This window comes from Aythya ferina (genome assembly GCF_964211825.1).
Source record: "Aythya ferina genome assembly, chromosome: Z".
Classification (NCBI taxonomy): Eukaryota; Metazoa; Chordata; class Aves; order Anseriformes; family Anatidae; genus Aythya; species Aythya ferina.
In genome coordinates, this window is record NC_140299.1 from 43,400,003 (window position 1) to 43,516,271 (window position 116,269).

General features: G+C 40.0%; 2 protein-coding genes and 2 long non-coding RNA genes across 8 annotated transcripts in view; 2 read left to right on the forward strand and 2 right to left on the reverse strand.

The window, feature by feature from the left end:
* Positions 1-5,445, reverse strand: part of ISCA1 (iron-sulfur cluster assembly 1) — a 5,762-nt gene extending 317 nt beyond the window's left edge. The window contains exons 1-4 of the mRNA XM_084505141.1: positions 5,283-5,445; positions 4,305-4,358; positions 2,372-2,477; positions 1-115 (exon numbers count right to left, since the gene is read on the reverse strand). The exon at positions 1-115 is cut by the window's left edge and continues 317 nt beyond it. Of these exons, the coding sequence (XP_084361267.1) occupies positions 1-115; positions 2,372-2,477; positions 4,305-4,358; positions 5,283-5,363 (356 nt within the window). The 5' untranslated portion in view covers positions 5,364-5,445. The remainder of the gene's footprint in view (positions 116-2,371; positions 2,478-4,304; positions 4,359-5,282) is intronic.
* Positions 5,446-7,975: 2,530 nt separating this feature from the next.
* TUT7 (terminal uridylyl transferase 7) lies at positions 7,976-41,710 on the reverse strand. 5 transcript variants are annotated; one of them, XM_084505474.1, is made up of 29 exons: positions 41,628-41,710; positions 39,772-40,295; positions 36,597-36,775; positions 35,917-36,033; positions 34,033-34,210; positions 32,915-33,003; positions 31,872-31,923; positions 28,987-29,056; positions 27,974-28,100; positions 27,102-27,221; positions 25,959-26,090; positions 23,873-24,053; positions 22,335-23,461; positions 22,059-22,209; positions 21,329-21,415; positions 19,960-20,060; positions 19,396-19,453; positions 18,600-18,703; positions 17,449-17,538; positions 17,246-17,359; positions 17,061-17,138; positions 16,216-16,393; positions 14,984-15,031; positions 14,783-14,874; positions 14,180-14,295; positions 12,255-12,580; positions 10,460-10,536; positions 10,226-10,289; positions 7,976-9,035 (listed from the first exon to the last, which is right to left on the reverse strand). In XM_084505474.1, exons 2-29 carry the CDS (start codon positions 40,262-40,264, stop codon positions 8,968-8,970), a joined length of 4,617 nt encoding a protein of 1,538 aa, XP_084361600.1. In that variant the 5' UTR covers positions 40,265-40,295; positions 41,628-41,710; the 3' UTR covers positions 7,976-8,967. The 5 variants fall into 5 exon arrangements, with proteins under 5 accessions (XP_084361600.1, XP_084361601.1, XP_084361598.1 ...); XM_084505475.1 differs by lacking the exon at positions 7,976-9,035 and adding an exon at positions 9,076-9,866; XM_084505472.1 differs by lacking the exon at positions 7,976-9,035 and having other exon boundaries at positions 9,076-10,289.
* LOC311427847 lies at positions 36,786-41,477 on the forward strand. The gene is made up of 2 exons (XR_014687593.1): positions 36,786-39,604; positions 39,667-41,477. It is a non-coding gene; the product is annotated as an uncharacterized lncRNA (long non-coding RNA).
* Positions 41,711-66,592: 24,882 nt separating the features above from the next.
* Positions 66,593-77,202, forward strand: LOC311427707. Its single transcript, XR_014687508.1, has 3 exons — positions 66,593-66,640; positions 76,881-76,979; positions 77,103-77,202. It is a non-coding gene; the product is annotated as an uncharacterized lncRNA (long non-coding RNA).
* Positions 77,203-116,269: the final 39,067 nt, after the last annotated feature.

Below are 116,269 nucleotides of genomic sequence, written 5' to 3' on the forward strand. Positions count from 1 at the left end.
CCTTTGATGTTTGGATTATTGAAGACAAATTCACTGGACAGTTTGTCTTCTACATAGTCCATTTCAGTTCCTAGAAGTGTCAGCTGTGCTTTCTTCTCAATAAACACTCTAACCCCTTGAAGACAAAGAAAAAACATTTACATACAGCAAAATCATTCATCATTTACTTTGAAATTCTGTTTCAACTAGAACTGAATAAACTTTGTTTTAACCTTGATAAAAATGGAAACAAAATTTCAATAATATTATTACAACTTGTTTTCGCTTGACTAACATGCAACACTTTATTTTTTAACCTACTATAACACTAGTGACAGCCTAGCACTGTTATCTGTATGTGTATGTGAATGCATGTATTTTTTGTTTGGAATTAGAAACATAATAACCACAGAAATAAGTTGTAGAATTCCGGAACTAATATCAGCTTTGATACTTCTCATGTATTATAGTTGTTAACCCATTTCCTACCGTTCTTAAAAGTCTGACAACATCTGACCAACAAGAAGTCAAAAAAAAGTTCCTCTCTCACAAGGGAACGTGCTTTGTTCTACCAAAATTATTAGGTCTTCATGAACTATTAGCAGTATTGAATCCTGTACCAAGCCAAATGTGCGGCCTTTCAAAGATATAATAACTTTTAAGGACTAATTAGTAGTTCATCTTAGAAATCAGAAAGAGATCACTTCTCTAAAGCACGCAAAGTATCAGCCTAGAAAGATACTGAACTTTAGATCTCTAAAGTCCACTACAAAGATATGAATGAATTGCCTTAGCTACCTACTGACTTGGGAATAACAAAAAGTAAATTTTAAAGTTGCAAGTAAATTTTAAAGCAACAAGAACTGGTTAAGTTACGAGAGCTTGCTGGAAAGCTGCTCTATTACAGTCAAAATACAAAATATACTGCTAACACAACACAAGTCAGGGGGCAACTGAATTAAATTTGCCCCAAATACATTTTTGGGGAGTACCAAATCCAATCAAAGAGTTTTTGGACTTGATCCATGAAGCAGCCACTTGCTACCTAAAAGCCAGAAAATTTGGGCTGGTATCCAAAGGCACCAGCTCACAGAGTATAGAGCTATATAAAAGTCAAAGCCTTCATTGGAAGTCTGCCTCCAATGGATAAAAGCCTAGCCAAAGAAAACTGCACAGACACATCTGAAATGCTGTCTGGCTTTGAAGCTGTAGGTTTCTGTCTTGACTCAGGGAAACTGCTTTTACCTTCTTCAAGATTGAAATCAGGAAATGCATTCTGAAAAACGTGTTTTCATCCCTATAAAGTCAAAGCAGCTCTCTGAGTCGAGCAGAAGAGGTAATACCAGAAGCAAGCTAAGTTTGAAATCAAGAGGCACATGCAGAACTGTGTGGGACTCTCCATCTCATGCTTTCCAGTTCACATTAATCACTTGCTGAAGCCCTATTTTTTTTATTTTTTTTTTTTCAAGAATAAGGTGTATGGGTTGGTATGGTTTGGAAATATCTTAGTAGATATTTCCAAGACAGCTGGAAGACTTGCTCTGCCCAGCAGCATACCTTTTAAAAAGAAAGTAACTGTGATACAGCATTCTTAATCAAATCTCCTATTTCTCTGCTAGATTAAACGTAATTATCCCAAATGCAAATATAAGAGAGTTCAATAAAGCTTAAAAACAAAGCAAAGCAAAAACTTTTAACACAAAATAAATATTTTAGGAAATTTATAAAAGGAGAATTATTATGCTTCTGTTAAAAAAAAAAAAAAAAGTCCATATCTGACAGAAAGAAATTCTTATAAACATGGAAAAAATGAATGCAAGTTTCAGTACTTTAGCAATATACCTATGATGGGACACACAAAGAAATTATCAGTAATCAAGCTTAAACACCAGCATACGAAAAATGCTTAATTCGAATTGTAGAAGTGTTGTTACAAAACATTTCAAAGATCAAAAGCATAAATCGGTTAAAAACAAATTACCTATCAATGAAGCATGAGACTCATTAGAGCAAATAGCTCCTATATCTTTTTGCAAATAAGATCTTTATTTTGCCAAGCCTTGCTTCAGGTATGCTGATAAAGTATCCCTTTATACACTCATGGTTCTGTATTTTCTCTAAATATCCAGTTAGCCACCTCCAAAGACATGAGTGACAGGCTATATGACTTATACCACGCAGTAATCTCTGAACCAGAGACTGCAAAGCTGCAGATTTTAGGGGGTAACTTCAACACAGAAAGCAATGCAACAGTAATCCCAGTATCAGAAAGCTACCACCTCTTGCTGTAACTTGCTACTTCGAAGAGTTTCTAGCCTGTCCCTTCAAATTTGCAATTAGGTTCTTCTCCCCTGTCACCACAAAAGTTTGCTGTACTGCATCAGAAACTCACCATCTTGAACTACTTCTTCATCAGAGTCTCCTTTAGACTTTGTGTATTCTAACGTGTAAGAGAGTCCATTGCATCCTCTTGTACGAACACCTACTTTCACACCTACCTGAAAAAAACACAACCCAGAAACGTAGAAAAAAATCATTCTTAAGCCTTTTCTGCGGTACCTAGATAAAACGCATATAAAACACAAAATGCTGACATCTGTTCTCCACTACCCCAAAGACAGTGCTAAAACAGAAGTACATTAGTATTATAGATTAATAGGTAACACTTTTTCCCTTTTACAAAATTGACTACTAAGGTAATTATTTGATGCTTACCGTTACAACTGTGGACCAAACTCTAAAGTATTTTTAAAAAAAGTCTTGAAGTAAAATAGAAGTAATGGTAAACTATTGGCTCTCCTGTAGGTGCCTCCTCTCATAAAGACGGTGAAATTTTAAACATGTTTTTGTGACTTCAAGTTAAAGATTATTCAGATGGTAATTCAGGCGCTATTTTCAGATTACTTACAGTAATTTAATTATGAAGCTGTGAGGCCAGGCCAAGGGCAGTGGCTAGATTTTTACACTCCTCCTCTAATGACCATCAGAAAACTTTTACTTCAATCCAAAGTTCTGAAAGAAATTACTTTTATTTCTTCATTACCCCCTACTGCCATTCACCCGTAAAGCTCAATTCCTTCCTTACACCAGATGTGTCCATTTGCTTCAAGCTTTAATTCTTGTTAAAAGCCAACACAGATGGAATATTTGTAACCAGCGACAGCTATTCAATACTGACAAAAAGAGCATCTGTGCAGGTAAAGAACTAAGTGAAGGTGGCAAAGAAACAGAAAACTATGTGTGCACAAGAATCTTTCAGTAGTGGCTGTTCCATTTTCAGCATGCAACTGCTTCGTAATTAAATATGAAAAATATGCTGTCTATCCACATTATCAATGTTATGATAAAAACGTATAGAAACATTATCACTCGCTACCAAGTGGGATTCCAGATAAACAATGTACAATCTGTCCAGACTAAACAGCTCTCTCTGCAGGAGCTGCAAGATAAAAATATGCTGGAAAACAGGAACACCATCTATAACAAGAAGGTGACTGACCAGCTAAGCAGTAGGCTTTGGGCTTCCTTATAACGGGTTAAAGCATTAGAACAAAGAGTCTAGATAGGTGCAGATGTACAGGAAGCAAAAGAAACAATGGGCCTTGTACCATGCTTGGAAGAGAAATATACTTTGTGAAATAGTACTTGCTGTGAAGCAGAAAACCTAATGTTTGTTTTTATAATGGTTAGAAAGCAAAACTGTGTTTTCTTCCTATGAAGAAAAAGATGACAAGCTCAATTACATAGTAAAATGGTGATTATTTATACATAAAGACTCTCTCTCTCTAAAATATATGAATATATACACATATTTATATAATCACACAAATAAATGTAATATTTATACGTTTAAATATAAATAACAAATATATGTCTATGTTTTTATATATACATATATATAAAGAAAAATGCATTTTCTGTCAAGGTTCTCAAGAATTGTATGTTTTCCAATGGGTATTAATCTAGCTTTGTAATTATTTACTTCGCAGTGAGAATTCCTACAAAAAACAACTGGTAACATCCTAACAGTTGAAGATCTCTGGTCCTACCAGAAGTCATGAATATGCAACATTAGAAAACAATTAAAAAATAGCTTAAAAATACTTTGAAGCTTAACCTTTTTCTTTACCTTTATCTTTGTGAAGAGTAACCGTACAATGAAATGTCATTATAGCTAGTTATTTCCTGCACTTTATAAAGAAATGACACTGGATAAACATGCTTACACAAAGCCCTCCAAACAAAAGACACCAACATCTCTAAATTCCTTAGCACATTCCTTAATACCTCAGCAGTACCTATTGGGTGGCCTTGTTTACACTTACGTGCTCAGGTTTATCTTTAAGAAGTTGCTTTATCTTCTGCACGGCTGATGGGGTCTGAAAAAGAAAAATATGCACATCATTCTGAAATGTTCCTTTTTATTTGTAGTGAATGCCTGCACATACTAAAAAGCATGTAACGTACATATTGGAAAAATTTCTGACTTTGTGTGCAACCTAATTGTGTCTCACGTTTTAATTCCTTCTCCTATCCGAGATGTCCACCTTCAGCCCCAGCCATCTGTCAGCACTGACTAGCCTATGGGGGCGTGAGATACGCTCTTATGGGAGCATAGATAGGACAAGGGCAATGGCTTTAAACTAAAGGACGGTAGGTTTAGGTTAGATATTGGGAGGAAGTTCTTCACTCAGAGGGTGGTGAGGCCCTGGCACAGGCTGCCCAGAGAAGCTGTGGCTGCCCCATCCCTGGGGGTGCTCAATGCCAGGCTGGATGGGGCTTTGGGCAGCCTGGTCAGTGGGAGGTGTCCCTGCCCATGGCAGGGGGTGGAGCTGGGTGATCTGTAAGGTCCCCTCCAGCCCAACCCAGCCTGCGTTCCCCGTGAAGCCCGATCTCCCCGTGTTTACCGCTCCGCACGGCCCAGGCAGGCAGCGCACGGCGCCTGCTCGCCTCCTTCCCAACACACAGGCCGCCAGCCCACAGCCAGCCAGCCAGCCAGCCAGACGGACAGACCCCTCCAGAACCTCCCCCCACGACAGCACCTTGCTCCCCAAGGTCACTGCCACGACTCAGCCCTCACCGACCCCGTGCCTGCGGAACCTTCACCCCACACCCGCCGCAGCCAAGCCCCAGCTGCGCATTCACGGGCCCCCCACAACGCCCGCCGTGCCCGCAGTCCCCGCTCGCGGCCGTTAACGGCTTCACTCCCCCCCCCCCCCCCCGGCCGTTAACGGCTCCATCCCCCGGCCGTTAACGGCTTCACTCCCCCGGCCGTTAACGGCTTCGCCCCTCCGGGCACTGACCAGCGTGAGCGCGGCTCGCGTTGCCTGCAGCTTCCTCTTGCTGACGGCGCGCACCGTGGCCCGCACCACCGACGAGGCCATGGCCCCTCCGCGCCGCCCTCGGCCATGGGCGCCGCCGACGTCACGCCGTGACGAGGCCGCCGCGCCCCGAGGGCGCCGCGCCCTCATTGGCCGAGGGGCTGTGATGGACGGGGGGAGGGCCCGCCCCTCGCCCCGCCCCGCCCCGCCCCTCGCGGCGGTGCTGCGCCACCGCGGCCGCGCTGAGGCGGCGGGGGTGGTGGCGGCGATAGGGCGCGATAGGCGGCGCCCGGCGCTCCCATCCCCCGCTGGGAGTCACCTCCTTTACCACTGAACATACAAGTGGTGAAGCAGAAATCTTCTATTAGTTTATTAATGTTACATTCTACATTCATATTTAGCTGTAAACTGTTAGTTTAGTTTATTGCAATGAGTTTTGACACTGTTTTTTAAGAAACGTTTTACTAATGCAGCGCATCTCTTCAGAATTTTTCTACGTATGTGAAGAGTCGCTCCCTTGCGAGTGTACTCCCAACAAGGCAAGAAGGCTCTTGGATAAAAAGAAAGTTATTGAGAACCTAACTGTTATCTTACCTTGATTCCCAGTCATAGCATGGCTTAAGTTGGAAGGGGCCTTACACATCACCCAGCTCCACCCCCCTGCCATGGGCAGGGACACCTCCCACCAGCCCAGGCCGCCCAAAGCCCCATCCAGCCTGGCCTTGAGCACCTCCAGGGATGGGGCAGCCACAGCTTCTCTGGGCAGTCCATGCCAGTGCTTCACCACAGTTTCTTCCTTACATCTAGCCTAAACCTCTAATCTTCTAGTTTAAAGCCATTACTCCTTGTCCTATCACTCTGCTCCCTGACAAGGAGTCCCTCCCCACCTTCCTGTAGGCCCCCTTTAGGCACTGGCAGGCTGCTGTAAGGTCTCCCCAGAGCCTTCTCTTCTGCAGGCTGAACAACCCCAACTCCCTCAGCCTGTCTTCATAGGAGAGGTGCTCCAGCCCTCTGATCATCCTTGTGGCCCTCCTCTGGGCCTGCTCTAACAGGTCCATGTCCTTTTTGTGCTGGGGGCCCCAGAGCTGAATGCAGTGCTCCAGGTGGGGTCTCACGAGAGCAGAGCAGAGGGGGACAATCACCTCCCTCACCCTGCTGGCCACGCTGCTTTTGGTGCAGCCCAGGGTGCGGTTGGCTTTCTGGGCTGCAAGCGCACATTGCTGGCTCACGTTAAGCTTCTCATCAACCAACACTCCCAGGTCCTTGACTTCAGGGCTGCTCTCAATCCATTTGCTGCCTATCCTGTATTTGTCCTTGGGATTACCCCAGCCAATGTAGGACCTTGCACTTGGCCTTGTTGAACCTCATGAGGTTCACACAGGCTCACCTCCCAAACCTGTCCAGGTCCCCCTGGATGGCATCCCTTCCCTCCAGTGTGTTGACTGCACCCCAACACTCAGTGCCATCAGCAAACTTGCTGAGGCTGCACTCCATCCCACTGTCCATGTCACTGCCATGAAGTTAAACTTTGCTGGTCCTAGTACTGGCGCCTGAGGAACACCACTCATTCCCGATTTTCACTTGAACACTAAGCCTTTGACCACAACTCTGAGTGAAACCACCCAGCCAATTCCTTAACCACCACGTGGTCCATCCACCAAATCCACATCCCTTCAACTTAGAGACAAGGATATCGTGTGGGGGCAATGTCAAATGCTTCACTCAAGTCCAGCTAATTACAAATCCCTTCACTAAATTTTATAACATACAAATCCAGCAGATATGTAATGCCTCATCATCTGTTTATTTTCTGTAATGCATCATTGTGTTAGTAAGTTATGACTGTGCTCTTTAACTGTGGTTTACGCAAAGATATTTACTGGTCATTTGTGTAATGCCTGTACTGTGCCGCCCAACTTTAGAAATTTTATTCTAGGGCTAAGCCATTGGCATCTATACAGACTTAGTAGTTGTGTAAAGAAGCAGCAGCTTCAAGGTGGCAAGACTGGTAATCTACAGAACAAGTCTGCAATTGGACGTGAGTTTAGAATCTCACATTTTTTTACGTTTTACTGTTAAACTACAAAATATCACAATGGGAAGTGGGTGAGTATGTATAAATATGATTTATTTCATTTTAAAAATACCTTATATTAGTGAGATTCTGTCTTAGCCTCTTGGAGGTTTATACAGGTAATTCTCATCAGCAAAAAATGAAGTTGCAACAGAGTACTAAAACCATACAAGAGGCATGTCAGCCTTTCTACTTGTTGGGGTATGAGTGAAAAACTACAGAAAAAAAACATTTTTTAAGGGGGAAAAATGGCTTAATTTAAATGAAGACATAAATTACAGAAAAAAAAAAAAAACTATTGTTTGTTGCTGGCTAAGACTGAAAATATGTCAAGAAAAAGATTTTTTTTTAAAAGCTCCAAATATAGAAGTTTATAAATAGCAGGTTACAGATGGATGAAAATCAAAATAGGATCTCAGCTCCTTGAAGTCAAAGTTCTAGCTTTCACCTTCACTTAAAAATAGATAGGTAGGGAAAAAAGATTTAAACATGATATTTCAAAAACCAGATTATTCTAACAAGTTAATCATTAACCTTACATTTAATCAAAGGAATACTGAAAACTACAACCTAAGAAGAAATATAGAAACTTAAGTCTGAATTTTGTTTTTTTTTTAAAATTTATTTAAAAGTCATAAATAACAGTGGTTTCAGTTTTACGACGTAACTAATTATCTCCTGAACAAGATAGAGAGTACATTACCAGCTCTGGAAGGACTTCAAGTAAAGCTCAAGTTGATAATACTACTTAAATTCTTGGCTGGTCCAAGGATTCCATTCACATTTTATGAAAATGGACGTGTTTTCCCCAGTTGCCATATATCATTTCTCTGTTACATAAAGCAGTTATGTCTGTATCCCCAAGGTCATGAAAAAGATTCTTAGCAGCATCAAACAGGACTGACCTGTTTCATAGTCCTTTTTTTTTTTTTTCTTCTTTTTCCCCTCTTGTACACAAGCACAGCAGCAAATGAATTCCCATAAAATCACAGAAGGGAAAACAAAACAAAACAAAACCCTTAATGGCACTGCTTATCTGCAGAGACTTTTACGTATGTTTGCTAGTGTCCATGTTTTCAGTTCTCTACATGGGGGAAAAGAAAACACCACAAAAACCTGTTTGCAAACACAGCTGTAGCAGTCTACAAACATTTCATACAATTTTACACAAGGATTCAGTAAACAATCAACATTTATAAATATTTGCTCTTTCAAAAATTAGTTTTTGAAGAAAATACATATTTGGCTTGCACACAATTTTAGTGCATTTTAAAATGGTCAGGCTGAATGACAAAACCTTGGTCCATTTTTAATACCTGCCCTTATCTATATGATTTACCTAGTAAACAAATACAAAATGTGGTGGCTTTCTATTAAAATGCTGAAACAACCTATTTAAGAGCAGGGGTCCATGGTATGAGACCAGAAATCCAGTTTCTTTTCCTAGCAATTTGTATTAAATTTAAAGAAACATGGGTATTTAAAGTTGAAGATTGTTTATGCTGCTGTCCTGTGAATCCAGATGCTTTAGCCAAAGTAAGTTTTTAAGTGAATGAAGGGCCTGTATTGCAATTTAACAGTGCTTCATATCCCTCATGATTCTTGTTGGGTCCTCTTCTGTGAGGCTTTTCCCTGAGTCATGTATTTATTGGAAAGGCTGCCTGAGATTGGGGGGGGAAAAAAAGCATCACACTTTAAAGATTTAAAGGTTTCAAATAATATTAAAAAGAAAAAAACACAGACGTAAAGCAAATGAAACAACCAGACAGGAGGAAAATACCGTTAAGTCAAACTACAATGAAGTCACACACAGATCAACTTTATAACATCAGCTGCTGAAGCACAGTAGGAAATACTAAAATATAAACAAGGAAGACTATTTTTTTTCCAACTAAACAGCTAATGACAAATCACTTTGTGCTTTAAATGCCCAAACTTTGATTTGAAAGAGTTGTGCAATGCAAACAGGAAGTACTATCCCCACCCCACAAAAAACTGAGACTCTAATGAGGTACTTAATAGCAGTTTAGTCTTCAGAAGTTTTTGAAGACTACTCAAATCCCCCTTCAGGTGTCTCAGAAGAGACTTATATATATTTATATATTTCGAGGGGGGGGGAGGAAGGGGGAGCTTCTAAATGGTTTGCAGTTGCACTCAAAACTCAAAGTAATAAAAAAAAAAAAAAGTGCAGTTGCTTTTAAAATCTTCATTGTACCAGTTAATAAGTTAAGTGTGTGAAATTACTGAAAGGAAGCTGCAGTGGCAACCATGCATCTAACACAATGCACAAAACATCTCTGATCCAGAGAGTACATAAAGGCCTTTATGTCATCATCTGACTGCTACTTGTAAGTGTAATTTTAACTTTCTTGCATTTTGGCAGCTCAGACAAAGGATGTGCTTTCATAGTCTCTCCTAAGTTAGCTGATCATATGGAATTCTAGACGATTACTCTGAGGAAGCCTCACAAGAAAGTGCTCCACATGTCGTCCCTGAAGAGAAACACAGAACCCCGTGTATGCCAAAACAGAGGGAGAGAAGAGAAAGATTGATAAAAACACCATATCCTTCTGCAAGATAAATCTATCAGAGTTAAATAAAGAACAAATGGCTGACAGAATTAACATGCCTTATATGTTCTGCTCCCAAAACACAACTGAAAAAAAAAAAGCACATTTCCAGATTAAAAAAAAACACAACTGTTTTCATTTCAGAATTATCTAGCATCCTGTCCAGACTACTGCTGTGTTCAGCAAATTGGGCAGAGTTCCCGTTAGGACTGATGGAGAAAGCAAGTTAAAAATGCATGCCTTTGCACAAAAGTTCCGAATTGAAATTAAGACATACAAACCTGACTGGGGACTCAAAAATACTTTTCCTTTTTGTTTCTTTTTTTCTTCATGTATAAGCATTCCCTATAAATAACACATATATATTGATGAATGAACAAAACTGAATTATAACAATAACCCCCCGCCCCCAAAGGTTCTCCTTGAAAGCTTAAGTAAAGCTATTTTTAGTTACTTTGCATACAAAAAATATTTAAAGAGAAAAAGATCCAGGAAAAGGAACATATAGCATTTACCTGATTTAATCGACCACCATGTTTGGCAACAGTTGGTAAAGAAGGGGATCCACACAACGCTTCTAGCTTTGATCCTCCTGAAAAGGTCATGACATAACCAAGATTTACTGATCTGAAACTAGTTTCCATCTCAGGTATCATAACATAAAAAAAAATACAAAGATACTTGCAATCTACTTTCATAGCACAGAAAACACATGCCATTGCTATTTTCCTCCATTTTATAATATGGAAAGTGGGCACAATGAAGTGAGATGCATCTATAGATAAGCATCTAAGGAATCTTCTCCGAAATCTACAGAGGAATACTGGGATCTTCAGAGAACAAATGAAGACATGGGGTTAAGAGAACTGTCCAAAGTCCCATAGAATGTTTGTAGCACAGCAAGGAACAAAAATTAGATCTCCTGGGTACACTCCTTCGTAGTCTTCTACTCAACTACAGAGAACACTTCAGGCACTAAGCAAGCAAAAAACAAAAGCACAACCTAGACCAATTTTCCCCCTCTTCAAATTCAAATATAGTAATTCCCAAAACACCCATCATTCCCATCAGTGACTACAAAACAGTCAGACATACTCATTTTCACCACAGCAAAACTCAGCATGACGGCAAATGAAATGGTGGCAAGATATGCTCAAAGATAAAGAAACTCAAAAGTTAAATTTAAATTTGACATGCACCTTCAAAACATCAGAAGCTGGATGGCCTTACTTTATAAACATCTTTTTTGTCCTCCTATTTCTTCTAGTGGTTTATCAAATTAAGAATACTTCCAAATACTCTGAAAGTTCTCAATATATTTGCAACCATTTTCCTACCACTTCCAGTATTTTGGTAGCACAGTCTTATGCCTTCTTCTGCTAAATACATCTGATTAAGAGTCTCCTTACCTGAGCTAGAAAGAACATTTTTGCTAAGAGAGAAAAGCTGGTTTGAAATGATGTTTATGCAACAGATTCCTGATTTTTACTTTAAAATGTCAAGTACTGAACAATCTGTAGAGCACTTTTTCTATAATTTAAATGCTCTTAGGTTTACTTAAGGGAAAACTGTAATGCTGTGTTCCTTTGGGAGCTAGCTGAAAGTACCATTCATCATCTTAAAGAAATTCATTTTTATTACAGAGTGATTTTCATTTACAACACAGATGATGAGAGATCTGTCTAATCTGAAGGATGACTTAGATACTGCTTAGCAGTTCACTGTTTTGTTCAAGTCTGTCAGTAAAGATCTAGGCGTGGGGCCCTTTTGTAACTTTTTTTTTTTTTTTTAAGCTCGAAGTTACAATTTGACTCCAGGAAAAATGATCAATTAAGGAGGAACACTTTATTTTATTTCATTCACAGTATTTTATCTGAGCAATTTATTTTATTTAGTGACATTGTGGTCACTAAATATTTTGTGTATGGGAAGATGTTGGGAAGAGCTATAAGCTAGCTTTTACTGCTATTTCAGTGCACCAAAATAGAAGCTGTAATTTGAAATGTTAGCAAACTCTTATGTAGAGAGGACAATGAAAGCAATTTCAACATAACACTCTACTCTTTTTTTTTTTTTTTTTACTTCCATCTTACCTGCTAAGAGAAACTATGTCACATCTGAGGATATGGCAGAGTTTTGAAAGGTACATGAGGAAGGGAAAACTGACCAAGTGTGACTACATTTTTAAAACATGAGACAGCATTCATGTGATGCAATTCAAACCAAAAACCTTTACCTATTAGTCAACACCATTAAAAATTCCCAAACAGTAAATTCTGCCTAAGCTACTCAGGTTGATCAGCTTCATACCTGCAGCTGCTTTATACTGTGGACACTCCTTTTTGATATGACCTTCTCTTCCACAGATGAAACAACGTTTTTCTCTTAACTCTCTGTCTTCCAGACGCTTCCACTTCTCTGCTGATTGCCTGGGACTCTTTTCTCTTCCAGTTTCCACTATCCCCCTTGTTGGTTTGCTCTTCGGAGGTGTAAATGGATGCAACTTTCCCTCTTTCACTGAGCTTTCTTTTTCTGTTGTTTTGTTCTGGGTTTCTTTGTCCTCTCTGCTTCTTTTCTCTTTGTTTTCTGGGTACCTCTGATTTTTGCTATCTTCATAATCACGTTGCCGCCTTACTCTACAAGAGGAAAAGGCTACAGAGTTCATACACCTTATACTATACATACATGGAAGAAAAAAACCCGCAAGCATCGCATATGCACAGTAAATGTATTTCATGTATTTCCTCAGATGGTCAAATAAAGTTAATTCCTTTGACTCTCCCAACAAACAGTCCTATACTGATATAAAATGCATTTAATGATTTAACTTTGCAATTATATTACAATACAGGTGAAAAGCTAATAATTGTATCTCAAAAACATTAAAATGTCTGTAGGAAGATCTGTGTGCTGTAGGTGTAAAGACAGTGGAAGAAAAGAAACACCAAGCAAAATGCTAACAGATAAAAATAGGGTATCATTCTTGTACAATTTTATCAGAGATCTAGCTTCCTTCCTTCCCAAACCGTGTACATTCACAGTATCTCTAAAAATCTGGGAGAAGATTCTAATGTTCAAAGTGACTTACAGTGTTGCCTATTAGCAAGGACACAGGTATCATTACTGGGTTTATTTATCTTTTTATCTATGACCTGGAGAAGGAGCAATATTCCGAGTCTGAAGATGACAATAAGCTCCTTTGTTCACACAGATGCAGCACTAAGGGCAAGCAACTGGAAGAAACTGAATGAGTCGTCAAAATGATAGCAGACAAGCGTCAACATAGATAAACTGTGAATAATGCATCCGGTTATACAAGCTCTAAATCATGTCCATACAATGTTGAACTTGGAACTGGCAATTAGAACTAAGAAAAGACATCTTGGAAAAAAATTTAAAGAAATCTCAAAAAAAAACCATAACAACTAACTGACAAACAGTATTGGCCAAAAAGGTTAATGTTTATCATCATATATACATTTTTTTTTTCTACGTAAAACCATGATGTACCAACATCTGAGTACTGCATGTTGATCTGGTCTCAATCCTTTAAGAAGGAAGTAGTGGAGATAAAGAAGGCACAGGGAAAGGCAGCTAAACTGAAAGGAGCAACTGTCTAAAGAGGAAATATTAAAAAAGGCCAAGGCACAAACTTGGAAAGAAGCTAGAAGGAAAGAAGCACAATCATGGCTTACAAACTCATGAAGGTCGTATCATTACTGACTAAATCCTACAACGCTATGCCTATGAAATGTTCATGAAACTGACTTTGGTTTAAAAGAGGTAAAAGAAAGTACTAGTTTAGACAGCATTTAGCATACTTCTGGAACTAGTTACCAAAGAAGGTAAACAGGAGAATCAGGTTCAGAAGAACAACTTAAAAAGATAAAATTGTAAATAACTCCAGTCCACAAATGACTACCACCAGAGCAGGTGCATGCTCGATCATCTCTTATTCAGCAACTGGAATGATGGTGGTATGAAAGAGAAGAGATTCCAGAAAACAGCCAACTAGTGTGCCTTCCATAAACAGCACCTCCTATTTGCAGTGTCTGGACAGATGCGTTGACTTTTGCTCTAATGCTGTACAGAATATAGCTGCATTTGTGCAGCTTTAGCTTGCACAAATTCTAATTTTCTAAAAATTCTAATTTTTAGAAAGAAGATTCTATTCTAATCTTCCTTCTAAACAAACCTAAGGAAACGTTGCACACGGATCCCAGAACTATACTCACTTTCTTCTCAAGGGACAATCTTTCATGAAGTGGCCAATTTTACCACAAATTCTGCAGCATCTGTCATTTGGTGCTAATTCTCCTTCTGTGAGTACTTCTGGATCAAAAAAGTACTCCTGAAAACAAAGAAAAGAAAAAAAGATGCATTTAAATTGCAAATCGAAACACTTGGCAATCAAAACAGATAAACAAATTTTGAACTACAGTAGGATTTCTGAAAAAGTATAAACCTTTTGTGTGTAGCTGAACTCCTGAGAAACCTGATGAGATTAACTGTCCACTGCTGCCTCTTCTTCACAGGCAGCTTGCCAACTACCAAGTCTGCAAGTTCTTTTTAAAAACACAGTCTTAAAGAATGGTAAGCTGTTTTTGATAGAGACTAAAATACTGAAAAATCTGCACAGTGAATATCTCAGTTTATCAGTATTCTGCATGCATCCACATTTTATACGACATGAAAGCAGTATTTAATAATGACTATACAGATTTATTAGAGAACTGTTGAAATTTAGGAGAGAACATAAGGAGACTGTAACCATGTTCCCACAAGTGATAAGTTATACATCCAAGAGCATGTACATACTTCTCTTAGAAGCAGCTTACCATTTTTGATTGATACTCTTTAGGAAATATTTTTACAGGAGTACCAAATACCCTTCTGCCATTGATAAAAGCCTTCATTATAAAATTTGTCACTAGGGAAACAAAAAAGAGAAAACATTATGAAACACCAAGCAAGCCTGGAAAATAAGATTTAAGACAAGATTGTCACTTTGTACACAAATTTGTCAACAGGAAACTTACTTTTTCTTGATAATCCAGCTCCAAGATTGTGATTCAAATCAAAGGGGTCTGCATAAAAAGCATTATAGACTTTATTGAAGTCCAGGGTAAGATCAGCAAGACATGTATAACACATGGATAAGCCAAGGCAGCTATTTCACAATGCTCAATTAATACACTGAAATTAAAATGTTTTCAAACTTATAGAAAAACTCCACGGACACAGGATTACTGCAGTCCATCTCTAAAGTGACTTGAGTATTCTGGAGTGCATTAAGCATGGTATAGCTAGACAGTCAAGGAAAGTGATTGTCCTGCTCTGCTCTACACTGGTGCAGTCTCACCTCAAGTAATGCACACAATTTTGGGTGCACAATACAAGAGGACAAAAAACTATTAGAGAGTGCCCGAAGAAGGGCAACAAAGATGGTGAAGGACCTAGAGGAGATGACATATGAGGCGCAGCTGAGGCCCTTGGTTTGACCAGCCCCGAGCAGAGCAGGCTGAGGGGAGGCCTCATGGCGGCCTGCAGCTCCCTCACGAGGGGAGCGGAGGGGCAGGCGCTGAGCTCTGCTCTCTGGGGACAGCGACAGGACCCAAGGGGACGGCATGGAGCTGGGACAGGGGAGGGTCAGGCTGGGGGATAGGGAAAGGTTCTGCACCCAGAGGGGGGTTGGGCAGTGGGACAGGCTGCCCAGTAAAGTGGTCATGGCACCAAGCCTGCCAAAGTTCAAGAAGCGTTTGGATACTGTCAGACATATGGTTTGATTTTGGGGTGATCCTGTGTGGAGCCATGAATTGGACTTGATCCTTGTGGGTCTCTTCCAACTTGGGATATTCTACAATACTATGAAAGAGTAAGTTGTAAGTCATGAAAGTCACACGGGTCAGAAAATGGCTTAGGAAACACTTCTGAAATGGATCACTGTATTTTCTTGATTGAGACCTTGGTATTAGCAGTGTAATACATACATAGCATTAAATCAGTTGTTCAAATATGGACTCTGCAAAAATTAGTGTCAGTGAGAAAATCTCCAGGTATGAAGTCTGCTTTGTAGCTTCTTTGCAGGTAGAGAAAAAAAAGAACTTTTAGCAATAGTGAAACTCAATGGGAATTTTTATACAGACTTTAAAACATGAAGAAATAGCAACTTGAAATCTAGTCACAGAAAAATAAGAAAGCCATGTGAAAAGATCATTTTTTTCATGTGGGCATGAAAGCAATTCCACATGCGTACATTATGTGCTTTTACCTTCAATTACAATGTATTTGGAGGTCCACTGCTTCTTGAAAGTTGTAAGTAGATTCTTTCTCCTAATGCAGATGACATGTTCTTTAAAATCAAATTCTTCAGTGTAAAAACGGAGAAGTCCCAGCCACAGTTGCCCAACAGATTCAGTGTTTTTGCCAAAGTCAGGCCAAACATCTGGCTGAAAACGACAAAAATATTTTAATTTTAAATACTTACATTAGGCAGAATAACATTGTAACTTGGAACTCCAACAAGGCAAGCTTTATTCTATAAAGAAACATGATTCAGTTACTCCAGAGTACTTCCCTTCACAATTGGTATTAATAGACGAATATTGATTTTAAAGTGGTGTATTTTTTAAACATTAATGATTAAAGTGGAGAATTAATAATATTTCTAACATTAAATTTTGCCTGTTTTCCAAAAGAATTATTAATTCACTTCAAGTGCTCACTTAATACAAAACTATTCAACAGATTTAACCAACTATTGCCTGTATATGTAGCTTATACTTGAAGGAATTCTCTACCCAGTAATATGGCACATCCAACAACTAATCACGATTAACACCTTAAAGTAATTTCTTTTAAATCTCTTTTTTGCAGATTATGCAGGTTTGTTTTTTTGGTGTTTTTGCTGTTGTACAGATGCTTGCATTACTGAGTTGAATACAATCGACTATATTCCTAAAGCTTCACACTGGGATTTTCAAAGGAATAGCTACTCCAGTTACGTTTCTTTATTCAACCACCACATTTGAGGATAATGTTTCTTAAATTGAATTATTTTTGATTTGCAGAGCTACAGGTAGCACCATTTCGAATTCACTTTTCTGATTTACTCACCAACTCTTCTATCTTATCAAAGAAATAAACGTTCCAACCATCAACTAAAATTTCAGGCTTTTTTGGTTCTTTGTAGATCTGAAAAGACAGTATTAAACTCATTAGAAGAGCCCTTTAAGATTCATCACTGACATTCTTCTGGTCAATACTGTGTACAGATACTCATTTCTTTTGATATACTGTACCTCTTGAAGAACAGGGATGACAGGTGGATTTCTCTGTTGAAGAAAATAAAGCACCATAAGAGTATAAGCGTAAGAAGAAAGGCTACCTCGAGATGCGTCTCCTATGTCACACATCTAGAAAAAAAGAAACAAATTACATCTTTTGTGGTTATCATCTCTTGCTGCAAGCATTACTGCTTCTAGAATGTCAGAAACAAACTCACCTTTGTAAAGACTTTCATTGTGTAGCACAAAAATTTTACTCTAGGATCAATGGCTGAATATGATGACAGGAGTCTTGTATTATGCAAGGCCTATGAAAATAAGAAAGTCACGTACAAAATACAGAAGCTCTGAAGAAATGAGAGAATAAGCTGAGAACTCATTTTTTTTTTTTTTTTTAAGTCAAGAGAGTAAAAGTCAACGAATGATTCCGAGCACTGTAGACTGAGTACATGTATACATGCATACTTCTTCCATTCTAATTTATTTAAAAATAGTAATGAGTTTGTGCACAAGAAGTCTTCAGAGTAGTGTGCTCAACAAACACAGGTGAAGCCCTGTGTAGTAAAGTGTTTACTGAGAAAGGAAGCATACGACCATGAGGTATCACCTGCTCTGTTAAAAAGCTGACAAACAACCTTCATCTGCTCAGAAGTGGTATAAAGCAGCATTCACAGAACAGGATTTCAGAAAGGGAAGAATTCATCTACTACTCCATTTTCCAAATTTTTGGTAAAAAGTAAGATCATGTATGAAAAGATTTCATTTCAGAATGTGAGAGCCATCAACTGACCCATCTGAACGTGTAACTTCTAGAACAGAGTTTCAGACTTACTTATTGGTTGAGGTATCTTCCTCAAGATTCCCCTTGGGCTCAAACAGAAGCTTCATAAAGTTTAATGCTTCACTCTAAAACTTACTTTTCTTTGATGCTGCAAGGAACTGGCTACTTAACTACAGAGACATTGAAATAAACAAGACTTGTGTAAAATATCCAGCCAAGGTCTTTTTTTCTGAATCTGGATTCTAAATCACTGTCCCACATCTCAAATGTTACACAAGAGCTGTGATGGGAAGTGAGGGATGGGAAAGCTGAAGTTGCATTTATTTGTCTTTCTGATTTACGGAAAGAATTAAACACCTAGAACTCTACTGCTTATTCTTACTGAGCAACTAATATATTGTCTTATACATGTAGATGTCCATTGACTGCACTCAGTTAAACCAAACCAAAACAAAAAATCCCTTGGCTTCGCAATATAAAACAGAAACAGGTAACTGGAAACATTTGACTACTGAACCTCAACAAAGCTATCATTTCATCCTCAAGAAGTAGTCCCACATTTTTCTGTTGAAAAGCAGATAACCTTACCAGAGTGTTATATAAACTGATGTCTACTTCAAGACCACTTCTGACATGGAAAAATTTGACAATTGGGACTTTAGCTGTTGTTATAGGCAAGACATTTCTGAGACCTAGGAGGAAATGTTTAATTACTACATGGTTGCAATACAGTCATTAACAGTATAGAATGCTTTACAACTAAGCCCATAGTAAGAATGCTACAAAATAAAATCTTAGTTGATACCAGAATTTGTATTACTTATATTTTAACACTGACTTTAGGCATTTGTTAAACACTACAAATATACTAAATACATTATACAAATACATGAATGCTCCCCAATCAAACAAAGATCAGTCAAAATAACAAAAATAAACTTAAAGAGATCAGAGTTACAGTTTACTCCACTAATAAAAGTCGTTTAAGATAAACTAAAACAAGCAAAACAAAAGAGTATTTTCTTGTAGATTGAGCAGAACATCTATTGTAAGCTTGTATTAGACTACCTTTTACCATTACCTTCTTAGGCACTGAACATACGACATAACTACTAGCTTGAAGTCTCAAACTTAAAGCTTGTTCTTATGCATTTAAGTTATGAATCTAACGTCTGTCCTATTCAGATGCAGTTTTAAAACACCGTAACCTTAAAACCTGCATGTGCAAATAAATCCAAATATCTACAATGTGTACTCTTACTCTAATATTAAGTTCCATCAGTACAGTTTTTTATTAATGATTTTCCATCTACAGTGCTGCAGAACTTTATCACAACAGTCGAAGTCACAAATAGAACCACTTATTTTAATATTCAAGAGTTACCTGACTGTTTCTTGAGAACTTTTGCTAAATCTTCAATGATTCTGATGCAATCAAGTCCCTAAGACATAAAAAAAAAAGTGAAAACTGAAATATCTGCTACAAGTATTTCAGATGAGCCTTTTATTACTTGCTATTTAAGCTTTAAGCTGCTTAAGAATAAAGTTGCTTAAGTTTAAATGAGCTTAAATGACAATTCAGTTTCGTATCCCAACACTAGACAGTATCCCAACACACACTTCTTTAAAGTTTTTATTAGGCATGAAAGGAGATTTATGTTCTTTTCCATTGTCTGCCACTTCTAGTTGTTCGTGCTACAAAGTGTGTTATTTATTTGCACAGCAAAGTTATGCTAGTGCATAATTCAGAAAATTGACTACCAAGAGAAGTTCCTTGAACTCATGCCTAGACCAATACAAAAAAAAAAAAAATTACTTTTGTGCTACCTACTAGTGTTTTATTCTAATCTGGAAAGCTTTCACAAAATGATAAATTTGCTACAATATATGTACAACATAAATAAAGTCATGCATTTATTAGAAAAACAACAAAATCTTGTCTAGCTACCTCAGCTGTTTCCAGCCCATCCATCGTCATACAGATATCAAGGTCACTTTGCTTGAAGCCAAAGCCATTTTTTGAGGAACCAAACAAATTCAGCTTTGTTCCTGTAAAAGATGTGATGGATTGTAATCACATTGACACAGAATCTCAAACTATAAATAGCCTTCAAACCACTGTATGCTTTTTAATATGTTTTAATACACTGTTTTTCTATGGTACTTCAAAATTTATTTCCTATCAGCCTGGAAAAAAAATATCTGCTTTTATTGGTTCAAAAGAGAAGTCTGAGATTCAGAGAAAAATTAGGTGATCCTGTAGTTACATGATCAGCATGCAGGCATAGGCTGAAATCTTACTAAAATATGCAAGATTGCTCTCTGTAAGAAAACTTCATAATAAGGGACCCGTCTGTCAACATACTAGGCTCCAGCAAAAAAATAATTTATTCTGTGAATTTTTAAAGACTATGAACTGAATGGTGGTACAAATCCAAAAAAAAAAAAAAAATTCAGAAACAAAAGAAGAGTTTCAAGCACCTACGGTCTGAGGACAGGTCAGAATTTTAAAATATTTCAAAATCAGTAACTTTTGGTAGGACAATATGGATCACTCTCCTGACTCTGTACAAAATTTTAATATATATTTATACACAGACTAATATGTATATATGTATGTAAGTGCATATAGATAGATAGATATACACAGTCTTTGAGGTACTACCATCTTTTCCATGTCTTAGTAATCAAAATATAAAAAAATATAAAATCAAAGAAGTACTGAAACAAATGGAAACACGTTCATAAACTAAAATATTGTTTTTAAGCCTTTGGATTAGGAATCCTAAGAGGGTTCTTAAAGACTATAAATAGCTTATTGATGTTGTATAAATGAAAAGCCTAGTTAATGAATGCAGCTAAACCACCTATCATAAAAATGTTCTACTATTACTTTGGTTTTCTCCTTCGCTTGCCATTGTTCCTTGCTACTGTTACATTTAGGACTCAGTCCAAGAAGGCTTAAAACAAAACCTGTGTGGCCTTGTTTTTCTTTAATAAAAAATAAATAACAACTGACATAGTTGTCTTTTTTGTTCAAACAAATAAAATTTGTGTTAACAGGAAGGGAGTCCAGGGCGTGATAGACAAGACTGAGATACTAAGCTGCACTAGTTAATGGCTATTGTAATGGAAAATAACAGAAATTAATGTAATGATATATAGTAGTGCTAAGCAACAACACAGATGTTCAATACTAAAATGTTTATTATGACACTATGATAGGTTTTATTGGAAAACACTCAAGTATGAACTCAACAAAGTATAAATATAAATTGTAAAAAAGTATAAATATAAAGCTTGAACTACCAAATTACCTGGGAATTCCAGTCTAATGAAGTTTTCCAAGTTTTGTCGTATATGTTCCCGAGCCTGATCCTCCATAGTATTTGGTGCAAAATCCTCTTAAAAACAAACAAGTGAAAAACAATTAAGGTAAACTGATCTGTAGAAAGAGTCAATGGCAAAGATTCAAATAAAAAAGTGAGGGGTACACAGCAGGGAGAAGAGAAAAGAAAGAGAAGATTCAAATGTCAAGGAAAAAGCAAGGATGAAGAAGAAGAGAAATACCTGTTCAAAGAAAAACATTAATTAGACAAATAATGCATTTTGTCAGGTCAGAAATGGTGAGAGAGAAAGGAGGAAAGTTGTGTCACTCTGAAAAGAATAAAAGTGGAGAAGTGTTATAAAACAGTATACTTCTAGATCATAGAAGACTTCTAGAACATTGAAGTCTTTGCTTACTAAGAACCATTACTCAAATGGTTTATTTAGAAGCATCAGTCAAAAGATTCCACCCCAAACTAAACTCTTATATTTATATTAAGATGCCTGAGTAATTAGACAGTGTGTGGAATTGTTTTGTATTTCTCCAGATACAAGTTCTAGATACAATCCTATTGTAGCCTTACAAATCTTAGGAAGTATATCTGTAAGAGTAGGATGCAGTGTGGCAAATAAACTGGTCTCCATAACATTAGCCTGTGGTTATTACATTGGTTTTTACAATCCTTTTCTTCCCCACAATATGCAAAGGAAAAAACTTACGATAACATTGGACACAAACTTGATCTAGAATAACTGAAAATTTGGGTGTCAGCGGTGGCAGTGGGTCTAGCTCAATTTTCTTGAAGTCTTCTGGACAATCCCTCTTTAAGTGACCTTCCCGTTTGCACAAGCTACACACTACTGTAGGAGACTGCATGAACAGAAAGCAAGATTGGTTTTAAAAAGTATAACCCTTCAATGAATTCGAGCAGTACTTTCATATATCTGATAACAGAACACAAGCAATATGCTTATGTTCTGTTAAAGCTTGCTTACCTTGCCCTTTGTAAAAGCTGTTTTACTAAATTCATAAAAGAGTTCGGATTCTAAACACTGTCCTATTCCTATGTTCTCTTCCAAAAGACTTCCCTTTTCAGTAAGATCCTCTTGACTCAAATCGATCCTCTGAGATCCATCCACATTTTCTTTCAAATGTTTGTCTTCATATTTATTGGTAACAGACAAATCATCATCTTCCTCTGACAGTGCATCCTCATCTCCAGATCCAGGGAATGTGTTATCTAGTTCACCTTCAGCTCTCATGATACCACCACACACTGTTTGGCTTAGAAGACTTGATTCTTCCTCCTCTTCCTCCTCCTCCTCAGAGTTAATCATTTCAGATAATTGACTTTGTGTTGAACACATGAATTTTTGTGGGGATTCATCCAGTTCATCAGTACCTTCAGTGCTCTCCTCATCAACATCAATCTTGTCATCAATTATACCACTGCACTCTAAGCCGAACTCATCACTCTCTGTAAGTGCTGTGTTTTGAAAACCTTCCAAGTCTGAATTACAGCTTGTCTCTATATCATGCTCAATCACTGTAACAGGAAGATCTCCGCTATCACTGTCTTCATCTATTCCCTGCCCAGTAGTCAAGATATTCCATCTTCTTTCTTGTTCTTCTTCCTCCTCCTCTTCTTCATTTCCACTCTCTGTCTCCTCACAACTTGGTTTAAATCCCTCATTATCTCCAGAAATAACTTCCTCAACTATGCAGTCTGAATCTTCATGAGCAATTCCCAAATGACTTATATCATCCGCTAATTCTTCTTCTGTCAAGCTTTCTGAGCCATCACACGCCTTTGAAGAATCAGTTTTATGTGCCTGGGGAGTATCTGTGGTTTCAACTACATGATCTTCCACTACTGCTGTGTTCATTCTATTATCCAAGCTTTGCAAGTCAGAATTTTCATGCTTTATGGGATCATTTCCATGGTCCAGATTTTGGGATTTCTCCTCATTGGCATTTGGAGAGGACATTTTGCTCAATTTTACATCTTTTTTGTGAGGCAAGGCAAAGTACTTGTAAGTTGCTCTCAGGCAGTGAAGAATATATTCATACATTAGTTGGCTGTTCAAAGTTCTTGCTACATTCCTCTTGACTGAATATGGGTCTAGCAGAAAGAAACAGTGAATCAGCAGTGTAGAAGTTAACCTATTTTAAAAAAATATATAACTTACATCCTTAAAAAAATAAGCCTACTATTTTTAATTACTTTAAAGATTTGTGTAGGCACATAAAGTCTATGCATTGTGCTGAAGACTCCCTCCCTCCATTACCTCCCCTTCTCTTTTTTTTTTTTTTAAATCCACTTATATTACTTTTGATAATACTGCAAAAATAGCCAAACAAAATACTAAACTGATTATACCAAAACATGTTCTACCGTATTATTGGGAATCAATCGCTGTTCAGTGCTAAAGAATTCTAAGTTACTGTGCATGATGTTAATAGCCAAGAACGTACACTGAAAAATTAAAGGTAACAGTTCTATAAGGTCTACTGATGCAGTCTGATAACATACCTTCCACAGCAATGCGCTTTTTAGGCCAGTCCTTTAATTCACGAGACACTGTTTCTTTGAGTCGTATGCTAATAACCAAATCAGGCATGTTGAACTCCAAGGCATAGAAACGAAGCAGTTCTACCCAGAGCTGCCCAGCAGGTGCTGAACACCGCTGTCCTGAATCAAATACTAAGGGAACCTGTCAATTACAGAAAAAAAGCTTATATAATATAATGCATACATAGGTACTGAGATCTTAAAAGATCTGCTAATCTAGAATATGCATTTGTGAATAACATCAGATGGCTCAATTTCCTTGTATTCCATCTGAAATGTAGTATTACAAAATTGATACCGGCTTCTATATTCCTGCAATTGCAATAGAAATTGAAAAACAGAAGAGAAATGATAGCATAAGCTTGTCTGTAATACTTCAGAATGAAAGACTGCAGCAATGGTTAAAGGTATCAATTATTAACAATTGCTTATTTAAGTGTCTGTGTCATAATTTATAAATTTCAAAAAATAAAACCCATATCTAATCCCATTTGACAGAATAGAGACTAAACTTTATTGCTCAATGTTGTAACATGCACCTACACAGTAACACTGTTGCCCACACAATTATTATAAAATAAATGCTTTCTAAGAATAGTTACAGAACTAATCATAGAATCATAGAATGGCTTGGGTTGAAAGGGACCTTAAAAATAATCTAACTCCAACCCCCCTGCCATAGGCAGAGATGCCACCCATTGGATCAGGTTGCCCAGGTTTTCATCTAAATTAGCCTTGAACACTTCCAGAGATGGGACATTCACAGCTTCTCTGGGCAACCTGTTTCAGTGCCTCACCACCCTTACAGAGAAAAACTTACCCCTAATCTCTAACATAAATCTCCCCTCTTTAGTTTAAAAATGTCCCCCCTTGTCCTAACCCCATCTGCCCATGAAAACAATTGCTCTCCATCTTTTTTATAAGCCCCCTTTAAGTACTGAAAGGATACAATGTGGTCTCCTCAGAGCCTTTTTTTCTCCAGGCTGAACATCACCAGCTCTCTCAGCCTTTCTGAGACAGAGGTGCTCTGGCCCTCTAATCATTTTCATGGCCCTCCTCTGTATCTGTTCTAACAGGTCCACATCTTTCCTGTGCTGGGGGCCTCAGATCTGGATGCAGCACTCCAGGTGGGGCCTCAAAAGGGCAGAGCAGAGGGGCACAATCACTTCCCTCCACCTGCTGGCCACACCTCTGTGGTGTGGCCAGCATCCTGGGCTGCAAGCACATACTGCTGCCTCACATTGAGCTTATCACCCACCAGAACCCTCAAGTCCTTCTCTGCAGGGCTCCTCTCAATGAGATGTTCTCCCAGTCCATGTCCATGTCAGGGTGCAGAGCACCTTGCATGTACATGTAGACTTGTTGAACCTCAGGCGGTTCACATGGGCCCACTTCTTCAGCTTGTCCAGGTCCCTTTGGATGGCAGCCCTTCCTTCTGTTATATCAGCTGCACCACTCAGCTTGCTGTCATCTGTAAACTTGCTGAGGGTGCTCTCAATCCCACTATGCCATTGATAAAGACATTAAACTGCACTGGTGTCATGACAGACTGTTTAGGGACACCACTCATCACCAGCCTCCACCTGGACATGGAGCCATTGACCACAACTCTGGGTGTGATCATCCAGCCAACTCCTTCCTTATCCACTGGATGGTCCCACCGTTCAAATCCATTTCTCCAATTTGGAGATCAGGTCTTCATGTGTGACCATGTCAAAGGCCTTACAGAAGTCCAGATAGATGACATCAGTAAGAGAAAACAGCATTCATATGCTTGACCTAATTCTGAAATGAAATTGCTTCATTTTCCTACCCGACAGATTAAAACCCAAGGTCTTATCAAGGAGATTGAATTAACACCTACCAGCTTCTAAGCAGCAAGAGATAAGCATAGTAAGCCTTGTACTGGTACTAGTCAGTTATGCAATCTTCCAGTTCATCTTACGTTTTTGCAACACAAAACCAACGCAAAAATAGAAAACTCTTTTCTCCCCCCAAAGCAGCAAAGACCACTAGACTTTACAGAAGTAAATTAAATGGTTCACACCTTGCCCCTTTTAGGGGAAGTTTCTTGTGGCACTTCAGCGTCATCAGGGGGGTAATGCTGCCAAACCACAGCATCATTCTCAACTTCTTTAATATGAAAATTAGTTAATTTGTTTAATGAGAATCCTTCGATCTAAAAGAAATAGGAAAAGCAACACAAGTTAACATTACATGAATTTAAACCATTTCCCATATAGCAGTAAGCCAAAATACAACAAACTTTAAAAATAGGTGTTTCAGGCCCTAGGAAGTATCCCAGCCTCTCTTCTCCCTAAACTTCTGTACAAAAAGTCTCTCAAGGACACAGTGCTTTTGGAAGGGTAACCATATTTCACTGAACCTTGTCTTGGCACACTGTACAATAAATACATATATTTTAATTGTATGGTCATATACTATAGGGATTTTCTCCCATTCAGTGCACAGTGTGAAGAAATTTTAGGAATGAGTCAATCACATAGCAAAAGAAATCATTAACTGCAAGGCCCATGTAATTGCTCATGGAAACTAGAACATGCACACTAAATATTAACAGGTGACTGTACAAATAAAAATGCATGCCATGAGTACAAACAGCTGAATGATGTCCTGGAAAACCAGATGTTGTCCCTAATAGCACTCCTAATATTAGGATGCATCTCAGGCTTTTAAAGTCAAGAAATACATGCTTTAAACCCCTAGTCTGATCCCATGGACTAATGTGCTAATGGACTAAGCTAATGTGCTCCCTAACTGTGGTCTACACATTCTTCACTGGAAATGAAGCATTAGATGTTAAAGTCCAAGACACTGTTTTGGGATATAGCTATATGAATTCAGAGTTCTCAAGAGTATGGAAGAAAGGCTGAAGAAATGAGGAAGTGGGTTGTTATGAATTGCATTATTCAATGGCCTACTCTCCTTACTCACTAAAGGGTCAACAGTAATACTTAATTCAGGGACTATGGTTGTGAACTGCATCCTTGCAGCCAAGTACATAAAGGTTAAGTGTAGCATGGCTGAAATCACATTCTTTCTGAGTTCCAGCAGAAATGATTGGTGTACGGCTTGCTCAGTATAGCAAAAAGCTGACAGGTTATACCATCACCAAAAATGAAAAGGATTGTCCTCTCACTCACAATATTCAGTTTATTAATATACATACCCAAGATCCCAAGTAGACAGGTAGAAAAGGCTCTTTCCTCTGTTGCAGGAAGAAGATGACCATTAATGCAAACACATAAGGTGACAAACCTCCTTCTTCAGGACGATCAACGCAGCACAACTGTGAAAATATATTGTGTAGTCACTGATGTTTCAAGAGACAACTTGCAAAATCTCATTTTAATTCCTGTTCAGAAGTCTGCCACAGTACACATACTGAGAGAAACTCAGGTATCTCTGACCTTGTCTTGTGAGACATGAACATTCACGTCCTCCACTTAAGCGGAGGAGTCATAATATTACCGGAGTGATAACATTACTACAAACTTCTCAGCTAAGAGTTCTGGTCTGCAAATATACAGCAGAGTCAGAATACATAGACTGGCAAAACAGCACACTGAACATTTTCAAAATGATGACTTGTTTTACATGGATACAACTGAAGTTCAAATGATTTTCTATGTTTTTGTAAGTATTATTTTAACTGCACACACAAAATCTTGAAAAAGAAAGGTTTTAATCTACGTATGGAAACAAACAGCTTTCCTTTCTTTTTTTTTTTTTCATGATGGATTACGTTTATATGAAAGTACCAATTCCACTTCATATACATTCTGGTGTTGGTAACACAGAAGAGCAGGACACATATAGCCATGCATGCCGGTAACTGAATCTGAAAATTCCACTTCTGAAATTTACTGGAACATTATAAAACAACAAGGTATAACTTATAGTTTATAAAAAAATATATACGCCTTTTCCAACTCTATGAACATTTCCACAACTGTTTTCTAAACCGTATGTAGTCTCACCAGCACAGTACCAACCTTCATTCAATATTTTCACAGGTGGGGGAATAAAAATAACGCTTACCTTTGCCCAGTACCTGAAGGCAATCACTAAAGATACAACAGAAGGTTCCAGTTTTCCAAGTGTAGCCAAATGGTTTGTTGTCAGATAAGCATTATCATTCCCTGCACTTACTTTACAAATAAGGCCACTAAAAAACAGAGAAAAAAAGTAAAGATATTGAAGGTATTGTAAGAAGAGTGGTAGGTTAGAAGACATCTCACAAAACATTGTAGAAGGTGGTTGCCATGAAAGATTTAACAGCCTTTCCAAGACAGCTTGTCTACATTAAAAGAACCACAGAAAACCAACTTATGATTAGATTGAAAATATATGCATTGTAACTTTCTGTGAAAGTGTGTTCAAGTACAATTCAAACTTAAGTACATTTCTAGTGACATCAATTCTAATTACATTAATTCACTAAAAAAAAAAAAAAAAACCAACACAAAAACTTAAAGTACCAATTTCCTTTATGAATCAAAAAAATTTTCCCCACGTGACACCCATCATAGAATAGTTTTTACACTGTTTCCACAGAACAAGAAACGCTTTCAAACAGTGAGAGATCAAAGTAGAAGCAAATAACTGATTATATACCTGTACCAGCAAGTATTTACAGAATGTTGCATAAATCTTAAGTGATATCAAGTACATGGGCAAAATAAAATTTGTGAAATAGTAGTGAGGTTAAGCAAGCTGATCTTGCCCTTAAAGAAAACCTGAATTTAATGAAGTTTCTAAGTTATCCAGAAGGCAGCAAAGGAACTCCTGTTAAGCAGTTATCCCAAATGGAACAGTAAAGGTATATGCTGGAAACCGTAATGGTTGAAAGGACTGAGAAATATTCAGCTGAGGCCAGAACAACCCTTACACTCTTATTCTAGACTAGGAATGACTTGCCCATGAGTGTTAGTTTATGTTTCAAGATCAATGTAACTGTAATAATATAGTACTGAAATGTCATTTGTCAGATGTTGGTACACACAATTTATGTAGTAATATACTATGAGAATACACAAAGTGACAACAGAGACCTTTGCTTTTCTCTGCACACCACCACTGGTATTCTAGTATGGAAATCCGCATCAACTTCAATAAATGATTCTAGGGAGGAAAAAAAGAGAAAAAGCCACATTAACTATGGTACTGACAGAAAATAACATTGAATCATAGAATGGTTTAGGTTGAGAGGGACGTTAAAGATCACCCAGTTCCAACCCCTGCCATGGGCAGGGACACCTCCCACCAGACCAGTTTGCACAAAGCCCCATCCAGCCTGGCCTCGAACACTTGGAGGGATGGGACATCCACAGCTTCTCCGGGAAACGTGTTCCACTTCTTCATCATACTCTGAGTAAAGAATTTCTTCCTTGTTTCTAATCTAAATCTACCCTTTTTTAGTTTAAATTCTTTACTCCTTGAATCAATACAATCGCTGCCAAGGAGTCCCTCCCCACCTTCCTGTAGGCCCCCTTTAGGCACTGGCAGGCTGCTGTAAGGTCTCCCCAGAGCCTTCTCTTCTGCAGGCTGAACAACCCCAACTCCCTCAGCCTGTCTTCATAGGAGAGGTGCTCCAGCCCTCTGATCATCCTTGTGGCCCTCCTCTGGGCCTGCTCTAACAGGTCCATGTCCTTTTTGTGCTGGGGGCCCCAGAGCTGAATGCAGTGCTCCAGGTGGGGTCTCACGAGAGCAGAGCAGAGGGGGACAATCACCTCCCTCACCCTGCTGGCTACGCTGCTTTTGGTGCAGCCCAGGATGCAGTTGGCTTTCTGGGCTGCAAGTGCACCTTGCCAGCTCACATTGAGCTTCTCATCAACCAACACTCCCAGGTCCCTGATCGCAGGGCTGCTCTCAATCCATTCTCTACCCAGCCTGTATTTGTGCAAATACGTTGACCTGGACGCAACTAGAGAAGTGCAGCTATTTTCTGACATTTAATTTCTTAATTACCTCAAAATTCATGATTTTATTAACTCAGCCAAGAATGCAGTTTATCAGATCTGATAATCATTCACTACTTTAAAGCAAGTTTTTCAAATGCAATAGTAAGAGTATGGTCTATAATAAGAGTTGCTATTTGAGAAAATGCTTAAGAAAAAATGAACTTTTCAAAACTCATACATATAGTAGGTATATTTAAACAGGTATACTCTGATTAAGTACTAGCTGAAACTTAGGCAGGTTAAACTCCTGAACAACTTCAGTAATATAGGCATACAGACAGACCAATGGTATCTGTAAACAACATTAGTGCAAAAGATGAAAGAAATAGCGTTACCTTAGTATTAGGTGGAAATAAAGCAACGAATCTTATTTTCCCTGGTAATCTAGTGTTGCTTTATGCAAGTATTAGAACAGGCTTCCTAACAAGAAGTCATGTCTCCCTGCTATGCTTCTACTCCCTCTGACTCCCCCTATTCTTTATATAGCTTTCCAAATATAATTCAGCTTCATTTTTTTTTCTTAACACCAAGAAGTAGAAATGCAACTGCAGTCCTTCCAGTTGAAGTGATATTGATCCACACTGGACTTATTACTTGATACTTCTGTGTTTCACTGGATCAAGTGCAGAAGAAACAATAAAATATTTAGGTACCCAACTTAAGAACTGTGAAACTGAAATCTTCTTGTTCCCATCTAGCCACCAGGACACATGATCTCTTTGAAAATACCTTGCTTTTGCCACTGAGCTAACTCAAATGCCTAATACTCTGTCCCTGTATCTCTTGACTCATAGAAAAAGTCTTTGGACAATATATTAAAGAAAACATTGTGTGGTTTCAGAACATATTACAGATTGTAAGTTCCTCTATTCTTCCATGCTGATTGAGGAATAAATAACCCCATCCTCAAAGGCTGTAACAGTCTACTCATCAGAGAAGAACATGTACATAAAATGGCTGGGGAGGGAGGTTGTGAGGAATGAAAAAATCTAGGTCAGAAAATACATGCATGTTTATTGTACTTGTTTGTAACCATAAAATCTGATTTCTCATCTGTGGACACAAAGCAAGGCAAAAAAGTCAAAAAGTTACTTGTCAAAATCTGTATTTAAAAGGACAAAATTTCTTTCCCGTCTTTTGATTTTTTGCCTGGGTATGTCCTAATTGGTTTGAGTGCATTTTTTAAGATCTTAAATGTTACTTGCCTTTATTAGTACATACAGTTGTATTCATTACCTGAAAAAACAGGTGTACATTAGCTCACGACATTAATAGTCATGCAGTTATAAGAAAACAGACCACAATCAACATGGTCTGATGACAAGTTAGAAAATCCCAGGCTACTTTTGGTACTATATATAGTTAATAGCTGTCTCAGGAAAGAGATGCAGCACATTCCACCTTCTTCCCTTGTAATACAGAAGAAAATGTCTCATTAGGAATTTCTGGTATCAACAGAAATGACGGTACTCCAGAAGTCATAAAACTGTCTATAAACACAAGTGTAAGTTTTGCTTGCAATGATGTAGTATTTTCTGCAATATTTTTCAGTTTCAAATTATTTTTAAAAACCTCACAGTCACGTGGTATACCTGTTCAAGCAGGAGAGGGACTTTGTCAGGGAATGTAGTGATAGGACAAGGAAAAATAGTTTTAAATTAAAGAACGGTAGATTTACATTAGATATCAGGAAGGAATTCTTTACTATAAGGATAGTGAGGCAGTGGAACAGGTTGTCCAGAGAAGCTGTGGATGCCCCATCCCTGGAAGTGCATAACGCCAGATTGGATGGGACCTTTGGGCAACCTGGTCTAGCGGAAGATGTCCCTGCCCTTGACAGGAGGGTAATGGAATGAGATGATCTTTAATGTCCCTTCCAGTACAAACCATTCTATGATTCCATCTTTGAGATGACATTCAACACTACTAAGCAATAATAGTTTAATTGAATTGAAAAGGAAGCAATTTTTTCTTACCACTGTTCTGCAGACTTTCTTGAACAAGTAAGAGAACATCTGGTTGACTCATCTGTGAATAGAAGTAATAAAGCTGTTTTAACTGCTGTGAAAAAGGTGATTTTCTACAATTCAAAAAGAATTGTAAAACATTGCCTCTAGGACAGTTCCGTTTTTCTTCCAGAGAGGGGAAGCAATGGGGAAACAGTAAGAGCAACTGAGAAGAACCTGCTCTTAATTCTTAATTATCATCAAAGCATATCAGAAAGAAGACAAATGAAAAATATCCTGGAGTAACTCTATCTGTTCTCATCTCTATCAAAGACTTGGTTGTGAAACAAAAAAAAAAAAAACACAATGAAAAATACTGTTTCAGTGTGCTTAAATACAATTGCCTTCTGACAGTAGTGGACCTCACGTAAGAGATTAAAATCACAGCTTTTATATGTATTCTATGAACTTGGATCGTTCTTTTCTCCATTACATTTCAATGTTTGTTTCGCTGAGGAAATGCAAGATTTTAGCTATGAGGCTGTCAAACCAGAAGTGAGCTTAAGCATGGAAGCATAAGGTTTTCACCATCCTGAATTTCTTTCAAAGTTTCAAGCACAAAAATATACAGAAACAATGAGCATAACAAAGGAAGACTTTACATTAGCTCACAAACAAATGATGTAAAATAGTTTCATGGCTCAAAAATTATGTAGCAATCAAATTCTAATGCATGTAGTATAGTACAGAAGCAAGATCATCCATTTAATTCAGCTTTAAAAGAAGACAATTAGCTTGACCTTTCCCACCGGACTGCTAGGAGTCCAGATGTTTTAGCAGATTTCAGATTTTTAGAAGGAAGATTTGATAAAGCACAAAGTCATGTTACAATACCTGACCAATACTGGCCCTATGCAGCAAGGGATGTTATTTTAAGACAGTATTGATGTGGTAGCTCTGTTTTTCCCAATGCTTTTTCATAAGAAGTTCTATTACCACTTTTTAATTTATATTTAAACTACACTCAAAGGTGCAAAGCACTCCAACAGATTTAATGAAATAGTCTTACTTACACTGGCAGGAAACTGGATATCTATGTTTATGTCCGAAGTTTTGAAACCAAATCCGCTACAGGAGGAGCCATACAATCTTAACGAGCACTCTGCAATGAAAAAGATTTATAATACATTTATTCTACACCCAATTTTAAGTCTGTAGCTACTTTACAACATTACCAATAGATCTTACACCTACTTCTGGTTTTAATAATCACAAGAACTCAAGAAGAATCATCCAATAGAACAGAAGTCAGTTAATAAATTGTACCTCTCATTCTGTAGCTAGTAAAGGCCTACCATGAAGATCAAATGCTCCCCACGTCCTGCTCATCTTTACTTTTTACTACAGGTCTGTTTGGGTCATGAGTACCACTTAATTCTTAATTCTGATATGACACTATGTTGCCACTTCATATTGGTTAACAGATTAGAAACCAAATATAGTGTTTTAGTATTCAAATAGTCAAGGCTTTTAATTAAGTCTTCACCTTTGTGATTTTTTTAGAATTGACATAGCTGGCTGTTGTGGTTTTACCCGGCTGGCAGCTAAACACCACACAGCCATTTGCTCACCCTCCCCCCTCCCTCTCTGGGATGGGGGAGAGAAATGGGAAAGTGAAGCCTGTGAGTTGAGATAAAGACAGTTTATTAGGACAGGAAAATAATAACAACAATAATAATAATAATAATGATGATAACAGTACTACTACTACTACTGTGTATGAAACAAGTGATGCACATTGCAATTGCTCATCACCTGCTGACCGATGCCCAGCCTAACCCCGAGCAGTCTGGCCCTCCTCCCCATGGCTAGCCACCCCTATATATTGTACAGCATGACCCCAGATGGTATGGAATACCCCTTTGGCTAGTTTGGGTCAGCTGTCCTGGGTCTGTCCCCTCCCAGCTCTTGCTGCACCCCCAGCCTGCCTGCTGGCAGGACAGAGTGAGAAGCTGTAAAGTCCTTGGCTTAGTGTAAGCACTGCTCTGCAACAATTAAAACATCGGGGTGTTATCAGCACTCTTCTCATCCTAAGCCAAAACTTAGCACCCTACCAGCTACTAGGAAGAAAATTAAATCTGTCCTAACTGAAACCAGGACACTAGCATTTAGAACAAATCACAAATAATACCTGGCAATTTTTGATGCAGCACATCTTCCATCACTGTTTTAATGTTGAGCCTTTCTTCTAAATCTTCATTACTTAAGCCAAACTCCTGTACTACATTTTCAATTGCAACACCAATAGCTTTAATCTGTGAAGCTGTTGGAGGAGGCAGGGTGCTCAGCATCTGTTCCTCTTGCTTTTCCTTTAAAGATAATAAGACTAATGTTTTAATGATTCTGGTCAGTAGCTTAATGCACTAGAATGAATGCATACAACTCATCTCAATTAACACTAACACAGGTTTTCAATACAGTGGAAGTAACTGAAAGGAAGAATTAACAAAAGAGAAAACGTAGCAGGTATAAAAAAAAAACATATTCCAGAAGGCTTCAGTAATATGCAGTGTGTGTGTGTGTAGATACACGTAGTTATATGAAACATAAAAAAGACCATCAACCCTTTCATCACCTATGAAGAAAGGGTAGAAGTTAATGAGGAAGAAGCAGTAAACCTGAATAAGATAGTTGTCTACTCCAAGCTGAGAAAGTAAAATAAACATCAGATATTATCGATGATCTGGATGAGGGGATCAAGTGCACCCTCAGTAAGTTGGCAGATGACACCAAGTTAGGTGCGTGTGTCGATCTGCTCGAGGGCAGGAAGGCTCTGCAGGAGGATCTGGATAGGCTGCACCGATGGGCTGAGGTCAGCTGCGCGAAGTTCAACAAGGCCGAGTGCCGGGTCCTGCACCTGGGGCGCAATAACCCCAAGCGGAGCTAAAGGCTGGGAGAGGAGTGGTTGGAGAGCTGCCAGGCAGAGAAGGACCTGGGAGTGATGGTGGATAGTCGGCTGAATATGAGCCAGCAGTGTGCTCAGGTGGCCAAGAAGGCCAACGGCATCCTGGCTTGTATCAGGAACAGCGTGACCAGCAGGGCTAGGGAAGTGATCGTCCCCCTGTACTCGGCTCTGGTGAGGCCGCACCTCGAGTACTGTGTTCAGTTTTGGGCCCCTCGCTACAAGAAGGACATGGAGGTGCTTGAGCGGGTCCAGAGAAGGGCGACGAAGCTGGTGAGGGGCCTGGAGAACAAGTCCTACGAGGAGCAGCTGAGGGAGCTGGGCTTGTTCAGCCTGGAGAAAAGGAGGCTCGGGGGCGACCTTATTGCTCTCTACAGGTACCTTAAAGGAGGCTGTAGCGAGGTGGGCGTTGGTCTGTTCTCCCACGTGCCTGGTGACAGGACGAGGGGGAATGGGCTTAAGTTGAGCCAGGGGAGTTTTAGGTTGGATCTTAGGAAGAACTTCTTTCCCGAAAGGGTTGTGAGGCATTGGAATGGACTGCCCAGGGAAGTGGTGGAGTCACCATCCCTGGAGGTCTTTGAAAGATGTTTAGATGTTGAACTTAGCAATATGGTTTAGTGGAGGGCTTGTTAGTGTTAGGTCAGAGGTTGCACTCGATGATCTTGAGGTCTCTTCCAACTTAGACAATTCTGTGATTCTGTGATCATCTTGTTCCAAGCCCTCTGCAGGGACACCTCCCAATAAATCAGGTGAATAAACATAACTAATCCACAAGTAAAACAAGAGAATTGCAGAAGAGTTAGTTGTTACAGCTGTTTGCCATACTTAAACCACCGGTACCAAATATTACTGAGTGACACTTTAAATGAGAACTTTCTTTAATAACAGATGTGAAAAAGTACAAATTAAATTCCAAAGGTGAAGGTGGAAGCAGAGTCCAGGTTCCAAATTTACTCTTTTTACCAGCATCACTATTTGAATGCTTTCAAGGAGCTTCAAATACAGAAAAAAATAAATGAGGATTGATTTTAGATAATGCAGTTTCATTATTAGCAAAGTGATGACAGTTTCATAGATCTGCATTTTATGTTTCTGCTACTGTCCTTAACTCACCTTTATGCTTTTCTTGTGTCTCTTCTCCTTAATATGCTTATGAGCAAAAGCCACTGACTCAATCAAAACATCACACAACTTGCAGGCATATTTTGCTGATGGATAGCTTCGAGGTTGCTAAAATAAAGACAGTAAAAAAAAAAAACAAACACAAAAAAACCCTTAAGATATAGATTAACATTACCTTCATCTTATTCAATACCCTTGCTGAGTGATTGTAACGCTGAAATCCAGGAACACTCTAGCTGTTCCGACTGTGTCATTACAATCATAAAATTTGAATATCAGATACAATGCCAGAAGAACAGTGCTACTGGGTCAAACAAGACCAACATCTTGCTTTTGTGTTTAGAAAAAAAACAACACCTGGCAGAATATAGAATATACTATTATTTTCTTCTGATACACTGCCCCAGTCTCTAGCGAACTAATGGTAATCGATAACTAAAGGAGCAGCCTTTTTTGTGCTCATCCTGCTGCCAAATCACAACTTAGTTGGTAAAAAACACAGGAGAACTTGCCTTCTCTTGCCAAGTCATTAACAGTATCAATTTAGTCAGTTACATTAATTATATAATGACTTTCTAGCTAGAGTCAGAGAAATTGCTCAAAGTGTATCCTCTACATCTTAATTCCAAGATTAAAAAATTAAGAAACAATATAGGTAAAGACAGTGACACCTTCTTCAGTCTGTAAATGCAGTCTCGCTTCAAGCGTTCTTCAGCTTGTTGCAACCCTAGAAGCTCTTTTGCTGACAGCTGAGGTTCATCTATAACTGGACCGTCCACTTCATCATCGTGATCACACTCATCTTTTCTAGTTCTTCTTGACCTCCTTGTTTTCTTGAGTTTCTTCATTTCTTAGAAAGAGTTATGAGAATAAACATGTCAAATAACTTCAAAATAAAACATTTTAGGTTTTGTTTAATTTTCACTCTATGTCTGTGAGAGCCAAGGAAGATGTAAAACAAATCATCTGCCCTGCACAGTACCATAATCTGTTCCATGCATGTCTAGTATTGCTAGCAAGAGTGTATAGCTATGTCAGAACCTATAGTACTATAGTATCTCTGTTTTGAGCTGCCATGAAACACTAGTTTGTCTCACTGAAAACAGCCAGCAACCTTATTTATATAGTTTTTTTTTTTTTTTTTTTTTTTGCCAGTTTTAACAAGAAGTTAAATGCAATAGATTTCACTGCCTACTTGGGACGTATCTATATGTCATTATAAAGAAAAGATAGAATATGGTCAAAGGCTTCAGGATGCCTTGTGAGGCTTAGGTACACGTACAAACTATAAAGTGAAGCAACCCATAGGCCACCAAGGCTATCACGGATTTAGTGACTGTAGGCCAATATGAATAATTTCTAAGAGCTAACTGCACTACGATATAGCAGTAGTAGGTTAGCTGACATAATTTATTATCGCCAGTAGTACCTGTCTCTTAATGTGTACTTGCCTTTCAATTAAACCAACACATTGATCGCTATTGCCTTCACGTTATTAAGTAGACAAATGAAAAAAAAACAGCAGTAATACTTTTTGGCTACACATCAATAAATAATGAACTGGTTAAGTATTCATACACATTGGTTAATAAAGCTACGTAACTTGCACAACAAACATGGCTAGAAAGCTTATGTTTACAGCAAAAGTTCTGTATCTAAGGACTGCAAATACCACTTCTTTTAAGCTTTGTAATTATTTTGAAGCAGAAGTTTCTACTAGAACTCAAGAATGAATACGTATAGGCTGGATTTTCACGGATATTCATTTTAGATTGCATCTTAGCTGTTCAAATGAAAGGTATCTACACAGAATGTGCAGATGCATGGAATTTCCAAAGTTCCCTGCTTCTGAGAAAGTTTACGTAACTTACCTAAACTCTAAAACCATTGTTATACCACGAGGTTTTTGTTTATAATAATTAGAAAAATAAATGACAAAACATAACTGGTCTACCAAATGTATCTGGAGTTCTTCCCTGTGACCACAATTTTTATCTCTTAATAACTGGCAGAAAAACACCGCAGTTGTGAATCTTCAACCATTTTTTTGATTCAGTTCACTGAACAGCATGTGTGCATTACTGTTGTAAACAGGAACAGGGCAAGAACAGTAACATAATTCCTTTTGGCAGCAGAAGCTTATGCTGGAATAAATATGTCATGGGGATAGTACTCTCCAAAGCAAGTTCCAAAGAACAGAAAAATAAGTTGGTCTTAATGTAATAAATCCCTTTCATTTTCTGTACTGAGTCTTGCTAAAACTCCTATGACCCACAACATTTGACTACTTTTTTTCTGATCAATTCAGACACACATCGTAGAAAAGAGTGTATTAAATAAACATCTTTGCAGGAGTGCGTGACAACTACCTACTTATCATTTTCCTCTGTAAGCACTAAGTAGCTTTAAAAATCTTGACCCTGAGCACCACACCCAACCTTTCCTTGAACCTTTCCTTATTAATTTTATCTAAAGAAATTTCTCCTGGTTTACTTATAGGACTGGCATACAAGTGTTCAGAGTACTACTAGCAGCATCTACCAACTGCCTTTCCCATAACTGCAGGAACCGATCAACATTTTTAGTAAATAAATCAGAAGGACTCAAAGTACTTTCTCCTCAACAAATCCATGTTTACTGCTACTCATTTCTTTGCTACCTTCCAAATACTTACAGTAGGTTACAATATTTGTTGTACAATAGATTCCCAAAATTAAAGTTGCACACCATTTTTAATTGAATTTTTAAGAGATACTTGCCCTTTCCTACTTGCCAGTAACCCCCTTATTCTGAGTAAAGTCTTAGGTGTGATTGTCACATTCCAAAAATCTTTCTCAGCAAGTTCCTGAAGTTTCAAGCGAATACAGTTCAGTAAACACAACAAAATTGAAAATAAATTTGAGAAAGTATTCTACTCTGCTCTTTCCATCTAAGATGACAAGTGTACAATTAACAAGGTTGACAATGAAAGACACTGGGCACCAGCTCACAGGTGTTTGTTTTTTGTTTTTTTTTTTTACAATTGATAACAAGGGAAAGGACAATTAATTCCTGGACATCTTTGCATCAACCAGCAATACTTTTCCTTCTCAGAAGGAGGGCAGATCAATATTTGTTTTGACCATTACACTTCACCAAAATAAGAGAGATTTCTTTTTAACAGGAAGTCCCCTACTAATAGCACCCCTGGTGTACTAGTCTCTCATTCTTCTCACCGCTCTGGTCCACTGACACTTCCTTCTGATACTCATGTTCAGTGCAGATGTGATGATATCGATTACTTTATCCCCACTCCAGCCTGTCCTTCTCTTCATTTCAGTATTTAGAGTTTGTACTCTCAATATTAGTATCAATTACCCCAGCTAAGTTTAATATACACAGAGAATGATTGTTTTTGTTCTTGATGTACCACTGTTTCTTGCTCACATCAACACCTATGGTGCATTGTTTTCAGTCTTCACTAAGATGTGTTTTTATGGACCTCCTTAGTAGTGCCAAAATCTTATCCTGCAGCAACTTAACTGAAAAATCCCTTATTGGCCTTGACAGATTCAATCAAATATTAACAGAGAAACTGCAAACAGGGATAACACACAGATGCTGCAATCTAACTCCTACCATTTAAAAGCTAATTTAACAAATCAACACAATTTATAAAACAAGTTCTGTATCATACACTGTGTCAATTCATTTAAAGTGCTCCAGTACACTTTAGTCAATTTGCAATATATGACACAACAGAAATAACTTTTGTGTTAAGGGTGATTCTTGACATTTTACTTTTTCAGTAACACATACAAAAAGCTACTGTATAGCTATGTAAAAATAAACAAATGTGTTGATTACCAGGGTTTCCTTTCTGCATCTCTGGAACGTCTTCATTTGTTAAGTCTTTCTGAAGTTGTCGTCTTACATTTCTGTTTCCTGCACCTTCAACCTCATGATAAGAGTCCTTTCTTGTCCTGCTGTGCATGGGGATCCATGCTACAGATCTGTACTCTCTCCAGCTGTCAGAAGTACCACGGTGGTCATCAGATATCCACTTCTTTATTTGATCTTTTTGGGTATCGCTGAACTTCAATCCTTGACTGTGAGTTATGTTTTTAAGTGAATGTGGGCTACTCAAAATATTACGTGGCCCTCGCCTAGGACTATTTCCATAATGACCTGGTGTTCCCCTCTTCTTTTGCATGCTGATATCCATTTTATTGCTATGGCCATTCCCATATTCATCCATGGCTTGGCAGTCTTTCTGTAATGGACTTCCTTTTAATTCTTCTTCACACATTTCTGGTTTCTTATCTTGTTTGGCAAAGGGAGGTTTTGCAGCATCTCCCATGGTTATTGCTATTCAATGTAGTGATTCACAGCTAGAAATTAAAAAGTTAAAAACAGTATTTTAAAAATAATCAAGTAATAAACATAAGCGCACTGGTTATTATTTGTTATTAACAACCAAAGCTGTGGTTCTATAATACCATAAAGGCAAGCAAGTCTTGCTGGAAAGCAAAATTTGTTCCCATCAAAAAAGTTCAAAATCATAGAGGTTTCTTGTCTTAACATGCTTAAAACCCGCATCTGGTTGTCCCTCACCGCAGAGACAGCCCATGGCTTTTTTGCTGAAGAAGCCCTTGATGCACTTCAGACAGATAAACACTTCTCAGAGTCCACACCAGTCTCATCTCAGTACAGCAACACTTTGAAAGGATCACTGAAAAGGCTTTGGCGTGTGTAGAATATATGTAGAAAGCAATAAAGAGGATGTCCTAACAGCCAGTTTACATCAACAAATTTCCCTTCCCCTATTGTCAATACTATTCACCTTGTTCAGGATGAAAATTGCGATCAGAGGTGTTGCTTAACTCCTGCAACCTGCCTGTAGAGCAAAGATCACATGACGATTAAGAAACAATCCTGCGCTGCCCAACGCACTTTGCACTTTTTAGCTAACTGGCCAGTCAGAGGTTTCATGTTATTGGCTACTAAGTATGCCTATTCTGCAGTAATGGAGTATTATCTGAAACAAGTAATATCTGCGTTACCAATTAGCTCCCCAGACGTGGTCATGCCTGCGCTCTTACTGTAAAATACTTACAGAGCTGCAACTCGAGCTGCAAGGTAGTTCGGGCCTGCGTGGACTGTGAAAGTGGGCACTGCCTGGGAGATACCAGCCAAGCACCAGAGGCAGTGCTTACACCTACCCTGAACGCTGGGTTGTTTAACTACCGCCACACAGAACCAAGCCAGAAAAAAAAAAATGAATCCAAAATAAGATGTATGAGCTTGAACTGCAGCGAAAGCTACAGAGAAGCGCTTGAGAAGCAGGAAATACGCTTGTGTTGGCTTTGATACGGGAGCACAGTGCTTGATGGTGCTGATTTTTTTAATTTTTTTTTTTTAATTTGCAGGCCCCAAAGGCGCCCTCAGGGGCATCAGTGTTTGCTATCTACTGGCTTGGCTCTGACACAGAGGAGCTCTGCTCTCACCTCACGCCTGTCCCGGGGGGGCCGCGCTCCCACCCCGCGGCGTCTCACCAGGGGGACGCCGCCATCCCGCCCAACGGCAGCAACGGAAAAACACAACGGCCGCCACCTCACCTCAAGGCCGCCCCCCCCACACCCGCCGAGCCACGGAGCCACCCCGCAGGCCCCGTCCCCGTCCCCGTCCCCTTCCCCGCTCGGCGCCCCCCGCCGCGCACTCACCGGCCGCGCGTCCCCTATGGCCGCCCCGCCATCAGGCCGCGGCGGAAGAGCCGCCGGTCCCGCAGCGCCGCCGTCCGCGCGGCCCTTCCGGCAGCACGGCCCCGCCTCACGCCCGCTGCCAGCGCCGGGGCGGGGCGGGGCGGGGCGGGGGTGGCTGTCCGCCATGGCGGGGCCCTGCTGAGGGAGAAGGGTGCTTGGGCTGTGCCCTGGGTGTTTTCCTGGTAGTCAAAGGGTGAGTGCGGTGGCATGGGCGGTCACGGTGGCTGTTGAAGAAGAGCGTGAAGCAAGGGGCATTTCCACACCACAAGGAATTGAATCCGGCCCCGTGTAACCCGTGTGGCTCATCAGGCTCGCCACCCCAGGAAGAAATACCTGACGTGCTAAACAAGTTGCTCATGAAAAATAAAAACAGAATCACAGAATAATTTCTAGGTTGCAAGAGACCTCAAGATCATCGAGTCCAACCTCTGACCTAACACAAGTCCTCAGCTAAACCATATCCCTAAGCTCTACATCTAAATGTCTTTTAAAGACCTCCAGGGATGGTGACTCCACCACTTCCCTGGGCAAATTACAATAAATAATTCATTTAACAATAAATAAACAAATTACAGAAAGTGGGGGAAAAATCTTGTATGGTGCAGCTTTCCTATCAGTATCTGAATGGCTTACCTGAACAAGGAGAAGAGAAATGGCAAGCAGTCAGTCCTGCTTACACCTGGGGTAGGTGGGGAAGAGGCCGTATGCCTGCTATCCTGTGGAAGAAAAACTTGTACTTGCTTTACCACTCAGTTATCCTTCTCACTGAATAAAGTGACTTGTTTGTTTTTTGCATGTTGCTCACACTTGCTCAGACTCTTCGTCTTACTGCTTCCTGTTGTTTCTGCATGCCCCCTTTATTCTCTAATAACTTAAGAGGATCTCTTCCTACTGCTGTTTTGCATCCATATTAAAGGAACAGAGATGCTCTTATCCCACCCTACAAGAAGTCTACATAATAATTCACCTTCCTATTCCAATCCAGTTTTCCCTCACAACATATGCCCATATGTACACATTTTAAAGCAGTTTAATAGTAAAGTACTATCAAAATTACTGATGGTAGCTTCCAAAAATATGACATTATAGTCCTACAGCTTTACAGCCCACTGCTTTGCAACCTGTTTCTGGTGCCAGCTTCAGAACTTGGAAGTTATTTTTGTCTTCTACTATGGCCCCTTCAAAATAAGAAAATTCTTCTGGTGAGATACTCTCTGGAGTGGACCTAGCACACTAGCAGAGCTTAACTTAACAAAACCATTGCTGTAAGCAAATGTGGCAGGTATGTGAAACACAGAAACATTTCTGAGCTTTGCTCTGCCTCCTTCCATAAAATCATTTGTGTCTGCAATCTCAGCATATTTAATATCATATGGACTACGGTGGGTCACACAATGCTTTGTCATGTGGAAGATTGTCACTAGTGCACCCATGCAGGATTGCCTCAAATTCCTGTTGTTTTTATGAAGCTCAGATTCCTGTAGTTCTAATAAAATTCACAGATTCTGTTTTAGATGTGCCTTAGACAGATAATTGCATATTCAAATCCTAGCATTTCCTATGATTGCCAGACAAATAAGGATCTGCTGGTCAAACTTGGGCAAAAGAAGGAAATGCACACATTGTGGAAATGGTGTAAACAGGGCCATGTGCCCTGAGAAGGGTACAGAAGTGCTGTCCACATGTGCAGGGATGGGATCAGGAAAGCCAAGGCACTGACAGAACTAAATTTGGCAAGGGATGCAAAAAATAACAAGAAGGGGTCCTACAGGTATATTGGCTGCAAAAGAAAGACTAGGAAGTCTTTCATCCTCTTTCATCCTCTGACAAATGAAGATGGAGAACAGGTAATGACAGATGAGGAGAAGGCAGAGGTACTTAACTTCTTTTCCTTGGTCTTCACTGGTTGTCAGGCTTCCCAAATCTTTTGTTCCTGAACCTCTAAGTGGGGGCTGGGGAAGATAGTCCCTCCCACTGTAAGTGAAGAGCAAGTTTGGGACATCCTGATGCCACTTAACAAGTATATGGGCCCTGAAGACATGCATCTCAGGGTACTGAGGGAATTGTCTGATGTAGTCACCAAGCCTCTCTCCATCATATTTGAAAAATCATGGCAGCCAGGTGAAGTCCCCAGTGACTGGAAGAAGGGAAACATCACTTGCATTTTTAAAAAGGGTAGAAAGCAAGACCCAAGGAACTACAGACTGGTGAGCCTCAACTCTGTGCCAGATCCTCCTGGAAGCAGTTTTAAGGCATATGCAGGACAAGTGGGAGATCTGAGACAGCCAACATGGCTTCACCAAGGGCAAATCATGCCTGACAGAACTGGTGGCCTTCTGTGATGGAGTGTCTGCATCAGTTGACAAGGGAAGACTGACTGATGTCATCTACTTGGACTTCTATAAGGCCTTTGACATGATGCCACATGACATCCTAATCGCTAAATTGGAAAGATATGGATTTGAAGGGTAGACCGTCTGGTGGATAAGGAATTGGCTCAATGGCCACACCCAGAGAATGGTGATCAATGGCTCTATGTCCAGGTGGACCCTGGTGATGAGTGGTGTCCCACAGGCGTCTGTCTTGGCACCGGTGCTTTTTAGTATCTTCATCAATGATATAGACAATGGGATTGAATGCACCCTCAGCAAACTTGCAGGTGACACCAAGCTGAGTGGTGCAGTTGATGCCAACAAAAAAAGAGGTGCCAATCAAAGGGACCTGGACAGGCTGGAGAAATGGGCCCATGTGACTGCACGAGGTTCAACAAGTCCAAGTACAGGGTGCTAAACCTGGGTTGGGGCAATCCCAGACAGGAGTACAGACTGGGAGAAGAACTCATTGAGAGCAGCCCTGCAGAGGACTTGGGGGTTCTGGTGGATGATAAGCTCAACATGAGCCAGCAGTGTGTGCTTCCAGCCCAGAAAGCCAACTGCGTCCTGGGCTGCATCAACACAGGTGTGACCAGCAGGTGGAGGGAGGTGATCATCCCCCTCTGCTCTGCCCTTGTGAAACCCCACCTGGAGTGCTGCATCCATCTCTGGGCTCCCCAGGACAAGAAAGATGTGAACCTGTTAGAGCAGGTCCAGAGGAGGGCTACAGAGATGATCAGAGGGCTGGAGCACCTCTCTTATGAAGAAAGGCTGAGAGAGCAGGGGATGTTCAGCCTGGGGAAGAGAAGGCTACAGAAGACCACACTATGACCTTTCCATACTTACAAGAGTATGGAAAGAGGTCTTATAAAAAAGATGGAGAAGAACTCTTTACTTGGGGACATAATGATAGGACAAGGGGGAATGGTCTTAACCTAAAAGAGGATAGATTTAGACTAGACACTAGGAGGAGATTCTTCACTCAGAGGGTGGTGAGGAACTGGCACAGGTTGCCAGGAGAAGCTGTGGATGCCCCATCCTCAACCACTTCCCTGGGCAGTCCATTCCAATGCCTCACAACCCTTTCAGTAAAGAAGTTCTTCCTAATATCCAACCTAAACCTCCCCTGGCACAACTTTAGCCCATTCCCCCTTGTCCTGTCACCAGGCACGTGGGAGAACAGACCAACCCCCACCTCGCTACAGCCTCCCTTGAGGTACCTAAAAAGAGCGATAAGGTCACCCCTGAGCCTCCTCTTCTCCAGGCTGAACAAGCCCAGCTCCCTCAGCCGCTCCTCGTAGGACTTGTTTTCCAGGCCCCTCACCAGCTTCGTCGCCCTTCTCTGCACTCGCTCAAGCACCTTGATGTCCTTCTTGTAGCGAGGGGCCCAAAACTGAACACAGTACTCGAGGTGCGGCCTCACCAGAGCTGAGTACAGGGGGACGATCACCTCCCTAACCCTGCTAGTCCTGCTGGCCACTGACGTTTTAGTTGTTGAAGAGCAGTGCTTACACCAAACCAAGGATTTCTCAGCTCCCCACAGCGCCCTACCAGTGAGGAAACTATGGGTGCAGCAGGAGCTGGGAGGGGAACGAACTGGGACAGCTGACCCAGGCTGGCCAAAGGGATGCTCCATACCGTATGGCATTGTGCCGAGCAATTCATATGAGGGGGCTGGCTGGGGTGGGGGAACCACTGCTTGTGACTGGGCTGGACATCACCAATTGCTGATGTCCAGCCCAGTGGTGAGTGCGCAATTGCATTGTGCACTACTTGTTTTGTACACGTTATTATTGTTATTACTATTATTCTTTCTTTTCTGTCCTAATAAACTGTTTTTAGCTCAACCCACAAGCTTTTCCTTTTTCCAGTTCTCTCTTCCGTCCCACTGTGGGGGGAGGGTAAGTGAACGGCTGTGTGGTGCTTAGCTGCTGGCTGGGTTAAACCACAACAAATGGGAAAGAGAATTGGTAGAGCTTGTTAAATTTACCTGGAGAAAATGAAAAGTACTAAAAGAATATATCTCACTAAATCAAACAAGATGAGCCAAATACATACAAATGTTAAAAATGAACAAAAAGAGCAAGTCAGACTGTTGGGTGTCATGGAAACATATCTTATTTTTGAAGACATTTAATCTCTGGAGTTTCCTTAGCACTGATCTTGAATCTGCCACAGGCTTTTTGCTTCAGCTTAAGCCAGTCATTACATTCCCAGTGTCTCCATAACTGCATATACTTAGCTCAGTGTTGTGGTTGAAACCAGCAGGCAGCTAAGCACCATGTAGCCAGCTGTTCATTCACTGCACCCTCCCAGTGGGATAGGGGAGAGAACTGAAAAGAAAGTGCAAGAAGTCATAGGTTGAGGTAGGGACAGTATAATAAGAAGGCAAGGAAAACAAACAAACAAAACAGAAAGAAAAAAAAAAAAAAAAAAAAAAAAGGAAAAAAAACATTAAAGCAATGCAGGATATAATTGCTCACTACTATCAGAGTGATGCCCAGCCAGTCCTCAAGTAACAGCCACCCCTGCTGGCCCACCCGCCCTAGTCTTTTTTCGTTCATCATGGTGCCACGTGGTATGGAACATCCCTTTGGTCAGCCTGGGCCAGCTGTGCTGGCTGTGTCTTCTCCCAACTCCTGGTGTACCCCCAGCCTCCTCGCTGACAGGGCAGGACAAGAAGCAGAGGAGATCTTGCTCTGTGCAAGCACTGCTCTCCATCAACTAAAATATCAGTTAGCACCACAATTATGAGTTAGCACCACTATTTTCATAGTAAATCCAAAACACGACACCATACCAGCTGCTATGAAGAAAATTAACTCTATCCCAGCTGAAGCCAGGATACCCAGGCAAGTACATTTTTGAGTTGTAGTTGTGAATCAGATACTATTTTCTATTAGGAAAGCTTGCCCAGCAAGTGAAAAAAAAAAAATCTTACTCTGTTTTTGTAAGCTAAACTCAAACTATTCAGGGTCAGAAACCTGCCATACTGGTGCTAAGATGGAGTTGCCCAGGAATAGGAGTGGCAGGAAGCAGAGGTGGAGTGCCTATTTTGACTGTGACTCAGCCATCTCTTGGAGCCTCACCCTTCATCTGTTGTCTTTGTCACCCCTACATCTCACTGTTGCAACACTCTCCAGCTTGAAAAGCTACTAAGAAGTATTGAAAATGTTGCTACTTGTCTATATGAATGGAAGACTGCACCACTTCCAAGTAAGTCAGAAACCTGTCTGCCAGATATTTTACAGTAAGATTTTCCTGAAGATATTGGAGCCATCTGATCTATACCGGTAAAAACAACTTGGCCCAAAGTTCTGCATGTTCATTACTTTTCAGAATTATTTCATTTTGATTGAGATGTTCAAATATGGATTTATCTGTGGTGAGATGAAATAACGAAAATCTCCAGGTGTTAAAAATTAAGTGATTTAGAATTGGCCAGAGAGGGCATAAGGTATAAGGCATAAGGTATAAGGCATAAGGCAGAGATGGCCTTGTATCAATTATACCTTTACATCTGGGAGCCTGCTAGGAAAATGCATGCAAACCCTACTACACTGTAAGCTGCACCTTGAAATGGATGGAGAGTGGGACAAAATCCCAAATGCCTCAGAAGGTCAAAACAACAAGAACAACAAAACAACACCCCAAAGAAAAAAACAAACACCAAACCGCAAACCAAACCAACCAACCAAACAAACAAAAAAAAAAACCCACTGCTCATTGCTGGCCACAAAAGCCATAAATTACAGCTTGATTTGTATTCACTAGATGGCAGCAGATTCAAAAGAATTGCTGGAAAACTATAGCTCAAATAAACTGCCTATGAAAACAAGGTTTAACAACATGCCTATGCAGTGAAATAAAATTGCAATAACAAAATGTGATTACAAATTTAGCCAGTCTGGTTAAAGACACATGGGGGGAAAGGCAGCACAGGCTTCAGCTTGGTCTGGCAAGTAGAGACTTCTGCCACAGTTTCTGTACAACTTGTGCTTTGCCTGTTCTCCCAGGCTGGTGTTCCTGCCGGCCCTTTTGCCATTCCCCAGGCTCACTAGATTAAAGCCAGTGGATTTGTGCCTTCCTATGCCACCTCCAATCTTTTGTTTTCTGTGTCAACAGTATCTAAGGGGATATTTAGAATAGACCCCCACTCACTGAAAGACTTTCTTATTCTAGTTCATTTTCACCTGAATGCTTTCTTTGCTCTGAAACACAGAGGCTGTAAAAGAGAGGCAAGCAGAATGTGTTTAGTTAGTTCCAGCATTATTTTAAAAATCTCTAATGACCACCGTATATGATCATCTTTTGAGAATGGGCTCAGTAGGGCTCAGACATCCAACATGCCTGTACCTTCTCTAAAACTGGTAACTTGAGAAACAAAGGAAAAAGAATCATAAACGGGAAGAGAAACCATTTCCACTGGCACAGATGGTTAGAAGAAGGTGTCTGTCCATGGACTCAGATTTGTAAACATCACAGTTCATAGGTCCTGAAGATTTGTCAGTACTACCATCAGGGAATCACAGGATGACAGAATGACTAAGGTTGGAAGGGACCTTATGAGATTCCCTTGTCAATGCCCCTCTCTCAAGTAGAGGTATCCTGAAGCAAGTTACATAGGACTATGTCCAGTTGGGTTTTGAGGGATGGAGATGCTGCAGCCTTTTTGGGCAGCCCGTACCAGTTTGAACACCTTCATGGTAAATCAGTGTTTTCTCATGATCAGATGGCATTTAATATATTTTAATTTGTGCCCACTTCCTCTTGTCCTGTCATTGAACACCTCTGAGAAGAGCCTACCTCCCTTATCTTTGTGCCCTCCCATCACATATTCACACACACTGGTAAGATCCCCTACTGAGTTTTCACTTCTCCAGGCTGAACAGTCATAGATCTCTCAGCCTCTCCTGGTACGAAGGGTTGCAGTCTGTAAATCATCTTCACGTCCCTTTGTAGGAGTTGCTCCCGTATGTCCATGTCTCTTGTGTACTGGGGAGCTGAGAACAGGGCCCAGCTCTCCAGATGTGTCTCACCAGTGCTGAGCAGAGGTGAGGGATCTCCTCCCTCTACCTGTTGGCAATGCATGTTCCAGGAAGCTGTTGGCCTTCTTTGGCAGGAGGGCACATTGCAAGCTGACTGTCAATTTGGTGTCCATGGGTATGGACACATTGTTTTCTCTGCATAGCTGCTTATCAGCCTCTTCAGCCTCCAGCATGTACTGCTACATGGGGTTGTTCCTCCACAGGTTCAGGACTTTCCCTTTGTTGACCTTCACAAGGTTCCTCTAGGCCTCATCCAGCCTGTCCATGTCCCTCTGGATTACACCACAGCACCTGCTGCGTGAGCCTTTCCTCCTACTTTTGTGTTTTCTGCAGGCTTGGTGAGGATGCATCCAAGTTATTTGTGAAGACGTGAAATAGTATTGGCCTAACAAACCTCAGGGCACACCACTAGGAACCAGCCTCCAACCAGATTTTGTGCCACTAGAGCTAAAAGTTAAGAGACAGCTATATAGGTTAGGCCTCCTAGCAGAATCTTACATGGCAAACCTGCAGTGCCGTGCAAGCTGCAAAACAGTTTGTGTGCTGGCACAGCCTGCAGTCTGAACTATATGACAGTGGCAGGAGGATTTTTTAATCTGCAGAACTGTATCTACAATGAGGCTTTTGCTGGCATAAGTGTGTCAACCAAAGGTGTGATTTTTCCATGGCACTGCGAAGCGTAAACCAGGCTTAGTGTGTGAAGGGATAATGAAGCCTGGCTGTGACGCTATTTCATGGCAGACATTCCAGGATATGTGCTCACCCCATAAAGCAGACGTCTCCTACTCTCAGAGCAACCAGGGGATTTTGACAAGATTGCTGATGTTACGGAAAATATTAAGCAATAATCCCTTCCATCAACCTAATTCCCAGTTCCTCAGCTAGCTAAAAATGTTGCAACTGTTTTATTACAGTGGATAGTTTTACAACCCCCACATGTTTTTCGTTCCCAGGTTAACTGATTTTCTGAACATTATCATAAATTAGAAGTACAGAACTTGACAAGTTGTTCATTGTGAGAATTTCTTGTTGTAAGAAGTATATAAATATTATTGACTTTACTGATTTACTGCTTAAAAGAAATATTACTTTGTAAAAGGAGTTAAATGAAATGTTTTCATTAAATACAGCCTATGTACACACAGCTAAACATACATATCTGTGCGTATGTTAATGTGTAAATATGAAGGACTGGATACTCAGTTAATAGGAACTGATATATTTTTGTTGACTTCAGAAACAGAAAATAATCACAATTCAGGAAACAGCATGGACTAAAGATCCTCTTACATCAAGATTTTCTCAAGATGGGTTTCTATAATAACCAGGCTGTAGAATTCAAAGTCATACACTGTATATAACCAGAGGTACTGGTCTTCCTCAGAATCAGCTCCTCCGGTATTCAGTTGTGTGCTTGATACCTCTAAAAATCAGACTAGTTATGGAAGATCCATCATTAGGCATTTAAACTGAAAATGTTTGATTAGGTTTTAAAATAAACTCTTCACTATTGGCTGTGCTTTGGCACCACAGGTTGTTATAAATGAGATACTACAGGCAGATGAAGAGAAATTATGTTGTTGTTGTTGTTGTTGTTGTTGTTGTTTTTCATCACTTCCCAGGTGTTTCCACCTTCTGGAAATAACACTTCTGGAGCATTAACAATCCATATCTACACAACAGGACATGACTCAGAAAATCATTCAATTCCCAAACTGTATGTCCTGTGTCAACACGGTGCTGGAGTAGATGAACAGAGCTGTGTTGGATGTGGTCTCCACAGGCTCTTGTGAAGACCTGCATTTTGGCCTATGGCACCAGCCTCTGCAGTATGACAGCGAAGGTCCACCGTGTCCCTGCAGCTGCAGTTTCTTTCTTCAGCAGCTCACAATAGAAGGGGAAGCATGGGATTTCTGCTGGAAGTGTCTTCGAGGCCAGAAGCCCAATGATCTGCTTGTTCCTTACGGGCATGTGTAGGGTTTTCTTTTCATGCATCTTGAAATGCATTTTGAACAAGCGCTGTTTCTCTGTCTAGGCTGTTGGATGCCTGACAATCTAATCAAATTGATATCCAAAGTTCTGAGAATCTCCCCAGGAAATGTTTCAGGACAGAAAAGAGGACATAGCTGGAAAATCAAAGAATAGCTCTGTTTGGAGGGAACAAAAAGAAATAAAGAGAACTACTGGATGCAAACACTTTTTGGACTAGTTTTGTCTTGCCATTTTTCTATGTATTCTTAAGAGATCAGCTGAAATGAGAAAATTTGGGTTTAGCTCCAGTCAGCTTTAACTACACAGTGCTTGCAGTTAGGGAATTATTAGCATTGTTATGCGTTGTTTTCTGAGTAGTGGAGACACATTATATGGAAAAGATCTGATTTTCTACTGAGGGAAGCAGGAGAAGAGTTATGCACAAGAAGCAAACAAATAGGGCTGTGCTTTTTGTTCTCATATCCACATATACCTTGCAGAAGATCTAGTATTAGAAATATGTTGTATTATCTTCTCACATGTATCAGGTTATTTGCATTTAAGCAAGTTTAAAAAGCCCCTTGAGTATATGAGGAATGTAAGAAGATGTAAATATTTCTGAAATGGGGAAACTAGGAAAGTGGACAGTCTTAAACCAAAAGCTTTAAGATTGCCTTCCTGATATTGTGTCATTAGATATGTGGATTATAGGATTATTTGGAAAGAAACAATGAGGTTTTGCCTGGACATTTTGATATATACTGTTATTTATAGTTTCTAAGAAAGTGTGTAGGCAGTTTAGTTGCCAAAATTGTATATGTAAGTTGTTACACACAACACTGCCAGTTTGTTTGATATATGTACTAGTACATTTGCCCTCAGTCTCGAACAAATCATTCTGCCTTTGCCAATTCCTTTGTGACAAGTAACAGTGAGCCAACATTGTAAATAAACTCAGAGTGGCTTAAAGCTACTCTGTAGCATAGATGAAATAGAATTTTTCTTCCTCACTTGCTGAGAGCAAAATAGCTCTTTGGGGACAGAAATGTGTGATTTTATATTAGTGGTAGAGCTGGTGCTGAGGTGGAAGATTCAGGTAGGGGACAAAAGTTGGGAGGGATCAGCAGGAGGTAGAAGAAAGGGGCACAGAGGAGTCTCTTGCAGTTTCAGGGACCTCTTGGAGGGGGAAGGTGGGATGAATAGCATTTCAATAGTTTCTTGAGGAACATGGCAACTTATTCAGTCGTGTCGGGGAGAGTTAAGAGATCTCCAAGGCCTTGTGGTGACAGGCAGTCAGGCAGTAGGAAGGAGATGAAGGTAGTCAGAAGGCTCTGATTAGCAGCGGTGAGTGTGGTCATGGCCAGTGCTGGCGGCTGGATGATGGTGAAATCAGAGCTGCAAGAAATAGCCTTTTTGTCTGATGAGCCTCCCTCATTGGCACTTACTCTCCTAAATGTTGCTGTTTTTGCAGTTTTGGATGCTTCACAGATGTTTATGCGGACGTGTTGCTTCACGTCCCATCAACTCTTTCATGCCCAATGTGCATTTGCAGCAGTGGTGAGAACACCTAGACGGAGGGGAGAGCATGATTGTCGCACTTGAAACACCTGGCCCACAGGATCCAGCACAAGCTGGCACAGCACATGGTTTTCTTGCATCAGCTCTTACTGCTTGGATGTAGACAGGTACCAAAAGCACCTTGGTGCTTTATCCACAGCCACTTATTTTTAAGGCTATTTTGCCACTCCTTCATATTCTTTCTGTCTTCTCCAAATCTGCATTTTCAAGCTACTGCCTGCTTGCCTGAAGTTGGTCCTGAAGTTGTTAGCTTGTAAACAATATTGAGCTCAAAGAAAGCAGATAAAGGTATTTATATTCAGGCAATAGCCGAGTCCTCACACAAAAACAAATATATATTGCCCCAAACAAACTTGCTTTGTAGTAGTCCAAGTGACTGTGCTCAAGAAGACGACTGACTGCCTTCAAAATCTTGACCATACAACACACAAGTCTGGAATACGCAAAAATCTTGAATGTACATATATTCAAAATATTGAATATAACAACCTTGAGTATGTATCTGGAAGATATGTGAAACACAATCATGTCCTAATACACTTTAAGCATGTTGGATAGTAACGTGCAGTAGTTTCATTATGTTTATACGGCAGCGTGGAATAAAATAGGCTTCAACAAGAAAATGGAGTAGCGTGATTTGGCTCCATGTAGCATTCCCCTGGAATTTCAATAGTTGTAGGATTAATGAGAAAGCGGCTTGGACCAGCTCTCATGCAGATTACCAGCAGGTCTGTCCTTTTTCTCTGCAAATGTCCGAGTGTTGGTGTTTTGGGGGCCGTGCAAGGTACGTGAGTGGCGGCAGCTGGTTGCTACCAGACCACAAGGGGGACCCAAAGACCCAAAGACGTGCCTTTTTCACGGCCCCTATGAACTTGATGGGTCTTAACTTCTAGCTTGGATTTTTAGAAAGCAGCTTAATTCTCCTAGTTTTAGTTTTCAGGAATTTTGTTCACTCACCTATAAGCTTTCCGAGGGAAAATCTGCGAAAGGCTCTCACAAAACAAACTGTTTTAGGTAATAGATGAGTTTAAACAACTGCGTCATGAATGCCGAGTGCACTGAGAAAGGCCGTGTATGTATCTTCTAGGCTGGTAGGTATAAATCATGTGAAAACATGAGGAGGAAAGCATCTGTGCTGATGTATTATGCTATGGGTGCATACAAGAAAAATATTTTTTAAAAAACAGCATCTGGAATTTTCCCTTTATTAGTATTTTTGAACATTTAGCCAAGCAGGCAACTGCAGATGTGATGAGACAGTTCCATAAATTAGAGGAAAACCTTATTAAAAGTAAAGTTGCTCCGTAAATATAATAAATTCGAGACACTCTGTAATATTCAGCTTTGCTGCCTCAGTAACTCCAACAGCTGTGCTGTCTCTAAAATGTACACTGTGTGTGGAACCAGGGCATTTCTTCTGTGGCAAGGAAAAACATCTTTGGTATCTGCTGTTTTGATTTGGAAAGAACAGCTCTACCTGGTTTTAGGCTGTCTCAGTGGCTTCAGTAAGGAGTCCTGAGAAATGCCTTCCCCGCTGAAGAGATCTCAAACGCCTTCCCCCTCGGTGCTGGTACCCTTCCTTCTCTTGCACATGGTAATCGGGAGACACGAGGCAGGGCTGTGTCCATTGGACTGACTCTGCCCCTCTCCTGATGGCAATTTATGCTGTTTTAGTCAATGTAAATAATATATATGTTTTTCTCTTTACAAAAAATATTTCCACAGGGTTTAGGAGCTACTGATATTTTACTGCAATGACGGTTTGTTGCTTTTCAATGGAAAATGGAATGTAGGTGACTAGCAATGTGGTCATTTGGCCAAAGACTGAATTTAGCATTACTGTGCTGCATCTGTGTAGCACCCTCAGTCAAGATTAATCTTGATCAAGATTAATTACAATCACAGTTAAACCTACACGATTTGTTCTTGGAGGAGGTAATACAGCATCACCCACAATTTACTGGCAGGGAAGGCGGGCCTAGGGAGCGATTTCCTTGGGCACTAAGGGGAAGTCAAGAGCTGTCCTATACCTGGCCTAGGAGAGCAGATGCTCCCCTCCATGGTCTGGCTCTTTTCCTGCTGCCATCACCCCACAGATCACCTCCACAGGCCCCGTGGAGCATGCGTACAAACATGCACGCACTCTGGTTACACACCTGCTGCAGAGCTACTGCAAGGACGTTTTGGTGTCCTGTACACAGGGTAGGCCATGCCAAAATCTGCCCACATTGCGAAGTTGATTCGTATTTTCACCTCTGTGTTGTGTACAGGGAGTATACAGTATAAACTGCAATGACAGGCTGACATTAAAGACGGTTCCCTTCCCTCTCTGCTTTTTCTGGCAGCAGTTGAATGTGCACTGACAACACACCTTCCATTACTAATATTTTGAAACCCAGAGCAGTGGAGTGCCTCAAACCACAGCCTTATAACGTAATGAAGAATACACACAGCTGCAGTAACAACCACATAATTATTTAATTAGTTTTTGACAGCTTCAAATTGCACAGGCAAAGGAATGCATGAACCGCACGTGGAAACATGCCAGCAAAGGTTTTACACGTACGCAGATGGTTTTAGCTATTGTAAGCGCAAAGCCAGGTTGCTGTACTTTTACTGCAAAACCTAATAGCACATCGTGTGCTGCAGAAGTTATATCAAGGGAATAAAAATGGTATATGTAATTATTTCTTCCCCTGTATGCTATAGAGTTGCTTTCATTGTATTTAACTTCCCATTACTGAATCCCATGTGACCGAAGATGGGAATATTTTAGCACTAACTTAAGTAATCTGTGAAGTGACAGCTTCTTTGGGCTTTTGGAATAAGCAATTATAACACCACTAATTAACATTATACATCAGTTTCTATTTTAATGTCCTGTTATGGATATGAATTAATTAACACCTCTGTTGGGAGGTTAACTATTGGTATCTTAATTTAAAAAAAAAAAAAAAAGGAAAAAAAAGAAAAAAAAAGAAGACTGAAGCTCAGAGTTGTGTAATAATTTGCCAGAAGCCAAAGTATGATTCAGGGACAAAAGAGTCATCAAATTCAGAATTTCTTCAATTTTCATTTATCTCTGTGGAGAGCTAGATCAAGAATTTTCAATATAGAAATGAAGGAAAAAGAATTGGCTGCCACAGAACTGATGAGGAGGGGACTAGCATTAGTAACAATCTGTCTTTGCAAAATAGATTATTCCAAAGGGGAAGATAATAATTTAGAAGTGAAGCAAAGCCTAATGTACTGTAAATATTTGCTCTTCTGCTGCTGCAGAGCCAACACCCATCTCTCAATTCACTCCAAAGTGTTTATAATTTCCATGTGTCGCAAGCTCCATGATTTTGTGTTAGAGGGGAAATGATTTCTCCTGAGTGCACCTAATTAAGGCTAACAGTTAAAATAAAACACAAATTAATTCAAAACTTCACTCTGAGCTCTAAATGAACACAAACTTTGTCTGAGGTTTAAAAAGTTAAGTCCCCTTTTTCCACATAATTGTAGTTTTCATATTTTCCAGCCTTTGCTTTTTATGGTTCTGGCTGGGATAGGAAATGCTAAAAGCCCACAAGAAAAGGTTATTCCCATAGAGCTGTGTAAGACATTCACAACAAAAACCTAAACCATGTGGAACACATGTGGTTTCAAGTTTCACAAGAAAGTCAAAACCCAGACTCTGTTGAAGTTTCTAACATGGTTTGAATGAAACTGGGCCCATTTTCAAGCAAATCTGGTTAGATTCCTGGGTTTGAGATGAAACCATTCAAAATTTGCAGTTCGGAAAGGTCTGAGGAGACTTGGTCCTGGCCCTATCTCTGGTTGGAGGGGTCTGGCTGTGGACGAGCAGTCGGTGGAGGGGACAGCAGAGTCATGGTGCCCAGCAGGTGGGAGATGGGCAAGGGCTTCAGGAGAGGCTTTGGGGCTGTGAAAGTCAACATAGAACTGGTGGATCTCCTGATATGGAGGACCATAGTCAGGAGAAGTTTTATGGAAGTCTTATGGGGGACACAACCTCTGAAACATAGCTGGCATCCAGCACCAGAGATGCTGGAGAGCTGCCATCATAGATCTTGGAGAGCATCCCGCTACACCCTTATGGGTACTCCCAGCACAAGCTGGAGAATAAAGGTTGGAAGAACAAAAATACTTCAGGACTGCATCTACCAGTGTGTTGTGTTCTGCAGGATTTGTGTTGATATCCTTGCAACCAGAGGGAAAACGCAGCTTTGTTTTGCTTAACAGAGATCTCTCTGAGAATGTGCAGGATGGTTAGGAAATACCTAACATGTGGTGAAACTGTGAAACATTGAAGAAGCTAACTCCAATGAAGAATATTTACTTCACTGCCCTGCAGTAACACACTGGAAATTAGCATTAACAGGTATAGACATTTTTAAGGTTTATATTTAGGAAACTTGTTGATTCTGCAGCCTCTATCTCTAGAGATGCTATCAAAATGAAAATCATGAGTTAAATTCTGTGAATGAAGGAATGGATACGAGAGCAAAGTTTTACTGTGTGTTCTCCTAAAAACATCTTCATCTGAGCTATTAATACTGGTGTAGGTTATGGAAACTGGAAAGTTTTAAAATCAACCTTACCTTTAATGGTCTTTCCTGGCAACTGTTTTTAAAGCTTCTGTCACTGCAAGGAAAGAAAATAGGCCAGAAAACTTTCAGGTTTTAATAATACAAAGAGGTTTTAATAACACAGCTAGAATAAAACATTATCATTAAAGACGGGTTAATTTCTTAGTTTTGTACTCATAGACAGCATCATATTCTCCCCCATACAGCTATGTTTGGGAGTATTTAACTGAGAAAAGAAAAGCTGTTTTCTCCCAAGGCCAAAATTTAAGCAAAGAACCGAGCAGATGGTTCGTGGGTACATGGAAAAACAGCATATGTCTGTGTATAAGGTAATAGCTCCATATCAGACATCTGAATGCAGTGTATAGTTTCTCTGCTTTCTCTAATGATGAATATTTTGTATGTACAGTTTTCTGACACCAGCACAGTCAGGGCAATAGTTACGCTCACAAATGAAATACAGCCTATTAAGATTCCAGTGCTTCCACCCTCACTCACTTTGATTAAGCATAGGTCAGTCCTGTGTGTGAAAATGATCTATTATCCTGTCATTACTTTTTTTTTTTTTTTTTTTTTTTTTTTTTTTTTTTAACATGCCTTTGTTTGAGCTTCAGATGACATGATAATGTCACCGTTGCTAACAAATCTAATGAAGCATGACTACTCTGAATCATGGCAAATATCTGTAGTGTGCCACTTTCATTATTCATGTCTGCTGTTGTTCCTCTTAATAAAAACACTAAAGGAAGTTATTATCATCATCCAACAAGCTTCTTCCCCAAGATCCAGTCCTACCACACAATTGTCATGTCCAGATTAGCTGAAAATTTCCTGGATGGCTAGGATTTCACCACTTTTCCTAAGTGATCAAGTGCCTTTGTGGTTTCTCTTCTGATGCCACTCTCTTATTCAAGAAGAAATTGTGGGAAACACCCCCAAAACATCCTTGTTTTCTTTCAGGACCATCTTTTTCCCTGGTGCCTCCAAGAAGCAGACAGCAGTGGAGCTTCTTGGATGTTGAGACCTCTAGCAAATTATTGCTGCCCTGCACTCACCACTTGTCTGCACCCTCTTTAGCCTCTTTCCTTGGTTGCACACTCTTCCAGTCAGAGACCTCTTGGGCAACAGTGTCCCCACTGCGATTGGTTGTGCAGGTGTACCTACTTCCTTATGGCATCTTCTCTGACATCTCACTCCTCTTCGTGCTGCCTTCTCTTAGGGCTGGCTCTGCACTGGGCATCCACGCGTCTGCTTACCATAACATAAGTGGGCATATCACAGTGTGCTGCAGGGGAGTCCAAAGGGTTTTGTGGGCTGAACACGGCTGATGAGTGAGAACCGTGGGTGCACATCTGGGCTCTGCTACCAGGGACAGTAGCCTGAGAAAGTTGCAGAGTGAGAAATGTTTCTTTTGTTTGTATGACAGTAATGGTCTTAAATATCTTTAGGAACAGAAAATGTAAGAGAGTCCAATTCAGTTCAACCAAAGCAGGGTGGAAGTGGAAAATTCCATCTGTTCTGCTTCACCACCAAAATTTATTTTATACTTATGCTGCAATATTTGTCAACATAATTATAACAAATAGAGAAGAATAATTCAATAACTGATTACAAAGACCCAGGAGGGGCACATTGTGTTTAAAAATCATATTAATTTATAATGATTGCATTGCAGAATGGCAATATTTTAGTTTGGAAAGTGTCTTACATAATTGTAAAGCTGAGTTATACTGAACTGTTAGTATTTAACAACAAAATCAGTAGACATTTTTAAAAGAAGAGGAAAAAAAAAAAAAAAAAAGAGAGAAAGCAGAAGCTGCTATGGATACTGCCAAACCACTTCTCAGCTTTGTAAAATCAAGCACTCAGGCAAGTTTCCCACCACAAAATCAGCATAAATACCTCTTCAGGCTGCTTAATGGTTTTTGGCAGTTTCCCCCCAATATTCTGATGGTAATTTGATAACTTATCAAAAAATCTTAAAATAAATTTTGTTTCAAAAGGAGATTAAAAACTATTTTGTTGCTTATTTACATATTCTATCCTTTGTATTGCTTGATGTTGTTTTAAAGATCCTGACATAGCTCTAGCATACTCTTGCCTCTAGGAAGCCTGATTCTGTCTCCTTTTCCTAAGTGGACTAGCTTTGTCCTCCACAAATAGCTGCATTCACTTCAGCGGCTCAGTGGAATTAAACATAGCACAGTCTTACCTTTAACAATTAGCACTTATGTTGTCTGTTTTTGCCCAACAAAAATAAGATACCAGTATGTTGCAGATTGTTCCAGTGGGAATTGGAGTGGGTGCCGAGCTCTACATTTATTAGCACTCTGTGCTTCAAAACTATTTGCTGCACTTACTTTGGATTACAACTAAATGGCAAGTTTTGATTAAAAGAATGGCTGCAATCCATTTGTTAACTACCAAACACATCAATTTGAAATGATGGAAATAATTGCCATTGACAGTTTTACTCGGTGGAAGCCTATTTTCCTCGCTTTAGAAACTTTTTATCTTGGTATACTGGAAAAAGTGAACAAACACAAGGAAATGCTTTCAAAATTATCAGCTTCTAAAGAACACCAGTAATCACTTTGCATAATCCACATCTGGGCTCAATCCAGTTTTCCTTAATTAGCTACAAATGCAGTGCCTGCTGCTATGTCTCAGATTTTCTCTGCATGTACCTATTAAAGTGGAAAATGAATTGGATTCCCAAGTTAAAGAATATTGCTTAGGTAGTTAAGTGGATTTGGAAACTATGGCATTACTTGTACTTTAAATAATACAAAGGTGATTTTTTTCCCCCAGCTTTTAGAACAAGGGCATTTTCATTGTGTAAAGATCACAATTGCTGCATGTCCTAGCAACAATTATTTAACAGGTCAATAATCAGTAAATCACACACAGATGCTGAGGCCTCCTGTTCACCCTGTAAATACAAATATTATTATAAAACAGGGAGTAACTATAGCTTCTGTGTGTCTGAAGTCTCTAAGACTGCCTTTATCGTTTCCCTCACTTAGTCTGGATGTGGCATTCACATCCACCTAAAAGCCCACACTGTGTGAATATCAGGGCTTTCCAGTTAGCTGGACTTCAGGGGTGATGCTGTTGTCCTAAGGACAGTATGATCAAGCAGGTAACTTACCCTGGAGTATTGTATTGATCTGAGATGTAGGACATGTGAGGATGCATACTTTATCTATGCTGGGAAAAGACAACAGCTCTCCTGCATACTTGTGCTGAACTTGTCAAAGGAAAATGTGTTCTATCAAACATGTGAGGGGCAAAGGAATAGTGCAGGTAGGCAAATAGCCTCTTCCAACCCTATGCCATTAATAGTTTTCATTTCTCACAATGTCATTCATATATATATTCATCACGGTCTAGTCAAAACATCCTGTTTTAACCAAAGGGTGAGTTCCTTTGACATCCTGTTGGCTAGAGAAGGATTTTAAAGTGTATGCAGCACCTGAGTGGGACCCCTGGGATTGGTGTTGTCATTTCTAAGTAGAGCTCTGTGCCTTACCTTAGATTAGGAAAGGAAAAAAAAAAAAAAAAAGTATAAAAAAATATATATTTTATTTCTATTTTTCTAAATACAAATTTGCAAGAAAAAAAAAAAAAGTGATTTTTTTCAGTTTCTGCCTCTGCTTTCTTTTTGCCCCCAGTTTTTCTTCACAGGTGAAGTGATAAAGGCAAACCTTAGCAAAACCAACAAAAGCCTTTCCAAGAGCTTGAAAATGTGATAGATCACAGTATCTAAATGGACATGTTAAAATGGCTTAAAAGCTGATTTTGCAAAAGGAAAACATTGAAAAAAACATTTGGTGCTTGGACCAAGAAAAATGTTTTTCAGCTTTCACCTTGATTTCTAAATCCTTGGGAATGAATCTGGCAGCCCCTGGGGCTCCTCTGTGTTCCTTTGGCTCCTGGCTGCAGCCAGCAGGGAGGAAGCAGAGACTTCATGCTCAGGTCTGCGTGGAGACCTGGTGTGCTGACCTGCCCCTCCCAGCCCGCAGGCCTTATGTGCCTCTTTGTGCAGGAAGACTCAATAACTCAGTCTCTTAGTCTTTTTTTTTTTTTTTTTTTTTTTTTTTTAATTCTAATTGCTTATTTTAAATTGAATTTAAAAATATATATTTAAATAATACGAGCCATTATTTGACTCTTTCCCTCTCTCCCTCCTTAAGCTTGTGTAAACCTGAAGTAGCTCTTTGAAAGCCATTGCTGTAGCTATGGGACAGTGCTGCAGGGAACAGCTAGCCCCTTCCTTGTAATCCATCATGCAGAGGCAGCAAAGTGGCCCCAGGAGGCTCCTGCGGAAGCAGCACTAACACGGCTGCCTCCATCCCGCTTGCATGGGGCAGGCGCACACTGTGGAAGTCCAGCCTGGAGGAGAGATGCTTAAACCTGAGCTTTTTCAAGATGTTTCTATCCTTTTCTACAGTAACATTATTATTATTATTATTTTTAGAGATGTTCTTCTCTGCCAAAGCACAAAACAACCTCATGCTTGAAATATATGTTTGTGATGCACCAGATCTTTTCTTGGGTGTCATGGGACAGCTTTGCTGATTTGACTGGAACCAGTCTGATTTATACAACTGGAGGCTCTGGTTGAGCGTGTCTGCTCAGAGCTTAGCCCATGGCTGCAGAAGTGTGCAGAAAAATCTGTCCCAAAATATGTTGTCCAGCTGTTTCATACCCCATTTATCAGTGACAGCAGCTGGGGATTATGTGTTTCTGCTTTCTAAAATGCACAACCAAGGAACTGAAGATTGAAATAATTTATTCTTCTCTTCACATTTTCAGCTGGTCGTCTTAGGTAAGATGTTTTCTTGAAAACGTTACTTAGTACTACCCACAGCTATTTCCAAATTAACTTTTTTTTAATTTTATTTATTTATTTATTTATTTATTTATTTATTTATTTTTTCTGAAGGATTTAAAAAAAAATTAACAACAAATTGGAACCTTATGGACTATTAAAACTCTCTGCTAGAAAGAGTTGTCAGCATGATTGATATGTAGAAATTCTCTTTTTAAAGCCTTTAAAAAACTGTGCTCCAATCTTTGAGCTCTTGGGACAAACCAAGCTAAATTGCTTCCTGTTGTCTAATTTCTTGAAATATCCTGACCAGAAGCAAAACAGCAACAGAAACCGTATCAGGAATACAAACACCAGGTGAGCCACATGCATCCATAACTGTGGGGAAAATAGCTTAGCTTGTTTGTTATTCAAACATTTTGTTACGTAAGAAGGAGAGAAAACAATAGCTGGAAACTGCAGATGCTCTGAGTAAACCACTCACGTCAATAATGTTACTGCAGCAAGAACACTAAGTCTTGCATGACCTTGACAACTCAGAATACACCTGACTGAACTAAAAGTAGAAAAGAAAAATATATTCAAAGTTTAGTTTGTCAGGAGACAGTCACTGAAGACACCTGGTGACACTGAAGTCACCTGGTGATATTATTCCAATTTTGGATGAAAACCTTTACCCTGAAACAAGCAAAAGGATGTCTCCTACAGATTCCATGCTAAGATGATGCACTTTTTTCCAGATGAAAATCTGAGCCTAATTCAGCAAACAAACCAAGGGCTGCGAGGAAGTTTTGCTGAAGGCCTCGACACTGTCAGGCTCAATTTGCTCTTGAGACATCAGCATGAATTGTGCGTGCTTGTTGCTGCCTGTGATCCAGTTGGGGCAGAGGGCAGGCTGCGAGCATCGTGGTGCCAGCCTGGCGGCGTGACAGCAGCAGCAGGCAGCTGCCTCGCTCTCCGGCTCCCAGCAGTACGTGGGTGAGGAAAAATAATGTTAGCATTTGGCTAGCATCACACGCTGGCTTCCAAAATATCAGTTCAGCAGACTTCTCTCATCCAACAAAAATGGGCTCTCGCTGGGTATTAGCAGTAACACACACACACGCCCACACCCATAATCAGTGGGTGTAAAATGTGAAAGGGACGCTTGCCAGGGAGCTTTCAGATCCAGAGCTGTGAATGGGAACTGCATGCTTGGAACAGAGGCATGAGAACGCGCTCCCTGTTTGCGTCCTTTTGTTCCTCTGACATTTTGGGATTTTACGTGGGTGTGATGACAAATTCCCCCAAAGCCTGCAGAACCGAGTCACGGGTTTCAGTGCCGTCTACCAGAGGAGGATGGCTCCTCCGAAATGTGGCTGCAGGGAAGCAGAAAGCAAGCCCACTGAGCTCACAGCCCTGGCACGCGCTGGAAGGACCAAGCTGTGCCCGGGCCCTCCCATCTGGTTGTGCTGGGAGGAAAGGCAGAGGGTGAGGCACTTCAGCCTGCTGCCTGCCTCCCACTGCCGCGGCCGGCTGCTGCCCAGCCGAGAGCCTCCCAGAGGATGCAGGAGGCCCACGCAGATAAACCCATTAGCACAGCTAGCAGCACAGAGCCATAGTGCAAGTGAGAACCGCCTCCAAAACACTTGGAAATGTCGGACCAGGAGGATTTGTTTTGAATGAGCTCCCCTGGCAGCAGTGTTAGGCTGTGCGTGCAGCTTCATTGACAACCCATGGATGGCATGGAGGGAGTGGGGAGACTGCAAGGCTGGGTGGATGTGCAGTACTTCAGCTGGGCTGGGGTCTGGGGTGAGATTTGGTGATAGCAAGTCTGAGAGCCCAATGCGGATCATTGTCCTGAGGAAGGTCCTGCAGCAGAGCACAGAGAAGGGTGAACAACACGCCACAAACTGTTGCATGAATTGTGTGTGTGCTGGAGCGCTTTATGAATCCAGGCAAGGACACTGGGAGCAGGACGTTTTATCAATTATCTATTTATTACTGTACCAGACTTTGCAGAGGGGAGGAAAAAAAAAAAAAAAAAAAAAAAAAAAAAAGGTCTTAGCTATGGTAACATTTCCTGCTCTAACTGAACTCGAATTTAATACCATCAAAAACTGAGCTAGGGGATTTGGGTGAGACTCACTCACCAAGTGAGGAACTTCACATTTGAGTTTGTCATCTGTCAATACTAGATAGACTACAGATTTGCAAGAGAAGAAGGAAAAATGTTGTCTGTTGACTGTAGATGGAAAAAGAGTAAAATTCGGTTGCAGGAGCCCAGGCTGCTGTGCTTTACATTTGAAACCTATTTTCTTTAAGCTGTTTCTTACTCTAATGGAAAGAGAGGCATGAATCCTTTTCTTTCACAATGAAAGAGAAATTACTTTGAATTTAAAACCTCAAATAAAACATATGAAAGAAAAAAGCTTAGTGTTATTGTTGTATAAACTGTCAGAAAGCTGAATCTGTTATAATACAAATTTATGACTGAAAGTTTTATTAATCTCAGAACTACTCTGTAGCATACAATTCCAGGATATGCATTATAATGCTAATATCCAGGTTTTAAAATCTATAGCCCCAAGCGTATTAAAATAATCAGGGATCTCCCTATGTTTTTGGTCTTTTTTTTTTTTTTTTTTCATGGGCTGGCAGGGAAGACAGAAAGGCATAAAGAGGAAAATGGAGATTTATATATATATATATATACACACACACATATACAAAAGGAAAGTAAAAGACTAGGTAAATTAAAAATAAAATTGCTAGAGCTTACAGAAGAGTTGAGAGTGGTGGGAGGGTGGGAAGACCTTAGTACAAAAATGATGGAATCCAAAGGTGCAGAGGACAGTCTTCCACAAGTTTGCTATCTCTGATAATTTTAAGCTGAAATGCCCCTTGAAGTGCCCTTCAGGAGGATGAAGAGGAGACTCAAAGATTGAGCCTCCACCAGTGCTCCAAGTCAGGTGAGGGGCTCCAGGAACACTCAGCCTCCGTAAGGTCACCCATAAATCAGGCAGCATCAAGAAGAAATCCAGACGCGGGCTTTTAAATGCACAGAGAAGGAAGCAAACCATCTCATCTGTGCTAGTACTGATATAACGCAAATGTTTATGACTAGGATTAAGTTACTTCATTATTTATGGCCTAGATACTGATACATTATGTACTCCAGCCTTTTGGGCAGTAACTGTTGTTTTTGTTACCTGTTTAACTGCTTTATTGCTGATGTTCATAAACCTCAGATATATGTCATCTAGGGGTGTTTACGTGATAAATTCACTTCCGTTGTAAATTTTCTTCTGACTCCTGTCTGTGCTGACACATCATTGTTATTGCTGAGATACTGTGCCAATATCTTTAGCTGTGAAGATTAATGCAAGGAAATTGCACAGCTTCTCATCAATATCTTTATCTCCCTTAATTACTCTTTATAGCCTGTCTAATCATCAGTCCTCTCCCATTTCTTTCACAAGTTCCACAGTTCAGATACACCTAGGTGATCTGGTGGTGTTTGTTTTTAAACTTTATTCTATTTGCTTTGCAAAATCCAGCTTAATCCTTTTCTCTCCTAGATCTTGCTCCAATTTATGTTCTTGTTTATTGACTGGATCTGTGTCAAATTTCTGAATTCTGGAGACTTTCTCTTTGCCTCAAAACCCCCCATTGCTATTTGATTATATGGATACTTCTCTTGCCTTTCTGGCTTCTTTTCTTATTTGCTAGTGCATATATTTCACGGGACTCAGTAGTCGTATTGCAGATCTATAACGCTTTTGGGGTTTTTACACCCTTTAAGCTACCAGTCCTTTGCAACTAACCTCACCCTTTTAATGGAGTCCCTTCTTTATACAATAATGTTCCTTTTCTAGTCCCTTCCTGAATGTCAAACCCAGCTGTATCAGGTGCTGCTAGTCAGTGGCACAAATCCTGCCCTCAGGTGAATTAGCTCCTGTGTGTTACTTAAGACTAAATCAAGACTAGCTTCACCCTTTGCTTGCTTCATATCTCCTCCAAATAGCACATACCTAAAGTGTTAAGAAACAGGTCTTTACCTTTGGGGCCACTTGTGGAGACTAACAGCAGACCACAGAGCTCCATTATGAAGCAAAAACCTCCTTCTGGTTGAAAGGCCTACTCCCCAAAGTGTTTGAAAACCCCTCCCCACTGTGCCAACAAAGCAAACGCTGGCAGCCTCAGGTTGTCCTCCCCCATGTGGACCCCGTGTGGGAGGACGATGAAATCCAGCTGAGAGGAGTCGTGGGACGAGAAGACACAGGGTTATCCTCTGGGCTGTGAAGCCAGCATCCACACCCTCCTGCCTCTGCAGCCATGAGCCTCCCCTCAGCTTTGCACCATCTCTGTCCCCATCCCACGTGGCCAAAGACTGGCCTCTTCCCCCTCTTAGGCATGCAGCCTCAATGCCAGCCTCTCACCCTGCCACTTGGTTATCTCAGTTCAAACACGTGTGCCTGACATGCCAGGACTCAGCTGGCACTCTAATTAAATGCAGCAGTGAATTACAGCTGGCCATTGCACTTGCAGACGAGCACACCCTTTCTGCAGAGGCTCGGCCTTCCACAGGCAGCATTGGGTAGGTTTAAATCCTCCTTGTCACCACCTTCTTGTCTAGAAGGGAGGAGGCCCTGACATATCTTCCACCATGGTGAATACGCATGTAGGTTTGGAAACGTGTCAGGAAGATTGCAGAGGCCCTGGAGCTAATGCTCCTGTTAACTAGCAGGAAACTTAGCTCCCAGCTCAAATCTCAAGCTTTTTAGCTTTTGCTGCTGAGTGTGAGCGATGAGCTTGGGTTCCTCCCCAGTAGGCACCCATCTAGGTGCCTGCTGAAACTGGGCCCAGTTTTTCTCTGCTTGTGAACTGTTGATCAGGTTTGACAGTACACAGGAAAAGAGCAGGTGCATTTGAGCTGGCGTTCGGATTTTGAAGTTACACAGCTAGCTCAGTCTGAATCGGGGACCTCTTGGGGACAGGAGCATGAAAGCATAAACATCATCTGTCCACGATGCTTACACATCCCCCCATGTGTATCTCACTTTTACACGTTATTGTCTGGGATTAGGGCCTCAACCCAGGCACCGCTGGCGATATTAGAAATTATTTGGTGATGGCAAAGCCTCTGCTGCCTGCCCGGGGTGCGCTGCCCGCACGGGATCCGGCACAGGAGAGGCGTCTCTACGACCGATGCACCTTTTTAAGGGGAAGAAGTAGAGCTGAATTTAGGGCAAAAAACATCGGCAGCGGTCTGCCAGCAGGCAGGAGGTGCGGGGTCCCGCTAGGTGGCAGGCGGCGCTTGCCCTAAGGCTGGAGCGCCGAGCCGCCGCTGCCCTCATCCGCAGGGTTTTACGGACTCGTAACAGCATAAGTGCGGGCTGTTCCGGGACGGGAATTACATTTTAAGGGCTGATTGTCCACCAGGAATGTGACTGACAGACCCCGACCACTGAGCTTGTTTGCTCTGTACCGCAGGCTGTCAGTTTCATGCTAGGGTTAGCCACTAAGCCGTTCCCTTCCCCTCACCCTGGGTAATATCGTCCAGGGTTTGCTTACCTATGTACCAAGAAGAGGTTTACATGTTTTCAGAGCAATAAAATAAGTCTGTAGCAGGCAGATATAATGAACACCACATAAAACAGCGGGAACCCCAGTGCCCCTTCCACTGGCGTGCTAAAAAAACGTTGGTATGAGTTTTATTGGATTGGATTTTAAGGCACATGTCAAAAGAGCGGATTTTTTACCCCTGGCTGTGAACTCTTGGTTTCTCTTTATGGTTTATCCCTTTTATGGATGTGGATGATGACCACCAGAATGTGTCCTAGAAATGGCCCTGAGCGTTATTTTGGAGAGTGCCAGTGCAGAGGGGTAATTCTGTGCTGTACTGCCAGCAGTAGGTCTGGCCGCTGGGACCAGCAGGGAAGACAAGGCAGCCCCAAACCCCAGCCAACCCTCACATAGGCAGGGGACAACTCAAACCCTTTTTTAATGTAGAGCCCTCTCCTGCTGACTCTGTTCTGGGCCCACTAGCAGTCTCCCCAGGACAGGTCTCTTCTCTGGGCACCCTGCACATGGTCTCAGACCAGGCTCCAGCTTCTGCCACATCTTTATTCTCTCTGGCCTTGCAGGAAATAGCAAGCAGATGGTGGAAAGCTAAGTGCTCCTGAGTAACTCTGCTTTATCAGAAGCATGGAAAAGACCCATCAAGCATCAGCTTTTGGGTCTCCTTTCTCCACAGAGCACAATGAAGAGGACCTCAGCAGGGCTCTGGCTCTGGCTCTGGCTCTGGGTGTTTGCTGTGGACCAAGTTATGCAATGGGCTGCTGTGACATCTGGAGACTCATTTTTGGCCCATTTCTCAGGACTGTACTGAACATTCACATAGGGAATTCTTGTGTTTTAGAACAACAAGAACTTTTCTAATTTCTAGTTGTAATGTGACATTATTCAGTCTGAATCATGTCCAATATGCCTCTAGCTGCATCATTTACAAGAATGGAGAAACTGTTCTTTTTGTTCTGTTTTGCTTTGTTTTGTTTTGTTTTTGATGGTGGCACAGGTTGTTTAGGTGAATGATGTGTTGGTAACATGCAAAATCTTCCCAGTGAGTAAATCAGCACCAGAAACTTAAGAACAGTAAATGCTGCCTGTTTGGTTTAGTTAGAATTTTTGTTCTTTTCATTGCACCTGTCATTTAAATCCTATGATTATTTCTCAAAGTGGTATTATAGAGATTTGTAGTTAAAATCATTTCAGATGGGATCAATAGTAGTATTATGCACCTGCAGAGTGATCGTCATCCAAAGAGCTTTGCCAGCATTAATTTGGCCTCTCAGTACCACCGTCCCAAGCAAAACCTAGATGAGCTAATTCCAGTTTTTAAATTGTTCCCAAGTCTGCAAAGAACTGAATGCTAATGATCCTGCTCAGTTTACCTCCAGTCTTTACCCATGAGGCAATCATCTATTCATTCCAACAAGCTTGAAATAAAAGGTGCTGTCTTTGAATCGGAGAGGAAAGCAATGCCTGTGTTTTCCTGTGCACATCTGTGTGTAACTAATGAATTCAGACCTAATTCAATACCAGGTCTGATATATAACTCAGTAGTGGTCAGACATTCATGCTGCCAGAAACCAAGCCCCAAACCACCTGCAGCTCACTCTGTCCTGTCACCTTTATTCCCTCTCCTCTGCTGTCGTTAGTCAAAACGTGCCTCTCTGATAGGTCATGAACTTGTAAATAACACAAAAATGTTGCAAGTTGTATATTTTTTAATGGCTTCATTTTTATTCTCAGGGGTGTGTCCCTAGTTTTTGGAGGAAAATTTCAACAGCATTAATAATTTCAAAGCCCAAATAACATGGGCTGTAACTTTGTCATTAACAAGCCCAGCGTGCAATACTAGTAAGTCAGCTACAGTGCAGCAAAGCAAGTTCCATATTGTGGCTTCTATCACATTTCATAGGTGCATTTCGTTTATAGTAGATTAATGTCCTAACCTCTTAGCTTATTAGTGTGAAACACAATCAACCTTATGTAATAAGATTAGACAGGAGGAGCTTAACCCAGTGCTAATTTTTAATCAATTTTCCACCAGTTAGAACATAGGATGAGAACTAGCAGACTGGAAACTTAGTATCTGCTCACACACAGTAGGAAAGTCATCATTACTTTTCACAAAACTGACCAGTCATGAAGAAATATTTGTTATGCTTTACATATTTGTGCTGCTCCACCCAGATCTGGGCTCTTAGCTTTAAGAGGATAATAAAGCTCAAATGGCTGGATGACATTACCACGCAGGACTCAGTGAGATTCTGGGAGAGGAAAGGTCTGATCTGATTACCCTGCATGCCGGATTAAGAAATGATCAGCAGGTAACTTCAATTTCTGCTGGAGACAGCATTTCACATCACCAGTTGTTGTCATCTGTAGTCCTTCGTAATGAATGGAAAAATGCCCCATGACTTCCGCCGGCTATTCCTGAAGCCCTGGAGTGTTAATTGGAAATTGTCACCATTGCTTAGTGCTGCACACGATCTGATTTCTGCTGCTTGCTGTGGTTGTCCCAGAAGTGCTGTTACAGAATCAGGATTTCAGCTCATGGCTTGCAATGCCTTTTGTAGCTTGGTCCGTGCTGTCTTCAGAGGGATGTGTTACTCTGCTGGGAGCCCAGTGTAACCTGGTTATCAGGAGGGAGGAAGTCATTTTCTAAGAGGTGCAGGAGGGAAGAAAAGATAAATTCCTTGTGCATAATTGAAAGCTCCCCTTTGTAGCTCTGAGAGCAGGGCTTGCTTACCAGTAGGGTTCACAGTTCCAGGAAGACAGGAAGTTGGCTCTGCATAGTAGGAAACCACTATGGCCACATAATAGTCCCTTTAAAGAGGATTGCACGTTCCCTTGAATCTTAATATAAAAAAATCATCTCAATAACAAATCTATAATTTTTCCCTGTGGCCAGGTTTTAGCAAAGCCTTCAGTATAACAAGGTACTTTTCAACAATAGGAAAGTCATTTTGTCAGTTGAACATGCTATATAATTAAAGGATTAACTTTTTCTCTGAAATGGAATTAAGAAACAGAAACAGGCCTGACGTTAACTCCTTCATGGTTAGATGATTTCCCAGGGACTTAAAGGTGTAAAATTTCACTGTGAAATGTGCATTTTGGCTAGAGCTGTCCAAATAGCCCTGCGAACATATTTTGGCTTGAAATATTTGGAAAATTTTCTGTCAGAATTTTGATGGAAAGAGACTATTAGAGAAAGAATGATGTGAAAAGCTGGAAGTAGGACAAAGAAATCTGTATTTTCCAATCCAGCAACCATTCAGTCTCCTATTCCAGACAGTGATCTCAATCCCATACACATACTTGCTGGCATAGAATTTTACCTAAGTTTGAAAATATGCAAATGCAAACTTTGAGCAAATACACATTTTCAGTTTTTACATATTCGGTATGGCAAGTCTCCAGCACTTCATAATAATTCTGTATAACTTGTTTCTGGGGCAACATGTTTGTCTGAGCATCACCCACTCAAAAATGAGTTTCTGGGCCTGCCCAGAGCACCTGGAAGTCTCTGAGTCCTAGCAAGTCAATGTTTTTACTTTGTGACTCCCTTAGTTATATGTTAAATCTCTTGAAATTATTTTTTCTGTTTTAGAGAAAAGTATGGCACTGAAGTGCATGCATTTTTATGGTGAGGAGTTTCTCATAAAAATTTCAGAAGATGTATTTTTATTTTTTTTTTACACCTAATTAACTAGCATCTTCTCATAGCTTTCTGGGTCCTTTAATAATCTGCAAGATTAACCAGTTAGCTGCTATTAAGAGAAGACTGCATGTATGTTCCTGCCCAGATTACTGTGAATAGTGTGTTTCCTCTGGCCTTTGACTACTAGGAGGGTGCAGTTTCCTTGCCACTGGACTAAGGACACTGATAGGTCACATAATCTGCACAGAGATCTCATGATATCACTTTTTATCTCATCTTGTACTTGGCCAGTACTGGTGTCACCACCATTTCTTTGCCACCAAAGTTCACGACTTAAGTGATATCTTGACACCACCTTCCGCTTTGCTTATAGCTTTACTTTCTGCATGATTTAAAGCCCTTGGGGCTATACCTCAGATCTGTAAGCTTTCCTCACTTCAGAAGAGGCGTATTCTTTCTGTTTCCCTCTCCATAGTGATAGTGGTGTTTAGGGCCTTCTCTAGCTCCAGCTGTGTTAATTTCTGCCCCCTTGACTCCCAGCCGTACAATCCCTGCTTGCAGACCTTGGTGATGTTGTGGCTCTGCTCTTTGCCTGCCACTCTCATCACACCATGTCTGCCCTTGAATGTATTTGGTAGTCTCCTGTATGTCACCACAAGCTCGCCATGGGTTTCTGAATGTGACAGGGTCCAAAATAGCTCAGAATGGGTTGGTTTGGAGTTGAGAAGCTGTGTAGTCATAACAGCTGTCCATCCCTGCTCCACTTGGACCAGGTAGTGTGTGCTTTCTTTGCAGCTGCCTTCATGTGTCTTTGCATGGCACTTCATTTTGTTGTGCTGACACACCTTGCACTCAGGTGTGCAGTTTTGTCATGGAAGGTTGGGGAGTTCACCTTTCTGCTTGTTTTGTGGTGTCTTCCTCTGTTGTATCTCTCCTATTTGATTATCTCTTGAATTTGTGATTGATATAAAAAAACTGAAAAACTTTTTCTGTCAACTGCAAACATTTTTAAGATTTTCATTAAACTGGAAAAATACATGCATTTTGTATAATGAGATGTTTCATTCTGACGGAGCACTGGAACAGGCTGCCCAGGGAGGTTGTGGAGTCTCCTTCTCTGGAGATTTTCAAGGCCCGTCTGGACGCCTACCTGGGCAACCTGCTCTAGGGAACCTGCTTTGGCAGGGGGGTTGGACCCGATGATCTCCTGAGGTCCCTTTTAACCTCTACAATTCTGTGATTCTGTGATTCATTTGATCTCTTTTTAAAAATTTAATTGTCATGAAATAAAATTGAAACTGAAGTATATTTTAAAACTGGAAGTTATTTCAAGAAGAACAATTGAAACACTTTATTTTTGTATCATTAAAATGCTTTAATTCCATCTACTGTCTTTGCACTAAAATGTGCTCCAGGCAAAAATAATTAAAAAAAAAAAACAAACAACCTTCAGTCAGCCCTATCCAGCAGAAGAGTTTTCACATTGATTTGTGTGTCTGTTTGTCACAGAGATGTCTCTGTACCATCCCAGGCAGCAGGCATGAAACACCCCCAACTCTATTTCAAATGGCCTTCTCTTTCCCTCAAGCTTTTTCCTCATACTGGCTTCTGCCACAATGTCTTATGTTAAAAAATGATAGCTTAATGAACAGTCATTTCAGGAACATTTTGTTCGTAACATTTTTCTTGACACAATGTACTTTGTATTCTCCATCAGTCCTTTGTGTATGTCTTGTTCCAAAGTAATGCTTTGAAGCAGGGAACAAGTCTTCGGGCAGAGCTTATTGGCACTGTGATGTTATTTAGATGGAAATATTGGAATTATTTATTAATCTTTCAACTCCATATAACAAAGACAAATGTAGTCTCAACAGGGATGGAAGTCTCTGTCCTGCTGCTGTGCATCATGCCATACACTGCAGAAAGGGATGGATGTTGGGACAGGTATTTGCATACATTCAGAGCCATGGGCACATGCTCTGCGTATGTGCCATACTGTGCACTTTTCTCCAGGTATCCTCACAGCAGACGTGAGTATGCACTAAGGAGATGACAACGTAGGAGCTGCCCATGCTCATACAGAAGGCATTTAATTTTGTAAATTTGTATTAGAAGAACTAACACTGCTCGGAGAATTGTGATCTGACTTTTGGTAAATCTAGGCCTTTTACTTCAATAAAAAAAAAAAAAAAAAAAAAAGAGGAAAGAGGAGCATTCTCTCCATTTTGAGAAGAAAATCTACATTCTTATGAGAAAACTATAGGCTTTTGCTGCCTTCTTTCTGTTCAGTAAGGAGTTCTAGTTGTTCTAAAGCTGTTAAGGAAAACTCAGCAGTGGAACAGACATCACTTCTTTGTTTGGAATACATAGTTTAACATTAGAAGACTTTGTGTATGAGGAAGAGAAAACTGACTAATGAAGTGTTGTGAAAGTTTAGGTAATGATTCTGCCCTGATCCATAATTTTGGATCAGAACCATGTGTCTGCTCACTTCTGTATCCGAGAGAGCCTAGGGGTTTAGAGGATGGATAGTCATTCCACTTGATTGTGTCCAGACAGATGCAGACAAGAAGGATTACCTGTGCAGTACTAATGCCCTCTAGATATGTGATTAATGTGGTGCAAGATAATTATTTCTGACATCTCTCATTCCTACTTCAAGAAAAGCAGAGTGATGGTCTGGTGCAGTTGTGCGTAGGTCATGATCATGTGGCTCCTGACACAGCTGAAATGATCCCTCTGCTCTGGATCGGTTCACGTTAAAGCCAATCGCAAACTTTCTGCTAGCTCTAGAGGCAGTGAAACAAGACCCTGATGTAGACAAATCTTGAGAAGAGTTGTGATAGAAGGAATAAATCAGAGCTAGCACCCTTATGTCAACAGCATAAAATCTACTTTGCCCTCCCCCTCCCTTTATGCTTGTGATGGATAGATGCAATTTCCAGTGCACTGCTCTGCTATTCTGAGCAGCTTCCAGGAAGGGATAGTTTCCTTCCTTCCTTCCTTCCTTCCTTCCTTCCTTCCTTCCTTCCTTCCTTCCTTCCTTCCTTCCTTCCTTCCTTCCTTCCTTCCTTCCTTCCTTCCTTCCTTCCTTCCTTCCTTCCTTCCTTCCTTCCTTCCTTCCTTCCTTCCTTCCTTCCTTCCTTCCTTCCTTCCTTCCTTCCTTCCTCTTATTATGTACAGACATTAAATAAAATACGCAGAGCTCAAATTCTTCTTCCACCCACTTTATGGCTTTCAATAGTGCATATCATCCCAAATTTCAGCTGTGATAGTGCAGCTGTGCAAAGTGCAGCCATACTGCCAAAAATCCTAGCTTGGATGAGGCCTCTGATAACCAAAGAAGGTGTCTGGGGTGTGGTGGTCAGTGTCAGGGCCCTGGGCATATCTCCACCACCCAGGCTGAGTCTCTCCACCTGGGAAGAGCTGCAGGAGGGAGATAGGGAGGATGGAGGTGAAGGCTGACCTGCTCTCCCTGTCAGCTGTATCTCAGCAGGATCTGTGGATCAGCGCCTCTTGGTCCTGGTCCTGATCCTCACGCCAGCAGAGATCTGAAGTGGCTGTGGCAGAAGGAGGAGATTCTCCTTTCTTAGCAGGCCTAAAACACCCTGCCTGGGTGCACTGCAATTAAAATCTTGGTGTAGGGCTTGTGGCCCATTTCTGGCAGTCTGAAACCATTCCAGTGAAACAGAATGTGGAAAATACTTTTTTTTTTTTCCCCCCCACCATTTTTGGGACAGTACAGATATAGATCATGCATCTTTGACAGCAGTTTTCCACTGTTATATATATTACAGAAAACATTTGGCGTTCACATCACCATGAGACTCCTGAGCTATAACCATACTGGTCCAAAACCTGTTTTTCTGAATGTTCAAATACACAGTAATTTAGGGCTACTTCAAAATAAAATAGTTTAAAAGTGGATGAACTGGCCAGGATTGATAGGACCAAACTGTTAGCCCACATTGGCTGGTAAACTATATCGACCCATTTTAGGCTGGAGTAATTCCTTCCAGTGTTTTGAGCCATTGCAGCTTTAATAATTTTAGAACAAAGGTAGATTTAATTTTAAAAAGTGAGTTCTTCAGAACTAGGATTTTTCAGCCATTGAAACCTCTTTGTGAAGGAAGCTATTCTTTGACAAAATTAATTAAAACATGTAAAGTATTTGCTTTCTGCAAAGTGAAAATTTGAGCCTGGGAGGGTGGAGTAAATGCTGATCCAGTTCTTTCACTTTGGAAATATCCTTAACACTTTTAATCAAAATGATTTTATTTTTTTTTCCTACACCCCCAATGGGAAATGTTACCTCTTTGCTCCATCCAAAATTAAAAAAAAAAATAATCTACATGGCTATGACTTTTCACAGAAATTGTAATTCAGCTGCCACACATGCCCTCCCTTTCTGGATATTTTGGTAAAAAGCACAATGGATAAAATCCCCACTGCGATACACCATGAAAGGTCAGTCAGATTACAGAGTATAATAGGTAATGCAACACAGTCGTGTAGTTGTCATGTGGGAGCAAATGTATCATAGAACCAGAATACAATTTTCTGAAAGCTGCAGTGTGGTCACAGTTTATTGTCAGACCACTCCCAAATGAAACATTTCTCTCTGGTTCAACATACTGAAATATTTTATGTAAGTTTTCCCAAGAGAAATTTTTGATTTTCAGTTCTGTTCAATGTTTTCAAAATCATGTAATCAGCTTGGTATTTGGAAAGAAGAGGAAACTATTGCCTGAAATTAGTTCTTAAACAAAGCATCTCAACCTATTTAGGAAAATGACAAACAATTGTTCTGCTTACTTTTCCTTGTTTCTTACAAGAAGTTCTTCTTTTATCTGGCAAATTAAACTCATGCTTTATAGCATAGTATCCTTCCAGTAATGCATCATTCATCTAGACACAGTACTTACCTTAGAAATGAGGGTAGCGTTCAGAAAGAGATATGGTGAACTCTATACTGCATTATACTGGGATATTGGCTTGAGACTGGGAAGGTTTGATAGCTAACATCAAGACCAGATCTTTTTGCAAAACTTAAAATTATTGGATATTTAGCAATAAATGTCATTTTGTCTGTGTACAAGAGGTACAGTTGCATCACAGATGGGTGATTTTGATCAGCTGCACAGTGGAATTTCTCCATAACATTTTATGTGCTAAACTTCAAACGGTGCCACTAGCAGAAGAATAATATTCGTGAACATCACTCCTAATTATGAATATAATATGCATAACCTAATGCCACAAAATTATGTTGTAACTTAAATATCTTTACTATATTTATATTAATTTGTCTTTGTATTTTTTACTTGAATTGATATAAATGAATCTCCTCTAGAATATCTAACCAAAGCAACTAATACATGTATATTAATTGAGCCATTCGTGAAGTGCAGTGTATCAAGAATAAAGGCAACTTTGCTGAACCCTCTGCTAAGTGTTTGATCTACCGTCCATCTCTGAAGGGATTTGACAGTCTCTGTGGGTGAAGGAGTAGCAAGTTGAGCCACAAAATTGTGCGGTTTTCTGAGGTGGTTTGCTTGAACTGCACATTAGGTATGTTATCTGTCCCTTCTCTTTCTGTTTCAAGGTTCCTGTAGACATCAACTTCCAAGATTCAGCTGAAGCTATGATTTAAAGGCATGACTAGTGCTTTAATATCAGTGGACCAAATAAAAATCAAAACTATGTAAGTAGTTTTATGTATTTATTATGCAAATAAGCAAAGTGGCTTGAACAGAATTATTTTGTGCCATTTAAGTGTTCTGCTTATGCCTCCCCTCCTTGTTCCCTGTTCTCCTCTTGCTGGCAGTTTTTGCCTGAACACAAGCAGTGTGGCTGAAATCCCGCTTTGATGGCATTTCTGTTGTGGCTGGAGGATGAATGGATCTGTGGCACATTGTTCCTTCAGCCTGGTGCAGGTGGGTACTGTTTCATGTGAACTGGGTTAGATAAGCACCTGGATTGCAGTGTGTTTATCCAAAGCGAGCGAAGCCCCGAAGCTTAGATTATGGCTGGTATGAGATAAGAATGTCTGACGCCAACAGTGCCTGCAGGAAGGGATGTGCCTGAGAGACAAGATATGCCTACAGCTCCGTGCTGCGGCCCTCCCTCTGCCTGACGCGGGAGACCTGTGGCACATGGGACATGCCATGCCATTCCCTCACTCCTTGTCACCAGGTTTATCTGGAGTGGTGTCAGGGTTCTTGCACTGATGGCTCTGGCATGCTTCTAGGATGAGGGTGTTGCTTTTCTGGGATTGGAGCTTGCTCACTGTGTCTTACTGGAAGCTTTTAACTGAAAGAAACACTTTGTTGTTGTTAGAAAGATATGTTATTTCTAGAAAATAAAAATAAATAAATAACCACGTGCAAACAACAACAACAAAATATAAATCACCTGTGACATTCATGGGTAATCAGAACTTGGAGGCAGAAATACTTGTTAAGGAAGTCTAAAAGTGTTAGATAAGAAAAATAATCTCTGAGCAATAGAGTTGGAATAAAGAGAGGAATTAAAACAAAATTCTCACAGCTGTTGTGAAATGGTCACCTAGAACACATAGAATGGAAGAAGTTAACATAGTTCTCTTGCTGGAGAGAACTCTTCAGTCATTAATGTTATTTTTGTTTGAAAAAGGGCCTGAGGTAGTAGCAGGGGAATGAAAATTCTGATTTTGTGTCAATATTGAAGAAGAGAACAGGATGATTACAGTAACTGTGTCACTGGGTAGCCTGGCATAGGTGTTGAGTGAAGCTGCCGAAAGGTTGTTGCAGCAAATCATTTAAGATAGCTTTTAGATAGCAGACCTCATTACATAACCTGGGTGTCTTTTCTGAGGAAATTTGATGTTTGATAAAGATAACAGTGCTGCTGGATTATCATCGTCATAATCATTGTCTTTCACCATCATTGCCCAAAACAGCCCTAGGGGCTGCTCTGTGCTCTACTATGACAACTGTAAGTGAAATGTGTGGGAACTGGCAACAGCTGTTTAAAGTTTGGTAGCACATCAACCAGTTTATGTTCCATAGTCTTTCAATGCAGAAACCAGTGGCACCCGGTAAAGTGATCAGAGCCCAAGAGTCATAAATCTGTTTGTGTCCTATAGTCAGAACAGTTAGGAAGGATACCGCAGAGTCTACATAAGCTTTTAATTATTAGTGTTATACAGATAGCAAAGAGAAAACAACAAAATATTTGACTTAGTCCAATTTCATGTGCAGATATAGAAAAGACATTTCAGATTTAACATTGTGTCGACAGTAGAGAGTATAATAAACATGCATCAAAAGTTGCTCAAATACAACTGAAAATAAAGGAAGAGTGTGCTAGAAGATATTTCCTAATGTGCTTCTCAGAAGCCTGTTTTTGGCCAAATGATGCTCAATAATTTTTTCAGCGTACAGCACAAACATATGAAATCACTGATAATGAACTTGGAAAAGTGTATAAACAAGTGGAATTGTAAATTACTACACGGTTAGATCATCTATATGCACTGAAGAGAGTTAGGTAGTAAAGACAGCAATATGCTAGTGCTGGACCATAATGCTAGTAAAACAGTAAAGATGCAATATGTTTATAAAATATGGAAGTTAGTGGATCATCCTGAAAAAACATGTAAAAAATCATGAGGCAGCCTACAAAGCATATGGTCCTGTGGCAGTATAGCACATACATTTGTGAGTTCCATCTTTGACTGCAGAAAGAGGCAATCGAAACAGGAAAAAGGGGTATTATCTCTGTCTCCGACATGAATATGAACATTACCAGAGTGTAGACCTTGTGTTCTTACTTCAAAAAGGCATTGAGAAACTGGAGTGTGTTCGGAAAACATTTATAAGCATGACTCAGTGTCTATAAAACATACCTGACAGATTAAGATTTAAGAAACTTAGTCTATTTTATTTATCTAGGAGGAGACTTAGAAGTGAATTAAGTCCAGCCCACAAATGCTTACACGGATAAATACTTCTGATTGTGGCAGACTCTGATTTACCAGAAAAAGTCATATTGAGATCAAATGGTTGAAAGCTGGAATGAGGCAAACAGATGAAAAATGAGGAACAAATCTTTAAAAAGGGAAATTACCTAAGATTTGGAGCAATTTGGGTATGGATGTGGTGCATTTCCCACACCTAATGCGTTTAAGTCATAAATGGGTATTTATTCTGAAATATGTGCATTAAACTCAAATAGAAATTATAATCTCAGTGCAGAAAATATTGGGCAAGGTTTTCCTGTCTTACAAAATGTAAGACTGTATGATCCTAATGGTCCTTTTAGGTGTCTGGCTCTTTCTGTTGGCCACATGAACGTGGCAGAAATATAGCTAAAGGGGATCTATGGTTAATTGTGAAGCTTAATGGATATTCTAGGTAAAGTTATTCTAAAATTCCATCTATGTTGCAGATATTAAAGCATTTTACAAAACTTTAAAAAAACAGCTGCTCCATATACCCAGAGCAGGACCAGCTGAAACTCATCAGAAACAAGATATGACCCTAACATCAGTTATGATGACTATTCTAACCTCATGTGATCGTGTTTCCAACGACTCAGCATGTGTGACAAGCCCTTTGTCCTGCAGCTCCCCTCAGACTAAAATGGGATTCACATGCTTCATGCATGAACTGTGAACTTTAACATCCTGAACTCATAGGAGCCCCCCAAACATTTCTAACATCCTTGAATTCAAGACATCTCAATATAACCCAGTGCTAATCCCTAGAAACTAAATGCATGTATAAAGTGCTCTAAGCACTTTCAGGGAGCAGATGACAAAGTACTCTGCAAGGCTATATACTGATGGGTGTATACATTAGGTACAAACATATTGAGTGAGGGAATAGAAGTTATATGCTTGTAGATTCAAAGCTATGATTTTATGGTTAAAATATAGTAAATCTGCACATCTCTGCAAATCCCTAAATTTTTCTGTATTATATAGACAGGTGGCCTACAGCAATCACTTATCACTAAGAAAAAAATAAAGTAACCTTTGAATTATTCCTATCCCAGTAATTTTTCATGCTTTTGGTGCACCCAAAAGTTCTTGTTGGTGTTACCCTGTCCTCTACCCCATACACTGTACCTCTCCTTGGCAGCCCCTTGCAGACCTGCTTTCTGTCTATTAGTGGATTATTTCATTTAAGTAGTGGATTGATTTCATTTAAGTTCATCCTGTCTCGCTGAAGGGTGATGGGTGAGATGGTAGCAGATGAGCTGAAGGTGCAGAGCTAACCCAAAAGCTGTGCAGAGCTGTTGCTGAAAGAGTGAAGGGGTGAAGGGGCAGACTCAAGGACAGGGCTGCTGGGGCCCACAGACATCCAGTACAGCTCTGCTGATTTCCCTTCTCTTACCTCTTACCTTCTCTGGAAAGGCTGTTGTTTCCTCTCTTTCTCTCTCTTTTATGTTTATGTTTATATATATATATATATATATATATATTTTTTTTTTTTTTTCCATGGCAGTTGCAAGCTTGCCTTAGTTTTTACCATTCTGGTATACATATACATCCTGGAGGTCAAGGTGCTGTCAGCTCCAGCCACAGTGTGGCACATCCCAGTGTCTGGCCAGCATATACCAATCTGTGCTGCAATGGCAGCTGTCTTCAAGGTAAATTTTCACAGGGAAGCCATGATACTTCAGATATTACCCACTGCAGTTTTGGATTTCTAAACAGAACTCTCTTCACCTGCTCTTTTATCAGGTGAAAGTGGTCATTTGAAGGAAAAAAGGTTCTAGGGTGTTTTCTGTTATTCTTAATGTTTCTATTAGGGTTAGTGAGTGATGGCTTGTTCACTCTTGCTGTCCTGTGCCAGGTTAGACCATTTCTTCCAAAACAGCAGTAAACTACTCACATGGGATATAAATCTTTGAGGAGGGTTGCTTTTCTGCTGACCCACTAACTGCAGGTTGTGACATACACTTAACTTTTTTAAAAAACTTAACTGTTTTTTCCATTTTCCTTCTCTGCAAGGGGACACTTATGGAGTCTGTTCCCTTAGCAGCCTCATGGAGCAGTTTTGACTTGCATATTCCCTACCTATCACTGTACACAGAGACTCTTCACAACAGGGAATAAGAAACTTTTAAAATCAAGCATATATTCCTCTTCTGCCTTTTTTCCTTTTTTTTTTCTTTCTTTCTTTTTTTTTTTTTTTTTTTTTTTTTTTCAGTGTGTCTTATTTCTGTCTCTAAGAAAACATAGTTTAAAAATTTGACTTCCAAAAAGTAACACCAAAGTAAGGAGGGGGCTGACCTGGTCTAGTCTTGGCAACAAACCTGCTTTGAGATGGAGGTTGGACACAATGACATCCAGACATATCAGGCTAAAATACATCAGTGGAAAAATTCAGTCATTTTTAGTGAGGGATGACACTTCTGAGCCAATCCAGCTTAAAATTAATCTATATTTTAGTTACCTTTCAAGGTGCAGAAAAGACAATGAAAATTTTATTTTCTAGGGTGAAAAAGTAGGGTTTTATTGTGAACCTAAGTGAGCCATTCTTATTTTTACTAGAATAGGTTTGCCAGCTTTTTGTCAAAAACCATTTACATGGATTTGCAGGTCCTAAAGTGTGGAAATGTATGGATTTGAGCAAATCCAGCTTCCCCTCACCCAAAGAATCCAAGGCAAGGTTCAAGAATGAGTAGTTCTATGGACGTTTGCATAAGTTCATTTTACACAGGATATGGCCCATAATGAATAGTGCAGTTTGGAGAAGAAGGATTATGGCAGGTTATGGTGGGAAAGACTTTAAAGAACCACTAATTTCGGCCACAAACTCCTGTTGATTAGTTTCATAAAGCTAAGTTGCCCATACTATATTTGGATGATTGGTGTGGCAAAAGCTGCTGGTAACTCACTCATTTTATGTTCTTAACCCCTTCTCAAAAGGCTTATGTTACATTACTCGGCACTTTTGCCTTTATTGATCAGTCAGGTAACAGTTCTTTTTTTTTTTTTTAACACTTAAAATATGCTCCTTTTTTATTCATTTAAATTGAAGTGTGGGATCAAAGCCAATTAACATGTCATATGAGGACACAACAAAAATAAGCCTTGCATTTGCTCTACTTTTTCTGCAAAACAATTTTAAAGGTGTGGTACTGAGAGTCAGTGGGAAAAGCTGTGCTCCCTTAGTTATCTTCTAGAAGAATCAGAAATTGGTAGTGTTTAATGAGTTTGGATGCTAGTGTCCATGCAAAGAAGGTAGCAAGAAAATAAATTACCCACTGCTGTTATATAAAAGCATTACTTGATGATAGAAGAAGAGAGAGGTGAGAATCAAGCCCATACAACTTCCTCTTTGGATCCATCTTGATGAGATCTCAAATGCCCACACACTTAGGCATGATTTTCCTCAATTTGCTGTTTTGTGCAACTCTGTCTGTCCAGCTCCATATTTAGCAGAAACTGGAAACACTCCACTGAAGTCCTATGGAGAAAGCAAGATGATCAGAGCTCCATAACACAAAAGAAAGTTCAACACTTGTTGGAATGTATCAAGAGAAATCTTGCATCCCTCCCCAAACTCACATTAAAAACTGGAAACAGTGCTAAGGATTTAATTTAGCAAGTTTCTTTCACAATAGCACACTCCACATGAAGACAATGGTGTCTTGCTACTATCATTTCATTCAAAAACCACTCTTTTTTGTTGTTGTTGCAAGAAACAATAACAGCTATACAAATTCATTCTCTAGCACAAAACTCACTAATAAGAACTTTGCTACTGATGTCAAAAGCAGAATTTTATGGACTGTGCATGTGCACATGCATATGGATAAGGGCTTAATTCAGTAACCCACACCTTTGGTTCTTCCTTTTGCTCTAACAAAGCATGTAGCTTCTGATAGAGATCCAGTTTTCTTTGTAGTGAAATGTCTTTTCAGACTACAAATTCAAAATTCCCCTAGAAAAGTTTGCAGAAAAAAGACCTGTAAAGAAACCTGAGTTATATCCCCAGCTCCCTATGTACACATGCTGTATGGCATACCATTATATCATTTTCCCTGAGTCTGCCATAAAAGGCAAGAACTTGAGTGTAGAAGTCAAGGGGCTGATGAATGTGTGTAATGTACTGAAACTATTGGGCTAATCCCCTTCCCCCCACCCTCTTGGCTGAGCCATGAGAGCCATAGGCCAGCTGGACGAGCTCTCTGAAAGGAAGAACAGATACCAGCGGTCTGATAAGAAACAGAGCATTCACTTGTCCTAGTTACAGTCAGAGAACAATCAGCAGCAGATTTGTTCTCTTGCAGGGAGGATGACTTGCACGAAAGATGTGACCAGTGCAGTATCCAGCAGCAGGGCCAGATCCTTTTAAACATATGAAAGGACCTCTAGTGGAATGTTACTGTTGTCTGTTATTTTAGAAAAAAGGCTTTGCATGTTGTGGATGTAGTTTTTAAAAAAGTCCTTTGGACCCTGCATTACCCAAGCATTTCTTTGTTTTTCTTAGGTATAATTTCTTAGGTAGGAAAAAAAGTTTGATAGAGGAAATTCAGAAGCACAGAACGTATTAACAGCCTGTTTAAGTGCTTATTTACATCCAAGTGCATCTCCCTGTTGGTAGCAGGAACAGAAAACAGCACATCTCAGACCATATCAAAATGGATTTTAGAGCCTAAGGTGACCTTTCCAAAGGTGTGACCCTGAGGCTTCCTGAAAGCTACAGGACATCTTGCCATGCCTAAAAATACTTTACCTTTGATATTGTTGTAGTGCCCACAGTACATAACATGTACATCATGCATTGATAAATGTCCATGGGCACTTGAAACATGACAGTGCCAAACAGCTTTCACTGCAAAGAGCAAAACCCACTAAACAGAGGCTTTTAAAAGTCCCCAAGGTTTCCCAAGGCATGTGAATTTTTGTTAAGCATTTACAGAAAAACACCCATCCTTCCAGAATGGAGTCTGGAAAAAAGACAGTAGCAGAGATGGTTTTATATTAAAATAGTTGTGTTTAAGTGTTAAATTGGGAAATGAAGGACAGTGCTCATCTCCTTTTATAGAATAGCCTGCCTCGATTACTTCTTAAGAGATGGGAGACTTGGAAGTAGGCTATATTTTCTTCCTGAGGGTTTTTAAGACTTATCATTAAAGACACAATGCTTTTCTTACTCCACTGTAGGCAGTATTTCTGTAGAGACACTTTTCAGTCTTCTAGATATAGCTGAGCAACTAGTCAGGAAGTAGTTGAAAATGTCCAGGACAGACAGCCCATGAGAAGCATACAGAATGGAGGTTAGAATAAAATTTGTGATCATCCACAGAAACTGAACTAAACTTGGGAAATTATATTGACTTGACATACCATGTAATAAAAATCATAAATCACAGCAAGTATCTGGACTCTCTGAGCAATCTAATAAAAGTCTTTGTCATCTTCTTATCTGACAATTTTAGATTTCTTTCATACAATTTGTTGATTCAACAAGTTTCTGGTTATCTTTGAATGAACAATAGTCCAATATCTGACTATTAGTGTTATTAAATAATTAGTTATTAATTAATCTTAATGTAAATAGCTAACATGATTTACAAATATATTAGGTGCATGAAGATGACTGGGAGTAGTCAACTTGGACTTAGTAAGGGGAAATACCTCCCCACCAAACAGACAGCTTACTATGGTTAAGTGACTATCTAATTGGACAAAGGAGTAGTCTGTTTGTAGTAGGTGTTGCTTATTTAGTCTTCAGCAAGACTAAATTATGGGAGTGCTGTCTCCCATAACATTTATTTAGGGTACTTGATCAAGTATGGGCTAGATAAGAAGACACTGAGGTGGTGAAACCTGTCTGAACTTGTGGGCTCAAAGTGTTCAGTGGCATGAAATCCAGCCTCAGTTCTTCCCCTTGTAGTGCACTGCATGCCAGGCACTGATACTGAACCAGTGCTGATTAATGTCTTCACTAATAACCTGGACACTGGGACAGAGTGCACCCTCACACAGTTTAAAGATGAGACACAACCCAGAGGAGGCAAACAATATAGTTGTGCTGCTGTTCAGAGGGTCTCAGGCAGGCTGGAGAAATGGGCCAAGAGGAGTCTCACAAAGTTCAGCAAAGTGAAATGCAAAATCCTGTCCCCGGGGATGAATAACCCCAGGCACACACTGAGGTTCTACTGACTGGAAAGCAACTCTGCAGAGAAGGACCTTGAGGGGGGACACCAAACCGAGCACAAGCCAATGATGCACCCTCATGACAAAGAAGGCCAACAGCTTCCTTGGAAACACATTGACAGCAGGCTGAGATAGGTATTCCTTCCCTTCTGCTCAGCACTGGTGAGACACATCTGGAGAGCTGTGCCCTGTTCTCAGCTCCCCAGTACAAAAGAGATGTGGACATACTGGAGCAACTCCTATAAAGGGCCATGAAGATGATTTACGGACTGCAACCCTTTGTACCAGGACAGGCTGAGAGAGCTATGACTGTTCAGCCTGAAGAAGAGAAGGCTTAGTAGGAGTTTGGGATCTTACCCATGTCTATGATGGAAGAGTGCAAAGAACATGGGTGCCAGGCTCTTAGGTGTGTATGGTGACAGGACAATTCAAGAGCAAGAGATTCCATTTAAATGCAGAAGGAAATCTTATTTTATTTTATTTTATTTTATTTTATTTTATTTTATTTTATTTTATTTTATTTTATTTTATTTTATTTTATTTTATTTTATTTTATTTTATTTTATTTTATTTTATTTTATTTTATTTTATTTTATTTTATTTTATTTTATTTTATGGCACAGATTACCCAGAGAAGTTGTGGTGTCTCCATTGTAGAAATTCAACACATGTCAGATACAGACCTGATCAACCTGCTCTAGGTGAGCCTCCAGAAGGCCTGTTTTTGTCTCAATCATGCCGTGCCTGTGTGATTCTGTAGTGTTTGATTGCCACATGATGTTTGGGAGGCATTTATGTCCACGGCAACCTTTTCAGATTCATTATCATCATGAAGACAGATAACTGAAATATTTGGAAAAATGCCTGTAATATCAAGGAAATATTGTTGATAAATGATTATTTTCAGATGAGGGATGGACATGAGGTTCTTTTTCAGTGGTGTGCCAGGTGGCTCCATGGCTGCTTGATAGTAAATAATAATGAGTCACATAGACTGAGGAAAGAAAAACTGGAGATGATATTGGCACCTGAAAGATTGGAGAAGAGAGGAGTAAAATAGAATAAATGACTCATCAAGGCTGACCTGGTGTTACCATTTCTTTAACTGCATCTACACTGGCTTCCCAATACCCTACTTCCTCTCTTTCATAATCCATTCTGTCTTTACACCAGAAACACTTAGTGACACAGACTTTGTTCAGGCAGTTAAAATGAAACTAAAATTGATAGTAAAATACTCATCTGGACTAAAACCAACTTCTATTTTCGCTCTTGTTTTTAATCCATTTGCAGTAAACACTGCTTTTTTTTTTTTTTTTTTTTTTACAAACCATCCCCAGAATAGACATCCACATCAGAAGCTGAAATGCCTCAAATAGAACTTAAGAGTTTTACTACAAATTTTTGGTCCCTGCCTCCTTCCAAGTTCCACTGAGCATCAAGATTCACTATCAGTCTTTAAGAGCAGGTCATGAGCATTCAGTGATCTCCCCTTCCACCTCACAGAAGTGAAACTTGTGTCTGCACCCACCATACGTCAAGCTTGCATCCTCTTCCTGAAGCTTTCCACCTTTCACCCAGAGAAATGTGAGACCCAGCTGGCAATGATGAGATGCCCATGTGTACTCAGCCCTGTTTCCAAGACCCTGCCTGGGCAGAGGAGCATCCCTCTGCCCCAGCATGATGCTGGAGACATGGCTGGGAAGGTGACTCCTGTTTCAAAACAGCCCTCAAACTCTGCTAGATTTTGCTGTCATTCTCTGATTCTACAGTTACTCACTGTAGAAATTTAGTAGAACGTTCCTATCCCAAGCCTTTAGTAATTGAAGTGATTAAAAATGACAAGTAGGGTAAATTGCCAGTAATATATGCAGACATTACCCAACCAACAAGTACAAATAGGATTCTTTCCCCTCCTTTTGTTAAGTCAAAAGACAGCCAGGAGTTTCTTTCTTTCTTTCTTTCTTTCTTTCTTTCTTTCTTTCTTTCTTTCTTTCTTTCTTTCTTTCTTTCTTTCTTTCTTTCTTTCTTTCTTTCTTTCTTTCTTTCTTTCTTTCTTTCTTTCTTTCTTTCTTTCTTTCTTTCTTTCTTTCTTTCTTTCTTTCATATCCAGGCTGTTTTAACTCTCCTTGTCATTTCTAGGCGACAATCTCCTATTAGTCATCTTCTATTCTCTAAGAGTTGAAAAAGTCTAAGAGTTCAAAAAGTTGAATTTTGAAGACAATTTCTTCCTTCAGTCATGACAAGGGGCTGAGGAAGGCCTGCCAGCTGCTACTTCACACAATTGAATGAGTCCCTGCAACTATTGAGGATGATCATGCAGCTGCTGCCTGGAGAGAGAAAGGATTCACTCAGGAAAAAAGCACACCCAAGTGCAAGAAAACATGTTTGTACTGCAATGCCATAATGCTCTAGGTGATCCTGCTTGGCAGGGGAGTTGGACTAGATGATCTTCAGCGATCCCTTCCAACCTCAACCATTCTGTCATTCTGTGACACCACCTACTAGTTTGGAGGTTGCTTTTGGTATACTTTGGACAAAACAACCATCATAGGTATTATGAAACCAGGGAAAGGGATGAAATAATCTCCTTGAATGGAAGGAAGCCAGTGCTTCTTTGGGTCAGTCATTACTTCCCCTGAAGTGTTTCAGATTTAAAAAGATTTTCACCCAGGGAAGAGTCTCAATCATTTTCTGCTCTACATGTATGTCCTAAGCCTCCTGACAAATCTTCTTCGGTGTGGCCAAACATTTCCCATTTGCCTAGGCAAAAGTCCTTTTAAATACCTCAGGTGAACAGAAACCTTTTTTGTACAGGCAGATATTTTCTTTCACTGCTTAAACTGGCCTCCAACAAGAGCAAACTATGTTAACTTGCTGACTGAAAAGTTTTATTCCTGTTGTTTCTATTATTTATTCATTTACATCAGTCAATGTGACAGAATCTTTTCAGGCACTGTGGTATCTACTTATCTGCTGGTGTTGGGGAAGCAGTTCCGCAGTTCCTCTCCTGAGAAACTAAAGCAAGAGAGACAGGCCTTGTTGTGAAGCTGACTGTTCAGGGTAAGCTACAACAAGATACTAGCAACTCCTTCAAACTACTGATGGGATCTCTTTGGTGTAAAGTGTTTCTGTGCCACAGGGGCTACATGAGAGATCTTAACAGGCATTATGGAAACCCCAGAAAGCTGCCATGTCTACTTTGGGTGGTGGTGGTGGAACAGTGTTCCCAGTATTACTAGTGAGGAGCTGAAACAGAAATGAAACCTCACTCCTGCAACGACCAGCCTCTCAAGTTTCCCATTTGCTAAGACCCTTGGCATAGGAGGATGGGTTGAGACCAAATCTGGCATGCCATGCAACAGGACAAGGAAGCAGCAGAGTCTGCAATCCAAGAAGATATTTGCTATTACAGTTGCTGGGGGACTGAGCTCCTGCTAGGTGGCACATCTGAGATTGAGGGCTGTGTATCAATCTCTCTGAAAACGCCTGAGACAGACTGCAAGGGAGACAGTGGCAGAGGTAGTTCTATCTACCTTGTGGTTAGTGTGTCAGGTATGAGTACCCCAAGTCCTGTTTTAAGTTCTTGTGAGTAGGAGTCACGAAGTACACATGACAGTGTTGTGAGTATGTGAAGAAATATGGAGTTGAATCCAAATCTCATGTGTTGTCAAAAGTGACAACATTTCCATTGCATAGTGCTATTGGAGAAATATATGTGCATATATTTACATGGATGAGAGCTACTGTAGCTGCTCCAATAAGAAAAACGTTTTAAATTAAGGGTTGCCTGTTTATTTCATGAGAGTGTTGTGTGGTGCAAATAATAAACATATTGAAGACCTAAAGTGCTATTTAACAAAGTACTTGGAGCCCTGACTATTTTTGGTATTCTCATCCTGCTGCTGCTCTGGAATCCACTCATAAAACTGTTTCATGGGAGCCTCTTTTCATTTTATATGCCTTTAGAAGTACAATTAGTTCTTAGAAGAAACTATTCTGTATTCAGATGCAAATTCACAAGTCCAAGCTTATTTCTGCCCTTTTAACAGATTAAATCATCTATCTGCATGCCTGCTTTTAGTGGGACAGTGCAAACCATTTTTAAGTCATGCAAAATATATTTTTGTGGACCTCATTTACTGGAAAGACTCCAGAACCTCTTGTCCCATTTGAGTGTGATGTTGTGGGAAACAAACACAAGCAAGAGAAGCTGGGGAAGATGAGATATTGATAGAGCTGCTAGGAGATTATGGGTAAAATTAGACTGTTTTACAGAACATTCTAGACAGGTTTTTAGCTCTGGATATAACATGCCTCTGCTAATGGGAGGTTACACAGCACACAATGAAAAATATTTTCCTGACTAGAAGTTTTCATTTATATCTGTGCCAAAAATAAAATAGTCTCTGATTTACAGTTCTGCTGGCTGAACAAATTGTTTGGTGTGGAAACTTTGACAAACTTTTCTGGCCTTACTTTTCTCATTAGGCGTCTTTCTCTGTCCCCTGAAAACATACTTCATACTGAATTCAACCCTCTTCATTCCTCCTTTCCTTTTGCTCTTGCTGAATTTGATCTTTTCAACATGGTGCTTTAGACTTTCAGCTATTATATCTGCTTTTGTCGCCAAAGTCTTCTTTCCAAGAGTAATACTTTACCTCTGTGCTCTAAATTCTGTTCCTTTTTTTATTTTTTTCTCCCTCCTTTTTTTTTTTTTTTCCTTCTTTTTATTTTATTTTTATTTTATCTTTTTATTTAACACATTTCTTGGAAATTCTTTTCTTTTGGACATCTTAATCTGATTAAGGTCCTTCTAGTGCATCTTCCTATATAAGTCCATTTACTTTTTGTGACTGCATCAACCTGATCATAGCTGCCTCTGGATCATTGGTACTGTTTAACGTTCAGGTGAGATTGCAGGTGGTCTCCTAGTTTCACTCTGTCTCTAGCAATTACTTTCCTCTTTCTGGGCTCTAACATGGATGTTACTGGTTGGGAGATATGTACTGCTGCATATGACACAGGTGTGAGTGCTGCCTATCACAGGACCCAGTGCAGAGCCATGGTGAAGTTCTGTGAACTTCTGAACATGATTGAACCTTGTACTGTCTTGCATGCAGTATTAATACCTTATCACAGTCTGACACCCAAGCTAAACTGTCAAACCTTGTAGCAGGGTTGAGGAGCGCGGGCATGGCTCTAAGCTGGCACAACTATGCTCTTCGTGGGTCTGGTGTATCAAGCCATCAAAGGTACTTCAGGGATCTCTGTGTTGATCTCTGTTGTACAGTGTGGGCATATTCATGAACTTCCAGTCCATGCTTCACTCACACACACATACACACATGTGAGCACTTGAATGATTTTCTTTGGTCTCAAAGATTTGGCTTGTCATTTAAAATTGAATCTATGTTTCTCAGGATCCTGACCTGGCAAGATATTTAAGAATATGTTTAAAACTCACCAAATTGCAATTTATAGCACTTGTAGCATCTACATAAGGCAACTGTTTCTCTTTCCATGAGGCAGAATGAACACCTGAATAAATACAATCATGACAAGTAACAGCTCTCCAAGAAATATAAAATGTTGTTAATATGTGGCTTCATCTTCCATAGTGTGGGTCATGTTTCTGGGCCTATCCTTAAATTTCTGCTGTATTGCAGATCTGGTAGGTATGAACAATATATCTTGCAATTTGTCATCCCAGTTTCTCTTGCCAAATCGTGTAAATAGATGCACATACATGTGGAACTGTGTGAACCATGCAACCTACATTCTCTCATCTCTTCCACTAAAGGACCTTTGTGGATGTCCCAAGAGATAGTAAAACTGCATGGGTTTTAATGACACTCTTCTTCTTCGTTATAGATGGCTGGAGTCACTGGCAGTGGGAAGGTGCTGCCCAGAACATGTCTCTTAGGCACAGCAGGGTTCTGTGGCACCTCTGGCACTTTTATGTTGACTTCTGCAGTAGTACAGTCACAAGCCAGACTGATTTTAGTAAAATTCGTCTTTCTGAGGTCTGATTTTCTAAGCCTTTACAAACTCAGTAGTGGTTGGAAAATGGAAAAATGATGTGCTGGAAAGCCATTTGGTTAGTCTATAATTGCTCCTGTGTATCAAAATGAAGTCAACAAATTTTTGTCATGGGGAAAGTATGTTTTACTGTTTTGATTAGTCCTTTGTATGACTGTGCTATCAAGATGATTTAGATGTCTGTAAAAGACACTCAGAGAGGAATTCATCTTTGCTGGAATCCTGGATGGGAACATGAGACATTAACCTTAATAAGAACCCATCACCGCTAACTAGACACAGTTTCTGCTACTGGCAGCACAACTTGGTTGGAGTTATGCTCCTAAGTATTCCTTTGCAGAGCTGGAGGCAGAGTGCTTATCATCCTGCAAGACCGAGCTCACAGATACCTTTTCCTTTATTTTTATTTAGGAGCCACCCACATCTGGCCAACCCTGAGACCCTCTCCGTTGTGGCAGGACAATGTGTGCTATCTTCAGTTCATGAGTCACAATAAATACATTTGATAATAAGTAAAGCAAAACTAACGCTAAAACAAAGGGCCTGTCTATTGGCTTTTCTTCTATTGGAATAGTTTGATGTTTAAGTTCAATGGCAAAGAAACCCTTTTCCATTGCTCTGCTTTGCCCTCAGTCTCAGTAATGAGGACATGGTGATTGTGGGCTGCACTCTGGGATACTTTGGCTGTTGGTGTTTGCATATGCCTCCGTCCCCCTCCCTCTCCAGCAGCACACTAAATGCACTAAGAAGGGACCTTTCAGTGCTTCTTGCCTGCTTTAAAACAGCAGAAAGTGCCTTTTCCAGCTCCTTTTTGCTCTCTGTGTTGGGTCACTGGGGAACTGTCCAGCAAATGAGCGCCTTCTAAAATTAGGATGGCTTGGAGATTTCTTTTGTGCTGTTATGTCTGAGACCCGTCAGGGAGAGAAGAGAAATACTTGCAATTTTCAGCCTAGGACAAAGCTCAGTAATTCAGGACTGAACAATAATGAAAAGAAGAGGGGAATCACAAAAGAGAAAGCTGGCCACAATCACCATTACAGCCCCTGCAGCTGTTCACACCATGTTCAGTGCCAGAGATAAAGAGAATGTCCCAAAGAACGGAGTATTAGCACTGAGTATAAACCTTTTAAGGTCATTTGTACTTGTCAGCAAAAATTCTTGTAGTCTGAATGTGAGAGGCACAAAACACTTAAAATCAGGACACAAAAATTAAGAAAATTAAGGATTTCCTAATTTGTATCTACCTTCTGCCTCTGACAGCACAGGCGATTAAGTGCTGGTGAAAATTGTGTGAAGACAACTGTCTCCATCTGTTATCATCTGTCTAGCACTGGACTATGGTTCAAGCTCTGTTTTCCTCTTTTCAGTGTCCTGTGCTGGTCCTTGTCATGCCAACTGCCTTGGGAGGGCAGTTGCAAAAGCACCAATATATGACATACTTCCTTTCTGCTTTGAAGTGAATTGTTAAAAAGACTGAGGACAAGATCAGTCCAGTGCATGTTTGAGTTCTGAGTGAGTGGTGTCTTAAGAATCTATGGTTTGAGAGGTGCTAAAATCTGCTGAAGGCCCAGTTGGAATCATTGGGAATCAATGAACTTTGGTCAGGCACAGATCACTCTTTGGCCAGATTGTCTAGACCAGGATAATTGTGTACAGTACGGGGTTGCTTTGGCCATTTTGGTTAGGGACTGTCCTTTGTCCTGCCAATTTCCATGAGTAGTTCCTTGAGTCTGCCTTAACAAGTGCAACACTGAGAGAGTAATCTGTAAGACTGAACCATAGGCAGACCATATTATCATAAGCTACTTATATTCTGCTTGCTCAAGAGAAAGTAAAGCTCTTAAAAGTTTATCAATAATAGTGAAGAAAGGCTGTTACATTATGCAGAAAAAATTATTTTTGTTTACTTCAACATCAGTGAAGATTAATTATGCCTCAGGGTGGTTGAGGTACTGATCTCTTTTCTCAGTTTGGAGGCAAAGGTAAGCATCGTGTCCAAAAAGTGTGAGAATGCATGTGTGCCTATGCCTGCTTTTGTGATCCATTTGTTCATTGACAGAATTTGGGGCAAGAAGTATTTCTGACTCCATTTTCACATGAGCTAGTCATTTTGCTCATGCTTGACTCAGGGACGCTGTTCTGCCCCGAATGGTTTGGAAAGCACCAGTGCGTTGCTCACCCAAAGTGGCAAAACCCTGTTTGTTGGGTTGGATCAGCCTCTGTCTCGGACTAGCATCTGTGGCAGGACCAAGACACGTTTTAGCACTGGTTCCTATTGAAAACAAAGACACAGGCGCTCACTACAAGGGTGTATTATATCATCATCAGATGTTTCATATTATTCCCTGACAAAATAATGCATCAGTATTTATTATGAAAACTAACTGATTTGGTCCTGTGTCAATTTTATTTGCCATCAATACTGTTTTAGTTTTTGGTGGAACTCTGCCAACTTTTCCTGTTCTCCTTGCTTCAACCAAGGCCCTGAAAGCTGACTTTCACAGGCTGTCTGTGATTAGACAGTGGGGGCTCTGTAAGTGTGGTCTCATATGAGCAGCTGTATGTTTTTTCTGTAGAGGGAACTTGTCATTAAAGAACTGAGAAGATGAGTGGGTGGTACCTTGGGCTGTTTTTCTTTTAATTTGGCCCTCGTTTACTTTAGACACTACGAAGGAGTCCGCATTAGTTGATGGTGCCCACAATTCACTTGTACTGATGAAGGCAGCTTGACAGCTGCATAAATCACTGCTAGATACCACTAATAGATTGCTGCATACGAATTTGTAGAGGACCACCCAAGCACAGCTCGGGGGCGGCCTGCAGTCACACTAGGCTTGCACATAAGTACAGTAATGCAAATTTGCTTAACTCTTTGTTGTCGGTTTGTATAGTTTTCCTTTTAAGGAAGTTATTGTTGTTTCTCTGCTTGCTCTTACACTCATTTGCTAGACAGGTGAAGAAAGTTGCCAGTGTCCAGTGCCTCCCACCATCAATAGCTGCAGGCTTGAATTAAGTTTTATTTGTTTGTTCGTGGAGGGATAACAGCTTGCTTCCTCATCTTAAATTGTGCAATCTGGTGGGAGTGAGAGGAGAGTGAAAGGGGTGGGAAGGGAGAAATGAGCTTCTGGCTCAGTGTAGGTACCTCTTGTGTGCTAGAGTGAAAAGCCTGGGCAGGGCAAAGTGATCATTAAATAGCTACAGTATGCTGCCTGTCTAACAGCAAGGAATTGTATCCTGCCATCTGTAATTAAAGACACAATGGAGGTCAGGACTTGGTAACATACCCGTCAAAAGGAATAATACAAGAGCACAGGAACAGGAACTTGTTTCTAGTGGCTCTATGTGCAAATCCCGAGGAGGAGTTTAGCTGCCACATTAAAAGCTAGAAAGCTATTGATCCATTGCCACCTGACATGAGCCAAGCCCTGGCAAGCATTAATCAATAGCAAGGTTATGTTATCCATCATGAGAGGTGGGATTAGAAGCTGCAAAGCCTGCTTCTTACCAGATGCTCTGTGCTATTTACAGGGCTCTCCAGGGTTGCTGTACCCACAGCTACCAGCCCTGCAGCTTTCTGCAGTGGCAGCTGCTGATGGATCCTTGACCTTTTGTCTAATGACTATGGTATCAGCACCTTTATTGTTGCCATATGTTTTATTAGGGGCTGCTCTTCTTACTTTAAAGAAGTATGGACTTGTGCTAACTGCCCTCTGGCATTCCCGTCTCTACCTATTGCAGTGCTGCCATGCCAAAAAATTCCTGATCTTTCTTCCTAGTATAACACTAATCAGAATGTCAACATAACACCATCAGAAACATTTCTTCCTTACCTGTTGTTACTAGAGACAAGAATGGCCTAAATCAGAATTTCCGTATTTCAGGGTCACAGCCTGATCTCTAACTGAAGTACGGAGAGTCAAAATTTCATAAATGTGCATTTCTGTAATTTGCACGTAATTGCCATGTGTGTGTACAAAATTACAACTCACACATGTCTTTTCAGTACAAGCGATCATTTGTATGGGTGACTGCTAAGGGTGGATGCACAGAGTAACAGACGTGTGTGTGCGTGCGTGCTCACATGTCTGCACTGAGATTGTGTGACCTGTCCTGCAGAAAGGAAGAACACATCACAAACAAGTATTACATAGCTCTTAAGGAGTACTCAGCAATGGTGGAATTACTCTGCTTTTTTTTTTTTTTTTTTTTTTTTAAAGCAGGGCTATTCCTGCTTCTGTGCTACCATCTGGAAATTCCCTCCTTCTGTCATGTGGTCCAATTTGACCAGTCTCTGGCTGTCTGAAATTCAACTAAAATCTCCCCTGGGAAAAGCACTCTCAGCATCACAGTACCCTACTCTCAAAGCCTGTCTGAAGGAGGTGAGTAGCAAGGAAAGAGGACAACCTGCAAGAGCTGACATGCTTGTTAACACCTGTGGGAAAAATGGAATTTACACAAAATTCACACTCACCTAAAATTTTTTTCCTGTTTAAAAGAAGTCTTTGTTTTCCAATCTGGGAGCAGCAATAATACTTTCTGAAGAGCTGAATGAATATGCATGAATATGTCATTCATATTTCTGTACTGCATGTGATCGAGCAGCATGTGTAATGGCATTGACCATTAGAACACATGAAATCTGTCAATCAGGAGTTTTAATTCCAGGTAAAAACACTGCAGAAGTGTCTACCAGCAGTAAGCTGAGCAGACAGAGGGCCTTCAATGTAAAGTACTTTTAGCATATGTTTCTTGGCAATAGTCTATTGAGTTATGTGTACTGTCGGCTATTTTTCATAATATGCCAAAGCTCAGCATCACACCTTGCACAATCATGAAAGCACAAGTGGTTTTGATAAGTGTAAAAGGCCTTCATCAGTTTTAAGTATTTGCTGCATTCCTACACTCAGTTATATGTTCTGAGAAACTGGCAAATGGGGCAGTGACAAAGGACAGAAGGGTTGCTAAACAGGGAGGTAACAAATGCCATGCCAGCTCTCAAATCACACTTATTAACATGGTACTTCTAAAGTAAAGAAAAATCTTTACTGGAAATGAACGAACAAACAAACAAACAACAACAACAACAAAACAGAAAACATTCACTTGTGCACATCTGGTTTGATTTTATTTCTTTAAAATTAGATTTGTTTTCCTCCTCCACTCACAGGAAATATATTTAGGAACAATGTTCATCTTGGAATGGCATGCAGTGGTATGGCATGCTGACACTTTTTGAAATCTGTTTACTCTTTACCAGTCAACAGTTGCTAAAATGTTCCTGGAATGAATAGTGTGTTTTATCCCTTGAGTGTTTGGACCTTTGCATCCAATTAAAGTGCTTTCTTACACTTATAATTAACCTCCAAACTGCCTTGATGGCTGAGACAGTTGTTAGCGAGGGAATGAAAAAATAGCTTAAATGATCTCATGGATTGAAATGTTGTGTTCTTCAAGATCTCCGCAGCACTTTCCAGACTGTAAGATGCATGGATCGATGGTGCTGAGCTCAGTGGGGCTGTGCTGCCCCTGAGAAGAGTGATGATGGTCTGTCCCCATAAGGCACCAGGTCCCTGTCCTGTCCATAGCTGTAGGCAGATGTGAATATTCTGGCACCATCCCAGGGAGGCATTTCTTATCTTTAACCACGAAGATACTCATTTGCTAGTAGTGGTTGTGGGTACTCATCCAGATGGTCCAGAGGATAATTTCACATAGTTTTTTGTTCTGTCATTTCTTGCCTAACACAAAAGATTGAGACAGCAGTAAGTTTTTGTTCCTCTCCACTGCAGAATCTATGCAGAAACATTGTGTCTCTCATTTGCAAAGTAGTTGTTCTTTGGGTTCAGAGGTTTGGGGCCTTTCCTTTTTGGTGTGGTGGTCTCAGTTACATATTGTACACTATTGTGCTTGACTGGGAGCTCGCCTCCCACAAAAAGCCACAGCAGGGCCTGAGTGGGGCAATCCTGTCAATAAGGGATAAGGAGGTGCACCTCTGGGAGCCCATGGACTGGCGCAACCCATAGGGCTGGTTTCTGCAGCTACTGCAGCAGCTATATAGTCTGGATGAGCCTATGGCCTTGGTGTTTTACCAGTGCCCCTAATCAGGCCGTTGCCTTCCTGTGGGTACCCTTCCCACTGCTTGAGATGGCTTGCTGGGAGATGATAACCCTGGAGGACCATCTGTGCAAAGGCACGGTCATGGACTGGTGAGAAACGTGGGACCCTTTTATGCCATGCTGCTCAGGCTGCCCATCTCAAAGAAGCTTTGGGAGTTAACCTTCCCCACTAGTCACTCCTAAAATTGCTTATGTGTGCAGAAACGGGTCTTGCCAGACACGAAAGGAAGCCAGTTAAATTCACAACAACTGGAAATTTGCATTGTGACTTGTATGAGTGTGAACTGGTCTTCCTGGAGCTGTGCAAGTGCTCTGCAAACTCTGGGTGTCACCTGTGCTGTGGAAAGTCTGCCTCTGCTGGGAGATGGGGAAAGCTGCTTTTCAGTTTCTGAAGGCTCCTTCAGGGCTTCCCTCAACTATTCGTTACTCTATAGGGAACACAATCTTTATGTCGTACCTGAGCTGAATGATGATCAGGAAAGTATATTTTCAGGAAAAATAGCGTAAGCAACAGCCAACAAATGCTGAGGAAGACTAATGGATGCTTAACTGTTTATATGCATTCTGAGTCTTGATAATTATTTATTAGTTATTACTACTTAACCGATAACTCCTATGTGTGATTCTTACCCTCATGATTTGGAAACTACTGCCAGGGATTTTTCAATGTTTGAAATCTGTGTTTTTCCTTTCTTTTTTTAATTTTTATTTTTGAAAGAGAACATGTGGTAATGCCTAGTTATGTCATATTGTATGGATCTTTTTCCTGACCGGACAATGGCATTTAAATTGATGGAGTCATTTGTGTTTACTAGCTCAGGTTTCAGAGTCCACAAGCATTTCCTAACTTTCACGCATGATTTGGAGATATCACCTACATTCCCCCAGGACAGCTCAGCAACATATCTGAGACCATCAAACAGCAAGAAACTTGTTCTAAGGTGACTTCTGCTTCTTAACTTAATGTTCCTGGAAGGTTTCTGAGCTCTAGTCCTATTGCTATGCAAAGCTCCCATTGCTGCCAGGGTGAGTGCTAGGATCCGGCTGGCTGCTTCCCATCAAATGGCTGTTTAATGAGGCAGCCTGGCAGCTGCTCTGAGCTGCTCCCTTTCCAGATGCATTGTTTTGGTGTGAGAATTACTGGATTCCAGTAACTTAAATTATGCAGTGGTCAGAAACACTACCTGATCTCTATGAGCACAAAAGTGACAGTCTGATTAACTAAGCAATAGCTGGAAATTTTAACTCTAGTCATCTGTACTAATGTTTGCTGACTGCAGTGGGCTAGATGCAGTAAAATGCTGTTACCTCATGGTTCATCCTTAAAAAAGTGGAGAGAGAAAACAACTTGTCTCTGACATCTTATTTTAGCTATCAAGAAACCAGTGGTTTTAAAAACACTTTTGAGAAGCTAATTACAAGGATGCAAATGTTGAAAAGTGACTAAAAGAACAACAGATTGGATCCACTCAATAGCCTCTTTAGTACATGTTTCTAAAAGGTTGGTTTGTAACAAAAATGAAGAAATGAGAAAATTAATATCCATGTGATCTGGATAAAGGCTCTTGTTTTCTTTTAATTCTTTCTGGTTTGTGTTTCTTTGTCATTAAAGCTCGGCTAATCTCTTGTATCTTGGAGCCAATTCCTACTGACAGGGTGGAAGGAATAAAAAACTCCCACTGTCCTGGTGATAAGTTATCTAAAGAAAGATCACCAGTTACACAAACTTTCTCTGTTCATCCTTCTCGGATGTTTTGAGCTTTGGGAAGGATTAAAAGAAAAAAAAAGAAGAAAAAAAAAAAAAAAAGAAGAAGAAAACTCTAAAACTTGAAGTGTCCTTTGGGAAGGTATGTAGCTAAGTAAATTAGCCTTATTCTATTCTCACTTACACTAATGTAACCCCTAAAGAACTACACTGAATTCAAGGGAACAGCATCAATGTAAAATCAGGATAAGGGAGAGAAAAACCAGTCCCAAGCTGCTTTTAAATATGTTGGATTTGCACTTAAATGGCTCAGGCTTTTCACAGATTGTTTTATATGACTCCTTCTGCACACTGTGCAACCTGAGTACATAGAAACATTGAAATTGTAAGATGGAGCCAAACTCCAGCTCTACACCTTGTGAATGCTGCAGAAGTACAAATCTGAGGTTTGCTGCTGGACCACAGTTTTATCATGGCATTAGCCAAATTTCAAGGTCCAAACACATTTATATTTTAAGGAGGCTGCAATGAAAGGAGAGATCAAACTTTGTGGCTTGGACTTATTTCTCTTTAACATGTAATTTTATTGGTGAACTTTCCAAATCAAGTGTTGATATTTCAGCTGGAACAGATTGGTATAGTGCTACTGAAATCACTGGAAGTTCATCAGTTAACCCAGCTTCACATACCCAAATTGTAACCGCTTCCCAAATTGGGATTTTACTTGGGCAAATTGAAAACTTTGAAAAAATTTGTGAAGAAATAACTAGGTATGTCTAAAAGATGAGAATGGTTCAGTTTGTCAAAATTTTGGATCATATTTACAGGTTTTGTGTCTTGTAAATTTGTATCAAATTCACTGAAATTCCACTGAAAACATCTGTCAGTTGGTTATGATCCTAAACTTCCCAGCATTATCCAAACTTTCTTCAAATAAGGGTCTAAATACATTGCAAATTTTAGAAAGTCCATAGCTTTCTAACAGAACACAGGACATATTCTTGGTGTTAGCAGCATTTCACTCTGCTAGAGAAAGAGAGTCTAGAATTCAAAAATAGTTCTAAGACGTGTGCGTTGGTAAACACACAGCAACAGGATGAATTGTACAGCCAGCATGCCTAACTGTATGCAGGCATTTCTGAGAAAAGGTGAATCTTGGAGAGTGTCTTGGAGAGATACTACAGAAAAGTGCTTTGAATTTTGTACACAAGTCCTGGAACCTGCACAGACTTCCCTCAGTGGAGTCCCTGTTACTGAGAACTGCATGGAAAACTTTTCTTGGACTCTATTTTCCTCCAGTGCTGCATAGAGGGTGGTGTCTAATATCTTCCAAATTAAATAACATTTGGTGTCCAAATCTTAGGTCCAAACCCCATGTCCAATGCAATCCAGAGGAAGCTGGATCTTCAGAAGTGGTTAAAGGGATGAAGCCAAGGCTGACAACATCAAAGCCATGCTCTGAGTCTCTTGCTTATCTGGGTGACAGGATGATATCACTTATTGGGAACTCTCTTTTTCTGGAGGATACATTCTCATGCCCTCCTGCAAAAGTTTGATACTTATGCCTTAGCTGAGGAGCAAATCCACTGCAAGGGGTCAGATAGCCACCAAAGAGTTCATTTAAGACTTGGAATCTTCTGTCTTGTGGTAAGAAAGGAACATATTGTTATCATTAGATTATTTTAACAAAGGGAACATCTGACTTCTCCTCAAACTGGTGTTACTTGTATTTACTGCTTCTTTGTCCTTATTGACCTCTGAATTTCAGGAAGCAGCAGGAAAAGTAAAATGAGTCATTACTGAATAAGTACTATAACTTACACTTTTAAGCAAGTTATGTTCAGGAATCAAGAGCTTGGTTGGAATAAGGGTGATGGTGGGACTGAAGGAGACCTGAAAAAATCATGAAAATTGAATATCAAAAGGCATGACCAGCAGTTAAGGCTAAAATTCAAAATGATAATAATAGAAAGCTGAGAGGTACCTGATATTGCTTGAAAGACCCTTTCCTGTCATTCTGGACATGAATGCTAAAACCAGAAAATAAATTAACATTTCTTACCAAAGTTATGCCACAAGCCAGTTGACCACACAGGGGCAGTTAATCCCAGGCAATACTGAAGGAAGACATTCCTGGAAATCTGGACCACGGTATTCCCCACAGCAAGAAGCATAAGATGAACCTTCTGGTGAGAAAACAAATGTCTTTCTGTGCTTCCACGTGGCATGCAGCATCAGGATTGTGTGGTTGATTGCTAGCTCTCTACGCATGGAGAAAGCAGCTGTGGGGTCTCTGACCTTTCTTTGTGCACTCATAGGAGTGTCTGCATGTGGACTGCTGCAATATGACAGAGGGGATGCCAGCTGGGTTACCATGGCACTTGGCACTGGAAAGAGAACGGACTTTAGCAAATGGCACCATACTTTTTTTTTTTTTTTTTTTTTTTTTTTTTTTTTTTTTTTTTTTTTTTTCCTGACTGCAAAACCATCCTGACTTTGTAAATAGAAGAAGAGAGAATATAGCTGGCTCTGGAGCACCCTAATCCTCTGCATCTCAGTGCTAATTGTGACTTTCAGAAACACTGAAACCCCATCATCTTCCTGCCTAGTTCAGACTCAGATGACACTAGTGTAGCTTTTGCAATGCCTGAACTTTGTCTTGCTGCCTCCTGCACACCAGAATAATGTCTTGAAGAGCAGCACAGACCAAACCCATCCTCTTCCTTGAATGTCTTGAGAACTTGTCCTTTTGGTGTGGCTGCCCACGGAAAGCAGAGGTGACTAGGCCCAGCTGTTCCATGTGACTTTATAAGTGAGTAGTAAGTAAGTAAGTAGTAAGTAAGTAGAGAGTATCAGTTACCTCAGCCAGATGAGTGCCCTTGGTCAATCACCTCAGTTCAATAGCGCACAGCAGAGATGCCATGACTCTGATGGACCTTGTATTCAAACTGACCACTGAAAGACATTTTATTGTGTACAGAGACGTCATTAAGATTCCATTTTTTTCTATTTTCCTTTCATTACCAAAAACACGACCTTTTAATATTTAACAGGCATAATTATTTATGCATTTTATCAAGCATGAACTTTACTATGAGCACTCTGTGGGTGTATTTAGTAGCATTTTAACTGCAATGAATAGCCTTCATTTAATTTGTTGCTTGAAAACTGCTCCCTGCTGTATGTACCATGCTACTTCCTGGAAATAACACCATGCTGGGACAGTGGTGACTGAGAAAGAAGAGTGCTGAATCATGCCCTCAAACTGTATTCTCTTTCTGATCCATAAAATACCAGATCACAGTTTTGCAAAAACAAAATCTCACATGTAAAAAAAAAAAAAAAAAAAAAAAAAAAAAAAAAAAAAACCCTCACATATGAAAAAAAACACTGACATAATATAGCATTTAGCTAAATTCCTTATCAAATTCCAAATCCTCTCTGATGCAGCTGCCAGAAGAGAAGGAGAACACAGGATATTCTGTCAGCCCTTTTCATCTGAAAGGGTAAGGCATCCTTTGATTAAAAACAGATTTAAGAGCAAAACATACACTTTCTCCTTGCACAGGATTTCACTATTCCTAAGTGGATCTATACCAGAGTTGTGTACCTTCTTCCCATGCCAAGCTGCAGATGTATCTTTAATACTTGTGCACTTAAAGAAGAGAAAGATTTGGGGAGCTTCATGTTTTCATCAAGTGCCATTCCTGAAAGCAGAAGAGTCATTTTCCTGAAGCCAGGGAACATGGATCAAACAGGGGAGAAACAAAGCTATGTTTGGAAACTGCTGACTCAGAAATGCATTATAACAGACTAACACCACTAAAATCATCTTGTCCAGTGACAAAAGCAAATAAAGCCCAACTCTGTGAAGCTTAAGCAAAGCCTAAGGCACCCTTGGATTCAAAATGCCCAGTATTAGCTCTGTTGGTTTCACTGTCATTAGGATCCCAGTTCACTGAGATTGAGATTTGGGGTTAATGAGTGGCCTGCTTCCTCCGAGGCTACAGCCCAGGGGGCTGGGCTGACAACTGGCAGCAAGGTGTCTAGACACACAATTCTGTAACACAACCTCATGCTGACTGTTCTTATGGATGTAAATTTATTTTTATTTTTATTTTTATTTTTATTTTTATTTTTATTTTTATTTTTTTAAACCATACTAAAGCTTTTTGTTTTGTATTTTTATTTATTTATTTTTTATTTTTATTCCATGGAGGCGGTAAAAGGAGAGAAGAAATCTCATAGGTAAGCAGGTAGTGGGCACAGCTTTCTGAGATTGCTGTAATTAGAAAAGCCTAAATGATCCTAATCAGATTTAAGAAAATTACATGCAACAAGAAGCTTAGCTAAGTAAGCCAACTCTCTTTTTTCCATTGGCAAGAATGATGAGTGGCAGCACAAGACTTAATTTCCTTTCCACTTGTTCCTAATCCTTTGTTTAGGAAGCCTTCAGTGTTGTGAGAAAGGTTTATTTATCCCCATCAAAGCCAAGCTGCTCTTCAGCATGATTCCACCTGTTTGATACAGTGGGTATGGGAATGAAAGTTGCTAAATGAGACACTCTACAAGCTGTTAGGGAATCAGACATTTTTTCAAGGCTTTTTTTCCATTGTATCATTGTGAGATACAGGTTGCTTGGGTGCCAGAGCCAACTGAATATAAGACTTCTGCAGTTCTTTAGCACAGGAACCAGGGAATTCACTGACCTGTTACACAGAAAAATTAAAAAATATAGCCAGATGTTTTACGTATATTGCTGCTACAAAATTACGGAAAGAGAGCTAGTGTGGCAAAGAAGAATCCTTGTAGCTGCAAAACTGTGCTGTGAAGGTATTGCTAATTCTTTTTATGCACGCTATAATGAAATACATACTAAGGCTGATTTTTTTTTCCCATCACATTCCTCTTTTGCACACAAGGTGTAATACTTCCTTGACAGTTATTTATTTTGAAACCACTCCTTTGAACAAGTAATCACTTTTAAGCCATGCCTGTAGTCTGCTAATGGCTATTTAACACCACCTGTGCAATCATTCCAGGAATCTGCCTCTGTCACTCTTGACACTAGAAAGTACAATACAATAAGATCATAAAACTTCCTCAGGCATAAGTCCCATGCTGCTCCCTGTCTCACCCTTAGAAATCTGGACTGGGGTTATTGATAACAATGGGACTGTAATGAACTGACCTCAGTGTAATTGAGAGCACAGGCTATAAGGCATAATAAAGTTCTCCCATATTTCACACCAGTATAAAGGTGCAGTGAGGCTGATCAGCTTGCAAGAGCAGCATTGTTCTGAGTTCCCTTGTGAGGACTATGCAGATGCAGTTAGCTTGACTTCACTTTGTATAGGTAGGTCTAAATGAACTCACTTTCTTTTGAAAAGTGATTACCAGTACATCCACATTTTTATACCAACTTCAGATCCTTCTGAAGGCAAGTGAACTTTCCATTTTACTTTCTGGCGATCAAGAGTGGACTCCTGTTGCTTGCTCCTGTGAGATGCTGAACACCTCTTCTGAATTGTGCAAATGTTTGACAGCTGTCAGGAGGTGTTTAGAGCTTTGGGGAGGCTGAGCCGATACGCATCTCCTACTCCAGTTAATGGGCTCTGGGTTCAGGTAACTGTACACTGCACTTCTGGGTGGACAAAGGATCCAGTGTTCAGTCCACTTCCTCAGGTGATCAACTCATTGAAAACAGAACTTGATTTAAAGGGTACAATCCTCTCCAACTAGTAAATGGCTAGAACTGCGTTATGAACCTGTCCAAATTTCAATATGTCTCACTTTCAGTAAAAACATTTTTATTTTTGAAGGAGAAACTCCATAACTGCCAGGAGTTTGCCACTCACATGGCACAATACTGACTCTTCCCTGTAAAACAGCCTGATGGCCTAATGTCAAGAATGTGCCCGTAGGCAACGGATGCCTCATTACTGCCCATGGGTACAGGTTATGTTTTAAAAGGCCATGAATTGTACTCACAACTGATACTTCCAGGCATGGTTGAACACTTACTGACTGGTCTGTCATGCCAATGTAAATTGCAGACATATGGGAGGCTGCAGAGATGAGTATGAAATCAGTGTAACTAATGAAGGGGACAGTGTTTCCTACCTCATGTCCCCCTTTCAAGTTAGATTCAAATAATTGTTTAAGCTTGAAATGTTCTTCAAATTGCAGTGCCAGATTGCAACAAATGTTGCCATTTAAATTGATAATTCAAATTGGATACTGAAACATATTTTATTATTTGTGTATTAGTATAATTATAAATTTATCATATTCAGATAGTTTTTCCTAGATTATATTTCTGAGCTGTTTTTGTTTGTTTGTTTGTTTGTTTGTTTGTTTCCCCAAACATTTGGTCTCAGGATACACATTGGTGTTTGGCTGTATTTGGTGCTGATTCATGAGGAAGACTTAGACTAAAATAGTATGGGCTTTTCTAAAAGTTATATATAAAGACCCTTGGATATAGCACAGCTATAGTGGCACAGTGTATCTGTTATGCATGATCCTTGCAAAGTGAGTAAAAGGCAGAAGAGACCCAACATATATTAAGCACAAGACAAACGTTTTGAGCCATTCTGTCCTCTGCATAGAGTATTTGTCCTATTACTGTCCTCTTAGACCTTCCAGTGCCTAAAATAATGATATCATTAGGCTGACTTTCCACATACTCTTCCAAAGTTACTAACAAGATTATATTTGTCCAACAATGCAAGTTTTGAGTCTTTCAATATTTCAGCCTCTAGACATCATATCCTTTCCCGTAACACCTTGTTCTATGATCCGTAATAATCTTTTTGTCTCCTTTACCTTCGTTCACCTATCCCCATGTTTCACTGTTTCACCCATTCAACAGGCATCTCCATGTTTTCTTCTTTGTGGCTCCTGTGCATCATGAAACCTTCCCAAATCTAATTCTAACTTGTACAAAGTCCCCACCCACTCATTTTTGGCTGTCTCTTGGAATCATTTAGTGCTTTGTCACAAACTTTGTTGTGTTGTACTGACCCTCCCTTCACTGCTCACTGATGACCTCTCTCTGTCTCTGAACTGTGAGTTCCTGGAGAAGGAGCTAAAATTTTATTCAGTAAAGAAGCTGACATTGCAGCTAGAATCACTGTTTCTAAAAGATATGCGGTGTTTCAGCTCTAAATGCTATTCTCGGATAACAAAGCCAAAGCTGATCTATTTCCATGGACAAAACTCTCTTTAGGAGAGCCATATTTCCCAATATCCTATTTTATCTGAGTTTTATCAGATTTTTATTAACATTTGTCACCATAGTGAGGAAAAATAAAAATGTAAAAAATGTGCTAAAAATGTGTTCCTTGTGTGTTCTTTAGGGTATCATGCTTTGCAGAAATGAGGTAAAATGGGGTTACAACCAGCTGACAGTCTTATTTTGGGAGCAAACTGCAGAAAAGTAGTGATACTGCAAGTTGATGAACCAGAGGAGAAAAAGACAAAAATGTGAACTAGAGAAGACACAAGCCCCAAACCCATTGCTGACTATTTTGATTTTGATAGGCTATACTTACAGCTTACAAAAGCAACAATGGTTTTATTGGATTAACAAATGAGTTTATCCTGTAAGGTAAATTGGCTTTGTTCAGTGGACTTTTACCTTGACTTACTGATCTATGCCAAAGGAACGACTGGTGACTATAACACAATACCACAGCAACAGAGAAGAAAGAATAAACTACAAACATTTGTTCCTTAAATTAAATGTCACTGTTAATTTTAAAGATGCCCTTCTAACTAAAATGTAGCTTGTTTTGTGCATAATAGCTTGTGTAAAACCTAGTTTTCTCCCTCAGGGAGTTCATGGCATTCTTGGTGTTTAGCAGTTTGTTGAGTTCCAAATTCTGCATGGATGTCAAGTGAACCTCACCTGGAGAAGGGGCTACTTGCAGGTGCAACTTGCAATATTCAACCACTCCATGGTCTTGTAATAACTGAGTTTTGAGCCTGTGTTGTGAAGTCCTCATGGACTGAATGGGCTAGATAGTCCTCTGGCTTCACTTGGATGCTAAATAAATAGAATTCAAAATAGCATGGGAGGAGTAACACAGGAGCCTGTGTTTCTGAACTGATAACTGGATTGTTTCATGAAAAGTAGTAAAATCAAACAAATAAGTAAAAGAGCAACCCGATTAGTAAATTAAACTTAGACTGTGTTAAAATATTAAAGGCAAAATAAACTCCAAAAGAGCAGGAAATGCAGGGTTAAGGTGCAATTCCACCTTATGCTAGCCCTGCTATGTGTAGGGCACTTCACATGGGAAGTGACCATTGTAAAAGGCATAGAGTTTCACCTTTAACTCTTGCTTTCCTGGCTCATGTCATTTTAAAGCCAGTGTATGTGACATTTTGGAATCCTGCTTTTTCCTCCTGGTTTTCAAATGTGAGTCTAGAATTATTTATGCAGCTTTTTCTTACAAATCCTGACAGATGCAAACTGCCATACACTGAGCATCTAAATCAAGTTCAGTACACACTAGCCCAACAGTGTTTATGCTGCCAATTAAAGGCATCACTTTTTTGAATTATATAGGGAGTGAAATGATCTCTGACAGCTGTGAATTGTAGAAAAAGGGCTCTATTGTTCAAAGAACTGCCTTTAATATAGAGAAACCCTTGCTAAACTTTTGATTCCCAAGTATGGCAAACATTAATTGGCCATAAACTTAACAAGAGTCGGTTCACTCTTTCCACAATTTTTGCTCTGCTCCCCCACTTTCCTTCTCATTACTTCCCATTAGCCTCTCCTAGCAAGTGCTTAACTCAGAAACACCCCACCCCCCACATTCCCATGTTTCCATCTTTATGCCTTCAGTGTTCTCATACTATTTTATTTAGCTCTTTCAGCAGTGCTTACTCTGCCAGATGACTTCTACAAAAAACAGGCTGGCTGAGCACAGGCAGCCTGGCAAACTCTCATGGTTTTGTCCTAAGTCTTGTTTTCTACTGATGTTTCTTAAAATCCAAATCCCAGAGATGTTTTAAGAGGCTAGAAGCTCAGCTTTCACTCTTTTGAGTATAGCTTTCTGGCCTTTACAGTTTCAGAGAAAAGATTAAAAATGTTACCTGAGCACCTCTTAGGAAAAAAAAAAAAAAAAAAAAAAAAGTGAAAGTGCACCAAAATGTATTACTTTCTTTTAGCCTCATATTTTTTAAACCAATCTCATGATTTATTGGGTTCAGATTTCTTAAAGAAATAGCATCCTTACACTAGAATGAAACTGAATATGTAAATCTTTATCACCTAGTACTTACCCTAGGATGCTACACAAGAGAGGACGTCACAGACAGTCTAACTCAGCATTTTCCTTATTCTAATAAACATTGAATTTTACAGGCAAAAAAATAAAAAATGGGGCATACAAAAAAATAAAAAGTGGAGTATACATATCTCTTCCTGAAACTACCAACAGTCCTTTGTTGTTGCTGCTGTTATTATTATTTATTTTAAATGTGAACTTTTCTTTTTTGAAGTTGTGTAAAGGTTTAGGAAATACATAGAGAAATCTAGAATGAAAATTGGAAACTGAGGAGAACAAATATCAGAATGTCTCATGTACGGTTATTTTGACTAGAGATGTGAGCATTATGATAATTTTATGAGTGATAAAACATATTTTGAATTTATCCTGGGCACATGGGTAGGAAAAGCCACAGTATGTTCTGGACTGGTTGCACAGTTAGATGCACAATTTAGATATATCTTAAGATGATTATATGAAATCAGGGCAATTTGTGATAGCTGCTGTGCAGACTCATGCTACTTACTGGGCCTCTACTGGGTGAACTATCCAGCAGAGAAGTAGGAGGGATTAAATTACACGCCTGAGGCCACAGAGATGGGGACAGATCTCCATCTCTGGTTTCTCAGCCTCTTCTGTATAACAGCTGAATGAAGTTGGCTGTCTGTTCCTCTCCCATTTTTGTCTCTCTCTCTCTCTTTTTTTTTTTTTTTTTTGTCACCTTCCTGTCTTGTAGATAGTTTGCTGTCCTGCATTTTTAAGCATTTAGTACCTTCTGTGCCTGGGACTGAGCTTCTACAATGTCTGCCCTGTGGACAGAGGAAGTGCTGCTCTTGACATCTCTAAGTTGATGAGAAGAGTGTATATATCCCACCTAAAGCTTTCCTTTCCGTATAGCTTCAGGGCTGGAGGCATCTAACACCAAGTGATTTTGACAAGAAAAAAAGAGAAGAAAAAAAAAAGAAAAACAGAGGTAAATTGCAAATCACCTAGGGGCAGGTATGTGCAAAAGACAGATGATACTAACCAATACTGCACCTCTTTGTTAGATCAGAACTGAGGTATTATTTTAACCTATTGCCCAGTGTTTGTGACTCTTTACCAGCTTGTCTGTGAAGAGTTCATGCGATGTTATGTCTGCCCAGAACAAACACAGAGCACTTTGACTGATCTCAAATTACTTTTAATTAATAATTAGGTACCAGACCATTGCTCTGATCCACGGCTGTTCAGCATACCAACATGAACAATGCAAGTGTGATAGTTAAAATGATGCCATGGGCTAGAATTTCACAGCTCTTTTTATTTATGACCCCCGAGGTAAGAAAATAAACAGTTTATTTTAGTAATTTCCTTGTACAATGATTGACTTAAACTTGACATGAAGGACATTACTAATACCTATTACTTTTATACTCATAAATGTTTGGATTTATTGAATGTGTTGTATTTATTGAAATACTACACTTTAAGTTAATTAAGTTAATTTGTCAAAGAAATTACTATGGTGTAGCAACCATACATTAAATAATGGTACACTCATTTATCAAGCTGAATAAGAAATGAATGGTCAGACAGCAGATATAAAGGTAGAATTTTTATTTTTTATTTTTTTTATTTTTATCCTCCCCCCCACCCCCCCATTCCATTTAGGAAATTCAAGTACATGGGAATAAATGTATGGCAGAAATCACTTTACGCAATTGTTAACAAAAATTCCTAGCTAGTGAAGTGAAAGATGTAACGATGATGAAAAAATGGTTATAGAGGTTCATCATGCCTGGAAATCAGTGTGATCATGTATGTTCCTCATACATAAACTATGTCAGGCTTATGGGCTAGTACGTTCTTGTTTTCCAAGAAAAAAATCTCTCTTTCACAACGTGAAATTTAAAAATAACACTGATATGAAAAACAGGAAACTTTACATCTCCCCAGTTCTGTGACATACACTGTGGTATGGGAAGTATTCCATCTTTGGGCTGAAAAATAATAAAAGAAAAATAAGATATATCAAATAAAATACAGACAGTCTCCTGCTAGGTAGCACATAAGTTGCATGTCCAGTTATGGCAGGTTACGGTGAGTCCAACCTATTAGCTGCCTTTTCACCAGATTGTGCAGCAGTGACTAAGTCTTTGTATTATTAAATGTGGTACTTCTCACACCAACTTAATTTACATCCATGAAGAGTGAGTAGCTCTCCTTGTTAAGAGTGGAAGTCCAGCTCAGACTAGGTGAAGACTCATTGATGCCTGTATGTCTATCTGTCTCTGCAAAATGAAAGCCAAAGAGGGCTTTCATCTAGAAGAAGAGCTACCTGGGGTGGCAGGTTTACTGCTCCTCCATCCCTTCACCTCCTCACTCAGGGTTATGTCACTGGCTAAAGTTAGCTGTCACACTAAAGAAACCACTCACTGGCATTATACTCTTCCAGAGGCAGCTCAACAGCCATTTCTAAATAATGTGTTGATTCTTTGATATTCAGTCTTCTTGGCCTAGTAGAATAAAATGAGATTAATGAGATTACCGACATTTTAGGGTGTCATTTTAGGGAAAGATTTCAAGAACTGTTCCTCAGATGTCTTTAATTAATTAATTATTTTTTTTAAACCCTGATAAAATAATTTAAATCTACAGCTACGGATTGTCTGGTGTCCAATAACAAATCTGGAATACCTTACTACTGCAGTAAGCAGGAATCCATTTACAGAATTCCATTACTATCTGTATTACTATGATTGCAGTGATTTTACAAACATCTGACCATATTTCTTGGAAAAAAAAAAAACAGCATAGCCTCCCCAGTGCCTTTTTTTAGTAATCCTCAGTATTTAGTTTAAACATATTTCACTCTAACAAACAATGTACCCTAATACTTTCTTGCATTGTTGCCTAAGTAGCAACAACCAAATGCTCATTTTTATGTCAAATCAATGTTATATATCACATCCTATTGTATTTTCTATTTCACCAATTAGACAGGAACATTCTATTTAGTTTTGCTTTTCAGACATTCCTGTCCATTTTGTAGATACTACAATAAGTACAGAAAGACCTAGGATGGTCAACAAAACTCTACTGATCTTTTAGAGCCAAGCAGTCTTTAATCTCTCTGGTGAATCTGTCAATATGAATAAAAATAAAATGACAAACTGGAAGATATTTTTGTAATATAACCTGTTATTACTTATTGTCATTTCAAATAGGTCACTATGCAGAAATATCACGATAATAATTTTCAGTTGCTACTGACCTGACATTAGTTTCAAGTATGTATAGATTCATCATTAACTTGTTTGGCTCAACTACTTTCTTACTATTCTCTCTCTCTAGGAGCATTTCTTTCTCTACAGAAGAAGAATCAAAGGAGATTAGCTGGTAAATTGCATGGTCATACGCTTAGCACCTTCTCAACCAGGAACCTCAAGGAGATGCTTCCCATGATTATCCAGACTTGAAAATTTCAGTTCTACTGGAACAAAAGAAAAACTATTTCTGGGGTATTTTCTGACTAGGAAGAGGGACCATTTTCAAAAACACACAAAATTTATTAAACAACAATACTGGGAAATTTTCAATTGTTGGGAAAGTGTTTTCTAACAATTCTTTTTGTAAAATCTGGAAGAAATCTGGGGTCATCCGTGGTTGCAAATAGGAAAGTCTGAAATGGCCTAGAGGAAAATGACTTCGTAGTCCATTACCATTCTTTTAAGAGATCCAATCTGTGCTCCAAACCTTGCTGAGAACTGTAGCCTGCGTTATTGATACTGACTCCATTGTACACCTAGTGTTAAATGCAGCTTTCCCAGTCAGTGCTTCCCCCTTCCCATTTCTAACTATATGTGTGAAGATTAAGCTGCATATCTAATTTTCTTGTCTTGATTCCTCTCTCTAGACTCTTTGGATGTTTTTTTTTGTTTGTTTGTTTGTTTGTTTTTTTTGCAATGAATTGTGTGCTTGCCTTGGCCAGAGTGAGATGACATTGAGCTTTCCATGCTTTACATCTGTGAAGCAACATCTGTGAGAGCCTTTTGCACTTAAGCTGCATTGCTTACACAGCAGAGGGGCTAAAGAAGGATGAGTGGATGGGGCCAGTTCTTTCCTTCTCCTGTGTGAAAACACTGCATGAAGAAAGGGACACAACCTGGCAAGGCTATGCATGCTATGGAAATATTGCTTGGTTGGCATGGGCTGCTTTGCTAGGACGGAGGAAAATCCTTCTGCTCAAGCAATTGTCCTTGCACAATCCCTCTTACCTTGGAGAGCATGCAGACCCTTGAGGCCTTCATGGATTTGCACACTTGATCTGGAGTAGCTGCTGGCTGTGACCCACGCCTACACCAAAAACAACCTGGGAGTCTGTGACAGATGGATGTGCCGCAAAGGTAAGGCCAGTGCAATGATGGAGAATGAGTGAGGAAAGAAGGAAAAAAGAGGGAAGAAGACACTTCAGAAAGATCTAGTAAAAGCCTTCCAATACCTGCTTTGAGCAGAAAGTTAAACTTCCAACATGAATAATCCTATAATCCTATGAAGTACTATACATAAATGAAAGGTGACTAAAGAAGTTCAGAAGACTCTTCAGAAATCTTCTGTGATAAAGATCTCTCTGATTTGTCATCACATGGCACATGGTCATGGACAGAAAACCAAAAAGGGCATGAATGTGAGTCTCTCTCTTTTTTTTTTTTTTTTAAATAGATACTCTTACTGTATAATAACACTTCACTTTATTTTTCCCCTTGAGTAGAGGAGCAAGCCCCAAGAAGCCACAGATTTACCTCCAAGTGAAAGACAACGCCTAGTAATTAACTTTATTGCATCCTTGTGTAGATTTCACTCAGAGTTGTAAAGGAGGATAATAACTTGGCACTTCCTGCTGCACATCCTCGCAGAGACTTGCAGGATAAAGCCTGTGTCTGGGATGGATGCTGACCTGGATTAGTAGAAGAACCTGAGCTACCAGATCCGTTTGCATACTGCCCTGGGGCTGCATATTTGGGCAGTGGGATATGACTTCTGTCCAAAGAACGTGCAAGAGGGAAAGAAGAGAAATAAAATAACACAGATTTGCTAAATTAGGTGCCACATTGACACATGCTCATCTTCTGTATGGCTTAAGTTATTAGTGAAATAAAATACCACGTGATAAAATGAGATATATATATATATAACTGTGCATATTACAACTAATTTATTGTTTTATGCTTTATTTGTAGAATTTTGGTTATGTCCCTGTAGCTTAATATATTGAATTCAATGTTATAGTGTTATAGTTCTGATAAGAGGCTGACTTTGTAAACTGACAAAATCCAAAGCAAGTAGCAGCAAAGACATCTCTTGTAATTGAGGCAAGAATTTCCAGACCAACAGTTCCTTTGCCCAAAATTCCCATAAGATTTCTGTGCACTAACAGAGAGGTTATCCCTATACAATCCACAGAGGGAGCTGATCAGAGGGGTAAATACTCAGTATTTGGTGCAGGTTAATGTAAGAAAGTCAAAGCAAAAAAAAGTTTCTTCTGCTTGCTAGTGATTGTTGTGTCTGATCTGTCTTTAATGAATTTTAAGCTAACTGCATGCTAAGAGATAATATGTGTTGGATAAGCAGATACAATTTATGCCTGCAGTTCCATTGACTTCACTGCAGCTACCCCCGTTCTCCCCAGCTGAGTATGTGACCCCTTGAAGTTCTGGGAGGAAGTACATTACATTTTTCAGCTGGAAAAGTGGACCCAAATCTTTCAGTCCTGGGCTCCGAGCCAAAGAGCATAGCTTTAGCCTTTCCCACATTCAGCAACTACTTGCATTTCAATAGCAAAGTCTGGAAACTGTCAAAAACTGCTCTGGAGGTGGATCTGGTCCTTGTCTACAGCTACATTACTGACACGTATATCAGTGCTTTCAATACACTTACAGTCAAATGGCTTTAAAGACTGTGGAAACTTGTATATACATCTTTTAACAAGAGTAAAACAGATGTCCTTATAGTCAGTAATATGGGAGTCAGTGTACTCTATCTGTGTACACCCTTAGCTGCAGGTCTTTTGAAAAGTCGTCTGAAAGAAAGGGCTGTTTTTTCATGACACATGTAAATGTTTTGCAAACAAAGAACATCAGCAAAGTTAAAATGCACTGTGTCTTCACAAGCTGAAAATACCCTGACTTTAGATGGGGTTCAGACAGATTGGTCTCAGATGCTGCTCAGGCCCACTTATGATGTTGCAGTGAGTGAGGTTTTCCTGTTATTGATCATGTGGAAGGCACAGAGTAACTGTGATTCCAGCAGTGAGCAAGGGCAGCTTTTATTTTATTTTATTATTTTATTTTATTTCATTTTATTTCATTTTATTTTATTTATTTTATTTTATTTCCTGAGGGAGAAATAGACGTTCATATGATAAGTTTAAGTGAGAGCACATCCCTTTCAGTCTAAAATTCCAAGCTTTTTAAAGTCAGAGATAATTTTGCCATAGGCATTGCTGGAGACTCCATCATCACTGAGGTTCCTCGTCCATTTTCATGCCTGCTAAAACCCTGGTAAACAAGGCAGATTTGCCTTCTTCCTATCTATGTTATATTATCCTTATCCATACTATCACAGAATCACAGAATTTTCTAGGTTGGAAGAGACCTCAAGGTCATCGAGTCCAACCTCCAACCTAACACTAACAGCCCTCCACTAAACCATATCCCTAAGCTCTACATCTAAACGTCTTTTGAAGACTTCCAAGGATGGTGACTCCACCACTTCCCTGGGCAGCCTGTTCCAGTGCCTCACAACCCTTTCAGTGAAGAAGTTCTTCCTAACATCTAGCCTAAAACTCCCCTGGCTCAACTTAAACCCATTCCCCCTCGTCCTGTCACCAGGCACGTGGGAGAACAGGCCAACCCCCACCTCGCTACAGCCTCCCTTGAGGTACCTAAAAAGAGCGATAAGGTCGCCCCTGAGCCTCCTCTTCTCCAGGCTGAACAAGCCCAGCTCCCTCAGCCGCTCCTCGTAGGACTTGTACTAAGGGCCTTTGAGTAGATACCTGTTTTATGAGGTAGAATCAGCTCATTTTAAGAGGGTAAAAATTGCTACTTAAACAGTTAATATTAATTGTGATTGCTATTTTTCTGGTAAAAGCACATTCCAGGATTGAAGTACCATGGCCTCAGCACCTAATGCTCTTGGATAGTACATATTTACATCTATCTGGTATTTGCACAACCCAGAGGATAATCCTTGAATTTGGAGAATTCACCTCTGTAGGTTGCCAGCAGAAGCCTGTGTCAGCTCAAGCAGGTGATTCTGACTTTTTGGGGGTGTCTGACTTTCATGCATCCTCTTTCACAGCAATGGAGTTTTTGCAAAAGTGCTTTTGTGTCCTGGCTGTTTGCTTTCCACATAGGCACAACATTCACAGTAATTCCTGTCTCTTAGAGGACATTTAATAAGTAGTAAAACTGAGCTAGGCCAAGCCCAACACCTAGGAACACATGAAATACCGATATGCAAATGGCATTTGCAATTAAAAGCTGCACAGTGCTCCCAGCATGCTGCCTACAGCCTGCAGTTTTCCATGAAGCAGTAACTGGCATGAGAGGGTGTTTCGGGTGTCAGTTTCTTCACAGAAATGTGCCTTAACATCTTGCAGATTCAGAGAGGATTGTTGCACCTGGGCCCAGCAATGGATCAGGT

Excerpts from the sequence above, each read along its gene's own strand:
- TUT7 (XM_084505472.1), bottom strand. The coding sequence starts at position 40,264 with ATGGGAGATGCTGCAAAACCTCCCTTTGCCAAACAAGATAAGAAACCA. Across the intron at positions 33,004-34,032 it reads GCTGCATCAAAAATTGCCAG|AGTGCTCGTTAAGATTGTAT; the intron begins GTATTATTTGTG and ends TTTTCATTGCAG. Across the intron at positions 10,290-10,459 it reads ATGGTGGTCGATTAAATCAG|GGAATGCTTATACATGAAGA; the intron begins GTAAATGCTATA and ends TGTTATTTATAG.